The sequence below is a fragment of the Pseudonaja textilis genome, chromosome 9 (genome assembly GCF_049901715.1).
Source record: "Pseudonaja textilis isolate UNSWEBS1 chromosome 9, rPseTex1.2, whole genome shotgun sequence".
NCBI lineage: Eukaryota > Metazoa > Chordata > Lepidosauria > Squamata > Elapidae > Pseudonaja > Pseudonaja textilis.
In genome coordinates this window covers 19,457,589-19,601,767 of record NC_141998.1, presented here as the reverse complement: position 1 = coordinate 19,601,767, position 144,179 = coordinate 19,457,589, and the positions used below count along the sequence as shown (strand labels likewise).

The window sequence follows — 144,179 nt, the reverse complement described above, 5'->3', positions numbered from 1 at the left end:
GCAAAGGGCCTCTGTTCTAAACGTGCCTTCTTCTGACATGTGTGATATTTCCAACCTGCCACTGAGTCAGTCATCTTTGGTATACTGTGTTTTCATTTTAACCTAGGTCACTTAACTCCACTGCACATAGCTGAAGCCAGTTGGGAGAACAATCCACAAAAGACCTCTAGCTTTCTCAAAGCTTCTCCTCTCCTCCCCACCCCATAAGAAAACATCAATTTCTGCTTTTCTCTGACCCTCTGTTTGCACTCCGAGACCTTTGTTTAGGCTGCTAACCCAAATGTCAAGGTTTAATGCCTGCCATTGAGGCTTTAAAAAAACCACCTTTGTATTTGTTGATCCACTGATGTTGTTATTGTTGCTATCTGATGCTTCTCCATATTGTTCTTGCTGTGTGTGCAGGTATGATTCAGGTGATTGACCTTTGGGAGGTGAATAGGAGTGTGCCAAAAGCATTGTGTCACTCACAAGTGCATTGTTACCTTCTCTGTGTGCTTAAGAGGAGGAAAGAGTTTGATGGCATGAATGTTCTGAATTTCTTTGTTAGCAAAAAGGGTAAGCCTCTGGAAACGAGGTGAGCAACCTATAATTTGGGATTATTATTATTATTATTTTTCCTTCCTTCTTTGCAACCCTAAGAGCCTCACCAATCACGATTTTCAAATTCAGCACTTCCTCCCCAAAATAGCAGCATGGCTATCTTTTAAATAAGAATAGAATTTAATGAAGCTCTCGTAGATACAAGGTGGCATTCTTACATTTACTTACCATGTTTCCCCAAAAATAAGAACCCGTCTTACATTTTTTGCCACCAAAAAGGCACCAGGTCTTATTTTTGAGGGATGTCATCCACTGACTAACCTCACTTGTGCGTGTCGCCCCCAGCCTCCTTTTCACTGTAGGAGGCCCTCAGGAACTTCTTCTTCTGTGGCTGGCAAGGCTTTCCTGAAGGCCTCTGCAGCCGATAACAGAGCTCCAGATTGATCCAGAGTTTTGTTATCAGCTACAGAGGCCTTCAAGAAAGCCTTGCCTGCCTTGCTGGCTGCAGAAGAAATGGGCCGGCAAGGCAGGTGTTGGGGTATGTGAGGCCTGGCTACAACTGTCCAAAGGCAAGTGGTAGGGCAGCTCCACCACCCCACATCCCCACCCTAGCTTAATTTTTACCCGTGCACTCTGGAGTGGTCGGGATCTTAATTAGGGCTTATTTGGGGGGTAGGGCTTATATTGGGTACATGTGTAAAAGTCAAGCTAGGACTTACTTTCAGGGTAGGTTGTATTTTGGAGGATATATATGTTCTGCTCAACCACCTCCAAAACACACACACACACACACACACACACGTGTGTGTGTGTGTGTGTGTGTGTGTGTGTGTGTGTGTGTATGGTATTCAGCTTTGTTGGTATTTTCCCACGTCATTATAGTTGTGCTTTAAAAGCACAACTATAATGCCGTGGGAAAATACCAACAAAGCTGAATACCATACATATAATTACACACGAAAACTTAAGAAAACACACACACACACACATATATATATATATCCATTTGTCTATCATATCTGGTTTCAAATCCTTTAAAAGAGAAATCATATTGATGGATTTGGGGCAATGTAGGCAGCCAGGAATTACAGAAGAATGGGAAATGGAAAAAAAAACCCCACCAGGATTGGAACAGTCTGCTACTTACAACAATCAAATCATCTCCCAAAGACCAATGAGAGAAATCTGAAAGAAAATTTTCAAGCATTCTGAAAATAAGGTAGAAAAATTGGGTTTTTGGTTTTGAGGTGAGGAGGAAACATTTATGAAATGGCAAGTCACCTTGAACCACAAGAGGGATGGCAAATAAATTTGATAAATAAAATAAAAGGTGTACTTTGAAATAAGATTCCTAAATTTTAACATCCTAATAGTTTATTGTTATGTTTTATTCTGGAATTATTATTTCTTTTAAAAGTGGCCCTGAATAAATACTTGATACAGATGCAGGATTTTTGAAAATTGTTATCCTTCTCTCCGGCTTTAAATGTCATGATAGACTCCCCATCCAATCTACCTTGGCAAGTATACTTGGGTGACAACTTTGAAAATTTAACAAAAGATTCGCCTCCCTTTCCTAGGCCTACTTCCCCAAATGCATGCAATGCTCGAACTCCCAGGGAGAAAAAGAGATTATGCAACTCCTTTTAATCTATGCAGTTTATAGAGAAGCAATCACAAAGCCTGTAATCTCAATGAGGATTGTTAAACTAAGCATCTCGCTGCTTGTCGCGGGTTTGGCTGTTGGGGGAATTCAATGTTTCCATTTGCTCACCGAGAGCGTTTTCTGGGCTCGGTCCCAGACACTTCTGGAAGGCTGGCTAAGGGGGCAACATTTCCAATAAGAAACTAATGAATCTCATACATCACCTGAATGTCAGCAAATGACAACCGTTCCATGTTGACGTCGCCCCTGCCCTGCCCAACAATAATGAGTAACACCGTTGAATGGCCAAAGGAGTCCCAGGGTTAGGCTTCAAATTTTTTTAGCAAGGGGTTCTCTGCCCAGGTTGCTGGGTGCACATGGCCTAGTTGGCCTCCTGCAGCACGGAGGGGGGGGGCATTTTTGCTCTCCCTGGGCTCTGAAGGCTTTCCTCGAACCTCCGGGAGGGCAAAAATGGCCTCCCCGGGCTCTGGAGGCTCTCTGGAAGCCAGAAACAGGCCCATTTCCAGCCTTCCTCAACTTCCGGGAGGCCCATTTTTTGCCTTCCCCAAGCCTCTGCGCATTATTGCACCCCGCATCCTGCTTACCTGCATCCAAAACAGGCCACATGGGGGCTTCTGGGAGGGGAGGGAGGGGAGGGGCCAGCCAGGAGTGGAATTTGAGGGTTTTCCAAACTGCACAGAGGCTCTCTAGCTAGAGGCTCTCCCGAACTCTTGCGAACCCCCAGCAGCCCACCCCTGAGGAGCCCCTCCAAAGGCTCACCAAGCGATATTTATTTGGAGGCATTCAATCTAAAAGCTGCTTTCTCCAACTCGGTGCCCTCCAAAATTCAGTCTCTAGTCCATATATCAAATAAAATAGAATCTTTGTTACGGTTATGCTATTTCAAATATGTCTGTTGGCTCCAAAAGGATAGAACTGGGCAAAGTCCCAGATCTGAAATTTGATTCAAAACACAACTCAACTGAAGGGGTCCCACACCAAATCAAATCAGAATGTTGACTCTAAACCTAGATTCTGTTTACGGTTTAACAGAGTTGGAAGGAACCGTGAAGCTCATCTAGTCAACCGCCCCCTGCCCAAGCAGGAGACCCTACACCATTTCTGACAAATGGCAGTCTAATCTCTTCTTGAAATCCTCCAGTGATGAAGCTCCTACAACTTCTAAAGGCAACTTCTATTCCATTGGTTGATTGTTCTCACTGTCAGAAAATTTCTCCTCTTTTCCAGGTTGAATCTCTCCTTGTTCAGTTTCCATCTGTTATTCGTTGTCTGGCCTACAGGTGCTGTAGAAAATAGCTTGACCTCCTCCTCTCTGTGGCAGCCCCTCAAATATTTGAAGACTGCTATCCTGTCTCCCCTGGTCCTTCTCTTCACTAGACTAGCCATGCCCAGTTCCTGCAACCCTTCATTGTATGTTTTAGCTTCCAGTCCCCTAAACATCTTGGTTGCTCTTCTCTGCCCTCTTTCTAGAGTCTCAACATCTTTTTTATAGTGTGGTGACCAAAACTGGATGAAGTACTCTAGGTGTGGCCTTACTAAGGCAAAAAATCCCCTTCTCCAAACTGAGAAGAAAATTCTTCCAAATGTCGCTCAGAAAAGACTAAAAGGAACCCAGCTGAAGTGTCTCGGTTCATTGTCCTCTTGAAAAGACTAAATTGTGCAGACTCATCACATTCTGAGGTCAGCCTCAGATTCAAAATTAAACTGAAATGATCCCAGCTGGTTATGAAATCTGGGTTCCGCCCCCCCCGTTTTTTTATTCAGTGTGTTGACAGAAAAGGTATATATGCAGAGAATACAGCTGCCATCCTCCTATGATTCATTGATGGGAATGCATCACCCCAGAGAGAAAGTAATAATTTGGTAACAAAAAACACCCGTCTAACTGTATTTATACTTATTTAAATGTTTTTTCTTCCTTGCAAACTGTGTCTAATTTATGAATTAAAAGTGAAAGGCAAGCTTCACTGTCCCAAATTAAGAAAGAACGGTAGAGGGATTTTTTTTTCCTTTCCCAGTTCCTCTTACTTTTTTGTAATGTTTAGTTTTCTTTTTTTCTGCTTCAAAATCATCCCAGCTTATCAGAGATAAGGTTGGAATGCAATGACGTTGCAATGCTTTGCAAGAACCAGTTAAATGTAAATCCATGTTAATGCCATTGAAAACCAATGAGGTTCCATGGAAGGGATTAGAAATGGACACATTAATCAACAGAGATTAAAAACTGATACAAAAGATAATTCAAGCATTATATATTGCAAAACATTAAAAAAAAAATTTCCAGGAATTCTTGGGTTGCCCACATTACAAACGTTTGGTTGCCAGGAGATAAACATTACATAGTAGTTAAATCCTAGCTAAGAAGCAAGACTGGAAAAGACATTGAGCTAAATCCTTGGAGAATTGAGCCTCAACCTCTTTGGGTACTCTTGACATGTATTTCATGTGGGAAATTCTGCGATTGTTCTCCTGAACTTTGATTAATAGGTTTATTGGGATGCAGCTTTCCTCAATAAAGGTAGTCCTTGACTTACACTGATGGATGAAAAAAGAATAAGTAAGGGTGTTCATCTTTTTTTTTTAGTAGAAGAAATGGTAACCCTGAACATGAAGTCAATGGCTTGGATGGATCTACCTTCTCAGGGACTCACACAAGCCAACTGTGATGTTGCCATGGTAAAAGAAAATACAAACTAAGCAAAAAATTATACATGTTGTAAGCTGACCAATCAATGGTTGGACCTGGGAAGGTTGCAGATTTTTTTCTACTAATGGGTAAGAACAAACCCAGTCTTATCCCACCTCCTCCCCATTTTTTTCTCCAGCTGCTTTGGCTCCCCCCCAGTCATTTTAGCAACAGCCACTAAAGGGGGGGGGGAGGTTTAAAAAGAAAGACACTTTCTCTCTATTTCCTCCACCCTCTATTTCCCATTCTCTATTTCTTGCATACTTGCTCTGTGAGGAAAACAAGAGACTGACTGGTTTGGGGAAAATCTCACACAGAGATTAAGTTACAAGGGACAGCTGAGTGTATAAAATTCACTCCCCACAGAGGGTCATTAAGAATATTTCTGGCAGATTTCCCTTCCTCCCCCCCTGCCTCTCTCTTTTTCTCTCCTCCACCCCCCTCCTGCATTTAGCCCCTCCGCCATAAGGCCTTTGGTTAAGAGACAAAATTAACAGATGAGAAAGGAGCTGTTGGCTTTGAAATGTACCCATCCCTTGATGCTGCCCCAAACTCATTTTAAGATTCTTGTTTAACTTTTCTCAAAGACTGGAAGACACAACTTTCACCATGCAGGAAAGGAAGCAAATTCAAAGCAGGTGAATTTGAGTGGCTGCAAGAGAAGCTTAAGGCAAATTCTTGCAATCCAAAATCTAGTCTGAGTTGGGTTACCAGGACCAAACATTCATTCCTTCGAGTTTTCAGGCTCAGCCTGTCATCAGAGAACTTCTCTCTGACTGGAATATGAGAAAGAAGCTTCCTGATGATTGGCTCCAGCAAGAGCCCCAAAGTTTAGAAGAACAAACTTTTGGTCCCAGTGACCAACTGGTTCTTGCAATGTCATCCTGGACCTATATTTCCTTTATTCTTCCAGTCCAGCTCTCTGGCGTTCATTCTTGCTGAAGCCAGTGGTAGATCTAGACGCAACCCAAAGAAATCAATGAGAGCTCCTGGATCGACTTGGGAAATGCATTACTTCATGCTATTCAAATCTGGGTTTGTTTGTTTTTTCCAAACATGGGGGCTTGGAATAGTGCAATGGCTTTTTATTTTCTCAGAAATTGGTGGGAGGTGAATCATTATTAGCAATACTACAGGTCCTCCATCTCCAAGATCTGTTTCTACGAATCCCTTATTTATTGGTTGCCATGCTAAGCTGTTGTTGCAGGCAGCAAATCCATTTATGCGCTGGGCATCATTTAGCACAATCTTCAACATTCCAGAAGAAGTAGAGAAAAAAATGGTAAAGCCTTCACCTTATTTCTTTATTTTACTAATTTATATCTCACCTTTATTATATTTTTTTACAAATAACTCTAGGTGGTGAACATACTGTAGCTAATACTTCTTCCTCTTCCTATTTTCTTTACAACAATAACTCTAGCATTGGGCTGAGAGAGGGGCTGGCCCAAAATCACCCAGCCAGCTCTCATGTCTAAGGCAGGACTAGAATTCACTGCCTCCTGGTGATTGGGCCAAAGTCACCTGGAAGCTTTCATGCCTAAGGTGGGACTGCAACTCCCAGTTTTCTGATTTTAGCCTGGTGCCTTCAGCACTAGACCAATGGCATTCTCTTTTCTTCTCGTTATAGCTGAAGCAGTACAACATCTTGATCTTATTTGTTTTAAATGTTTTAAATTTATGACAGGAGAAAAGCGTCTTGGATGCAAGTTATTTTTAGTTTAGTTAACTTGTTGGAGAAAATAATGATTTGCATGCAGTGATCCGGTTTGTTTTTTAGATTGAAATCTTGCTGTAGGACAGGCAGCATTGAACAAGCACTCATCTCTTTGTAGTTTGGCAAATATTGAACATTTTAAAAAGAAAAGAAAGAAAGAAAGAAAGAAAGAAAGAAAGAAAGAAAGAAAGAAAGAAAGAAAGAAAGAAAGAAAGAAAGAAAGAAAGAAAGAAAGAAAGAAAGAGAACCATATTTCTTTCCTTCTACTCACTTCGGCCCTGAAGCTACCTTTGGCCTTTGTCCAGTGGATCCTCCCATAAAGAATGTGTCCTGCACCGAACTTGTTCACAATTATTAATGCCAAAAGATCTCCTTTGCCATCTGGAACAGCCTTCCTTGGAGGTCACTGCCTCACTGAATCTCTATTTTTACATTTCATTTGCAAACACGGCATCCTCTTGTTTTCAGCTCCTTCCGTGCCTGTTCAAAGCTCGCCTTTTGTTCTTACTCGAATGACACAACGCATTAGGGCAGTGCTTCTCAATCTTGAAAGCTCAAAGAAATGTGGACTTCAACTCCATGCTGGCTGAGGAATTCTGGGAGTTGAAGTCCACATCTCTTCAAGTTGCCAAGGATGAAGAATGCTCTTTTAAGGGAAATGCCTATACACTTTCAGAAAAAGATGAAGAATTCAACTAGGGGAGCATTTTACTTAATGTGGTCCTTTTTCATTTGATGATGAAGATGGAGGAGGAGGAGGAGGAGGAGGAGGAGGAGGAGGAGGAGGAGGAGGAGGAGGAGGAGGAGGAGGAGGAGGAGGAGGAGGAAGGGGAAGAGGAAGAAGAAAAAGAATGCTTTTCTCCTTTAAAATCAGTGAACAAGTGTACAATGAAATCAAGTCTCCAAAGGTCAATTTAATCTAATGCTTCACAAAAATCCCAACATTTCCCAAATTCTTCTTTTACATGCTCCAGTTGACCTATTTTCTGTTGGCGTTTCATCTTTTTGCTATCCTTTGTCAGGTTGGCAACTGAAGGATGGCTTGCTAAAATCCCCACAGGAAAGGACTACACTGGAAGGTAAATTGAGGTAAGGATAATTTCTTCAACATGTTCAGGGCCACCGTTATGACATATTCTGGATTGTTTTCACCGTCAGGAAGTATAAGCCATCAAAAATAAAGAATTTCTAGACAGAGAGAAAATAAATGGAAAGGAAATGACCATATTCCCAGCCAAAATTTCTTGTCTGGTGTAGAATGCAGACGTAGAGTTTGGTCACCTCTGATGTTGGCTTTCTTATCAGGAAAAGGATCCCTTTGTTTCCCAAATTGCTGGATGTGCAAATTGTGTGTGTGTGTGGTGTGTGTGTGAGTGCATGTTGCATGCTTGTGTTTTCCTTAGCTTGGCTGTTGATGTTTTTCTGGTTGCTAAGCTTGTCTCATGCTTGGCTCACGCTGGATGAGATCACACGATGCCACTTAAAGATTTCACTGATAATTCAGGATTATTCATTAAGAAAATGACAAACAAGCAGGTGTATTAACAAACTTCCCAGGAAAGAACAATAGCACCACAAAAGAACATCTCTGCGGAGGGAACCTTGTTGCTGTTGTTTTAAATATAAACAGACAAATCAACGTTGTAATTTAAATACGACAGAACCTAAAACCACTTGTTGGCAGTTTTCAAAAAGCTACAAAAAGGTGCACGTTTTTAAATGGCTTTTCCAAGGTGGAGTCCGGGTAACCCCACTAGAAGCAAATTATCAAACAAACCTGTCTAAACCCAAAAATGCTTTTTCAAAAGGCGACTGGGTTTTGATTTGTTTTTTGAAGACATTTTGCTTCTCATCGAAGGAACTTCTTCGGTTCAGAACTGAAGAATTTCAGTTCTTCTGACTGAGAAGTGAAATGTCTTCAAGTAAAAACAAAGAAAGGCCAGCTGCCTTTTGGAAAGTCACCTTTGGGAGAACCATGACGTGGATGACCGAGAATCTCCATAGACAAGTATGTCTAAACTGTACATTCTGATTCTTAGAAATAATCCCAGTTGAAAAACGGGGGGGCGGGGTGCTGGGTCAATCACTATATGCCATTCTGTGCTCCGACTGAGCTCCTTTGATTCCACACAAAAGTATACTGTGATTCCATAAAACAACGTATCGGAGAGACTCTGAAGACTTTCAAGAAAATAGCTGTGAATAATAACTGTATTGAGGGGTCCTTGGAACTCTCTGAGTTTGTTTTCTTGCAGCCATTTCATTACCCAAACTGATGATATCACTAGTTTGGGTAATGAAACGCCTGCAAGAAAACCACCAAGCTCAGAGAGAACCAAGGACCCTCCCAGTCATCATTGTCATCTTCCTCCTCCTCCTCCTCCTCTTTTCCATAAAGCCCACTCCCTTCTATCACTTCATATTATTTAGTTTGGATAATGGAACGTCTGCAAGAAAACCACCAAGCTCAGAGAGCCCCAAGGACCCACCCCCCACTCCTCCTCCTCCCTTCTATCACTGATGAGGTAACGTAGTTTGGGTAATGAAACATCTGCAAGAAATCAATAAGGCACAAGAGCACCAAGGACCCCTCATTTCAACCCTAAGCTACAAATATCCTCCTCTATTGATAGGCCTATTACTTATACACATACCAAGCCTTATTGGCTCAACTGATTTAGCAAATCTTCGCCATGACATCGTTCTTGACCTTTATTACTCTGTTCCCATCATCTACATGAAACCACTAGGGGGACGTTGTCCTCAACTTTGAGTTCAATGTTTCCCAATCTTGTCCATTTCCAGACCTTTGCATTTCAACTTTTAGAAATTCCCAATCGCCATGGGCATTGCTAAGAAGTCTGGGAGTTGAAGTCCACATATCTGGAATTTCCTTAGCTTAGAGAACTCTGCTCAGGCCAGCCTGGGAAAAAGTAGGAAACAAGCAAACAGGATGTTGAAAGCCTGTTTAAAACACAAAAGTAGTTACACTCCATATGTCTGGAATGAGAAATGGACCTACAGCATATGTGAGTCTGCTTTTTTGCCAAGACTTGCAAGGCCCAGATCTTGCCTAACAGGAAACTAATTTGATGGGAAACACCCAGGTAATCAAAGTGTTCTTGTAAGTATTAGCCTTAAAACTCAACCTCCAAAGGCTGCCAAAGTCCAGCAGCCAAAGCAAATGAAAGCATTACAAGTGAAATCAGAAGAGATGTTTTTTGCACACACTAAAAGAAATCCATGCTGAGCTAAAAATATAGTCTTTCTTTCCCTTCATCTCCTAGAAGGTTTTGTTTCAAAAAAACAAAACAAAAACCAAAGCAGCAATGTAATAAGACTGGAAAATGGGTGGAGGGGATGAGGTGGTGAGCCGGGTGGGAAAATCTTGCAAATTTGAAATGAAAACGCAATTGAACCTCCTTCCAGATGTCAAGCCAGATGTAAAAACAATGGCTGCCCACCAAAATCATTGGAGAAATTGCATCAAATCTTCACTTGACCAGATTCTTCCTCCTCTACCAAAATGAGCAATGGAAAGATTCCTTCCTTTGTGTTTAATGAAAAGGAGGACTAGGGGTGACATAACAGCAGTTCCAGTATTTGAGGGGCTGCCACACAGAAGAGGGAGGGTCAACCTATTTCCCAAAGCACCTGAAGCAGGACAAGAAGCAATGGATGGAAACTAATCAAGGAGAGAACCAACCTGGAATTGACAGTGAGAACAATTAACCAATAGTTGCCCTCAATAGTTGTGGGTGCTCCATCCCTGAAGATTTTAAAGAAGAGATTGGACTGCCGTTTGTCCAGAATGGTATATAGTCTCCTGCTTGTGCAGGGGATGACCTTAAGATCCCTTCAAACTCTGTTATTCTGTTCTTAAATATTCCAATATTTAACGGGCTGCCACAAAGAAGAGAAGATCAACCTGTTTCCAAGAACCAGATGGCAGAACAAGAAACAATGGATGGAAACTAATCACGAAGAGAACCAACCTAGAACTAAGGAGAAACTTCCTCACAGTGAGGACAATTAACCAGTGGAATGACTTGTCTCCAGAAACTCTAGGTGCTCCATCACTGGAGGTTTTTAAAGAAGAGATTCAACAACCAGTTCTCTGAAATGGTATAGGATTTCCTGCTTCAGCAGACTTTGGACTAGAAGACCTCCAAGGACACATTTTTCACCCCATCTTCACCTTCATCTCCACCTTCACCTTGACTGGCAAAGCTACTGAAGTCAGTTAGATCAGATAGATACTTAGTCTAACCTTTTCTAGACCCAACACTTACCCTATGTAAGCTGTGGTCCTTTCTGTTTCATTGAAGAAGTGATAAATCTACTAAGCAAAAAACGTGTCCATAAGAAGCAATCTTTAAATGTTTCTTCAAGTGATCCACTGAAATAACATCTGAAGGGAAGAAGGCCAAAAGTGGTTCCGAAATTAATTTTTTCTGTGTTTTTATTGCTCTGATCCACAATGGTTAGTATTGCCAGCTTATTATAGAACCCACTACATAGCCAAAAAGGTATTAAGAGTTGTTAACCTAATCCTACGTAGCTTTTTCTCTGGTAATATCACACTACTAACTAGGGCATACAAAACATTTGCTAGACCAATACTTGAATACAGATCATCATGGAACCCACATTACATATCTGATATTAATACAGTTGAGAAAGTCCAGAAATATTTCACAAGAAGAGTTCTACACTCCTGTACTTGTACCTTATGCCACCATACTTGAAATTCTAGACCTAGACAACCTAGAACTACCCTGCCTTCGGTCTGATCTAAGTATAGTATATAAAATTATATATTGCAATGTCCTACCTGTTAATGAATACTTCAGCTTCAACCATAACAATACAAGAGCACACAATAGATACAAACTCAAGGTTAACCACACCAAACTTGATTGCAAGAAATACGACTTCAGCAACAGAGTGGTCAATGTCTGGAATACTCTACCTGACTCTGTGGTTTCTTCCCCAAACCACAAAAACTTTAACCTTAGACTGTCTACTATTGACCTCACACCTTTCGTAAGAGGTCTGTAGGGGGCATGCATAAGCACACCAACATGCCTACCGTTTCTGTCCTATTGTTTCATTTTATTTTTTTTATATGTATCCATTTCATATATTCATAACTATGTTTATACTTATACCTGTTATAATCACTTGACAAATAAATAAATAAAAATAAATACCTTATTTCATAAGACATCTTTGCCCGGCTTTTACTTTATTAAGTGTGGTTTGCTTTACATTTTAATCTCAATCTCATCCTCATTTTCCAAATTAATAATTGAACCAGAAGACAATTATCTTTTGGTTTGCAATTGTCCAAATGCGGTGATGCAGTTCTTTGTTGGAAGAAAAATGCATGTAAATTTGCAATTAATGGTATGAAAAATTCATGGAAATGGCTAATATGGTAGAGAAAATGTTCACAAGAATACATGTATGCAGAGAGATGGCATAGAAAAAAGAATCTGTTAGAAGAAATATAAACATAAATGCACATGAGTTTTCCTAGAAACCTTTTTACCAAAATATTCACAGGTAGATGCAAGAACAGTAAAATCAGTTTATGATTTCTGATGCTAATAAAAGAAATGAAGTCCCTAACTGGTAACATTCAAAAACAAACAAGCAGTGCATTTACATACTTTATTAGAGGATTAGTTCCCCAGACATGTTTCATTTAGATTGAGTTGGAAGCAGAGGTGGTATTCAGCAGACCAGTTCTGGAGAGCGGAAATTTTGAGTAGTTCGGAGAACTGGCAAATACCACCTCTGACTGGAGATTTTACAGTATCCTTCCCCTGCCATGTCCACCAAGCCACACCCCAACATTGGTGGTAAAAAAAAATTGAATCGCACCACTGGTTGGAAGGTGTTTCTTGCATAATGCATTATGCCTTTTAATCAAGCTACCATTGCCATCTTCCTGTCCACCCATCTAAAACCAGAATGTGACATCCATCAGATAATTGTGGATACAGTATTAACTGTCAAAGGGTCAGGAAACCGAAGTGGGAGACACAGGGAATAAATACCTACTTGTTGTAAGCAAAGGTTTCTTTTGAAGAAGAAGTCTTTGGTGAATGAATATACATGTCCCACTGCCCCAGGATAATGCCATGCCCCTGGTGGAGACTGACTCTGAGCAGTGAGAGGAGGACCCAGGCCCCTCCCTTATCCATCCTAGGGCACACAGGGAGGAGAAGATCAGGGTAAAATGTGGTCTACTCGGGAGGAGAGGGCCGTGATCCTCTTCATGGGTTGCAGATGTGAGATCTGCATAAAAGGTGTCCAGTGTGCTAACAGACGCTGGAGACAAATTAGTGTTTTATTCCTAAAGAAGGTTTATCTTGGTTGGCGTTCTTCCAATGGACTGTACCTGGTTTTCTTCCTGAAGTTGGCAATTATCTATCCTGGTCTGTCATGGAACTTTATTCAGTAAGGTTTGTTTTGGGGTTTTGCTTCGTTATCAGCTCTTTGAATGTGAACTGTGTTCCTTGCCTTTGAAAATGTTATTTTGAAAATAGTTTACTCCTCCACTGTGAACAATTAAACAGTGAAGGCAAGTTGAAGGCATTAAAGGACTTTTAGTTACGTTTTGGGTTTTGTTATATATTCTGATATACTCTGGGTCATCGCAGATAATGTCGCAGGATCTAATCAGGGTTGATCACCAGGACCAGAGCTTGAGGTCATGCTGGAGCCCATCTTCAGGGAAAGTCTCTCTAGCAGTGCGTGCTACAGAGAGGTTCCTTGCAGATGGGCCCCAGCACGAGTCCAAAAGCTCACTAGACAAAACTTCTGATCCCAGTGACCAACCCAGATTGGAAATCGTGGCTTTTCTTGACCTATCGCTTGGTACCATTCCATGGAACAGGTCCTGCAACCTCGCGGATTAATAAACAGGGCTTTAAGAGTGAAGGTTTCTGGCTTCCTTTGAAATATGAACAAAGTGTATTTTAATTAGGCACTAATCTGAAAGATGACGTCTCTCTTCCATCTACAGAGACACAACACTCCCAGGCTATTACTTATCTTCAGTTTCCCTTTTTTTTTTTAGGTTTCTAGGCATTAGCAAATTTTGTTCCCACTGGGTGCTGACAGCCTCATGAACTGCCAAGGCAACCACAGAAGTTGTAGATCTTCCAGTTGAGGAAATACATTTGGAAACTCCAAAAGGTTAAGTAAACTTCAGTGACGAGAACTTCCAGGACCATCTTCTTACCCCACCCACATGAACTGACAAACAAAACATCTCTATTTCGTGAATTTATTTGTATATTGTCTTCTGCTGGAACAAAATCAATTTCTCAACAAAGGGGTTAGTGGGCTGAGCTTCTTGAAGAGGATTGGGTTAAGAAGAGGGCTGAGTTGACCAAAATTAAAGGTATGAAATGTTCTCTGCTCGAAGTCATAAAAATATTAATGGCCTTGTCTTAGTTTGTATCCCAATTCCACGAAGGAGAATGATCCAGGCTTCTCTTCCTAAATTGCCCAACCACATCTGTTAATTATCCATACTCATAAATATCCTACAGCCAAACTCTTAAGGTTCATTATATTGCAAACAGATTTGTCAATTGTTCTTTTCTAAATTGCAGGGATCAGAAATGAGAAGAGTGCTGCAAAGAGTTCAAAAAAGACCACTTATTTCGTTAAGCCATCAGCAGCAACCATCAAGGAAAGCTCAATCAAATTACGGCAGAAAAGTGCTGGAGAGTGTTTGTATGTAGAAACAAATACCAGGACTTACATGCTTAGCAGTTAATTAGAACTTGGGGAAGGAAATAAATGAAGAGACAGCAAATGAAAGTAGCACTTTCTTCTATAGGAACTGCTGCTGCTGTAAAAGTTCCCCTTGCACATACATGCTAGTTTTTTCTGATCTGAATGGGGATTCCATTAATCTTTAAATTTAATTGAGGAAGGAAGGAAGGAAGGAAGGAAGGAAGGAAGGAAGGAAGGAAGGAAGGAAGGAAGGAAGAGTCTTCTTTTTTTCCTATAATAAGGACCAGAGTAAGTTTACTCTGTTTTATAGTTCACTCTTCTGGTTTCTGATACCAAAAAAATTCTGGTCCAATTCTGTAAATAAAAAATGTGTAGAAATTTGTCATGAGAAAGGATTTTAAAAAGTTGTATTTTCTATATAACTTTTTGAGGTGGCTTACATCGCTGTCTTTCTGACAAACTCTCTGTCTCTTGCTTCTATCATCATCTATTTTCTCTCTCTCTCTCTCTCTCTCTCTATCTGTCTATCTCTCTACAATCTATCATCTGCCTGTCTATCATTTTTGTTATCTATCCATCCACTTCCTATCCTGTCCATCTGCCTATCTAGATCTTGCACACTTGTAGCAATACCAAACTCTTTGATGAAAACAATATATTTTCTAGCCTTCTTAGATTGCCCAGAAATAATTCAATATTTCATGAGGATATGGTTCATCCATTTATTAAAGCACCCATTTATTAAAGCATCCCAGAGTGATAAAATTGCTTTTTAAGCATTCAGAGAGACAACATCTATTGTTTGCATACTGAGACATATAAAATTTTGTTTTGTTTTGTTTTTGAGGGAAGGGTCTATACTAGGTCTATAAGTGGTTAAATTTGTGCTAATATCCATCCTGCCCACATCCTGAGGAAATGCTCAAAAGTGTCTTTTCAAGCCAAGTTTATAGCAATCAGTTACAGAATTTCAAATTTAGTCTCTGATGGTTTTGCAGAGGAAAAACGGATCACTCTGTGGCACTCCCTGGATTGATGGGAAAGGAGATTTCTCCCTGCTGTTCTACCCAAGGTGAATAATTCTTTATGAGCAATACTGAGGCATACATTTTTTCATTCTCCAAGCGATCACTGAAATTAGGGAGTCTCATTTTCTCACATCCGTATATCTCCACTCGGTCACTATGACAACAGTGTATATATTTTCAGAGATGGAAAAGGACTCAGGGAGTGGGCATCAGTAGAAGCGTCCAGCTGAAATTTTCCTTTTCTCCTCTGGGGCTGATCAGTTAATATTAATTTAACAAGCCCTTCTGTGCTTAATCATCAGATCTGAAGTATTCATCCATCCATCCATTCTCTCTCTGACTCTATATGTGTGTGTGTGTCTCTCTCTCTCTGTATCTCTCTCTCTCTCTGTTTCTTTCTGTCTCTCTGTCTTTCTCTGTCTCTGTCTTTCCGTCTCTCTCTCTCTCTCCCCTCTGTCTCTCCCTCCCTCCCTCCCCTCTCTCTCCACTTTTCCCATTATCACTGCATTGTTCCCATTTTAATCTGGGGAGTCCATTTTTTCACATTTGAAAATAAACTTTGTCATGTTTACATTTTAGGGGAAGGAGCTGTGGGATCCGGAGGCAGATTAGAACAAAGGCAGATGCAAAGAAACACCAGCTAGGATGGAGGTCCTTCTTGACAGGTCGCAGAACCTCGAGAAAGATGGTGTGTGGAGAAGAAGAAAAAAAGAAAGGATAATAAGGAATAACCTGATTTTAAAGCTACTCAGCAGATGCAACTTCAGGAAAGAAAGATTTTCCACTTTGGCAAAGTGGTTTAAATTCAGAGATTTCAGGACAGGTTTTGGCCTTTAAGCTAAAGTTCTAGTGCCAACTGAGAAATCTGATAATTATATTGCTTGGGGAGAGAACAGAATCAATCAACTGGCAGCCCTGCCTAAAATGGCATAAGAGGAGCTTACTCCTAAACAAACATGCGAAAAAAGCCATTAACCCCTCTCCCCTTCTCATCTCATTCTTCCCACTCCTCTGCGCTATTTCCAATCTTTTTCCCATCGATCTGCTGGAATGATCCTTCTTTGCCAAGTAACAGTGTGAGTACAATTGCCTTTTATGGGCATCTGAGCGAGCCTGGGGTGGCAAAAGGTGGGGGCAAGATGCTCAAACCCAAAAAAATCCATATATTTGTTTTGTTTTCATTTCTTGTGCGCACATCATTTCCCTGGCAGGAGCTGTAACTTCAGCATGGAGCCTAAGGGTGGTATTTGGTCCAGAGAAGGACCAGCAGGGAAGATTTTCAAAGAGGATGTCAGAGGTTTTGTGGATTTAAAAGGGAAAAAAAACAGAATGAACTGAAAGCACCTCTTTTCATAATTTGTCCTACCTTAGCCACTAAGTCCTGAGGCCAATTAGTCTCTCTCAGCTCAACCCACTGTCAACATTCCAAGTAATGTACCCATTGAAAGCAGAACTCCGAGACAGGTAAGATTCCTCAAAGAACAACTTTATTGGATACATCATACTGGCACAACTGGTGAAAACTGACTCTGAAAGTTCCCATGGTTTTGACCTAATTAAAAAGTGAAAGTTCCCTTTTCCCCCCTAGTCATCAGTCACATTGTCCAAAAGAGGTGCAGGCCAGTTGTTCAGTTATTCTACTCCTCTTCTTCCCCACCACCTATTGAAATGTCCTTGGTTCCCAGACGAAAGCTCTTTGTTTTGACTACAAAACCCCAGCTAAATAGTTTTTCCCCTCTTCCCTGTCTTGTGGCGACCCAGAAGCCATAAAGATGGCCTCAGCCAGATTCGCTTCAGGGTTGACACCCGCCTCAAAAGGTTGTTATCGAAGGGAAAATAGAAAGAGGAAGGGGTATTAAGTATATTCACCACTCTGAGTAACTTAGCAGAAGAATAAGGGTGGGATAAAATAAATAAATACAAAAAAGTTATAAAGAGCCTTCTAGGTTTGCTATTTTTATGTCAAAATGACATTGTTTGTAAATATCAGGGTAGGGACAACCAGGAAAGACCCAGAAAAAAGGAATAAAGAGCATAAAAGAGGTAGAAAAGTAAATTCATTTAGGCATAGACTCTGACTTGTTATATAACTGTGTATAGTGCAGATTAACGCTTGCTGGTACAGTAGTATGTTACAAGCCTTTGATCAAAGATCAAGAAGAAACCAATCTGGAGATCTGGGTTTTAAAGAACCTCTAAATCCTAGCTTTCAAATTGTCTATCTTTCCTATAAAGTTAAGTTCTGAGTGAACACAAAGAAGTGGAATTCAAGGCACAGATAAGCTAAGGGGTGGATTTACACCAGACCTTGATTAACAAAACACAGTTCCTATGATCATATAGCATGATGGCTTCATTCCAACCTCCCAAAGTATTTTTTTTTCATTTAACTAAATACAAAAAACAAAGAAAAAGAAATTAAGAAAGTATTAAGAAAGAGAGCTGAAAAAGAAACAAAAATATACAGGGAAAATATTTCCAGGCATATATAAAGTTGTGCAGTAAACATTTTAATAAGTGGGAGCCATAACTCATCATAGTCATCCATAATTAATCTATATTGATCAATTCTGCAGACCACTAAACAGTTGGAGCCATATGTTTGTCTTCCCAATGCCGAACAATAATTTTTTTAGCTGTAAATAAGGTACAGAATATCCACTTTCTTTGTCCAGATGTTAATTCCCATGTGACACACTGGGAAAGAAGTTATCACATGCATTAAGTCAACTTTGAGACTCAATATTTGCAGATAATGGCTGTGTTTCCATAACACCAAACCACAAATGACCCAACCTCATTTTAGCCTGCCCTGTTGTTGTGCAAAAGTGGCATGTTTTTAACAGTAAAAATCTCTGCCTTCAGCAGTCTTACTAACGATCTGATGAGGAATTGACTGATGCCCTGATGCCTGACAGCAGAAGACATAAGAAATTAAGCCCTGTGGAATGCAGCATCTTTCTCTGCAGGAGTTTAAAAACATGCTTGTTTGCTGACCTAACTGGATTTGTGGTCTGTCTCAGGAAGATTGCCTAGTTCTGCTTAAATTCCAGACAAAGAGCAATGCCAACAAATCATAAGAACCTTTATGTGGTCATATGAATGTATCTGGGCTGCCCCAACTGTCTCTCCTGTATCAGTGCATTTCCATAACAACCAGTTATCTCCTAAACGTGCAGGAGGACAACAGCAGATTAGACAGAAACAACTATGGTGGACTCCTATAGCAGGAGAAGCATTCCAACCCTTACAAGATATTTTTTTAAAGTATGAAAGTTCTTAAGAATTGACCTCCAAAATCTCATAGAACCATGAGGGAGGACAGGTCATTTATAATCTGTAGACTTAGAATCATCATCTGGCCAAGATCAAATCCCAGTACAAAAAGAAGATCATGAAACTCCAATTATACTTTTCTACATTTCCTCCCTAAAGGAAAAAGCCTTTCCACATTCTGGCATGAAACATGTAACTCAGTTTGTTTCAGGTGTTCTTCGATTCTCAAAAGTCCTGTTCTTGCAGTTGTATCAGTGGAACCATACATAATGGCATTAAGAGTTGTATTAGTGGAACCAGAAAAGCATTAATAGTTGTAAATCTAATCTTACGAAGCTTCTCCTCCGGTAATACTGAATTGCTAACTAGGGCATACAAAACCTTTGCTAGACCAATACTCTAATACAGCTCATCTGTCTGGAATCCGCACTGTATATTGGACATTAACACAATTGAGTGAGTCCAGAAGTATTTCACAAGAAGAGTACTATACTCCTCAGCTACAGAATACCCTACACCACCAGGCTTGAAATTTGGGGCTTGGACAACCTAGAACTACACCACCTATGGTTGGACTTAAGCATAGTACACAAAATTATCTGCTACAATGTCCTACCAGTCAATGACTACTTTAGCTCCAACCGCAACAATACAAGAGCACACAACAGACACAAACTCAATGTAAACTGCTCCAGACTTGATTGCAGAAAGTACGACTTCAGCAACAGAGTGGTCAATGCCTGGAATACACTACCTGACTCTGTTGTTACATCCTCAAACCCCCACTCCCTTATCCTTAAACTATTTACAATTGACCTCACCCCATTCCTAAGAGGTCTGTAAGGGGCATGCATAAGCGCACAATCATACCAACTGTCCCTGACCTATTGTCCCCATTTATTTGTACCTATTTCCTGTATTCATTCTCATGTTTATTCTTATACCTATTATCTTGTAAGCGATTGACAAATCAAATAAATAAATAAATAAAACAAATACATAATCTGGAAAGCTCAATAGACCAAGGTCTGAATAGAACTAGGATTAGAAGCTGAGATACAATCATGAAAAAGACTCCTATATTTGTTTACGGGTCATCATCTCAAGATATCTGTGCAACTAAAATGACTGCTTTTCTGTTAGCAATCAGGGATTCCCAATTCATCCTGTGTATGTGTTTCACGTTTCCCATTTATAGGATTTTTGCACAACTCAAGCTAATTATTGGCTTATGTTCCATGCTAAGATATTTGCACAAAAAGTCAAAATTATGGTTTCTGCAAATGGTCATTGCTGTTTGTTTCAAAAATCTTTTTTTTTTTTTGTCTGTGTGTATTTTATTCCTTTTTACTGTAAACCATGCTGAACACACTGAGTGGAAAGGCAGGGCTGATGACCTCCAACGAGAAGATTTATATTTTGATTACTGTAGAGGTTTAGTTCTTTAACCAGGCTAAAGGCATAAATTACTGAGTAATTCTATGCTCTTGGGATTTTTCAAAATCAAGGATATGGTTAAAGAAATAAATGTAAGGATAGACATTGGACACTTCCTTCAGCACTGCCATAACTTTGAATGATCCATATTTATTTATTCCTTTAGCACAATGGTAATGTTACAATTAGCCAAGAGACCACAATGTTAACACATAGTAGTTATCTGGCTGCCAAAAAGTACTTGTCTGTTTAGTTCATGCTCACACACTATCCAGAGGGCACCACAGGGGCAAATTAGGTAGCTCTGGACCAGAAAGACAAGCAGCATCTTACGGCGATATACAGCATCATCCGGGGTCTTCTCTCACGATCTATGTCACATTGCAGTCGGGTGTCACATTTAGGCAGGTCCAGCACCTTCAGGGGTCTGCCACTGCATTTCCCACTGAAATGGTACCTATTTATCTATTTGCATGTAACATGCTTTCAAACTGCTTGATGGGCAGAAGCTGAGGCAAGTGATAGGAGCTCACACTGCCTTGCAGTGCTAGGACTCGAACCGTCAGAGTTAAGATCATCAGGGTCTTTAAGCCACTGAGTCACCATGTCTCCTTGAAAGATCCATAAATAAACGGTCATAAGTTGAGGATTTCCTGTAGACCATTTTGTTCTCCAATAAAGAGAAACTTTATTTATGTGGTTGCTAGGATTCAAAAATGAGTTGATGGCACATAACCAGTTAGAAAACCATCCAAATATGATTATTTAATGATCCTAACGTGATTATTCAGAATTTTATTAGACGAGCCATGGTAGCACAGTGGTTAGAATGCAGTATTGCAGGCAAACTCTGCCCACAGCCTGGAGTTCAGTCCTGATGGGCTCAAGATTGATTCAGCCTTCCATCCTTCCAAGGACAGCAAAATGAGGACCCAGATTGTTGGGGGCAAGATGCTGGCTCTGTAAATCACTTAGAGAGGGCAGTAAAGTTCTATGGAGCCATATATAAATGCTACTGCTATTTCCAAAGCAATATTGAATGTTTTCTAAAAGACAGTCCATATATATTTTAAATGTATGTGCATAAAAGAAGAAGAGATCCACCATCTGCTACATTATTCATCAAGAGAACAAGCTTGCAAAGAAAAAAATGTACCCACCCTTAGATTCATATCTATCATGGACAGTACAGCTGAGCTACAACATAATATTTGATTCTTATGACTTTCGAAGAGCCCAACTGCCAGCCAGTTGCTAAGTGATGTGTTCCCATAATGTAAAGGACCTGCCTGTATATCTAAAATGTATAAAAATAATGAAACAATCTTTTCCCAGAACAATGGTGGAAGCCACCCAAAAATGTGTTCAGAGAGGAGGGCTGGAGTGGAGTAATCCAAACAAAATATTAAAAGAATGAATCAGAATAAAATGCATAATATATGGGGTCATTTTTCTTTTCTCTTTTTCCTTTAAAATGGGAGATTGGGTCTACTGGGGGAGGGATGTTTTTTTTTTTTTTTCCTTCCCTGTTTGCACCTTCAAGTATGACTGATGTGTGCAAATGAATCTTGGCAAGACTGCTTTTGGAGAGTGATAAAAAGAATTACTGTGATTATAAGGTTAAGATCATTTCCATCAGGCCCCGTTTTGCAGACTATGTTAAGAAGTGGCTTTATTGTTATTGTCATCAGAGTTTGGCCACATCATGTTCACCTTTGGGTTCTGTTTCCTGGTGTTTGATGGCACGTCATTTTCAGATTTTATTTGCCTGGCTTTGAACTGAGCAAGACTTAGTGGAGAGTGTTAGTCCCCTTTCATTGCTTTGTTGCAAATTAAGTCCTCTTCAAATTCTAGAATAGAATAACAGAGTTGGAAGAGACCTTGTAGGTCATCTAGTCCAACACCCTGTTCAAGCAGGGGACCCTACACCATTTCTGACAGGTGTCAGTCCAGTCTCTTCTTGAAAGCTTCCAATGATGAAGCTCCCACAACTTCTGAAGGCAACTTCTGTTCCATTGATTGTTTATTCTCACTGTCAGAAAATTTCTCCTTATTTCTAGGTTGAATCTCCCCTTGTTCAATTTCCATCCATTATCCTTTTAAGGTGCGCTTAAGGTTTCTACTTGGCTGAGTCTACTAGTTTATCTAAAAGAACGCAAAGGAGAAAGTTAACTTTAATTAAGGACACTAGACCAAGTTCAAAGCTATTTTGCATCACAGCTTTTCATGCAAAAGGGCTTCTAGACGAAGACAGAAAATGAACAGAGTTTTGATCCTGGTAAGGAAAGAACATTCCGGGATGCAACTAAAGGGAATTAACAAATGTGCCAGGCACAGGAAGGTTATGTGACTCACAGCTATCTCCTTGCTGTTAGCTCCCAATCACTGCTTGGTGAAATCACCTTTCTGAAACAACCATAATGCAGAAGCTAGCTTGCTTTTTTTTTTTTTTTTGGTAGAGATTCTCAATCATCCAGGTCATGGCTGTCCCAAAGCTACTTTTTTAAGGAGGCAACTGGATTTTCTTGGTTTTTTTTTTTCTTTTGAAGATGTTTCGCTTCTCATGCAAGAAGCTTCTTTAGCTCTGAAGGTCTCTTCTTTTGAGCATCTTCAAAAGAAAAAAAAACAATGACAGTCCAGTTGTCTCCCGAAAAAGCACCTTTGGGACAACCATGACCTGGATGGCTGAGAATCTCTACAGACTTTTAACTATGCAATTTGGGATGAACACCCTTTGAATGGTATTGGAGTAGGAATGGATTTCCAGAGAAAAAATTGCAGACTACAGGAGCCAGGAGCACCACTTAAGTGATCCTGAGGACACAGGTAAACCTCCACGTGCTTCAGCAACCCTCTAAAAAGGATGCAAATGACCAGCTATCTGCAAGGAATATAAATCCTTCCATTCCCCACCATCCAGTCAGAGCTGGAGTATCTTCTTGGACGAGAAGTGGAACAAGAAAGTCCAGTTGACTCCTGAAGAAAAACACCTTTGGGGCTTAGCTTCATGTGTTAGACAAAGAGAAAGTAAAATTTCATGAAAACCAAACTGGGTGGTTGGTGAGCTTCCTTTGAGATGAAAAATAAAATCTTCCCCAAGATGTATTTTAAGACAAAATGACGGTTTTTTATACCTCCTGCATTTAGCCACTAGGATTGGCACAGGGTATCTCAACAGCATTGTGATTTGACAGGATGAGACAACTACAAGAGTTATAAATAATGGCCAGCCTCAGTCTCATCTTTTAACCTTTGACTTTCAGTATTTTTTTTTAAATGCATTAAATATCTTCTTTGAATTAGCTGGCCTTCAGCCCAGAAATCTATGTGAAGCCCAGGATATTTTATGTATTTATTAAGAATATTTATATGATTTCCCAGTTTAAACAATCTGACTTTGGGCAGTGAGAAATTCCTTAAAACAAAAATACAAAAGAAAAACAATGCATTCCACTAGTGCAGGGGTAGGAAAACTTGGCTCTTTTATCACTTATGGACTTCAACTCCCAGAATTCCTGAGTGAGCCATAAAAGGTTCCCCATCCCTGGCATACTGGTTTTTCAGTTGTGGGGGGAATCAAATTTTGACTTGAACGGGACTGTTTTATATACAAATGTAGGACATATAAAGAATATAAAGAGCAATAATATAAAGAATATGTCCTACATTTGTATATTAAGCATTCCCATTCAAGTCAAAAATTGATTTCCTCCACAACTGAAAAACCAGTAGGCCAGGGATGGGGAACCTTTTATGGCTCACTCAGGAATTCTGGGAGTTGAAGTCCATAAGTGATAAAAGAGCCAAGTTTCCCTACCCCTCCACTAGCACATTGTATTGCTTTAAAAGATGATCTGGTCTAAAAATATACTAAATCTCTCCAATGGAGAACATTGGCTCATGCAACCTTGAACTATGCCGCCTACAGTTAGACTTAAGCATAGCACAGAAAATTATCTGCTACAACGTCCAACCACTCAATGACTACTTCAGCTTCAACCACAACAATAAAAACTCAATGTAAACTGCTTCAAACTTGATTGCAGAAAGTATGACTTCAGCAACAGAGTGGTCAATGCCTGGAATGCACTACCTGAGTCTGTTGTTACATACTCTAACCCCCACTCCTTTAACCTCAAACTAACCACTATTGATCTCACCCCATTCCCAAGAGGTCTGTAAGGGGCGTGCATAAGTGCACCATTGTGCCTACCGTCCCTGTCCTATTGTCCCCATTTATTCATACCTATTTCCTGTATTTTTACTCATGTTTATACTTATATCTATTATCTTGTAAGCGATTGATAAATCAAATAAATCAAATAAATAAATAAACAATTGGAGTAGAGACAAACCTTAACTGCCTTTTTTGGGATCTGCAGTTTGTCAATGATATATCAGAGGAGCAATTCTTCTAAAGGATAGGGAATGCCGCTAAGAAGACATGCCTTCTGGGTCCTACAAGATGGCTTTGGTTTAGTAACTGACTAACAGAGTTGGAAGAGACATTGGTGGTCTTTTAGTCCAACCCCCTACTCAAGCAGGAGACCCTATATCATTTTATATAAATGGTTGTCTTCTTAAGAAGAATCTCTTCTTAAAAGTCTCCAGTGATGGAGAACCCACAGCTTATGAAGGCAAGCCAGGAACTTAATGGGACACAGAGAATAGATAGGGGCGGGGCCAGTCAGCGGTGGGATTTGCGGGTTCTCCGGACTACTCAAAATTTCCACTACCGGTTCTCCAGAATGGCTCAGAACCGGTTGAATACCACCTCTGGGTTGATCTCTCTTATTTGTAACAGATATTGGAAGATGGCTATCATATCACACCCAGTCCTTCTCAATAAACTTGCCATACCAGATTACTGCAACTGTTCTCCATATGTTTTAGTATCTAATCCTCTAGTACAAGAACCCAGAGTATGTTTCTCTCTTGGAATGTGTAGGGCAGACAAATACCTTTGACAGAAGACAGTTCCGCAACAGCCCAATCCTATGCCACAGACAGCATTATAGGTAGTGTTCAATTTACAACCAGTTGCTCAGCAACTGTTTGAAGTACCGTCAGCCTCTCCCCACAACCACATAGCTACACTTCAGGCACTTAGCATTCAGACTACATTCACAGCTCCTGGCAGCATCCCATCATCATGTGACCATGTTTTACCATAGTTTTGCCAAAAACCTGTATTTATTTTAGGTTTTCATCAAAATTGTGCATTGGTGACTTCAATAATCTGCTTAATGACCACCACAAAAATGATTGCACAACTGTGTTGATCATGGGATCGAACTGCTTCATGACAAGCTACAACTGTGATGGGCAAATTCTATTATCTCCATAATTCAAGGACTACTTGTATAGATGGTAACAACTTGAATTGTACCAGGAGGCCTAGACAAAGCCATTGCAAGTATGAAGTAGAAACGTTGTACAGGCACAATAAGAAATTCACACAACAATGTGTCTGGTCTCAATGAACACTCCAGACAAAAAATAAATAAACCACTGAAAATCTAGTTGGTGTGAACAAAACAATGTGTGACTGACTTGACCCGGAGTTTAACCCAATGGAAGGCAACTTCCCTGATTCCAATGGAATTTAGCTCTTGGCATCTCAAGTCCTAAGAGAGAGAAATAAGCTACAAAAACCAGACTGGCTCCTAAAATGCCTTCAGTCTGACATGCTTCAAGAACCTGAAATAACGGGATATTTCCCAGAACTATTCCTTACAGCATAAGGGACTTTAGACAAAGAAAATAATTTACATTACCTAAAGTCATGTAGCTAAAACAATAAACCTTCTCTCTACTCCTGAGCCCAGAGGTCCACAGCTCCCTTTATCCCCACTTCAACATGCATTTGATGAAATATGGCAGCAGCATCTGAAACAAGCAGCCTGAAAAGCCACAGATTTGCCACCAGGCCCACAGAGCAGAAAGCGAGGGAGATATAATGGTATGTGAGAATGATCTTGGGAGATGGTGGAAGGGAGAGGGAGAAGGAGAGAGGGGGAGGGAGAGAGGGAGAAGGAGGGAGGGGGGAGAGGGAGGGGGAGAGGAAGAAGGAAAGAGGGAGAAGAAGAGGGAGAGAGGTTGCCTTGGTTGTAAAAAGGACTTTCAAAATTGGTGTCAGCCTTTTCAGATAGACCAGACAGAAAACATAATCGGATTAAATAAATTGACTTTATTGAAAGGCAACGTCAACAGAATCCGAACATACACATCTCCTGCAACTCTGTTTGACTCATCCCAAGAGTTTTGGATGACCTTGCTGGGAACTATCCAGGTCCGTATTCAGTTCCATTCGGCGCTATATTTATCTCTTCTCTGATGCCTTGGGAAAGAAATTGTTTGACCGCGGTCAACCATGTTTGCTCCTTTCCCTTTTCCCTTCACAAAGCCCATCTAATGAAACACAAGTGTGTTGGACTTCTCTGCAAGTCAAGAACTTTCTCATGGGAAGAAGTAGTTGGCTTCAGTAAAAATGGTCCACAGCTCCAAGATACCCTTCCTTTGTTTATTATTCTGAATCTGTATATGTATTTTAAATTGCACCAATGTTTCTCTGGTCCCTGTTCTTTTGTGCACATATCTATATACATAGGAGAGCTAACATTTTTGATGCCTTGTACATTGAAAGGCACATAGATTTTTATTAGTCCATAGTATTAATGATTGAGCCTTGGCCAAGTTCTCTATATTTCTTGGTTGGGTTCCAACTTCTAAATGACTAGAGAAGGCTTCCTGGTCCTGAAACACATTCCAAATTATTAGCACAATAAAACAATTGTTGGGTGACCTGTATCATGTGATGTGTATCATCATCCTTGTGTTTGACTTGAGAAGGTGTATATTTAGTTCACCTCGGTGCCTGTAGTATCTCCAAACTAATGGATTAGAAAGGTTGATTATTACTGGAAATTAATTCACTATAGAAGGTTCAACTGTTCCTAAGGACAAGCATCTGATCTGTGGAAGGATTAGTGATAGTGAAGCAATCCCAAAAGTGTTTTTTCAAAAGGCAACTGGATTTTCTTTGCTTTTCCTTGAAGATGTTTCACTTCTCATCCAAGAAATTTATTCAGAACTGAAGAACAGAACTGAAACCTCTTCAAAGAAAACTGAAAGTGAAACATTTTCAAAGAAAAACAAAGGAATTCCAGCTGTCTTTTGAAAAAGCACCTTTGTAACAACCATAACCTGGACGACTGAGAATCTCCATAATGAAGCAATTTTTTTTAACTATAACTGAAAGGAGATTTAGTTCAGGAAGTATATGAGAAGAATAGACAAAACCAAACTCCTTCTTGTGGTTTCTAAACTCAACCGTAACTTTAGAAAAACATTGTCTGCTCAGGTGAGATAGTCCATTGTGTAACTTTGTCTCCAATAATCTCAGCATCCTGGTTGGAATCTCTCCCATACAACTCTTTCAGATCATTTGTTTATAACAAAAATTAAGTTTTGTTATAAGATAAAAAATGTAGAAGAAACAAAAGTTAAAAACACAAGGAAAAGAAAGAGAAAAGTGGAAAGAAAGAGGGGAAAAAGTAATAACTTCTGACTTTCTTCAATGCAGTAGATTATAAAAATAAAACCATATCAACCTTTTGTGTACCATTCACAATGTTTGAAGCCATTGTTATGATACAAAAATCATTCTAATCATCCAAACCCAAAATCCAAGTAGATTACAAAAATTACGCAACATCAGCTTTTTGCTTTACAGCTCAAAACCCTTCAAGCCATTTTTACGATTGCAAAATCTTTCTAATCTTCAAAACCCCAAGTCAACGTTTTATTGTTTTCATTTTTGAGCAACAACTGTTTCAAAGCAGATTGAGAAGTTACCGAAGTTGTTTATATGTAGAGATTTGAAGTGTTTAACTCAAAATGCTAATGTCAACACCTCTTCTCCATCTTGCATAAATAACACCAATTCCAAAATACCATTAAAATTCTGAACAAATATTACTGCATCTTCAGAATGAAGTAGGACGAATATTTCCAGGAAACCGGAAGATAAAGTTCAGGCTAAGGTTCTGTCTAGCTATTGTTCCTGCTATTCTCCTTCTTTGTTAGACTTTATTAATATCCCAGCCTGCTGCTAGAGTAGGTTGAGATTCTGTTTTGACGAGAGCAGCAAGTATTTGTGATATAATTTGTAAGATCTGTTTATTAACTAATGAATATAAATTTTAGAGTTATCTAATCTTTGGCACAAAACTAAACTGCAAAACACTTTCTTTTGCAAGCTGAACATGACCTCTCTTATAAGCTAAACATGAATTATTTTATTTTCTCTCCCTCCCACTGAATAATTATCTTTGACCTAGTAGGACTACTAGTGTCTGTCAGGAGAGAATAGGTCACTTAAAAGTATAAAATAATCCTGAGCAAACAAGTCAAGTATACAAAATTGCTTCTTAATGGCTATTTATACATCTGTTGCTATGCATCTTTTTTTCACTATCTGTTTTAACTGAAGAGGATGGAGATTTTGATTTAAGCTGGGAGCATGTGTTGGACAGCTGTCCCCCTGGTGTGGTGGAATTTCTGGATCCAGAAGCTAGGGTGGTCCTTCTCTGCAGGCTTAAAGTCTGAATAAAACCCCCATCCCCCAAACCCTAAAAAAAAAATATCACAGGGTCCATTAAAGAAGATGGCAAGTCCATTCAATGAGACCTAATGAGCTATTTTGGATGACCCTATAAACGTTGCTCCTATCTGGGGTCATAGGAAATATGTAAATCTTAGAATATGGTCATTTAGTCAGAAAATCCTTGGAAGCCTATTATGACAGTTCTTCAGGGGAAACTAATCTTTTGGTAAACACACCATGTGCCTTTCCACATGGCACTTAACTGATGACCAGAGAGAAAAGAAACTTGGAATGTCCTGTTTGAATCCACATTCCATACAGGATGAGATACTAGGGCCATCTGACAGTTTGTTCACCCAGCAAAATGCCTCAAGTCTTTTTCCAGCAATCTGGTTCTTTCTAAATATGTGGCGACATCGGAGGCCAGAATTCTGCCTAGTCAATTCAGGGTTATGTTTACTCCAAATGGATGGCACCTAATTGAAATAGGCAGACAAGCTGGAGAAATTCCCTAACCTGCTACAGTGCTATAAGATATTTTTCCATGCCCTGACAATATGAAATAACACTATGGTTATGCAAGATGGAAAGATCCAGTTACCATTTTTGAACATCTGGCCAAAGCCATCTTTTGCTGCCAATCTCTTCTTAAAAACCTCCAGTGATGGAGCACCTACAACTTCTGAAGACAAGCTGTTCAACTGGTTAATTGTTTTCACTGTTAAGAAGTTTCTTCTTAATTCCAGGGTGTTTGTCTCCTTGATGAGTTTCCATCCATTGTTTCTTGTCCTGCCTTCAGGTGCTTTGGAGAATAAATTGATTCCCTCCACTTTGTGGCAGCCTGTCAAATGCTGGAATACTGCTATCGTGTCCTTATTTTCTCTAGGCTAGGCAAACCCAAATCCTGCTACGGCTCTTCATATGTTTTAGTCTCCAGGCCTTTAATCATTTTTTTTGCTCTTGTCTGCACTTTTTCCAAAGTCTCAACATCCTTTTTGTAGTGTGGTGACCAAAGCTGGATGCAGGATTCCCATCATCTGATCATCCCAGACCATGTCTAAGGCAGCCTTATGATGCCCTTGGTTGTACATTAAAATAATGATTTCCCCCCCATTTCAACCGTCTGATGCTTCTCACAAGCTGTGCCAGTCAGATGACTCCAAGAGTTGGCTTGAGCCAAGATCCCCTTATCCTCCTTTTCAATTTCAATTTCAATTTCAATAAGAACAGAGTTGGAAGGGGCCTTGGAGGTCTTCTAGTCCAACCCCCTGCTCAAGCAGGAGACCCTACACCATTTCAGACAGGTAACTGTCCAATCTTTTCTTAAAAACTTCCAGTGATGAAACCCCTACAACTTCTGAAGGCAAAGCTGTTCCAATCATTTAATTGTCCTCACTGTGGGGAAGTTTCTCCTTAATTTCAGATTGCTTCTCTTCTTGATTAGTTTCCATCCTTTGTTTCATGTCCTGCCTTCTGGTGCTTCGGAAAATAGGTTGACCTCCTTTTCTTCCAGGGCCATCATTTTTTAGGTAGTGGAAGTGTCCAACTCTTCAAAATCAGGCTGTAGCCTTGGAGATGTGTGTCACTCTGAACACCACTGACCAGCAAAGAGGTCAGGGACTTCTGGCATGAAGTGGCCGAGTGAGACTGTTGGCTCCTTCTCTACTGCTTCACCACATAACCCTTCCCAGCTGATTATTGTGTTACTTCTGGACATGGGCTTACCACTATTTGATAATAGCACTATATTAAATAATGTAAAACCCATATCCTCGTTAGGCTCCCTTTGAACATATCTGTGCATGTAATGGAATGCATGGGTGATCATGAAAAGAGGGGAGAAGAAATGGTGTCCAGCAGTGGTGGGATTCAATTTTTTTACTACCAGTTCTGTGGGCAGGGCTTGGTGGGTGTGGTGTAGCTTGGTTGGCATGACTTGGTGGGCGTGGCAGGGAAAGGATACTGCAAAATCCCCATTCCCTCCCCATCCCAGCTCCGTTCTCCTGTGCAGGGCAACAGAAGAAGACCCAGATGATCAACTGGAATTCAGGAGGCAGAGAATAGATGGGTGTGGGGCCAGTCAGAGGTGGTATTTGCTGGTTCTCCAAACTACTCAAAATTTCTGCTACTGGTTCTCCAGAACTGGTCAGAACCTGCTGAATACCATCTCTGGTGCCCAGGAAGAAATTAGATAAGAGGGGAAGAAGCCCTCAGTTGCTTAAAAGTCAGTGAAAGAAACTTAGGAAGGCATTTATACTTGCAGATTTACAAGATTGTTGTCAGCTCTTTCAGCTAAACCAGGCATGAAACATGGCTATTGAATATTATATGATATAGGAATCATTTTATTGATGGTTAGAGAAGATATATGAAAGCTAGAAATAAAAGAAGACTAGTGAAATATAGACAATATATTAATAGACGTTAATAAAGTAAGATGAGGATTGCTATAAAAATTAGATACATTATGTATATAGTAATCAATATAGTATATAGAATAGTATATAGAAAATCAATACTAATGTAAATGATTATGGTTGGAAACTTTAATTGTTATTGCATAAGATATTTGTACTCAGATGACACACTACTTAGTGGATTGTTTGTATTAAAAATAAAATAAAAAATATAATAATAATAAAGGAAACATGGCTAAATGAGCTAAATCTGCTTTATTCTAAGGTTACGCTAACATAACCTTGCATGTCTAAAAGTACAAACTTCTTGCTTTCCACCTTTAACTGCTAGTTCCATAAGGGTGAATCCTTCCTAAATTTCTTTCTCTGGCTGTTAAGCAACTCTAGGCTCCTACTCCTCTTATCTGATTGTTTCCTAAGCAGTTGATAGTCTGTTTCATTCCTTCCTCCTCTCCTCATGGTCACCCATAGCATTCCATACCATTGCAAAACCCTTGAGCCAAACCAGAAAGGTTTTGACAGATAGTTAAGCCTGTCAGTCTAGCCATTTGTCAAAACTCTGTTCTTCTACCTGTCCAAATTCTACTTTAAGGAACACCATTGGTGAATGTTTTCTAACTTGTATTGTTATTTAGTAGTTGGGAGGGAAACAAAACTAGAACTCCTTATGTACCATACATTATAAATAAAGACAGCAGTAAGTTATGCCAATATTGATTTCTCCTGGCTTAAGAATTGGTTAACTCCATCATTGTTTTGAGATACCCCAGCAAGTCCCAAGTTTGGATAAAATGAGAAGGGCTGGACGCAGGGTTAGCACCCCTGTCTTGTAAACCTGAAAAAAAAATCGTTGAAGAAAGAAGCAAACTGAAAGTCCATTGTGACTTTTTTTTTTTAATATGGCTAGTTGGCCATATGCTTAAAGACAGACATCCAAATGTTGCACTATGTTGTATTCCTTGTGGAGGAAAAAGGAAATGAGGTCAACTTCTGAAAACTTGGCGCCAAACACTTAAAGAAGATATTCAGATTATTAATGTCTCTTGGGACGAAGCCAAAAATGCTATGAATGATCGAAACTGCTGGAAAATACTTGTTTCTCTGCAACAGGACCTAATGTCGATGATAAGAAAAGGTTCTCTTTTTCTATCTACAAGGTTCAGACTTTGCCATGCTAGCATCTCTTCAACACCCTTCCCAGATAGACATTATAACAGTATATTTAACAATTGTGAATGAAGAGACGATCTTTCCTTTAGGTGACAAGTTTTCAAGCAGAATCTCTCGAGTACTACTGATTGTAAGAACTGGCAGGGGGAAGATCTGCTGTACTTCAGTAAATAAAGATGATGTCTAGCTGGTTGACCTGTCTGCAAAGCCCCACCTGGTTCATGTTATAAAAGAGACCCCACCTCAGCAGCATTTGTGAACAAAATGCTCACCATTCAACCAAAGGCTCTCTTCTGTATAGCAAGAACAGAACAAACAGAATAGAAAACCAGTAGAATAGAAAAGGAAATAGTGTAGCGTAGTGTTGAGTAGAGTAGAGTAGAAAAGAACTTTGTCATTTTAAATATACGCTCATCAGTATACATTAAAATGAAATTTCATTGCATTCAACTCTCAAAAGGTAACTATTATGCATATACCAGAGGTGGTATTCAGCAGGTTCTGACCAGTTCTGGAAAATCGGTAGGGGAAATTTTGAGTAGTTCAGAGAATCGGCAAATATCACCTCTGACTGGCCTCACCCCCATCTATTCTTTGCCTCCTAGTCCCAGCTGATTGGCTAGGTCTTCTTTGGTTGCCCTGCACAGGAGAACAGAGCTGAAAAGCAGGTTAGTGGGGTGGGGAGGGAATGGGAATTTTGCAGTAACCTTCCCCTGCCATGCCCACCAAGCCACACCCACAGAACTAATAGTAAAAAAAATTTGAATTCCACCACTGGCATACACACACACACACATACACACACACACACACACACACACACACATATGACACAAAGAAACATCACAGTCTAATGTTCACATATTCATGGACAAAAAAAAAAAGAATCCTACAAATTTACAAGATGGAGAGCATCAGGAACAAAGTTATTATTATTAAGGAGACTGCCATTTTTTTTTTTTGTTTTCAAGAAAAATACTGATGAGGACCACCTAATATTTTTTTTTAGCAATTGGTTAGATGTGTTTATTTTTTAAAAAAACACCCTTAATCTATAGCTGTAAACTACAGTCTGTGAATTTAGTGTTTGAGCTAGTCAATTCTAAATAAGCATCTTTGTCCGATACATTCTTCCTAGATATTGTTGTTGGCAAGGCGTCTGAGGAGGCCTCCCGATCATTACTTGACAAAGCAAGAACGAGAGAAAATTGTTCTCATCTGAATAAACAGAACAATGTATCTGCTTAATGGTAATAACTTCTCAGATAAGAATTTATGCTCAAGCTTATTTTCGACCAGCACATCAGATTTGCCCCAGTAGAACATGATGGTGACATCTTGGTTTTTTTCCAGTCTTAAGTCATGATGGGGATATAACTACTAGACATTAGCTCTCCTTCATTATCTCAGTAATTTGTTGCTAATCCCATGGTCTGATTGTTCCTCATTTAGCTCTCTCCTACCCTTTCCATTTCTGGTCCCCAAGTTTCATAATTTGATCCTGTGTCTTGCTCATTGCTTAAATCACTAGTAGGAAGCCTCTAAGGCAGGGGTCGGCAACCTTAAACACTCAAAGAGCCATTTGGACCCATTTCCCACAGAAAACACCAGCAGTCACAAAACCCATTTAACATCTAAAATGAAGATAACACTGCATATATCGTTTTTTGCCTTTATGCTATATATAAAAAAAACTATAGTATTTATGAAATAAAAAGCCAAACTTCAATTATCCACCTGCAGCAAACCAAAAATGTCATTGGCTTCTGTGTGCTGTCATCCTCAATAAATCACGTGCTGGCAGGCGTCGCACGTTGGCAGTTATGATGCATATTTTGAGTGACAGGGTCCACAGCAGAGGGGTGAAAGAGCCACGTGCAGCTCCAGAACCACGGGTGGCTGACCGCTGCTCTAAAGTAAAGGTAAAAGTTCCCCTTGCACATATGTGCTAATCATTTCTGGCTCTAGGGCTCATCTCTGTTACAAAGCCGAAAAGCCAGTGCTGTCCGAAGACGTCTACATGGTCATGTGGCCGGCAAGACTAAATGCTGAAGGTGCATGGAACACTGTTACCTTCCCACCAAGTGTATCCCTGTTTTTCTACTTGCATTTTTACATGCTTTCGAACTGCTAGATTGGCAGAAGCTGGAACAAGTAATGGGAGCTCACTCCATTATGCGGTGCTAGGTGTTAGGAATGTAAGTCACCTAACAGTGATTTGGGTTGGAAATATATAAACCAGGGTAGACATTTTAAAACTGTATCTTTAAGAAAATGTAAAATTTGTAATTGGGTGTGGTTTCTCAAACGGCCATAAGATGGAGCCAGAAACCTGGGTTGTTTAGTCTTAGTCTCAAGAAGAGAGTGTGAGTGAGTTTCGGTTTCCTTCTGTCAGACAGTTTTGCCGTTCCTCCATTTTTCCTAATTGACTGCTATTCCTGGATTTGGTGTAAGTCTGATACTGAACCATTTTTGACACTGGACTTTGTTATTGGATTATCCCTGGACTGAAAACTGACTGATTTAATCTATGAATGACTTTGGACTGCCTATTTTGAACTTTGCTTAAACCTTTATCGAAAGTAAAAACCTACATTTACTGTACAGTGTATCTGTGTGCTGTGTGTGTATTATTCAAACACTACTTTCAAATATGTCTCCCTGTATGCACTCATTCTCCTAACGGGAAATTACCTCAACACTAGGGATTTGAACCACCAAATTGCTAACCTTTCTCATTGACAAGCTCAGGGTCTTAGCTACTGAACTACTGCATCCCTAGGAAATCTCTAGTCCTCCAGATATTGTAGAACTACAAGTCCCACTCACCCCACCCCAACACCAAGTGAAGAGGAGGTGCCACTAATATCTTCCTTGGCCTACTTGTATAATCCTTTTTCAAAGCCTCCTACTTTGGCTCACATCACATTCTGTCTTTGAGATGACTCCTTGAAGCTCTGACCTTCTATCCCAACTAATTGTCCCACTCTATAGAGTTCTTAACCTCTGGTCCATGAACCTGGATAAGGGGGAAAAATCACAACCTTATTTTCACTAACTTCTAACTGAATTCAGCTTTTCCATCAATAATGTAGGACTCCGAAAAATGTTTAACTTCACTCAGTCAATTAATCAGTTCAATAAATCCCACTATTACTTGGCCAATAAATAAAGAATTTTAATTCTAATTCTAATCTAAAAATTTTATAAGAATTATACTCTTAAACGGATGTTGTCTTGTTGTTCCTTTGATGGATGAAAAAACAAGCACACTCTTTTTTATATTTTGATAACATTTAGCATTTAACTAACAATTGGCATTAGAGTCAAATTGTTCTCCTTAGTGATACAGTCTCTATCTATAATTTTTTGCCTTTTAAGACATTTTCTTGAGAAAAAGCCCATTTGTCTCAAAGGAGTTTGCTCACCCCCAAAATTAAGAACCTCTGCTCCAGAGACTTGCATTTCCTGACTGCTGAACTCTTGATATCCAGCACTGACAATACTAATCCAGCTCCTTTTGCCCGTAGTTTTATGAGGCATTCTCCTTTCTCCCTCACTCCCTCTTTCCCTCCCTCCTTCCTAGTTTTCCTACCACCATCCCCTTTTTTTAATGGAATGCTTGAGCCAAGTGGGAGATTCCTGTCATATGTGTTAATTCTACATCGAATTATCCAGCCAAGCTAAACATGGCCTCTTGGCCAAATAATATACATATATGATTTCCATCTCTTTGAAAATGCAAATGAAAACCTCTCATCTCAAGGCTGGCCTGGTTCTTTGCAAGTCTGCTATAAAAGGAGTTATTTTTTCCTTCACTTTTTGATGTTAGAACGGAGACAAAGTTCTTGAGACTCTGTTAGGAAAGGTATGTGCTCAGAAAGCTTGTGCCTTCTTTTCTCAACTCTATCCAGGGAAAGACAGGTGAAATCTTGACCAACCGTCTTCTTTCCAACAACCTTGCCACCATATCATTACCTTGATTCCCTTGAATGCTTTTTCCCAACCACAGGGTGATTATAACTATTGATTCCTATCAGAGAAGATGTATGTTGAAGGTGATGTAAAACCTAGAATGTCCAACTTGGCAGGAGAAAGCCAGTTTGTATGTGACCACTGCAAAAACATTTTCATCGGTGAAGGAGAATATGAAAACAAGGTCAGACCAGTGGTAGGATTCCAAAAATTTTTACTACTGGTTCTGTGGACGTGGCTTGGTGGGTGTGACATGGGTTGGTGGGCATGGTTTGGTGGGCATGGCTTGGTGGGCATGGGAGAGGCAGGATAGTGTAAAATCTCCATTCCCTCCTCACCCCACTAACCTGTTTTCCAGTTCCGTTCTCCTGTGCAGGGCAACAAAAGAAGACCCAGCCAATCAGATGGGACTCAATGGGAGGCAGAGAATAGTTGGGGGCAGGGCCAGTCAGAGGTAGTATTTGCTGGTTCTCCAAACTGTTCAAAATTTCCACTAATAGTTCTCCAGAACTGATCAGAACTGGCTGAATACCACCCCTGGGTTGATCCCTCTTTTTTATGGCAAATATTGGAAGACTGCTATCCTGTCATGACCAAACGATAGTTATATGCAGAAACTTTTTCTGTACTTTCCCTCTGCTTCCACCTCCAATCTAGAATTTGGTTTGGTGGTAGAACACATGTTATGTCTATGGAAATTCTCAGTCATCCAGATCATGGTTGCCTCAAATCATGGGACAGTCTTTCTTTCAAAAGACAATTGGGCTCTCTTGCTTTGCTTGAGGATGTTTCATTTCTCATCTAAGAAGCTTCTTCAGTTCTGAGTGAATAGTGGAGAAAGGAAGGATTTATATTCCTTGTAGTCATCCGGTTGTTTGCACTCTTTCTGAAAATCAGTGAGGCTTGTCTGAGTCCTCAGGCAAACCCGCAAGTGGCCTCAATGATTCACCCATTGTTAGCCTTCTTGGCCAATAGACATTTTATCTGAAGGGTCCTTGATACTCTCTGATCTGGCAGGCATTTCATTATCCAAACTAGGTAACATCATCAGGGCAGGTTACTAGGATTGGACTAATTACTCAGCTAGAACTGATCATATTACCTAGTTTGGATCATTTCAACCTTGAGCTACTAATATTCTCCTTTATTGGTCATCGTATCTTACAGAATATGGACATTAGAAATACCCTAGAAGAAAAAATGCTACTTATTTATTTGGCCCAAAATTCTAAGATTTGAAGCAGGTCATCTGAGTTGTAAGACAAAATTTTTTGGTGACCTCTAGCTTTCAACTAGAGATGGCAAGCAGACAAGTCTTTAATCATTCCTTATGATATTACATGTTATCGTTTATAGAAAAGCAAAACTTTCTTAGTTATACTATGCACATGTTTCAACATAAAATGTACAGTTAATTCAGTAATAATCACAGACGATATAATTTTATATCTCTACATCCATAGATACATGTATAATATATTTGTTCTATAAAAACAAATCAGTCTCCAGATCTTTTGCTATTCTCTTCTTGCCCAAAATATTTCCAAATGGAATTATGTTGATTCCCACAAGCAGATTTAAGGATCACATCACCCTCATGTCAGAAGAACCAAGGTGCTTCCAGGTAGAAAAGATTATCCGGTGACATCACCATTGTCTGTGCCCAGCTGGGAACTCTTTTCATGTCCCTAGTAGGAGCTGGAGCAAAGGACAAGAACTCATCCTGGCTCAGCACTTGAGACTCGAACACAGCCTTGCTAACCTCCAACCCAGCATTGTAATCATGCAAGCCACCATACTCCTAAAATTTAAAGATGAAAAATTCTTTATTTGCTTTCACTATATTAAAATAGCAGTCTATTCAGATGTATGCTCTGCTTTGTTTAAATATTAGACTTGTGCAAATATTTGATTCTCTAAATCTGCTTGGATTGATTTAAATTCAAACTAGTTGGGGTATTTTCTACTGATGCATTCTGTACGTATACTACGGTGGTCCAATTTGGTCCAAATATGAGGTCCAAGTCAAATATTTGGCCTGAGCCAATTCAAATGTCCAAATTGAATTGATTATCTGAAACACACTGAATATTTAAATCTGAACATATTTGTTTGAATTGATTTGAGAGTTCAGCTGACTCAGAACTCAGAACTCAGAAAATAGTTAAAGTTCACTTTCTGTAAACAGAATCAAAATGCCAAGAATTGAACAATATTTGGATGCTGTTTGGTAGACTAGTTTCTTAGCAACTATTTTCTTTTTGCTATCTTTTTTCTTTAACTCCTTTGTTCATCTCAAACTCACTTCCTTTTTGCTGGTACACAAAGTTCATATATATCAGATATAGAACTAGGCTACCATCATCCAAATCAAATCTCACTATAGCTAATTGTGTGAGCATAATGCCACGCATTAGGGGAAAAAAAATTCTACCAAGAACTAAGCAATGGCAAAAATCCCTAAAAGTAATAAATATACTTTGACACTCGTAGAAAAAATAAATGCAAGCAACTTGATTATCCTGCATGCAGCAGTTGCTGTTTTTTCTTTGCAATATCTTTAGGTACAAGTCACAATTTTCTTCTGTCCATCATCCACATTAGATGTATATGTGACAAACCATATCAAGGGGTTTTTTTTTGCAAAAGAAAAAAAAGGCAAATAAATAATCTGGAGTTACAAAATAGCTTGGCATCTCTCTGGAAAATGAAAAGGATGAAGCATCCTTTATCATGCTTGGCTTTGAGAATTAAACATTCCTGATCATTTCCAAATGAATGATTCAAGACAGTTTTTTTTTTTTTTTGCACACTACCATAGGTTTCCTTGAGGCTAATTCTCAATTTTCTAATTTTCTTTGGAAAAAATCTTGATTATTAAGCATTGCATAAATAGGACAATTTGTTTATTTCTTAGAAATCTCCCTCTTCTTTCTTTCAAGCCAACTGCATGAGCCTCAGGATAAATTTAGTTCATAGGATCCAATCTGAGTCAGTCAATGGTTTTATTTTCTGAGTTTTTGTACTTGCAATGGAGCCCATCCACTCTAGCAGTGTTTGTTGTTCTGTATATAGTATTTATATGGTGCCTGTTGTATGTGGCTTTTTAGATGCTGATTGAGGTGTGCTAATAATGGCTGATTAAAGTCATTGGCTGTCATTTGCTTGTGCTGTCTAACCCTCGCTTTCTAAGTAGTTGATAAGCTGGAGATAAATTGGCACTCCTGTTGACTCATGAGGGGCCCATTTCTTAGGCTTCAATCACTTCCCTGGCTGTTTTTATGCCTGCTCGTCCAACAATCTCAGTAACTGCAAAATTGAATGTATGCCCTTGTTCATTACAGTGTGAGGCTACCAATGAGTTTGGGTCTCCTTGTCTGACCACTCACTTGTGCTCTTGAAAACTGAAGTTAGCTTCTTCTCCTTCATTCGTACATTGTCACAATCAAAATTTAGTTCGATAGCTCTTGAGTTCTGGAAGCCCACAAATGATATACAGCTAAGGTTCTTCCAATCAGAGGTCCTACCATTATATAACTATTCCGCCTTTATTTTTTTTACCCAAAAGAATTGTCTTCTCTAAAGAAACAGATCATTAGAAGAAGGAATGATGGGAAAAAACAGGAGAGTTTCTTCAATAAATGAAAGTTCTCATTATCTGGAGCCTTTGTTAGATTTCATAAGTTAATGAAATTTCAGAATACTTGTTCATATTAAAAAGTACAATTTCTTAGCAGAAAGGTACATGTAAGAGAGAAATCCTAGATCAATGTTCTTTTTATGTGTCTATTTCTACTTTCAGGGACTTTTGTTTTAACTGAAGGAAATATTTTTCAAAATGCTCCCCTACCTTCCAAAGTATCAATAAAAGGGACTGTTTGTAGCTCAGGGTTTAACTGAAGGATTCTTAGTGCTCTCTGAATGTGATGCTTTTCTTGCAGATATTTCATGACCCAACTAGGTAACATCATCAGTGCTGGAAGGAAGTGGAGTTTGTTCTCTGTTTATATATAAATGGCTTGGCCTATTATTGTTGACAGGAGTGTTCTTGGTGGCTTCATGATTAGGCTGATATTTACTGTTGGCTTGTTTGTTTGAGTTGGTTGCTTGTTGATTGGGTGATTGTTTACTTCTTGATTGTTGGTTTAGTGTTAACCTTGGTGTTAATCTCAACTCACCAGGGTTTTAATTGCTGGAAAGGAGGTGTTTCAGTCTTTTTGTTTCCTTTTTAACTTTTTGATTGTCTCTTTTGAATAGTATGTAGTTGCTTACCTCTTTGTGTCTATTGATGGCTGATTTGTCAGAATACCAGGCTTCCAATTATTCTCTAGCTGCCTTTCATCTTAGCTTGCCATCTGTTGTGCAATTACATATTCTCAAAACTTCCAGAGTGTTGTGCATTGTACTGTAATGTTGTTCATCCATGAATTCATATTTCATATCTCCCTGGGAATATATGAGGTTGTAGCTTGTATTTTTACAAGTTACAGGTTGATAAGCAATCCTAGTGAGTCATACAAATCCAACTTGTCAAAACTGGTTTGTGCAAGGAACCAAAACCAGGAGTTCAAATCCTTCATCCATGGCCTTGTGATGGTGGATAATCTACATTAGGAGTCTCCAAGCTTGGGAACTTTAAGATTTGTGAGCTTTAATTCCCATAATTCCCCAACCAGCAATCAGAATTGTGGGAACTGGAATCCACAAGTCTTAAAGCTGCCAAAACTGGATACCACCATCTACATCATATTCTTCATAAGTACATATGATTGTTCCTCACTCTCTCCCCCCATTTATTGAAGAACTGTTTAAGTGACTAAGGCAACCACATTCATTCTGCTGATGAAGAGGAAGAATTGATTCCTACTGGGAAAAGCAACAGAGATGAAAAGGCCTGTCTAAAAATCTGAAATCAAGTAAATCCTCTCTGTTACAAAAACATGGACCTCATTCACCCTAATTTCTTCCTTTGCACTGTCAGTAGCTCTATTCCACCCAGATGAAATCCAGCAGACGGTTTATGAAACTAAACAGATGGCTTTGATGTGAAACAATCAGACAGTTCATTCCCTCTTCCCTTCCATTCTTTCTTTTCATTTGCCAAATAATTCTAATACATGTTAATTCCCTGGTGCCCATTTCAAGAAGGAAAACAGGAGTGAGATGGTTGAAAACATCCATTTATCCTCTGGATAAATAGTATCAGAAAGCCAAAAGGACAACATGTATCTAGGGAAGGGGTGCATAATATTTTTGGCCCAAATTTGGTTTTTGAGTAGCCTTCCCTGAAAAACAGGTGAGGTCAGGACCAGAATCAAGTCTGATTTAAGTTTATGGCATATTATGAATGTTAAATCAAAAACTAATAAGTTAAGCTAATCAAAACAGTAAATATAATTCTCATTTTGTTTCAGACCTAGAGGATGAAGTAGAAAGGTTTCTTAACCATTTGCAGATGACACAAAGTCTGGGAATTACCTAATGATCTAATATTATAGAGAAATAAAACATGAGTTTGAGGCTACCTGAACTACTATGGTAGCTAGAAATCCTGATGTCCATTTTTAAAACACCATGTGATAGAGTTCATCCTAGCATTACTGCAATGTTCTGCAAATCAACATGATGACTTTTTTTAAAAAAAAAGCCTTTAGAGTCAACTTTCTTTATCACTGTCTAGTCTAGCCAGTTATGAATCTTCCAAAGAAGATGAGCTAGCAATAGCAATAGACCCCCTTAGGGTCTAAGCAGTTTACAGAGTCAACATATTGCCTCCACAATCTGGGTCCTCATTCTACTGACCTTGGAAGAATGGAAGGCTGAGTCAACCTTGAACTGGTCAGAATCGAACTCCTGGCAGTGAGCAGAGTCAACCTGCAATACTGCATTCTAATCATTGTGCCACCATGGCTTTTAGCAATAGAGAAGAATGATATGGAATGGAATGGAATGGAACAGACATAAGATAGGATAGGATAGGATAGGATAGGATAGGATAGGATAGGATAGGATAGGATAGGATAGGATAGGATAGGATAGGATAGGGTAGGATAGGACAAGATAGGATAGGATATCAATTGGTATACCTCACAATGTGTACTTGGGCAATTTGAGTCTTATAGTAATGACACTTGGATTCTTTGAATCTAAAACATAAATAAACACGAAGACTACTCCAAATTTGTGGACCAGGGCAACAAAAGAAGAAATGTGCTTTGGCATTTGAAAGTTCAGACCCACCTTTTGAAGTTATGCAGGATTTTGAAGAAGGCCACATTCTTCTGTCCCATTGTTGATCTCATCCTCTCTCAGCAGAGCACTAGAAAACAACTGCAGCCTTTCACAGAGTCCTAGGCCAAGGCCTCACAATATCTCTGTATCTATCGGTTGCTGAGTTTGTGCATTCCAGCGAGCAAGAGAGGAGATTAAGGCCTTCCTTTATTATCTGTGCAGATATTGGAGGAAGTCAATGGGAACCAAGCCAGAAGTCATTGTGTGTATGTTGGGGAAAAGGAACACCATGAACAAGGCTACAAGAACAGGTGGCTCACACACACACACACACACACACACACACACACACACACACACACCAGTTTTTAGAGATAAAAACATTAGTTAAAAATGCACAAGGGAGCCATTTTCTCTGGGCAGTTTCATGTTTTACTTAATAGCAATAGCGCTTAGACATATAGCACTTCACGGTGTTTTACGAATGTCTCTAAGTGGTTAACAGAGTCAGCATTTTGCTCCCAACAATCTGGGTTCTCATTTTACCCTCCTCGGAAGGATGGAAGGCTAAGTCAGCCTTGACCCTGGTGAGATTCAAACTGCCAAATTGCAGTCAGCTGGCAGTCAGCAGAAGTAGCCTGCAGTACTGTACTCTAACCACTGCACCAGAGCTCCTAAAGAGTTGATATCTATTTATTTATTTGTTTTAAATATAATCCACCTTTCACTTTAGCAAGTGTTCAGGTTGCTAATTATATATTATTCTGAAGATACTAAAAGGTTAAATATAAAGTTTCCCCTGTCCTTTATGTCTGACTCTAGGGGCTGTTCTTCATCTCCATTTCTTGGCCAAGGAAACCAGCATTGTCCAAAGACATATTCATAGTCATGTAGCCAGCATGGCTATACGCCAAAGCATACAGAATGCTGTTAGCCTCCTACTGAAGTGATACCCATTTATCTACTCACATTTGCACACTTTCAAACTGCTAGATGAGCAACAGCTGAGGCAACGCTCACCTCGTTGTGTGGTGCTCAGGTCTTAAACCCAGGCTGTCAACTGACAAGCTCAGCATCTTTAACCACTGAGCCATCACACCCTTGTCGGTTAAATATAAGGAATCCTGTAAATTGAAATTAATGTACTGAGTATGACAATCAATTAACAATTAACATCTGGAAAAAGATGTTACACATTTACTAAAGGTCAAGAGAAGGAGGGCTGAATTTTGCCTTTAAAGAACATTCTATAGCTTGGGAATGATTTAGGAAAAGTTTGTTTTCCTTCTGCTACCCACCTCCCCAAAAATGGGTCTTACCATGAGTCATATATTAAGAAGTCCATCTACTCTGAAGGTCCCAAATCAATTGTTCCTACATGTCATATGATATTGTATTCAAGGCTGCTGATTTCCATCTGAGCATGGAGACCAACTAATAGCCCAACAGAATATAGGCATATTGAATTCAACTGAATGTATTTCCCTTTGGCAGTCTCAATATTTCAAACCTAAAACTGCCAGTGTTGAATAGAATAGAATAGAATAGAATAGAATAGAATAGAATAGAATAGAATAGAACAGAACAGAATAGAACAGAACAGAACAGAATAGAATAGAATAGAATTCTTTATTGGCCAAGTGTGACAAAAGAATTTGTCTTCGGTGCATATGTTCTCAGTGTACATAAAATACATTCATCAAGAATCATAAGATACAACATTTAGTGATTTGCATCCTTTTAGAGGGTCGTTGAAGCACCTGGAGGTTTATCAGTGTCCTCAGGGTCACCTGAGTTAGTGTTCCTGGTTCCTGTAGCCTTGCAATTTTTCCTCTGGAAATCCATTCCTATTCCCACACCATTCAAAGTAAGAAATCCTTCCATTTCCCACTCTCCTGTCAGAGCTGAAGAACTTTTTAGATGAGAAGCAAAATGTCTTCAAAGGACAAAACCAAGAAAGTCCAGTTATCTCCTGAAAAAGCACCCTTGGGACAATCATGACTGAGAATCTCTACAGACATCAAGGACTGCCTATACTTGGTATCTCCTTCCTTCTTCTCATGGTCTTCAAATTTCCCAATAAAGTTTTGGATCTGAGAGTGGACTGAAATGGATTCCCCTCCCTTAACCTTGCATTAACCATTATCCCCCCACTGAGGAAACTGACACTAAAGTATTTTATTTGAGGCAGGTATCAGATGGAAACTATTATTAGATTTAAGAAAATGTAAGCCCTAATTAAATCATCAAGGTTTTGGCCCCCAAAAATGTATACATGGAGATATATGTTTGGATTAAGATTTTGCATGTTTGGGATTTAGCTATACTCACACTGATCAAAACTTTCATTTTTTTCCCCTGTAGGGTGAGAATGGTTGCATAATGAAATACAATAACGGATTCTCTTTCTGCCTTTTTTGGTCTGAAATAGCACAGTACTTGGATTTTTCTATTTATCCCTTCCATCTACAAAATCTATTCAGTGGTTTCCAGGTATTTGTTTTTTTGTTTTAATTGTGTGGTTTTGGAATTGGTTTTGCTGGTGTGTGTGTGTGTGTGCGTGTGTGTGTGTGTACATATGTGTTTGTCTTGTTAATAGCTCAGAAGAGGGACCTGAGAGGATTCATAATAACAGTGCTTGCTTTGGCAGCAAAGACCCTACTTTTTAAACAATCACTCAGCATGTGTATATCCTGCACTGTATATCAGACATTAACACAATTGAGCGGGTTCAGAGGTATTTCTCGAGAAAAGTACTCCACCCCTCCAATCACAATAGAATTCCCTATGCCTCCAGGGTCAAAATTTTGGGCCTGGACAATCTAGAACTTCACTGCCTGCGGTCCAATCTAAACAGAGTTCACAAAATTGTCTGCTACAACATCTTGCCTGTCAATGACTTCTTCAGTCTCAACCACAATAACACACATGGGCGAACTACCGATACAAATTCAAGGCAAACCATTTCAAACTTGACTGCAGAAAATAAAACTTCAGCAACAGAGTGGTCAACTCCCAGAACGCCCTACCCAACACCATTGTTACAGCCTCAATCCCTCACAGCTTCAACCTCAAACTGTCTACCATGGACCTCACCCCATTCCTAAGAGGTCCTTAAAGGGGGCATGCATAAGCGCACCAGTGTTCCTACCCTCCCCGTCTTACTGTCCCCATTTATCTGTATTTATTCCCTTTGTTCTTGATTAAGTTCATACTTATACTTGTTATCTTGTACGTGTTTGACAAACAAATAACTAAATAAAATTAATAAATAAAATGTGTGCGTGTGTATGTGTTTGTAAAAAAGAGATATTTAAAGATTCCAGAATTTATTCTAGGATAGAATAAATAGACTTCATACCACTTGGAGAAAAGAGAATATACAATGGAATGTATCAGCCATCTATGATATGAAACACCATACCCTGGTAGACTCACACTGGATTACTCCTCAAAACCACAACAAAGAGGTCTTCTTTGTCTTGTGACTTGTGTTAGCAGCCTGACCTGCATGACTTCAAACTTTATCAGATGTAGATGGTGGGTCACAACGAGGTGGGAACTCAGGCGGCATGTTGGGAATGGTGATGTCCCTTCCAGAGACAAGAGTCATTAGCAGGATCCCTTGAGGGCAAATATTTCCATTGTGTGCTGGTTGTATAGCATATGAATACAAAATAACTCTCTCTGTTCCTAGCACAGTAGGCTATTATATATTCCCAAGGGCTTCAGAGCAGAAGGACATTTGTCTTGAAGGGAGCATAATGAAAGTTCATTTGACTGGACTAAATGGTCTCTAGTCTGGCCTTCGGCAATAGTGACAGTCAGATGCTCAAGAAACTTATTTAGTTGGGAGCATTTTGATCATAACCTTGGTTTATGTTGAGGGGAGGGGAAGAGAGAGGAGGGAAGAGAAGGGGAGGGGACAGCAGGGCAGGGAAAGAGAGAGGTGGGAAGGAGAGGGGAGAGGGGGAAGGAGAAGGGAAGGGGAGGGGACAGGAGGGAAGGGAAGGGGAGAGGAGGGGCGGGAAAGAACCAGCCTTTTAGCTTCCCAATCCTTTCATATCCACCTAAAGCTGAATCAAGAAGGATCTACACAGTTCTGACCATTGTTAGATTTATTCTGGCGTTGTATCATTTTGAAGATGGGCATATTTACATGCTAATGGTTTAGAAGCTTACGCAAGAACTACTAGGAAATCAGTTCCGCTTTTTAATCAATAGCTGAGCATAAAGGATTGCCATTCAATCAATGCTCAAAAGACAGATGTCCACAGGATGTGGTCAAAAATATCAAGATGGTGACCACAATGATATGATCAAAGTTCCATCTGGGGTTTTTTTTGTATCTCAGGTACAAAAGGTCAGCCTTATTTTATCCATCACATTCTCCTTGGGAAAAAAAGCACATTTCTCTCCTTCATTAAAATCTTTCCAAACTATTTCTTTCTTTTTTACAAATTTTATTAAACACATTATTTAAAAACATTGAACATGGTGAAATCGTTTTGACATATCTTTTTGTCTTACATCTTATAATATATAATATATATCTTATATACATTTATACATATTGAATCTTTATACATTTTCCAAGCTATTTCTGTGTTCATCACAACAAATAGCTTCCACTGCCTCTACATTTGCATGGGAGCCATTTTGATTCTATTCCACTTTTCTTAGCTATCATACCAATAACAGAAGGGGGGAGCTTATCCTCCTCCAATAAGGAGTCGAGTCCATATATTGAAGCAAAAGGTATCACATATTTGCTTTGGAGGCACAAGTCGCAATATTTGTACACCTTGAAATGGGATTTGTCCAGAAACCCTACAGGGGGACATAAAATGCCGATGAATATGTCAGCATCATTTCACTCAACCTCCCAAATGGGTTGCAGTGGTTCATTAAGTTTGGAGTGAAATGATGGAAAAATATATAATATCTGGCAAATTTCAGAAGATGTTCTCTTCAAAAACATGCCTCAACATTGATAAAGCATTTCACCCCCTTATAGCTTACTAGGGATCAAGCTGGGATGAATTCATCCTTGGATGAAAGGATGGCCTAACCTGCCTTGAAGTCCTTCAAGAAGTCTTCTCTTCAAGCAACGTTCACCGGACCTGAGTGCATCAAGTCATTTCTGATCAGCTTCCAACTTGTTTCTAAATAAACTGAATAGCTAAATCCTTCAAACAATGTGCATTGACTTTCACTCTAAGTAGCGAGTGATTTTGAAGATAATGTGGGCAAATTAGTAACAGATTAAGTTCCTTTTCCTGGAAGGGACATAAAATTCCAATTGGATACGTCTGTCAAGATCTTTTCCTTTCAGACTGGTAATTTCAGATAGAAATAACATTTGCCAAACTCTGTGCACCTTTTAATTCCTTCACATGTGGATGAGGGCAATCTAAATCTTTAATCCAGCTGTCATATCATTGTCCAAATGTGATTTTTCACAGCAGAGTTCTCCTCCGTCTCCACCTCCTTTGCTTCTGCAGCTGTACACAAAGGTAGCGAGGACAATTCCCACACCAAACTCTAAACTGTATCAAATGAATATTTGCAGTAATAATGGAAGGCTGGCAAAAAAATAAAATTTAAAAAAAACCGGGGCTTTATTTTCTGGTCTCCAAAGGCTGGGAACAGCGATCTGATGCCAAAAGAAAAGAAAAGGGATTTAAATAGAGGAGGATAATTTAAAAAACAACCGCCATCAAATAATACTCCACATTCTGTATCAAACATTCATTCACTGGCGTGATTTATGGTTGTTTTCATAAGGATGATATTATTTGTTAGAAGGTCGTGTTCTTTTTTTTAAATAGCACATTAGGAAAGCTTATTTGGGGTTTATGAGCATGTGAGGTCCTTGCATGCAGAAGTAAAGAGGCCTGCAAGGCAAATCCCCAGAGAACAAAAGGCATATCTATGTAGAAAAAGGTCCCCTTTGTGCCAAGTGTAGGAAGCCCCCTCCATTGCCAAATTAAAATATTCCTTATTCTTAATATTAAGAGGGGCAGAATAGAATATTTCCCCAAAGGGGAGATGGAGAAGTGTGTTCTTAAAGGCAGAAAGCAACCCCAGTGTCAACCCTGAAGCTGGCCTGACCAAGGCCATTTTGAGGCTGCAGTGTTGCCACACTGGAGCTGAGGGATAGGGAGGGTGCAATAGAGATAGTTGGGGTTTGTAGCCAAAATAAAATACTTTCTCTTGGGAACCAAGGACATTCCCACAAGTGGCTGGAGAGAGGAGGGGCGGTGTCACCAGGAAAGTGGACGGGACCTTGATTGAACCATGTGACTGATTGTTTGGGGAGGGAGAAAACTTTTACTTTTAATTAGGTGAAAACCGTGGGAACATGCAGAGTCAGTTTTCACCATCCTGTGCCAATATGTCCAATAAAACTATTCTTTGAGAAATCTATCTGCCTCGGAGTTCTGTTTGTTATGGGTGTATTACTTGGAACCCTGACATTAAGCCGCCCTTGGTTTCCAGGAGAAAGTATTTTGTTTTGGCTACAAACCCCCAGCTATCTCTATTTTCCCCTCCCCATGAATTAGATCTGGTTTGGCAACAGTGAAGCCTCAAAATGGTCAGGTCATCTTCAGGTTTGACACCCAGTCTTTCTTAATAGTCTCAAGCAGAAGCTTGAAATCATTAGAAATGGAGTTTTTGTATCCATTCAGGGAGACTGGGCCAATCTACTCATCAGCAAAACTCACAGAAGGTTGGAGCTGATGGGATTAAAACCTACATTCCCTCCACCCAAATTCTAAGGACAGGACATGGCCTTTAGGACATAATAGGATTAACCCACCACCATTAGAGTAGCAAAAGGCACAAGGCTCACTAGATAGTGCAATCCCCTGGAGCATCTCATTCAGAACCCTATAAAGATCCATCCACTCACTCAGCCATTCGGTCGGCCACCCCAGAAACATTTGCTGCTGGCACTGAATTTTCTGGTAACCAAATAAACCTTCTTTCCATGGAGTCAGTTTCCATTTTATTTCTAGCATCTTTCTCCCGGCTTGGAACCAGACTGGATTTTTCTTCCTACACAAGTCTCCATTCCTTCTGTTAACTTTGCACATCAGAAAGATAGGACTCCAAGTTTAGATAGACTCTTGCTCACCAATGGAAAAAAAAAAATCTATCTTAAAGACCACTTCTCCAGAAACCCAGATTGGTTATTTTAGGGGGAAAAAAAGTTCTGAAGAAAGAATCAGTGTCTTCAGAGATAGAAAAGCACAATTTGTACCGAACTTCAAGGCCCAGGAACACTGCAATAAAGAAACAAGTTCTCATAACCCTGTTTCTTTAATATGAAAGTTGTCAAAATGAATGAGGAAAATAAAAGTATTAATGGGTTTTAATTAGTGAACTTCTAGATAACTATTAAAGTCAGAAAAGTGGGTCAAGTTATAGGAGGAAGGAATTATACCCGGAAATCAGGATTAGGGTAGGATTCTTCAGAACCAGTAGAATTGGTGTTATTTGTGTTAGGGGGTTGCTCATTTCAAGAGCTGGTAAGTATGCAGGCTACTGTATTCCAGACCAGTTGTGCAAACTCTGTTTGTACCAAGATATTCTATCTTTAAAAAAATTCCAAATAGGGAATAAAATTTTTGTTTAATGCTGCTACGCTCAGACAAGGACTCCCAAACAGCCTCTTAAGTTGCCCAGTTCTATGCTGCTATTTGTATGCTACTCGGTACCATTATGTAACAATAGCAATATCACTGAGATTTGAATGCCACTTTACAGTGCTTTACAGCCTTCTCTAAGCTGTTTATAGAGTCAGCATATATTTGCTCCCAACAATTTGGGTCCTCATTTTACCAACTTTGAAAGGATATAAGGCTGCATCAAACCTTGAGGCAGTCAGGATCGATGGAATTGAACTCCTAGCAGTGAGCAGAGTTAGCCTGCAATGCTGCAATATTGTTTTTTGCACAATACTCAGTATCATTATGTAGGATGGGAACTTCTTATAATAGCATTTTATTTGGATTTATTTCAGTAACTATATTCTTAATTATTTATACACTCCATTATGCTTAATGTTTTTCTCTTATGCGCACGCAAATGTGCACACACACAAACATGCACACACACACAAACATGTGAGACAGAGACAGACAGAGACGGAGACAGAGAAACAGAGACAGAGACGGAGATAGAGAGGCAGAGAGAGATAGAGAGTGATACTTCTTTTATTCAGTATTTTGTCTGGCCATAGAGCTATGATAAATTATATGTATAAATATAAATGATATTGAATTGGAAAATCTGACCAGTTGTGATTTCAAAAAAATATTTAAGGGCAACCCCATGCAAAGTGCATGGTTGTGGTCCAATTGGATAGCAATCATTTGGATCCTTCCAGTTGATTGGAAGATGGGTGGCTACATAAATATTTTAAATAAATGTATAAACATAAATAGCAACAAGGGCATGATTATATTAATTAGGAATGAGTAATGATAGCTAGGGAGGCATAATTAAAGCCCACCAGACATAAATAACATTTTGAAGATACAGAAACAATAGATATGTTCCTATTTCCTAGGATCCGTTGAGCAAGGCTCGCGATAGAAAAATAAATAACTCTATTTCTTCTGCTGGTTCGTACATAAATTGATTACCAACCACACATATTTATATATATATATATCTACTTAGAAGAAGATGCTTGCTAAGAGCAGGGGTCCCCAATCCCAAGTTCGTGGACCAATACTGGGCTGCAGCATGCCAGAAACTGGGCCCCCCAAACAAGTGAAGGCAGTCAGCACATGAAATCACACCCCTTCTGGCCCACAGAAAAATCTCTTTCCATGGAACCGGTCCCTGGTGCCCAAAAGGTTGACAGCTGCTGGTTTAGAGGAAAAAAATTACATTGCTTTTTCAAGAGCCGGGCATAATAAAATTAAACCTATGAGATGTAAGAGCCTTTCGTTCAACTTTGGAGCATGGCCAAGGCATGTTACTCAAGAATGGTTAGTACAAATGGGGAAAGTATATTTACTCAAAGTCCCATAAGATCTTATTCAAAGCATAAAATGGGCTTAAATGGGAAATTATACCTGAGACAGCATGGCTGGAAGATAGATCAAGAGAAACCTGTATAGATAAGAATCCAGAATCTAGGTGAGAGGTCAATCAGTTACTACACCCCTCTACCCCATATGCATCATTTCAAAATCCTTCTGTCATATTCAAGTTATTTTATGAGCAATTCATACCTTGTTGACATTCTGTGGGTGCACTTTAACTTTGGAGAAGCAGAGTAGAGAAAGCATGCATTGCATACTTTAAACTTTGCCACTGAAGATTATGAAGAATCATTATCCATCTTGCTGTTGGTCCTCCTCTTCCTTTTCATTTCAAATTTCCTAACATTATGGACCTCTCAAGGGAGCAAACATTAGCACTCCAGGGAGCTAGGTCAGAAAAAGTCAGAAAAGGAACTTCATGGGATGCAGAAGAGATCAGTTCTGAATGAGATCTCTGGATTGATTGGTTCTGCATTCCATGTGGCCAGTCTAAAACTATCTCTTTTTTGGACACGTTCATTTTAGAAACTAAAATGGTGGAAATTGTTTGTTACAAGCTACAAGCAGGAGTGTCCAACCTGTTTAAGGCTTGTGGACTTCAACTCTCGAGAATTCCCCATGGTTGGCTGAGCAATTCTGGGAGTTGAAGTCCACAAGTCTTAACAGGCCAAGGTTAGACATCCTTGAGCTAGAGTGCTCCAAAGGAGTAGCCAAATAAACCTATATTGAATAGTAAAGGACATGGTGAAGGAGAACATGGATTGGGAGACCTGTTTAGTCTACTGGCTATGACTTTTTCATCTATGATATTTGAAAATATGTCACTCTGTTCAGAAGATAAGTGAATACAGTAAAGTGTAGTGGCCACCAGATCACAGTGAAAGAAGTTAGAGAATCTTCATACTCCTATGGAAGTTTCAGGATGTCCCTTCTGTTTCCCCGCTTTAACCCAACTAAATTTCAACTAAGGAGTAGAAAAGGTGAGAGTTAAGACAGGAGATTCAGTTCATTCTTAAATCACCTAAAGATCAGCTTTAATCTCCTACAGTGGTAAGACATCTGTTCAAATTCAAAATTAATGGCTCAGCCTTATCTCTAGCTGCCTTCTAATGCCAAGCCATGTTGCCCTGCTGCCAAAAAAAAGTACTACCTTACAATGCTAACATCCCAAGTCCCCGCTCTGCACATATCCCAAGCAGACAAGAAATGGATGAGCTTTTAAGGGCAAGAAGAGAAAAATGGCCATCTGAAGCATCTACCTTGATATATCAATCATACCCCTTCTGATTGATCCCAAGACTTATACAACCAATATCACTAGGAAGAAGCTGTAGCTTACACTGGAGATGCCTGCAAAGTCCCAACAGAATTCCATGATGTTCTGTCATCATCACGTCATCTTGAAGACCAATTCATCTTAGTAGAATGGGGAGGCTGATAATTTACTGATTAAAAAATAAGTCAACCTTTCCTGGTTAATTCGCTCCTTCTCCTGTTGTACAAAATTCCCTTTTCCAACGCATGCATCAAAAGGGGGTTGAAACATTAGCACAGAAAACAGGTGATAAATCATGCAGAAATTGATTCAAAATCTTCCAGCGAATGGAAAACAGATGGCAAAATGGTTCTAATTAACTGTTTGATATGGCAGATTGTCCTTTCCAGTGTTGCAAAATTGGTTTGTCCCTCAGCCCTTCACCATAGCAACTAGGTTTTCTGGAAAGCAAGAATCCTTTAGTTGTAGAGACATAAAGTCACCCTAAAAATTCAGCTAAACCACAGTAATGGAGAGAGAGAGAAAAGGGAGGGCAGAAGGAATATTTTCATTGATTTGGAACTTCCTTTAAGTAAGAATTCTCTTTTCCATCTGGAAAACAAAACAAAATTAATCACTTTTCTGTCTTATTGACACATCTCCTGGATTGTGGAGCAAGTGGGCTGAATGGATTATAATAGTTCTATTACAAACACTCAACCACTATGGTAAAATATGGTTTGCGATGGAAAAAGACAGATTTCCTCAAGAATTGTTGGGAAGACATTTTATATTGTCTTCCATTTCAGATCAACGTAGCATATAGTTCCACCATGGGCTGAAATAAATTGCTGGTTTGATTGATTATGATCATTTTCAACACCTAGTTGATAGATAGATAGATAGATAGATAGATAGATAGATAGATAGATAGATAGATAGATAGATAGATACAAATGATAGATAGAGATAGAGATAGAGATAGAGATAGAGATAGATAGACAAATGATAGATAGATAGATAGATAGATAGATAGATAGATAGATAGATAGACAGACAGACCGACCTGAGGAAACACACATTCTTAAACCAAACTATAAGTGTCTAGTAAAATACATCATTATTCCACCTCCCCAAAATATATTGGCTAATCATAGTTTGCAAGTGAGACCTATGTCCAAGGTCTTGGAAAAACTATCCTCTCTGTCATGGAACGGACGATTAAGCCAGATAAAAAGTGTACCCTGAGCATTTTTTTTATTTATAATATACATGTAACTCTAAGAAAAATAGCTATCAAATCACACATTCAATTCCTTTCAGGGATTTTCATTTTATTTTATTTTAATCCTACCAATGCCAAAGGCATTGCTCCCATCAAGGACAATTATTCTTGTAACTTAAATTCCAGTCATAATATCAGTAGGCTTATGACACGTTGAATACAAACCTTGAGGAAGAATTTATTCTTTCTTAAATTACAGCCGATGAAGATCCAGGATGCAAGGAAGGGGATGCTGGGAAGAATGACTTGATCTTGTCCAGATCGTTTGCAGAAGTACTAATGCTCTGTGAATTATATTTTAGCCTTCCAACTAAGGATATTCTTTGTATATCAAGATCTATTTCAACCTCTCCCTTCCTCAACTCAGCACAAATCTGCAGGATTCCAGACCAATGAATAGTACCCTCCCGTTAAAAAAAAGCCAGTTGGAGAGAGCAAAAAAAATAATGAACAAAGTAAGATTGATGGCATTTTTCAGTATGATTGTTTTTATGTCCCTGGAAATAGAACTGATAGTCAGTTTGGTGTAGTTGTTAAGAGATAAGGTTAGAAACCAAAAGATTATGAGTTCTAGTCTCATTTGGAGCATGAAGTCAGCTGAGTGACCTTGGGCCAGTCAATTTCCCTCAGCCCTAGGAAGGCAACAATGTCAAGGCACTTCTGAAAAATCTTACCAAGAAAACTGCAGGGATTTGCCCAAGTAGTCTTTGAGAATGGAAGCGAGAAAAAAAAGAAATTATAACAGAATAACAGATTTGAAAGGGACCTTGGAGGTCTTCTAGGCCAACCCCCTTCTCAGGCAGGAAACCCTATACCATCTCAGACAAATGGTTGTCCAATCTAATCTCAAGAGCCTCCGGTATTCAAGCCCCTCCCCCAACTTCTGGTGGCAGGTTGTTCCACTGATCAATCGTTCTCACTGTCAGGAAATTCCTCCTTAGTTCTAGGTTCGATCTTTCCTTGATTAGTTTCCATTCCTTGCTTCTTGTCCGGACTTCAGTTGCTTTGGGGAATAGGTCAAGCACTTCTTCTTTGTAGCAACCCAACAGAAATATACAAAATACCACAGAACAGCAGAATGGTATTCTTACAATATTGGCTAAGAATTGTGGGACAAAGGTGGCATTCAGCGGGTTCTGACCAATTCTGGAGAACCTGTAGCGGAAATTTTGAGTAGTTCGGAGAACCAGCAAATCCCACCTCTGACTGACCCTGCCCCCATCTATTTGCTGCCTCCCATTAGTCCCAGCTGATTGGCTGGGTCTTCTTTGGTTGCCCTGCACAGGAGATCAGAGCTGGAAAGCAGGTTAGTGGGGTGGGGAGGGCAGGGGATTTTGCAGTAACCTTCCCCCAGGAGTTGGGTGGGAATAGAAATTTTACACTATCCTTCCCCTGCCACGCCCACCAAGCCACGCCCACAGAACTGGTTGTAAAAAATTTTTGAATCCCACCACTGTTGTAGGAGTTATAGTCCAAATGCGAAAGAAAGGCACCAGGTTAACAAAAGCGATACAATAGAGTGATGCACAGTTTTCTTGAGATCTGACAGTCACGCTTGTCCCTTTAAGTAGCATGCCGGGGTTGTATGTAGAACAAATTATTTATTTAGTGAATGGCAAATACATGGACTTCTAGTCATTCAAGAAGTTCAAATGTTAATGTCCAGTCCACCCCGCCATTCAAGGACAGAAAAAAAATCAAGTGTGATTTATTTCGGTTGTATCAACATTCTGTTAAAGTTAAATAGAGTTATTGTGATGACCGTCAAAGACTTGAATGGTTAGAGACAGACCTTTGTGGAGAAAATCTTTGTGGTTGCTAGGAGTCAGAAACAACTCAATGGCATGTAATCAATCAATAATCAGTGATGACATTCCAGCTGCGTATTTAATCAGCTCTGCCTTCTGGTGCATGGAAATTCATAATTTGATGACAGCTTTTATAGGTCTCCAGGAGATGCATTTGAAGGTTGAGGGAACCAATAGGGCTCCAAAGCCTCTCTGATTCTAGGCATAGCTAGCATGAGAGGTACAGGAATAAAATTCTATGGTCGGGCTGGTGACACCCATCTGGCCACTGCTAAAAACAGGATGCTGGATAAAACGAATCCTTGGTATTACATCACTTCTATGTAAAACCCACACAAATAGAAAATGTATCTTCCAACACACATCGCCTTTCAGTGGGAGAACAGGTGCTGGACGTTAAGCTTCTAAAATGGCTCATATCCTCTCCCGGAGCAGTTCCCACTGGTCTCTGGGCATTTTCCCATCACACAAGACCCTGGCATCTGCCCATCAGGGCTCAGAGGAAGGGAGGGGAGGCGGAAGTGTGATAATGCTGGAATGTAGCTTTTTCTCTGCTTCTCTTTGAGGAGAAAGAGGGCAGGACTGACAAATGTTGAGATAGGAAGTCCTGGGAATTCACACCGGCCAGCAAACCCTGCCCGTTCTCGTGGGGTTTTTTTTCATTGCATACTGCAATCACTAACAAAATAACAGAAGAAGAGAGTTGGAAAGGACCTGGGAGATCTTGTAGTCCAATCCCTTTCTCAGGCAGGAAACCCTATCACCAATTCAGATCAATGGCTGTCCAATCTCTTTTTAAAAACCTCCAGTGTTGAGCCAACACAACTTCTGGAGGCAACTCATTCCACTGGTTAATTGCTCTAAATATAGATGTGGGTGAAAGGTGAGACTTCAATTAGAACAGAACTGGAAGGGACCTTGGAGGTTGTCTAGTCCAGCCACCTGCTCAAACAGGAGAATCTATACCATTTCGGACAAGTGACTGTCCAGTCTCTTCTTAAAAATCTCCATTGATGAAGGACCCACGATTTCTGGTGGGAAGTTGTTCCACTGGTTAATTGTCCTCACTGTTAGAAAGTTTCTCCTCAATTCCAGGTTGCTTCTCTCCTTGATTAATTTCCAGCCGTTGTTTTTTGTCTTGCCTTCTGTATGCTTTGGAGAATAAGTCGATTCAACTCCACTTTATGGCAGCCTGTCAAATACTGGAATACTGCTATCATATCCTTCTTTTCTCTAAACCCAAATCCTGCAACCGTTGTTCATATGTTTTAGTCTCCAGGCCTTTAATCATCGTAGTTGTTCTTCTCTGAACTTCTTCCAAAGCCCCAACAACTATAAACTGTAAAGTGGTGACCTTGGGAACAGCTTTCAATCATTTGGATGGCTTAGATCAGGGGTCAGCAAACTTAAACACTCAAAGAGCTACAAAGGTCCTAACTGGAAGCCCCCTATTTAATTCTCTCACCATAGAGTCTCCTCCTAGCACAGCATCCTTTTTCCTCTACCTGTCCTAACCAAAAGCCCTATCAATTGTGGAGCTGGCTAGAAAACCCTCCCCTTGCCAAAGAGTTTCCTTTTGGCACGCCGCGCTCCCCCCTCCCAAGTAGAAGCTCCTCTCAAAATTGTGGTGCTGACCAGAGACAGGGAGCCTCAGCAGAGGAATGAGGGAGCCACATGTGGCTCCAGAGTCATGGGGTTGCTGACCCCTGACTTAGGCAAAATCCTTCATTCATCAAGGTCCCGAAAAATTACAATGTATTCCCAGGTATTTTGCAGGAAAACAAAACTCCTGAGATACAAACTAAAGGAACTCTTCTTTGAGAAGATTATGTGGCTTTGTAAGCAGGAAGCTATTCCTGTGTCAAGCCTTCATTACTCAAACTCACTATCCAGTGATGTCAACACCGTGTAATTTTCTCAGAAACAACACAAATAAAACTAGCTATTGTCTTTTGTAGACTTCCTGGGACAATATTATGCCCTGCAATTTCTGAGGGATCTCCTTTTCAAATAATATCCTGATTTGGCTTGGGTTGGGTTAAGCTTTTAAAAGGCAGTAAATGATAGAGATCATCTCATTATTGCTATTTCCTTTGGTTCATTTATTATTTGGATTTATATTTCTCCTTGCTGACCCCTTTAGTTTAATAATCTCAAACTCCTGGATAAAGATGCTTAGGAAAGAAAAGTGTTTAAAATGTACTGTTCACTAAATTAATATTTCATTTAATAAAGATAAAAACAACTTCCAAGGAAGTATATTCATTTCCACTCACAGTATCTTTAACAAAGCCTCATCTGTTAATTCCAGTGCCAGGAGAGCAATTTATAGTTTTAATCAACACCTTGAATTGTGCTCAGAAAATAATTATTTTATGCTCAGTAATCACCAGCCCTCAAACTTTTCATCTCTTTCAAACTTTTCCTTCAGGGGGTGGAGGCAGAGATGGAAGAGGAGGAGGAAGAAGAGGAAGAAGAGGAGGAGGAGGAGGAGGAGGAGGAGGAGGAGGAGGAGGAGGAGGAGGAGGAGGAGGAGGAGGAGGAGGAGGAGGAGGAGGAGGAGGAAGAGGAGGAGGAGGAGGAGGAAAATTAGAGGGAGGAGAGGAAGAAGAAGAAGAGGGGAGGAGGAGAAGGACAAAGAGAAGGAGGAAGAGGAAAAGAAGAAGGAGAAATATCTCTTCAGTTATGGCCAACAGCATGATTCCAAAACTAATATTTAAACATTCTTGTTCTTCAATCTGGAAAATTTTGTAAATAAAGTTTTTCTCAAATCCAATATGGGATAACATGCTTAAGTTTATAAAAAGCACTGGGTCCATGAGGAATTGCCCTTAACATTGAGTTCTTCCAAGGATCTTCTCTCTTCTAAAATTCCCTGTCTTCTGGGAAAGCATGTGTTTTCATCACCAAGAACGTTTACACCATGACCATTACATAAATATACACATATCATCTTTCCTATGTTGTTTAAGGCAAATCTTTAAATTAGATCAAGTAATTCAACCCTGCTGTGAAATCAAACTATCCAAGGAACTGAAGATCCTACCTAGAAGGTCCTAGAAAGAACAAACTACTCCTAAAATGAAAATCTTATGGTATCTTTGGACACCTGCATAACTGGATAGAAGCATTCCTGTCAAACAGACAACAAATGGTCAAAATTGAGAGTGTCCTATCAAATTCTGTACCTGTCAATAGTGGTGTCCCCCAAGGCAGTGTTCTAGGACCAGCTCTTTTCATACTCTACATAAAAAACCTCTGTGATCATATTAAGAGCAACTGCATTCTTTTCGCTGATGATGTAAAGCTATTTAACACCACTGACAATACTGCTACCCTTCAAAAAGAGCTTGACGATATATCAGAATGGTCAAACAAATGGCAACTTCAAATCTCAACAAATAAATGCTCTGTCATACATATTGGCAAAAAAAATCTGAAAATAAAATATAAGCTGAATAGTCAAGTCCTTGTTGAGGATCCAAACTCTGTCAAGGACCTTGGAGTACTCATCTCTAATGATCTAAGTGCTAGAGCCCACTGTGACTACATAGCCAAAAAGGCATTAAGAGTTGTTAACCCAATCTTATGTAGCTTTTTCTCTGGTAATATTACACTACCAACTAGAGCATACAAAACATTTGCTATACCAATACTCGAATGCAGCTCATCAGTCTGGAACCCACATTACATATCTGATATTAACACAGTTGAGAAAATCCAGAAATATTTCACAAGAAGAGTTCTCCACTCCTCTACTCATTGCAGAATACCTTATGCCACCAGACTCGAAATTCTAGATCTAGAAAACCCAGAACTATGCCGCCTTTGGTCCGATCTAAGTATAGGATATAAAATCATACATTGCAATGTCCTACCTGTCAATGAATACTTCAGCTTCAACCATAACAATACAAGAGCACACAATAGATACAAACTCAGGGTTAACCACACCAAACTTGATTGCAGGAAATACGACTTCAGCAACAGAGTGGTCAATGTCTGGAATCCTCTACCTGACTCTGTGGTTTCTTCCCCAAACCCCCAAACCTTATCCTTAGACTGTCTACTATTGACCTCACCCCTTTCCTAAGAGGTCTGTAGGGGGCGTGCATAAGCGCACCAATCGTGCCTACCGTCCCTGTCCTATTGTTTCTTTTGTTTCTTATATGTATCCATTTCATGTATTCATAAGTATGCTTATAGTTATACCTGTTATCTTATAATCACTTGACAAAATAAAATAATAATAAATAATAATTACAGGAAGCTGAGATGAATACGATCAGAGAAAAGGTCATAAAGTTGCAAGTAACTTTATTTAGAAAAGATCTATCCAATTACAAAAATCCAGACTGCTACTGGAACCTCACAATGGGGAAGAGTTTTCTGTACTTCTCTGTGGCTATGTAGTTTCTTGTAGCCCAAATATGGTAGCCCCAGGCAGGAGAAGCAGTGAGAGATGTGAAACAGAGATGTTATTATCTTTGACAAAGTGAAGAAAGTGAAAAGACAGGAAATCTTCTCTTTTACTTTCAATATGAGAACCAATGGTCATCTTAGGAAAAAGTGGTGGAAAATCTGGGCTAGCAAAGGGAGATTGGAAAATTTATGGAAGAGAAGGTGTTCCAGGAGAACAAATCATGGTCAATGTACAGCATTACCAGGATCAGAGATACCATGCGTCATGCCTAGTTTCCTCATGCCCAGAGGTGGTATATTCAGCAGATTCTGACCAGTTCTGGAGAACCGGTAGCGGAAATTTTGAGTAGTTCCGAGAACTGGCAAACACCCCCTTGCTTCCATCTCTTCTGTGCCTCCCGAGTCCCAGCTGATTGGCTGGGCCTTCTTTTGTTGTCCTGCCCAGAAGAATGGAGCTGGAAAGCAGGTTAGTGAGGTGGGAAGGGAATGGAGATTTTACAATATCCTTCCCCTGCCACGCCCACCAAGCCACACCCACAGACCCGGTAGTAAAAAAAATTGAATCCCACCACTGATCATGCCTGATGAAAGAAGCCTTCCCACCCCCCCCACCCATGTGTGTGTGAGTGCCTTTCTGTACAAAGGGAGAAAGGGACAATTTTTTCCAACCACCAAATCCATCCATCCCAAGGCACACATGATATCAGAAAGCGGTCCAGAATAGTCAAAACAGGGAGAAACTTGAGACCAGGTTTAGTCTCCAGCAACATATCCACTCAATTTTTGGAAACTAATACTAGATATTCTTTGGGGAAATGCATCTTTCTCAACCAATAGTCTTTCTGTGCAGATTTCTGATGGGGGAAAGATGGATGGATGTTCATGGATTCTTTCCAATGCTACCATTATTCCTGCAACAAAATCAGTCCCAGTGGGCATAACAAATCTCTGCTTGAACAGCTTCTAAGAAGATTTATTTCACATCCATGGGTCACATCTGTGACCACACCCCAGAGCACACTGTTTCCCCTACTCTGAGAACCCCCGTAATGAATGGGAACATCTGAGGAAGGTTAAGGCCCATGGACTTCTCCCTGCTTTCTCAGATCTGGAATTTCATTCCTATTTGTCTTATGAGTCATCTGCTAGTCCAAGAGGAATGAAGAGCTTGGTGCCACCCATTCCTATCACGATTAATCAATCAATTTTTATTACGGTCACAGACCGGCATTGCTATCATGACGTTTTGGGTCATAATCCCAAAGGCCCTTCAATCACAGAATGGATAACAAACAAATATGAAAAGAAAGTGGTTCAAGGGATATTTTGACCATCTAGATCAGTAGGACAGCTGTGTCCTCTCCCTCTCTTCCTCTCCCTCTCCTTCCCTCCCCACTCTCTATCTCTCATGCACACCAGAATACGGGGTTTGGATGTTGATTTACTCACCAGAGGAACAAATCAGCACACTTTGCAAACTGGAGCTGGGTGTCTTTACTTATGATTTATGGAGCCAGCTGCCCACAGTTTTTTTTTTTTTTTAACCAAGCCACAAATTGAGTTGGGAGTTCCTTGGAGAGAACTTAAAAACACTCCGCTGATTTATAGAAGACAGAAACAATTTTATGTCCTTCTCAAATGGACTCTCAAAGGCTGGAAATAAAGGCTAACAAACATCTTCTTTTAAAACAATGTGGTTTTTATTTGGCACGGGGAAGCCTTCATGGTATGCTTAATCAGTAAATGGATTTTGAGGATTCAACGTTCTGATCAAGTTCGTAATGTGCATTATATAAGCGTCATGTTGCTAAGCCACACTTGAGCTTGTCCTTCAGAAAAATCTTTCATCAAAACAGTCCGAAGAATGATTATTTGCATTTTTAGATTATATGCTATACGGTGTCTATTTATTCAGCTTGGATTCATCCAAAAATCTAAAACCAGAGGATGAATAGGTTATAAGGTCAGATGCTCCACCTTGGTTTCCAAGAATTGTCTCTGTCCTGGATTGTCCAAGTGAGGTTATTCATCAAAGTTCCAAAATCCTGTCAAAAGTAGGATATGCTGGATGAATTGTATAGCAGAAAAATGTGAGCAATTGCTTATCTAGTTTCTGTAATAATATAGCTTCTGACATTCATACTTCTTGGCTATGTCTCTGGCTAAACCTTCTTCTTCTAAGAAGTTCTCCTTTGACCTTTTAACGGATTGTTTTAATTTTGTAATTTGGTGTTTACACTGTTGTAAACCACACTGGGATTTTTACAATGGAAAGAACTACTAATATACTGTATGCACTATACTTACCACAGCTATAGTAACAACAATAAGCAGACTAGAAAGGAGCCTTGAGATATGTGTTTTTCCAAGACGCCTATCTCATTAGGAGCCCTAGATACAAGGGGTTCTAGAGTGTCTCCAATTGTGGATATTGATTCACAAAAATGTTGTTTAAAAGACGTTGCCTTACCAGAATGGTTTCATAGAAATCAGTTCTCAGCCCACAGTAATGATGGACCTCTACTTCAATTTATACAACAGAGAGACAGTCTTGTAACAGATTTCCCGTGTTTTTATTTTGGCTGTGGTTTCCTGCTTGCTTTAACAAATACCTAATTGACTAATCACACAATTTTTGATGAGAAAATCATGGGTCACTGGCTTAAGGTTGCATTAAATAACCCCATTTTTGCTCACTTCCCCTGGGCTTTGCATTTGGGAGTTTGTTCAAGAAATATCCTTAGGAAAGAGCATTTCACAGGCTGTTTTGCATTCTGTTGTATAGAATGGAACTAGTTTATATTCGATAAACATGGGCCTCTGCATTTTCTGGGAAGGTGCAATTGTTATTGTTCATATGAGACATGTTAATTGTGATTCTGTTCTTGATTCTTGTGGAGAAAATCAATGGAATGAGAAGCGGTTGCATCTCAAAAGGTTGTTAACAGATGGAGTTATTCTGTAAACAGACTATCAGCAACCAATAAATAGGCTATCAGCAACCGATGAACAGAAAGTGCTTCCATTAGACATTATACTTAGTGTGCACTCGCTGGGTGTGCACTCGCTATACTGTGATATAATTTCTGAGGCTTTTCCTTTTTTAGCTATATTCCCCCACTCAACACCTGGATCTACTAGTCTTCAGTACGAACAGCAGTAGGCCAACATGTGTACAGGCAATCAACATGTATGAATCAATGTGAGCTTATTATAAATATGTAGGCAAGAACCGATCAGTCAGGAAAATCATTTTGCTTGGACTTTCTCAGTATGAAATAACTGCCAACGAAGATCAGTTGAAACTAAATATAGGACCTCTAGTGACCTGCATCCCTGAGGATAGCTCTGCAAAAATGGACTGGCAAAATAAAATAGAAAGAACTAAAAAGAAAAAAGGAATGTATTTTTGGAAGCAATATCTACCCAGCCTGCCAGGAAAAATGGCATTGTCCTGAGAGACAAAATGTCTTTCATGTAATTAGATCATTTCTCATCACAACACAAGAAGCGTTGAACGTTAACCAAGTGCTTAGAGCAAAGTCTACCTAATGATTGCAAATTCTACAAGCCTGAAAAGATCTGGGTTTGGGATTGCAAGATTCTGGCTTGGTTTCTCCAGCTCCCCTCAAAATGGCCCTGGGGACCTTCAAGACACAGTTGCTGCTGCTGACCAAGGAACCACTCAGAAGACCTGTGCAAACAGGTGCAGGAAACCATTTATAGGGCTGTGGAAAATATGAATTTTCTGGCAAGATCCTGCAGCCGTTCACTTTGGCGTCATGCTCTGCTGTGTAAACGGTGGATGAGAGCAAAATACACCCATGGAACTGAAGCAAGAACTGGCAACCAGCTGCATAATGTTCTACTTGACCTTTATATATATATATACATTATTTATTCTGTGACTGTAGGCTGTGGGTAGTGTCACCTAGGTAGACAAAGGAACAAGGAAGGAAGAAAAGGCAAGCACTTCTGTGCTCCTAAGATGCAGAGCTGCCATTTTTAAAGTCTACAAGGACACCACAAGAATAGTGTTTTTAAAGGCTTGCCCTTGGAAATGGAAGGGTTAAAAATGATAGATGTGGGATTTGCAGTGATTTGGATTGGCCCCCTGAGTTATAATGATTGGCTATTGTTTGAGCTGGGTATTGACTACTCAGAGGATGGAAGCAAAATCCACCCAAGGACAAGGCGTAGATATGTTGGAAGGAAAATCCATCTGGTTCAGTTCCAAGCCAGGAGAAAGACACTGGAGACAAAATGGAGGCTGGAGACTGGTTGGAAAGAAAGATTCCCTTTTATTGATGAAGCAGAACCACCAACCACATGTGATTCTGGGCAATTGACAAAATGGAGTTTAGAGTGGGTGAGGTTTTATACTTTCTGGATTCCTAAGGGGGTCATGTAGAGGTCATAGCTGGTTCTACAGGCAAAAGAGGAAATGCAAATCCTAGTGTTTGTCTGAGCTAATCTTGCCAACCTTTGGTTTATTGCTTATCTGGAGTTTCTGTCTGACTCTGTCTTTTTGAATGGATTACCAAATCTGCATTTGTAAAAGCTGGTCTCCTCAGTTTCTGCTTAGGGAGGGGAAACTGGAGCTAGTTTCTGCCTCCCTTAAGATATTTTTTTTAATTTTTCCTTGAGGGGTAATATTTTATCCTGCCTTTTTAATATTTCCTAAAATATTTCATTCTTCTAGGGTGGGGGGGTGCTCCTACACTTCCTACAGATACAGTGACCATATTTTTTGAAAAAAGTAATAATAATAAAAGATGTACCTGAAAAGAGGGGAAATCTGAAAGAAGTTTTAAAAGGTTAAAAATGTAGTTGTTTATGTTTATAACTTTGATTTGCAAATGAAGCTTAAGAGCTAAACCAAGAAAAACTTTACAAAAATGCATGTTTGAATAAAAGTTTCTAAAAAGCATCAAAACTATGAAGGTCTGTGAGACAGATATGGAAAAGGTTTTCTGCGATGTCACTGCATTAAATGTACATTGAGCACCTTAGCTGTGCATCTCCATGGTAAAAGTTGAAAGACCAAAACAAAAGACAAGCGGGAGTTTTTGGAAAATAAATAAATCTGTGGAGTCTCTGGGGCTCTCTGAATTTAGCTGTTTTCTTGAAGATGTTGTCGATCCTGAAGCAGACCTGGCTGATGCCATCTTTGTGGCTTCAGGGTTGCCACAAGGCAGAAGAGGTGACAGGGAGGGGGGAATAGTTAGCTGGGGTTTTGCGGTCAAAACAAAAAGGTTTTCTGTGGGAACCAAGGTCATTCCAACAGGTGGCTGGGTGAAAAGGAGCAAAGTGACCAAGCAACCAGCCAGCACTTCTATTGGACAATGTGACTGATTAGTTAGTTAGTTCAGGTGTCACATCCTGTGGCTCTGGAGCTGCATGCGGCTCTCTGCTATGGCTCCCGGTTGGGTGATCCTACCACTAGCTGGCTCCGCCCCTCACCCTCCCCTCCCAGTCACTCCTCACCTGGCCTGAGAAGGTAAAACACACACACACACACAATAAAACAGAAATGAGAGGGAGGGAGGGAGAGAGAGAGAGAAAAACCCATTTCCCACAGAAAAAAATGGGAGCCACAAACCTGGTAAGCATGATGGGGTGTCATGTGATTGGGTGGGAGTGATGTTGAGTTGGCCATGCCCACCCAGGTTTTGTGGCTCCTGGTGTTTTCTTTTCTGTGGAAAATGGGTCCAAATGACTCTTTGAGTATTTAAGGTTGCAGATCCCTGAGTTAGTTAGTTTACTTTATTGTCATTGCACTTCATACAATGAAATTTAATGCCATCTTCAGTGTACATTATACATAAATAAAAACAAAAACACACATCCTTCACATTCTATACAATTACATTGAAAACCCCTGATATTGCATTAATATTGCACTATACAGTAGAATTCAATGTAGTTACTGCTCTGGGATAGAAGCTGTTTTTCAGCCTATTTGTCCTTGACTTGGGGGAAGAGGGAAACTTTCACTTTTAATCAGGTGAAAAGCGCAGAAACTTTCAGAGTTGGTTTTCACCAGTTGTGCCAATATGATGTGTCCAAATAAATTGTTCTTTGAGGACTCCATCTGCCTCGGAATTCTGATTTCAATGGGTGCATTCCTTGGAACCCGGATAGATGTTTCATTGCCCAACTAAGTAACATCATCAGTGCTGCTGATGTTACCTAGTAGGGTAACCAAATGTTTGCAAAAAAAACCACCAAGCCCAGAGAGTATCAAGGGCTCCACAGTTTAATCCTGAACGACAAGATAAATAAGAGATAAATACATCTAAAGAACAGCTTTTTGAAATAAAGAACTGTCCTTTACGATGAATGGTCAATAGTTTGCCTGCAAGCTGAGCCAGAGGTGGTATTGAGCAGGTTCTGACCAGTTCTGGAGAACCAGTAGCAGAAATTTTGATTAGTTTAGAGAACCGGCAAATACCACTTCTGACTGGAGATTTTACAGTATCCTTCCCCTACCGTGCCCACCAAGCCACGCCCACAGGACCGGTAGTAAAAAAAAAAAAAATTGAATCCCACCGCTGAGCCAAGAGTAGACTTTCTTTGGTTTGCATAAGTGCAGGCACTGAAGGACCAGTTCTCTAAAACTGAAAATACAATATTCTCAGTGCTACAGGCTGGCTGGGTCAACACATATTAAATAGTGAACTTAAAGCAGAAAATATCAAATGACTTGTCAGCTAGATGAAGGTCATCAAGCCACTTTTGTTACAACTTAGTTTGAAATCCACGTCCTTAAATCCCAAGCTTTGGGAGAGAAAAATATCACATTGACGTTGTCGCTTAGAGGCAGATACTGATCTGCTGGCAGTTGTGCAAAAATTGCAGCTGTTTGTGCAATTAAGTTGCCATTAGAACATGGAGTTGCTAAACATTCATGTATTTATTTGTTCCTTCCTTTATTACATTTGTATGCTGCCAAATCAAGCCAGCTCGTTGGGGTTTCGAAGCAGATACAATCAAAGTGGGATAGCATAGCAAAAGGAAAACAATCAAGTGAAGCAAGAACTAATAAAACAAGGATAACTCAAGAATCCCAGGAAACAATCCCAGTGTCCATAAGGCAGCAATGTTTCATTGGAGACCTAAGAGAGCAAAATCTATATTGATAGTCTTCCAGAAGAAGTTATTTATTTATTTCCCCTCTTTATTATTTTTACAAGTAATTCAAGGTAGTGAACATATCCAACACACCCACCTTCTTCCTCCTCCTATTGTCCCTGTGAGGTGAGTTGGGCTGAGAAGAGAGGGACTGGCCCAAAGTCACCTAGCCAACTTTCATGGCTAAGGTGGGACTTCAACTCACAGTCTTTTGAATTCTAGACCAGTGCCTTAACCAGTAGACCAAACTGGGAATGCCAGATAAAACATCATGCCTCAGTGGTGCAGTGGTTAGAATGCAGTACTGCAAGCTACTCCTGCTGCAATTTGCCAGATCGAATCCCACCAGGCTCAAGGTTGACTCAGCCTTCCATCCTTCCGAGGAGTGTAAAATGAGGTCCCAGATTTTTCGGGGGAGGGGAGAGAAGCTGACAGTGTAAACCGCTTTGAGAGGGCTGTAAAGCACTATAAAGTGGTATATAAGTCTAAGTGCTATTGCTATTGTCTCTCACCACTTATACCTAAGGAACTGTTAGCACCATCTCTGCTCAGAAGATACAAGAAGATGGAGGTCATAAGCATATTCACTAGAACTGTTGCCCCCATCCCATTTTAAAGCACACAACTAATGCCATCTGACTTTTGAGACCATAAATCCATCATTAATTAGAGGGTGTGTTTTTTAAAAAAAAACATGTAAGCCCTCACCAATTAAGTTGTCTGGGCATTCACGTCAAAGATGAGTTTTGTCCTTGTTTCATCAAGACCTAACTTGGAGGATAAGCTTTTGATGTGACAGGTAAAGAGTTCCCTAAGACCGCAAAAATTCAATTAGTATTCTTTAATTGCACCTTCAACAGTGGCATCATTCAGAATTCATCTTGAAATGAACACGTTTTTGTCTGTCCTACATCTTCCTGTCTCTTCTTCTCATAGAGCAGGGGCCTTCAAACTTAGCAACTTTAAGACTTGTGGACTTCCACTCCCAGAATTCCCCAGCCAGCATGGTTGGCTGGGGAATTCTGGGAGTGGAAATCCACAAGTCTTAAAGTTACCATGTTTGGAGTTCCCTATCATAGAGAGATGGAAGGCAGTTTTTCTGTTTCCCCTGTTGACTCTTTCTTTTGTACAGAAAAAGCTCGTTACATTTCAAAACCTTCATCTTGAACTGAGCTGACCTGCAATGGTTTTTGCTTAAACAATATTTTACAGTTTGGTTTGGATGAGCTGGTTCACAGTTTATGGGTGTGCTCTATTGCAACTAGCCAAAGCTGAGGCACCTGGGTTTCTCAGAAGGCTTCCGTCAAGAAATACAGCCTAACTATAGGACATTCAGAGGGAGATGGATGAAGCATGGTGTTTGGAGTTCTGCCTTATGAAGAACTCAGGATTATATCAAGTTAAAGCTGCTAACTCTGCTATATTCCCTCTGTTGTATCTATGTATGAGGGCAAAGTCAACTGTATGTAGAACTTATAAACAGCAGAGATAGACAGTTTACACTCTGGGGTTCACATACAATTTCCACAGGACATCACCTCAGACAGACAGCATTTATCTAATGAAGGGAAGGAATTTTGCCCATCTTGAGTGGGGCTGGGAAGCATTCAAATATTAACTCTTTAGCTGCCCTGGTTAAGCATGTTGTGCAAATTCATCCCTTTAATCTTAGGAGTTAAGGCTAAGCAATATATTGTATTAGTATGGCTATTAACAAGTGATTGATTGATTTTTCACACGTTGAACAGCCCATCTCCCTAGCTCAAATGTCTATGAAGATTCTTAGTCATCCAGGTCATGGTTGTCCTAAAGATGCTTTTTCAAGAGGCAACTGGACTTTCTGGTTTTTCTTTTGAAGACATTTTGCTTCTCTTCCAAGAAGCTTATTCAGCTGTGACTGGATGGTGGGGAATAGAAGGATTTACACTCCTTGTAGACACTGGTCATTTGCATTCTTTTAGAGCAGGGGTCTTCAAACTTGACAGCTTTAAGACTTGTGGACTTCAACTCCCAGAATTCCTTCTCTAGTCATGTTAGCTCAGAAATTCTGGGAGTTGAAGTCCACAAGTTTTAAACTTGCCAAGTTTAAAGGACCTTGTTTTAGAGCAGGGGTCACCAACCTTTTGGACCTCAGGGACCACCAAACTCATAATTTTAAATCCCAAGGACCACTAACTGGTTCAGTGGGCATGGCCTAATTTGTGGGTGTGGCTTGGTGGTCATGTGACTGGCTGGACATGGCTTGGATATAAATATTATAAATATTTATATAAATATTGAATTTTTTATTTAAAAAAGAGCAACTTTTACCCAAAATCAGGCAAAGCAGGCAGGCAGATTTAGTTGCTCACAGAATCACAGATTCATTCAGAGATCTATCTATCTGCCATCAGCTAGCTCAGTCTGTCACATAAAATTTGCTAGCAAGCAAACACAAAATTAACTCACAACACAAAAATAACTCACAACACACTGTGCATGTAAATATTGATATTTTTTTATATAAAAAAGAGCTACTTTTACCCCAAATCAGGCAAAGCAGGTAGGCAGATTGAGTTCCTCACAGAATCATTCAATGATCTATCTATCTGCCATCGGCTAGTTCAGTCTCTCAAATTTGCTTGCCGTGAGTCTGTACTGAATAATAGAACCTTCAGTCCTAAGGGAGGTTTGGTTGTGCTCAAAAGCATAGCCGAAGAGCTAAAGACGCTGTTTTAGAGAGTCATTGAGGCCACATCGAGGTTTATTTGTGTCATCAGAATCACCTGATTGGTGCAAATGGGTGTGCAGGCTTCTTGGAACTGTCCAGTCAGATCTGAAGAAGCTTCTTGGATGAGAAGAGAAAGGTCTTCAAAGAAAAAGCAGAAAGTCCTATTGCCTCTTGAAAAAGCACCTTTAGGATCTCCCTCAATAGTGGAACAATGCTTGTTTCCTCTAACGTGCGCAGACTTCCACTGAGTCAGAGATCATAAATAATCAAAGTAAGCTGAACAATATTAATGACATATTTTTTAAAAAAATTCAGACCACTGGGATCTGGTATCATGTCATAATTTCTTGCTGCAAAGGTAAATCTTTTGCTTATGCCATAGAACAGGGTTTCTTAAACTTTTTGGCTTTCCGTTTAGAGTAAATTTAATGTTCACTCCTCTCTTAAAATCCAAACATCAACACGAACACAAATGCATAGTGAAAACAATGAACCTTTGAGAAAGTGGATTTATTGTGAAAATATAAGTAAAAGTTTTTTTCCCTTGGACTCCGCCTGTAGTTCTCTAGGGGATATACACCACACAGTTGGGAAACTCTGCTATATAAAATTGTATTTTATTACTAAAGTTTATTACCCACATGGAACTAGGTATATAGGTTTTCTTTTTATACTGTGCTCTGACAGGTTTTCTGTTATACAATACATTTCACTTACTTTCTTAGGAAATATATATAAGCATAAGATTATAGAATGAACAAAAGAATATGCTTTGAAAAGAATATGTTGTATCCTATACTTCTATGTATGGTCAGATATTTGATGACACATCTGTCTAGAAATGAGGAGTGTGAATTGAATGTTATACCTGCTTTTTAGTCTTCGTAATCTTTGTTGACTCATCACATCATATGCAAAGAGTAGATAGCCATAAACTGTTGACTACTAGTGGAATTGCCGAAAGCTTCTTTGATGTTTGACAGGACACCAACAGAAATGTCAGGATCACATGCTCCTCCAAAAATTTTGATTGTGTGCTTTGGAATACAGTGGAACCTCGAGTCGTGAACGCTTCTGTTTGCAACCAAATTTTCAGAACAGTTTTGCTTCTGGTTGCGAACAGATCTTGGGTGATGACCAAGCAAACCTGAAAATCACTACAATGATTTTCTCTGCCGCGATGATTTCCCCCTTGGCACAATTTTTTTTGTGGGGGGAGTTGTTTGATCTGCGCATGTGCAGACGGTCATGCTTCTGGTCACGACCAAATCAGCTTGCGACCATAGTCTAGAACAGATTGTACATAACTCGATGTTCCACTGTATTAATCTAACACAGAAAGGTCAAGACCTGCAGGGTGCTTAGATCTGGCCCATGGGGCCACCCTGGAAGTAGCAAAGGACCAGCCAGCAGTGCCTCTGCCAGCAAAAATGGAGCTCGGGAGGGCCGCATGCTGCCCTCCTGAGCCCCATTTTCTCTGGCAGAGGGTTGCAGGAGGCCATTGCAGCTAGAAACGGAGCTTGGGAGCCCATTTTTACTGGCAGGGTGCCTGGGCCACCATAGGCACCCATGATATGAGTGACATCAAACCAGCCACTTCTACTCTGGCCATACCCATCCTGAGGTCAAACACCTGATGTGGCCCTTAGTGAAATCGAGTTTGACACCCCTGGTCTAATAGAACATAGAATCGCAGGGCTAAAGCAGGGGTCCGCAACCTTAAAAACTCAAAGAGCCATTTGGACCCATTTCTCTCAGAAAAGAAAATACCAGGAGCCAATAATTTAACAACCGGTGGGACTGGGTGGGTGTGGCCAACTCAACATCACTCACTCCCACCCAGTCACCTCCTGCTCTGGAATATGGAGCGAGTCTCCATCCCCTGTCATCACCTTTATCTTCTCAGGCCAGGCAAGGAATGACAGGCAGGGGAGGGGAGGGGCCAGCCAGTGGTGGACTCAGCCAACAGGAAGCCACAGCAGAGGGCCAAAAGAGCCGCATGTGGCTCCAGAGCTGCAGGTTGCAGCTAAAGAGACTCTTCCTCCAAGATATCCAAGATATCTTATACCATCCTGGTAACCGCCAGTCTATTTTTGAAAACCTCCCCTGGTGGAGTACCCACCACTCCAGGAGGCACGTTATTCCATGCACCCCTCTGGAAATTTAAATATAGCTGATTTTTGCGAGTCTTTGATAAACTGTATTTCCTCCTGCCTCACCCTCCCAAACATATTTTCCTTTCAAAGCCAGACATCAACAGGCTGCAAATCCAAACAGAACCAAGAATTTGGACGAGAGGTTATGCTTCATTTTAAAAAGTAAACAAATAAGTGAGCTGTCAAAAGACAATTATGTGATTTGGGAGGGATTGTACTTCATAAGAGAGCTATTATCTCCAGTTTTAAGGTGGGCAGAGAGTTACAAGTAATGAATCAGCTTTTGTGATGCTGACAAAGTTCACAGTTTAGTCTAGGGTGCAGAGAGTCGAATGTGGTTTGGGCAGCAGCAGAACGTTACTTATAATTAACAAGTGGGGTTTTTTTTCCCCTTGTGAGTTGATCTGGGCCTGGCATTTTTTACTTTGGGAAATGTTCCTTTCCCTGGAAGTGAGAGTGAAAGAGAGGCGCTCTCTAAATTGCAAGAAATATATGAATTTTATAAAGCAGTTTACTGAAAGCGCAATCTGTAAAACAAAAAGAGAGCAACGTATAAAGAAAGCATAGCAGAGAATATTATGAACCATTAACTAAAATTAAACAAATAATTGGACGAATCATATTCGTTATAGAACATTCCTCATACAAGGGACTTCCGCTAATAAGGACAAACTCTCAGCTACGTTTAACATGCTTGTTTTCAAATTTAAAAGTTAAAAGTTAAAGTTAAAAGTTCCTAAATGCCAAATAATGAAACCACCCTTTTTATAACGTCAGGCTCCTGAAGCGTGAACACCTAAAAGTTCTTATCATGGGCAATGAATATAGGAATAGATACACCTAAGCAGGGCTGGGCTTCAAAAACTTTAGCAATGGGTTCTCTGCCCAGTTGCTGGTGGGCGTGGCCATGATAGGTGTGGCCTAGTCAGCCTCCTGCACCACAGTGGGGGGGGGCATTTTTCCCCTCCCCGGGCTCCAGAGGCTTTCCTTGAGCCTCCAGGAGGGTGAAAATGGTCTCTTCGGGCTCTCTGGAAGCCAGAAACAGGCCCATTTCCAGCCTTCCCGAACTTCCGGGATGCCCATTTTTCACCCTCCCCAAGCCTCTGTGCGTGCCCTGCACTTACCTGCATCCAAAACGGGCCATATGGGGACTCCTGGGAAAGACAGGAGGGGCGGGGAGGGGCTAGCCAGGAGTGTGATGTGGAGGTTCTCCGAACTGTGCAGAATCTTAGCTAGAGGATATTCCGAATCCCTGTGAATCCCCCCAGCAGCCCACCTCTGCATCTAAGAAAGAAAGATTAAAATGGAAGATAAATCATAAGAATACTTTATTTAAAAAAAAGGTTGAAAGATTTATGTGTTTGTTTGTATCCCACCTTTGTTATTTTTACAGATAACTCAAGGCAGTGAACGTATTCTTTCCTCTTTTCGTTTTTCCCCACAACAAAAACATTGTGAGGTGATTTGGGATGAGAGAGAATGACTGGTCCAAGGTTACCCAGCTGGCTTTCATGACTAACGTGAGACCAGCACCCACAGTCTCCTGGTTTCTAGCCTGGTGCCTTAACCACTAGGGCACATTGTGACTCAAGGCGCAATCCTATTCAAGATTCAAGTTTGGTAAAAGGAAGGACTGAATATAATGTGCATAGTTGGACTGTGACATTTTCTGCCGTCTTATGTGCAAATGGACACCAGTTTTGATGGCTGTAAACAGGCATTGGGCCAATTCACCGAAGGAGTTGTCATCAACCTTGGAAGAAGAATGGTATAAAATTTTTAATAACAAATAACAAGTAGGGACATTTGCTACTTCCTGAATGACCAGAAAGACTAAAACATCGCCTCTCTTGAGTCCAGCTCTATTGCTTATGTGTCGTAATGACAAGGCAGTAGAGTTGTTTGATCATGAACAACTGAATCATGATGATCTTTATTGGATTGCATTTATTGCATTTATACACATTTTTAATTATCCTCCATCATTGGTTAACTTTGGTTACTGCTTAACTTTCGTTACTATTTAGCAGTAATCCATACAATTAATTATCTCTAGTTAAAATCTAATATATGTTTACTTCCTCTCTCTAATCCTTTAGATTAGTGACTTTGTTTGCCTGAGTTGTATTTGCTTGGAAACATTCTTTATCTGACGTTTGCCATCCGAGATTGGAACATTCCTGCAATTACAACTCTACACTTATGAGTACATGGATACTTCCGAGTAACTTACTTGGACACAGTAGAGAAGTGGTTTGCCATTGGCTGACTGTTTTCTAGAATGCAAATCTAGTCTCCTGCTCTGGAATGTTCTAGTGGCCCTTCTAGATCTAGATCCCAAGGTGTTTACTTTTTTTTTTTTTTAAAGAAAGATCAGTGTTGGGCCTTGAATCATGATAGATCTTTCCAAAAGCATCTGGTTGACCACCATGGGACATAGAACACTGTGGGATATAAGGTGGACACTGAGCCTGATCAAGCCACAGGTTTCACCAGCCTTTCTTAAACACCAGCCTTCCTTGCCAAACCCCAACTACACCATAGCAGTCTCCTCTGACCCACACTGTGATTTCCAAGTTCCAGTTGATGATTACTGTCCAAGAATGGTACTGTCTGGCATTGTCCATACCATACATTCCTAGTCAGCCCACTGTGCATGCCTGCTTTTGCGAATCGTGTGTATTTTTAACCTTCCAGACACTCTTCCTTTAAGCAAAAAACATCTGTGTAAAGCCCTTTCGCCTGCAGAGTTCTTGTTTGCAAGGTCCTTCTCTAACACCAGGCTTGCTTAAAGCCAGTGTGACAGTAAAACAAATGAATGCGGGTGGCCTTTTGTGGCCCTTTGTTGCTGCAGATAATCTAACATTTTCCCAAAGGGGCTGGCTTAATTATTTTTTGAAGATGCAATGCTGAAAGACTGGCTGACAATGCAGGTTTGCTGCACCCTCTTTCATTCCCATGAAAAAGGGGATTTTTGACCTAAACCTCAGCCTGATGTGTGCTCAAACATCTGCCAAATTTAGGGCTGCATTATGGGTTAAAGTATAGATGATGGGAGTTCATTTGTCATGCCAATAAGCAATCAAAAGCCATTGTACACGCAAATAAAAATAGAAACAGCTTTTCACAATATTTTCTCTTGCTTCTCCTGATGTAATCTGAGAAAAGCACCATATCAGGGGAAAATAATTATTGGAAGCAGAAAACAAAGCCATATTCGTGGTCATCGTGCAGTTATTTTGTAAACAAAGGCATTAAATATGGGAGTGTTGTTATGGTGAAGAATGCCATAACATCACCTGACTTGACTTTTATTGGAAAGAATAGAGAATAATTTACTGATATCATTTATATGGCTTTATTTTCTTGTAAAGCACCTAGACTCACTTGGGTGAGATTGGGGGGTGGGGGTATGGGAATTGAATAAATAAACACATAAAATATACAAATGTGAAAAATAAGTAGAAATGGCCAATCTAAGCAACTGCTTAGAAAGCTTGGATATTGCCTTAATTTTGTTTCTTCCACTTATTTAATGTGTGAGGAATAATCATGCAAACTGCATGCATTTCTACACCTAAATCTAAATCTGAAAAAAATCTACATTGTTACTTAAGATGAATTACAGTTGGGAAATTGCAATCCAAGTGCCTAATTGATCTTCCTCCTAATAGAAGGGAAACTACTGCTCAGCTGGCAGGAACAGCCAACACCCTAGGAGATAGGCTCAAGATCCAGAGGGATCTTGACAGATTTGAACACTGGACCCTATCTAGCAAAATGAAATTCAAAATTCAATCCTATACTTAGGCAAGAAAAACCAAATGTACACATATAGACTGGGTGAAACCAAGCTTTAGCAATAACTGTGAGAGGGGAGCTTGGAGTCTTAGTGGACAACCAATTAAATATGAGCCAACAGTGTGAAGCGGCAGTCAAAAAAGCCAATGCAATCCTAAGTTTCATTAACAGAAGGATACAATTAAGATCAAGTGAGGTAGTAATACCACTCTATAAAGCCTTAGTAAGACCACACCTAGAGTACTGCATCCAGGTTTGTTCACCACACTATAATAAAGATGTTGAGCCTCTAGAAAGAGTGCAGAGAAGAACAACCAGGATGATTAGGGGATTGGAGGCTGAAACATACAATGAATAGTTGCAGGAATTGGGCCTGGCTAGTCTAGTGAAGAGAAGTACCAGGGGAGGCATGATAGCAGTGTTCCAATATTTAGGGGCTGCTACAGAGACTAGGAGGTCAAGCTATTTTCCAAAGCACCTGAAGGCCAGACAAGGAATAATGGATGGCAACTGAGCAAGGAGAGATTCAACCTGGAAATAAGGAGAGATTTTCTGATAGTGAGAACAATCAACCAATGGAACAGAAGTTGCCTTTGGAAGTTTTGGGAGCTTCATCATTGGAGGCTTTCAAGAAGAGACTGGACTGCCACCCATCAGAAATGGTGTAGGGTCTCCTGCTTGGGCAGAGGGGTGAACTAGATGACCTACAAGGTACCTTCCAACTCTGTTAATCTAATCTAACCCCTTCAGTCATTGGCTCAATCCCGATACCAGAACGAAGAAGTCAACGAGATGGTGGCAACTCCTCAAGACCTTTGGAGAAACCGGTTTCAGGAGCCTTGAAAAGTTCACTGACCTGAAAGTTTGAGTTCTGCAATGATCATTAGTAAAAAAGCAAAGTGGTTGATGACGGGAAACAGCTTTCAGAGGGTCTCATTTGAGTTCCAGTTTATTTACTTTTGCTCAAGTGAACATTTTGGGGCAGAGCCATCTTCTGATCTTCTCGTGGAAAAGAGGGTTGGATCCAGTGATTAAGCATTCCCTACCTTGCTTCAAAAGGCAACTTTGGAAGCCAGGGCACTGCCAACAACCCAAAACTAGACCTTTGGAATTGCCCCAAAGCAACCTATGACGTGTGGAGGTGTTATCAAAAAGCATGAAGGACGTATTCACTTTGAAGGGACCCTTGAAAAGAAAAGTGTCTTGAGACTGAAACAGAAACACCTCCCACCCTTCCTCGGGTTGAAGGGGATTTGATTAGACCCAAAAACGAAGGGGGGCACTTTAAAAGGAAATCCTTGGACCTCTCTGTGTATAAACTTGAGCTGGAAATATTTTGATTCTGAGCTGTGATGAGTGAGGGACCTCTACCAGCAATCTTTAGCCATACAGCTGCCATAGATGAATATTCATCAAGTAAAATTCCAGAAAGAAAGACCAGCATGGCTGTATGTTAACCAAAGAGTTTTCCAAATGTCCCTATCCACAATGAATGAGCAAAAGACTGGAATTTGCTAGGTGTCATCCCAAAGATCCAAATCTAAATCATGGACTCATAGGAGAACATTCTTCCACTATCTGGACCATGACTCTACCCAACTAATTCCTTCCAGGACCTTCTAGGTTGAAGTTTTATTTCTTTGTTCGTTTGTCAAATATGTACAAGATAACTACTATAAGTATGAACATAAACAGGAACAAAGGAAGTAAATACAGATAAATGGGGACAATGGGACAGGGACAGTAGGCACATTGGTGCACTTATGCATGCCCCCTTTAAGGACATCTTAAAAATGGAGTGAGGTCCATGGTAGACAGTTTGAGGTTGAAGCTGTGAGGGGTTGAGTTGTGGATAGTCTGATTTATCTTGCCCAAAATTCGCAACACGAAAGTTCATAATGTCTGTAAGATAATCACTTTCTCGTTTTGGTTTCCACTACCTATTTGGTTACTGTCTTCCTTTCTGTTGCTCCCCTGTGGGAGGAGGTTTCAAAGTATTTCTAGCAGGACTACCAGTTTCTGTAACACCTTTGTTCCCTACGCCATCCATTTGATAAACTTGCAAGATTCATTTTTCTCGCTATGTACGTTTATACATCTGAACTACTGGGCTGTTTCTCTGTGTCATATAATATATGTGGGTATGTGGATATTTATTTATTTATTTATTCATTTATTTATTTATTGTCATGTTTATGTAGTATATATTGGAGGTGGTGACACTTCAGGAGCTGTATGCAATGAAATTTAATTTTAATGTATGCCAATTAGTGTACATTTAAAATGACAATTAAATTAATCAGTCTAAGTCTAAATTCAACTGATATAATTACCCAGAAAAACATGCCAGGTTTGCAGGATGAAGCCATGAATTAGGAACAATTTAATACCTATTAGCTACAAAAATATAAGAAGACTAAAGGAGACCCGATTTTGTTTTGTGTGATTCAAACAGAAATCTGTATGTAGGCGAACTGGGGTGATGGGTGAACTCCAAAGACTGGTTACAAATTGTTAAACTGAGTTCAAATCAAGAGGGAAAAATAACTTTATCTCACACAATTCATAAATCTTCAGGATTGTATCACACTTTAACCTTAAACATTGTCTTTAAATGTCTCTATTCTCAGTTATCCCGGTCATGGTTGTCCTAAATATGCTTTTTCAAAAGGCAACTGGATTTTTGTTGGTTTTCCTTGAAGACTTTTCACTACTCATCCAAGAAGTTTTTTCAGTTCTGATTGAATAATGGGGAATGGAGGAGTTTATATTCCTTGCAGTCATCTGGTCATTAGCATCTTTCTCATAGTCGTTGAGGCCACTTGGAGGTTTAGCTGTGCCCTCAAATGGGTGTGGAGATGAAAAGGCTCCTTTGGGATTGCCTTTAAGCAGTTTGTTTTATATTATTATTATTATTATTATTATTATTATTATTATTATTATTATTATTATTATTATTATTATATCATTGACATTGCTATACCTGATGACAGCAGAATCAATGAAAAACAACTTGAAAAAATCACCAGATATCAGGACTTGAGAATTGAACTGCAGAGACTCTGGCATAAACCAGTGCAGGTGGTTCCAGTGGTACTGGGCACACTGGGTGCTGTGCCTAAAGACCTAGGCAAGCACTTAAAAATAATTGGCACTGACAAAATCACCATTGGTCAGCTGCAGAAGGCCACCTTACTGGGATCTGCTTGCATAATTCGCCAATACATCACGCAGTCCTAAACGCTTAGGAAGTGTTCAACTAGTGATTTGTGACACGAAACCCAGCATAGTTATCTCATTTGCTGTGTACAACTATCATTTTTTTGTGTCAAATAATAATAATATATTTATTGCCTGCATATGGCACTTTCAAGGTCAAGCTAGAGAACTTAGCTCTCAGTTCACAATTCTATTTTTTCTTCTTCCCAATTGCTGAGTGTGTCTTAACAAGAGACTAGATTCCTTCTGAGGCAATGTTACTTTTTAATCAACAGCCATTGTAATTATAAACTAGGATCCAATAAGCAATCAACAATTCAGAAGCAGTGGAAAGTTTCCCACCCTCAGCCCTGAAGACGCTCCAGGAAGAAAGATTAACCTAAACAATACACAAATCCATTCCTCATAAAAAAAAACACCAGACAATTGCAAAGCTGGAGTTATGTGAAAACATGCCGGAAAAAAAAAAAAGAACAATTGCATCTGGTTGGAAAATCAACATTAGCAAAAGTGTTTATTTTGCGATCAATGTCGATACCTTATTTGGAATTATGAAAGGAATCTCTCTTTTTAAGTAGGCTTCCTGACTATTTATGTCAGCATTGAATTCCTAAAAATATTCAGATTTTACAAGCATTCCCTACAGTATGAGATCCAAGCAATCTAATATACATTATAAGCAGGGGTGGAATTCATAAATCCCAGCAACTCGTTCGTTGCTCAGTTGCTGGATAGGTGTGGCCATAGTGGGCGTGGCCTACCCAAACTTCCGGGAGGGCTGTTTTTTGCCTTCCCAAGGATCCAGAGGGTCTCTGGGATGGCAAAAATGGCCTCCCCCTATTTCCGGACTAGGACCAACTCTCTTCATACTCTACATAAATGACCCCTGTGATCATATTAAAAGCAACTGTGTCCTCTTCGCTGATGATGTAAAGATATTCAACACCACAGACAATACTGCTACCCTTCAAAAAGACCTCGACTATGTATCAGAGTGATCAAACAAATGGCATCTTCAAATCTCAACAAACAAAGGCTCTGTCTTACATATTGGCAAAAAAAAAAATCAGAAAATAAAATACAGGCTGAATAGTCAAGACCTTGTTGATGATCCAAACTCTGTCAAGGACCTTGGAGTACTCATCTCAAATGTTCTAAGTGCTAGAGCCCACTGTAACTACATAGCCAAAAAGGCATTAAGAGTTGTTAACCTAATCTTACGTAGCTTTTTCTCTGGTTACACTACTAACTGGAGCATACAAAACATTTGCTAGACCAATACTTGAATACAGCTCATCAGTCTTGAACCCACACTATGTATCTGATATTAACACAGTTGAGAAAGTCCAGAAATATTTCACAAGAAGAGTTCTCCGCTCCTCTACTCATTGCAGAATACCTTATGCCACCAGACTTGAAATTCTAGACCTAGACAACCTAGAACTACGCCGCCTTTGGTCCGATCTAAGTATAGTATATAAAATCATACATTGCAATGTCCTACCTGTCAATGAATATTTCAGCTTCAACCATAACAACACAAGAAGAAACAATAGATAGAAACTCAAGGTTAATTGCACCAAACTTGATTGCAGGAAATACAACTTCAGCAACAGAGTGGTCAATGTCTGGAATACTCTACCTGACTCTGTAGTTTCTTTCCCAAACCTCAAAAACGTTAACCTTAGACTGTCTACTATTGACCTCACCCCTTTCCTAAGATGTCTGTAGGGGGGTGCATAAGCGCACCATCCCTGTCCTATTGTTTCTTTTATTTTTCTTATATGTATCCATGTATTCATAACTTTGTTTTTACTTATACCTATTATCTTGAAAGCAATTGACAAACCATTAAAAAAAAAAAAACTTCCGGAAGGCCCGTTTTTCCCCCTCCCAGAGCCTCTGCACAGACCATGCACTTATCTCCATTGAAAATGGGCCACGTGGAGACTCCGGGGAAGGGTGGGGGGGTGGGGGGGGACAGCCAGTCAGTTCAAATACCAGTTCAGCGAGCCAGATGCAAATTTAATATCTGGTTCACCCGAACCGGTCTGATCTGGTAGAATCCCACCCCTGATTATAAGAATTATAGAAAGTTTGAGAGCCAGTTGGGTCTAGCAGTAAAGTCATGGGTCTCCAAAGTTGGCAACTTTATGACTTGTAAACTTTAATTCCCAGAATTCCCCAGACAGCATGGCTGGCTGAGGAATTTTGGAAGTTGAAATCCACAAGTACAAAAGTTGCCAAGCTTGGAGACCCCCTGAGTTAAGGCATTAGGCTAGAAACCAGAAAAAAAGTGAGTTCTAGTTTCACCTCGAGCATAAAAGCAGGCTTGGGAAATTTAGGGTCAATGATCAGGAGACTGTGGTTTCTAGATCCACTGTAGGCATGAAGGCCAACCTGGGTGACTTTGGCCTAGTCGAGCTGGTCATTCTATTACTGTCATAAGCAATGGATTAACACTCAATTGATTGGAAAAAAAGCAAATCCTACATTTTCAGGAAAATGCTAGAAAGGAAAAAAAAAGTGAGAATTGGAAAAAGTTGTAGGGTTGAAAGCCATTAAACTTCTTCAGATTTAGATAGGACAATTACTCCTCTTTTCACCAATAAACACCTATTGAGGGATCTTGGAGTCTTAGTGGACAACCAGTTAAATATGAGCCAGCAGTGTGCGGCAGCAGCCAAAAAAGCCAATGCAGTCCTAAGTTGCATTAACAGAGGGATACAATCGAGATCAAGGGAGGTGCTAATACCACTCTATAAAGCCTTAGCAAGATCACACCTAGAGTACTGCATCCAGTTTTGGCCACCATACTCTAAAAAAAATGTTAAGACTCTAGAAAGAGTGCAGAGAAGAGCAGCCAGGTTGATTAGGGGACTGGAGACTAAAACATACAATGAACGGTTGCAGGAACTGGGCACAGCTAGTCTAGTGAAAAGAAGGACCAAGGGAGACAGGATAGCAGCTTCCAATATTTGAGGGGCTGCTATAGATAGGAGGGAGTCAACCTATTTTCCAAGGCACCCAAAGGCCAGACAAGGAATAATGGACGGAAGCTGATCAACAAGAGAATCAACCTAGAAGTAAGGAGAAATGTTCTGACAGTGAGAACAATCAACCAATGGAACAGCTTGCCTTTGGAAGTTGTGGGAGCTTCATCACTGGAGGCTTTCAGTAAGAGCTTGGAATGCCATTTGTCAGAAATGGTCCTGCTTGGGCAGGGGGTTGGACTAGATGACCTACAAGGTCCCTTTCAATTCTGTTAATCTGTCATGTAAAACAATATTGCTAAATATATCTCAACAAATGCCAACATAAAATGTTGGAAGAGGTAACTAGGGCATCAATCATTATGGATATGGTATTCATTGCTAAGGTCTCTAGTTTTGCAAACAGAGAATTTGTCCCCGTGGCTTCTCATCTGGTATTCCTTTCTTGCCTTTTTTCAACAATGTTGAAAAAGCTAATGGCCCATTCACAATTAAATGATTTTTGCACCCAAACTGACCTGACTGTAACAGCCATGAGTATTCCCTTTTAAAGTTGGTTAATTAGATCAAATATAACTAAAAATTGAAGCCCACCACATCCACCCACGCCAAAACTGCAGGATGATTTTCCTAATTAAGACATATAATCTTCTACAGCTGCCTGGTTTCCTCTACTCCTTTTATCCAGTTGGCACAGAAGTGCAGATGCAAGCTATAGGAAAAAGACCTTGAAGTCCAACTGCAGCCTTTTGCATTTTTATTTGCTGTACGGGCTCTATAAGGAGAAGCAAGAGGAAGAAGGAAAATCTGTTTTCTGATCTTCTTGCCTAGGGTCACGTTCAAAATTTTGGTCGTCTGCTTGTTCTCAACTGCCCTGTGATGAACAGGGAACAGACAAGCACGTGTGGTTTTTTTTTTTTTTTAATGAGCTTGTGCGCCTTTTTGATACATTTGCCAGAATTTCTAACCTCCAGCTCTCACATGCCACCATATTTTATTTTTGAAAAAAGAACAAAAATAACATCTCCCCTCCCCTGCAAAATACCATTTAAATATTGTTGAGAGCCAAGACACCCAGAGTAGAAGATCATCCTTTAAAATATGAGCACACTTCTAAAAGAAACATTTCCCCTGTCAAGCATTGTCCAAGAATCACATGATGAACGATTGCTTAAACATTCCAGTGGAATTAAGGAGGAGGATTGGTTAATGAATGAAAATGGGAGTGAAAATATTCAGTATCTTGGTGGTTAGCTTGAGTCAAGTTTCCTTCTCTGGCTATGGCACTTTCCTTTTTTAAAAAAAAAAAACAACAGTTATGCAGAACTTAAATTCAATGAATACCTGGGAATAAACTAGTGAGATGGGTCCATTATTATGACATCACCTGTGACCTCTTATTTTCAGCTTTGTGATTTTTTAAAACAATAATATGATCGTAATTGTTTTAAGCATGAATTGATTGTTTTATCTTTGGGGTATGCTGCCCAGAGTCACCTGCTTGTAACAGCTGGACAAGTAACTAAATCAGATATTCTTGTGACACCCTCACAATTGTCCATCATTAAGAGTTGTATTGCCTCTACCTCCCAGAATGCCAAGGCTTGTGTTGGCCTTGGGAAAATCTTCTCTCTTCACTCCACAGACAATTCCATCAACAGACACACTGACCTACAACTAGCCTACAACTAGCCTCTCAGAATCCAAATCAACTGCACAGCTAACCAGAGACAGCACTGACCCTCAACCAACCCACGCAAGTCTCCCCAGCCAACCCTTCACCTCCCAATGACCCTCACCTGATGTAACCTTCCCATCACAAGACACCCACTCATGACTCACACTTGACCCATCACAGGACCCTCATTTGACACACCCAGACCTGACCAGTCATAAGTAATTAGAACTGTAGGAAAAAAAAAACAATTATTACCAACCTGCCTTCCATTGAGGACCTGTATACTGCATGAGTCAAAAAGAGGGCTGTGAAAATATTTACACATCCTGGACATGAACTGTTTCAACTCCTACCCTCAAAACGATGCTATAGAGAGTACTGCACACCAGAACAACTAGACATCCTAACACCATCACTCTGCTAAAAAAAATAATTCCCTCAATGTTGTCCAACTATTTACAAAGTCTGTACAACTATTACCATTAATCTTCTCATCACTCCTTATCACCCATCCCGTCCCACTTATGACTACATAATCATAACTTTGTTGCTTGTATCCTTATGATTTTTATTGACTGTTTCCTAGTATGATTTGGTTGCTTATTGTACCCTATGACTATCGTTGAGTGTTGTACCTTATGATTCTTGACTCTTGACGAATGTATCTTTTCTTTTATGTACACTGAGAGCATTTGCACCAAGAATAATTCCTTGTGTGTCCAATCACACTTGGCCAATAACGAATTCTATTCTATTCTATTCTATTCTATTCTATTCTATTCTATTCTATTCTATTCTATTCTATTGACCACCCAAAGCCCTTATAAGCAGAACACTGACACCCCTAAACTCTGCTGAAAATGCTAACGTTCACCCAAGCTATAGATAGTTGCCACTACTGCAAGTTGCAAGTCTTCTCTCTTGTCCCAATAGCACATTTCATCAGGTAATGAACTGTGCCTATCCAGTCAAAACACATATGGGTATACATATGCACTGACCAGGACTACTGAGAAATTTCATTGGTTTATTTGAAATCTTGGCATCACTTGGAAACCATCAGCAGGTCACCTTAAACAAGTATCGGTGGCATTTGGGGGTTTTGTAGATCTTCCTAGAAAGTTTTACCAGCCAAGTAAAAGCTTTTTTCAGACTTTTATAAAGAAGAATATTCTGCATTTGTTTTGATGGTTACTTTTGATCAGAAGTGGTATTCAGGCAGGTTCTGACCAGTTTTGGAGAACCAGTAGCAGAAATTTTGAGCAGTTCAGAGAACCAGTAAATACCACCTCTGACTGACCCCGCCCCATCTATTCTCTGCCTCCTGGGTCCCAGCTGATTGGCTGGTTCTTCTTTTGTCCTACACAGGAGAACGGAGCTGGAAATCAGGTTAGTGGGGTGGGTGCTTTTCTCTGCACATTTTATAGTCTCAGCATCTATTTTATAGTGTTGTGATCAAAACTGGATGCCGTTATTTCTCATTTCCTCTCAACATTTCAGGAATCCATAAACTTGTGTTGCAAAGTTAATGTAGAGGACTATATATTCCCACACATTGAAAACACTCCTTGGCCTCTTTCACTGTTGTCTATGCTGGCTGGAGCTACTCAGATTTGTAGTTCTTCTGAGTTCTTCACCCTTGGGTTGTAGAGATTTGACTTCCAAAGTCTGCCAATAGCAACATCGGGCTAAGCAGATATGATTTTACTACTTCTAATCCCAAATGTTTGAGAGCCACCTAGCTCTGCCTTTGCTTCATTTGTTGATAGAGTCTATGGCTGTTCCAGAGAGTAAAATAAACCGAGGGAAGCCAAAATATGACCAAACAAGTAAGGGCCCTTAATCATGGACTGTTAGAAGATTGGAACAAAACAATGGGTTATTTTGACCTTTCAATGAAAGAGCAGAACAAGGATAAACAGATTGCATTTGCAGAAGGTTGATTAGTCTTGAGAGATTACAAAGTAATGACCCAGAGAACATGAAGAATTGTGTTTTTTGAAGACAGCTAGACACAACATTCTTGGCAGGATCTGGGACATCAGGATATGCTGGTTTTCAGCCATCATAAGATTTTTGCCTGTTTGTCTCATCAGTAAGAGTATAATCCAAAGCAATCTTGGTACCCTGGGCAGTTTATTCAACCAGTGTATATTTTACCCTGAACTACTGCTGCAAATAAATAATCTGTGACTATGAACCAATGAGCGATTACAGAAATTTGTGCCCTGTTCTTGGTAAGACTTTGCTTAACTCTTTCTAAATTTTCCATGGAAGTGTAGAATCAGGCTCAAATTAAGACCCAACTAGAGACCAGCCCTCATCAACCTGCACCATTGGAAATGAGCCCAAATGTCTATGAAGATTCTAAGTCACCCAGGTCATGGTTGTTCCAAAGGCACTTTTTCAAAAGGCAACTGGACTTGAAGATGTTTTATTTCTTATTCAAGAAGCTTCTTCATGTCTGACTGGATGGTGGAAGGTGGAGGAATTTATATTCCTTGCAGTTATCTGATCATTAGCACTCTTTCTGAAAGCTGTTGAGGGAACAGATAGCACTTAGCAATAGCACTTAGACTTATACACTACTTAAGTCCTCTCTAAGTGGTTTACAGAGTCAGCATATTTCCCCCAACAATCTGCGTCCTCATTTTACCCACCTCGGAAGGATGGAAGGCTGAGTCAACCTTGAGTCTGCTGAGATTCGAACTGCCAAATTGCAGGCAGCCGGCAATCAGCAGAAGTAGCCTGCAGTACTGCATTCTAACCACTGTACCACCACGGCTCTTGGAGATAAACCTCCAATTGTCTCAATGACTTGCAAAAGGATCTATCAGAACAACTGGCTACAAAGACAGGAATCAGTCAATCAGTCTCTGATTAGTTGCTATGCAGACCATCTTTTCTTCTTTTAAGATGCTGGCCAAACAACAGGAAATCTGTTATCTGGACTATGGTCCGCTTTATGGTCACTAAACCCTGCAGCTCAACACTTCTCAATGCAGGTTTTTAATGATACAGTGGTGTGTTTCAAATATTTTTACCATCGGTTTGGTAGGTGTGGCTTGGTGGGCTCGCTTTGCGCATGAGCAGAGGCATTTTGAGTCATCTCCTACAATCCTGTACTCTCCCTGACGCTTCAGCAGCTGCCACACAGCAATTGCTATTCCATGCAAAGCAGCTGCGCTTCAAAAGCAGAACAAAGGTTAGTATTGGAGTCCAGGTGGGCAGGTGGGCCCAGCCCAGAGCATTGGAGAGAACCGGTTGAGTCTCCGCTGCTCATCACCGCTACCAGCTCGGCAGAACCGGGCAGAACCGGTAGAATACCACCAGTATAATGATATATGTCTAAGGATGAAATTTGGAAAGTATAATAAATGGAAGTCCCTAGAAGCTTGTTGCAATGAAACCTTTGGCAGATAAATTTCTCTACCACAATGTAGATCCTGAGTCCAGGGTTCAGCACTAAATCATAATCTCCTGAGTTCCCACAGTTTAATTTAGCTGCTAGGCTCAGATTTAACCTACCTGTTTCAGACCCATGGCCTGGTATGGCTGAACGGGAGATCTGATTGGAAGCCAGAAGCAAGCTGTTAGGAACAATTGATTGCATTCAGCTAATATAAAGGTTTGTTTTCCTCTTACACTCGTGCCAATGAGTCTTTGCTTCATGTCTGCGCTTGTAAAGCCAAATAGTTGCTTACTGTTGACATAACCAAGGTCTTTGCCCCGAAAACTACTGGCTCTTGGCTTCTGTTATAAATGGCCAATGAACTGGATTCAGCTTAGGGTGACTGTCCCAGATGATCCATCAAATAACTTGTCTCTCTTGAAATGTCAACTAAGATGGGGAAAAATAATTAGCATAAACATAGAAGCAAGAAGTTATTAATAACACATCCTTCTACTTATATGCATAATTATACCAGTCAGGGTGGCACGAAAGATGTTGAAATCACAGGAAATGGCTGCTTGGGGTCAATTAACCTGCTTAGCAAGACCTGCCAAAGTGGTCTTTCTTACAAGCCAAATCATTATCTCCTTGTTTCACAGGAAGACCGAAAGTGTTTTAGTTTCCAAAACTACACACAACTGAGTCACATCTGTTTACAAAATGTCTTCAGTGCTATTCCTGGTAAATCTCTGGTTTTGAACAATGCATTTTTGGACTGGATAACCTCAGAAACTGGAGCAGAAATAGCCTTTGCCTGAGAAGGCTGCAGAACATCGAGGCTGAAGAAATGAAAGCCGGGATGAAAAGAGAAGAAAAGGGAGATGGGACAGTTAGGAAGGAGTGTGGTGCATGGGGCGAGGAGCTTAAAAAACACAAGTTTAAATTCTCTTTTGATTTTAAGCCAACCCCCAGTTAGATTTTTCACCCCAGGCTTCTGGGCCTATATATTATCCTTAGTAGGAATGAATTCCAATGCCACATTTTTCTCATCGCAGAGGAACACCCGGGGAGGAATGCATGAGAGGAAATAACATTGGGGAGGTGCAGAGAGATACAAAAATCCATGTATAACATCCAGGAAAAGATGTAAGACCAAAAGCATGCAGGCTTCTATTCTCCTGCCCACAGAGCTTTCCTTCACCTGCCTTGGTGATGCATCCAAACAAAAGATTTTCTTCAGGCAGGAAAGAAAAATATGGTGCAGTGGGGCAGGGCGGGCAGTTTTAGGGCCCCAAGAATGGCCCCTATAATACCACTGCTCTGCATGCTGCATAGGTTACTGGTCTGTCTCCAGGTGAACTTCAAGTTGTTGGTGATTACCTTTAAAGCCTTGCATGGCATGGATCTAGGATAGTTGAGGGACCATCTCACCCACTGGGGTTGGCTTGTCCCATTCATCCAGAAGAGGTATGCTGCAGGTCCCATCAGCACAATTTTTCCAAGTGGCAGGGTCCAGGGGGAGAGCTTCGTCTGCTGTGGCTCCTGCCCTCTGGAATATCTTGATCACCAATGTTGGCCCCAAATCTTCCTAGCTTTTTGTAAGGGCCAAAAGACATGGCTCTGCCAGTTGGCCTGGGGCCCCAATGGAGGTGGTTGATTAATAACAGATCTCATCTGACCCCACTCCACCCCCGCCTTCCTCGTATGTCCTTAGGTCTTAATGTCTGGTTTTAATTATTCATGTTTTAATTGCATATATATAGACGTATTTTTTATGACTGTAAGCCACCCAGCATTACCCTATGGTAAATGGATAGAATAGAAATCTTTATTGACCAAGTGTGATTGGACACACAAGGAATTTGTCTTGGTGCAAATGCTCTCAGTGTACATAAAAGAAAAAAATACATTCATCAAGAGTCAAGAATCATAAGGTACAACAATTAATGATAGTCATAGGGTACAATAAGCAATCAAATCATACTAAGAAACAGGCAATATAAATTGTAAGTATACAAGCGACAAAGTTAGAAAGGAAAGGAAAGGAAAGGGGAAAGGGGAAAGAAATGGGTAAAGGAAAGGAGAAAGGAAAGAAGAAAGGAAAGAGGAAAGAAGGAAAGGAAAGAGGAAAGGAAAGGAAAGGAAAGGAAAGGAAAGGAAAGGAAAGGAAAGGAAAGGAAAGGAAAGGAAAGGAAGGGAAAGGAAAGGAAAGGAAAGGAAAGGAAAAATCACATCTAAAGTCAACTCTATGGCATCCAGATTCCCTCATATTATTGAAATGAACTTACAGCACAACCTTTGGAGAACGTTCACTAGATGACTTCCAAATTTCTGAGCAAGTTGTTTTCCACACTGGTTTCCAAAATGGAACTCAGGATTTACAGTTAATTGTTGTAAAAGTATGACTGTACAGTGCTCTATTGTTATTTTGTGTTGTGAAAGTGAGGGGTCATTTCATTGCTTAGTCATTGGGGGTTTTTTATATCTGGCTCAAACATTTAAAAAAAATAAGCTTTTGTATATTGTACATCCAGTTATTTGATCTGTATATATTGAACTAATTTTCAAGAGATTGTATGTTTACTGCTAGAATGCTTTTTACAAGACAGCTTTGATACAATTACACATAAATTTGCTCCCATTTGTCTATTTATATATTAGATTTATCCCCCACCACAATTGGAAATCATTGGGAATTTAAAACATTGATCAATGCATTAAAGAAAATATTAGGATAAAAAGAAACTGGGGGAAGGGCAAAGTCTGGCTGGCCGGAGCAAGGCAGAGGGAATTCAGAGGAAGATCCAGGCCCACCCGCTCTTCATCCTAGGGCACACAGGGAGGAATGGAGAAGAGAGCAATGTGAGTTGCGTGGCTTATGGGGGAGGAAAGGGCCCTGATTCCCTTCATTACCTATGGATGGGAACACAGTGTTTAAAAAGGGAGATTGCACACAGCAACTTGTTGGAAGCAAATCGTGAGTTATCTTTTATTGTTGATGCTTTTCTGGGTTCCTGGCATTTTCCCAACTGTGTGTGTTTTGCTGGCCTTTGAAGTCTGCAATTCCTTATCCTGCCCTGTCCAGTTAATTGCTGTAGCATGGTTTGTGTGGATTTTTATTTACAGTTTATATGTACTTTGTTTTCGGACTGAATTTCCTCCACTTAAAGACTGTTTTTGGAGAGTTTTTTCTCCAGCTGAAGGTAATTGGACATTGGGGTCAAATATGGAGATATTAAAGGGACTTTTCTTACTTATGTGACTGTGTTGCCTTTGTGCCATGCCCCGGGTCATCACAGTGGGAATGTGAGGGGGGAGATAGAGATAGCTGGAGGCATAGGTGGTATTCAGTGGGTTCTGACCAGTTCTGGAGAACTGGTAGCGGAAATTTTGAATAGTTTGGAGAACCAGCAAATGCCACCTCTGACTGGGCCTGCCCCCATCTATTCTCTGCCTCCCAAGTCCCAGCTGATCAGCTGGGTTTTCTTTCATTGCCCTGCACAAGAGAACAGATCTGGGAAGCAGGTTAGTGGGGTGGGGAGGGAATGGGATTTTGCAGTATCCTTCCCCTACCACACCTACCAAGCCATGCCCACCAAGCCACACCTACAGAACCGGTAGTAAAAAAAAAAATTGGATCCCACCACTGGCTGGGGGATGTGTAGCCAAAATAACATTCTTCTCTTGGGAACCAAGGATGTTCTCCTCAGGTGCTGGAAAGGCGTGGACTAAAGCCCATTGGAGTTGGGACTGTGACCTGATTGGGCCATGTGATGAACACGTGACCTGGGGGCAAGAACTTCGAGATGTTTTATTTGGGTGGGGAAACCTCGGGTCCTTCAGAGTCAAGTTTTCACCAACTGCGCCAATATGACATTCCTAATAAATTTTTACTTTGAGGGAGCTCCGGGCCTCAGAGTTTCAATTTTGTTGGGTCTGTTTCTTGGAACCCTGAGACTTCCCCAACTCTGAAGGACCAGGAATGACACCAGGAAGAAATCAACAGGCAATACCAAAACATCAGAAAACCCCCATTAACAAACAGGCATGGCAAAAAATGCAGGCCTGAATTCGGGTGGGGAACGGAAGGGGGAAAATGCCGAGTTTTCATTATTGTCCAAGTTACCCGCAATGAACCCAATACCACCTCGTGGCTGCCTAGGGCCAATGTGAAGGAAATTAGCAGGGGTTTAAACAATAATGAAAACATGTTTTGGAACTTAGGAGAGTTATTGTACATGAACTCATAAAGGAGACGATCAGCACATTTTACCCTTAAGCCTAACTAGCTTTTTTTTTACCAACTGCAAAACTGCCATTCAGCTGTTTTTACAAAAACCCTTCTCGTACTCAGCAGCCCTGAGCTTTGTGGGGGCTGGGAGACCACCCACATCTGTGGTATTTCGCTTCCCATTGTTCTCCTTCCTTTTTCCCATCCACTGGATTCCCTTGCCTCTGAGGCTGTCCTCCTACCCAGCACCTCTATATCTGCCTTTCTCTTTCCATTCTTTCAAGAGCCTGCCCTTATTAAGGAGGTGACACTGGCAATTGTTCTACAAAATTGTTCTTTGGGCCACAAAAAATTGGGTGTGCTGCAGAACCCAAGCGAAACTACTCCCTGCAGTCTTTTAGACTAGAATAGAATTGGCTAAGTGTGATTGGACACACAAGGAATTTGTCTTGGTGCAAATGCTCTCAGAGTACATAAAAAGAAAAGACTCATTCGTCAGGAATCGTAAGGTACAACACCTAATGATAGTCACAGAGTACAAGTAAGCAATCAAAGCATACTAGGAAACAGTCAGTATAAATCGTGCGGATATAAGCAACAGTTACAGTCATAAGTGGGAGGAGATGGGTGAAAGGAAGGATAGGAGGATTAATAGTAACAGTAATGCAGACTTAGTAAATAGTTGGACAGTTTTTGAGGGAATTATTTGTTTAGCAGAGTGATGGCATTTGGGCATCCTTGTGTCTAGTTGTTCTGATGTGCAGTGCTCTATAGCGTCATTTTGAGGGTAGAAGTTGAAACAGTTTATGTTCAGGATGTGAGGGGTCTTTTATTCTTTGAGGGAGCAGAAGAGTAAGATGGGCCATCTAAAGATGAAAAAATAAAACTGTGTAGCACTGAATTAGAGGGCTCTCTAAGCTGAAAGAAAGCTTGGTCAGACTGGTAGACCAAATGGTTCCATTGTTCAGAGATGCTATCAGTGTTGAGTATGGCAGTATTTATGGGGTCCTTGTTGGTCTCTGAGCTTGGTTGTTTTCTTCCAGATGTTTCATTACCCAACTACGTAACATCATCAGTATTTATGGCGAATATGTCATGGCTTTCTAAACTTATTTCAAGGACAAATCAAAGCCTTTGCTATTATCTATATGCTAAGAAGTTACTGCATCTGTCTTCTTGGTCCACCATATGTGGGCTGCAAAAGTCTAGGTGACTACTAGATGACAGCAAAGAGGCACCAACAACTCAACTCTGTTGCCCTCTAGTTGTCTATCTGCAAAACGATTTCAGCTGAAGCCATGCTTACTTCTGCTTCCTTTCTTGGTTGCCATTCAAGCGGGGGGGAGCATTGGGGGGGTGGAATGTGGTTCCTCAGCCGGCTAGTCATAGCATCTACCAGCTGGTTGTGTGAACCAAGATCATTTCAATGGAAACTTGTCGAAGTTGAGTGGGGACCTACATCTGGATTGATTGGGCCATATGACCCGAGAGACAAAGGGAAGATGGAGAGGTCTTATTCTTTTAACTATCCTTGAGCGCGGGAATAATTCAAACCTAGCTTCACCTTTCTAAGTGCCAATATGATATACTCAATAAAGTATCTCTTGAACCAGAGTCCTGACGTCCCTGAGTTTTTTACTCGGAATGATGACACTAGTGACTGATCCAAGATTTGCAGCCCAGAACCCATAATCTTACTTATGTTAAGATTCAAGTTGTCTACTCCACAAGTGTCTGGCCAGATGAATATTCATCTCTAGGATTCTTCTCAGCCTTGTCATCTTTTAATAGGCAATGCCAGGTTTGAGGCTGAAACCATTTACGTCTGTAGCATACATCCTTCTGCTACCACAGTGCATCCCTCTTCGTAGCACTTGGCGCAAAGTCTGAGCCATGTGTTTTTCATCAAACCAGTTGTCTCCATAAAATGGAGCATCAAGAGGAACGGGTTTATTTTTGGTAGAATTCAAATCCATTCATTGTTTTCTGAGTCTAACCTTGGGGGAGTTTGGTGGAGAGGGCTCTGATTGAAAATAATAATACCACCTTTACACGAATATGGTTTTTCCAGCCAAATTCAGAAATTGATAAAATTGCCAGGAAAAAAATCATGATATGATAACCTCTTTTTATTTCTTTGGAAGAGAGGACTCACTCTCTTTTCTTTTCTTTTTTTAATCAGTCGGCAGAACAATATGTCCTGGCACAACTCTTATTTTTCTTTCAACAGCCCTCTCACTAGAGACACATTTGAGACAATTAAACAAAAGAGGGGCAGCGAAGCCGCAAGCGTAGGCTGCACATTTAGTTTCAAGGTTGGCCCTGATAAGGACTTCCAATGAACAGATGAAATCACACAAGGCATCCTGGGGGGGGAAAAATGGAAGGCATCTGGATTGGTTAACTTTGCAATGCCTCCAATACGACTCAGCAGGTGAAGGAGTTGAACTCTGCTGCGGTTGTTGTTCTGTCCTGGTATATTTCATAGTGTCATTTTCCTTTAAGATCCTCCTGGAAAGACTTTTAATTAGTGAGTTCATCCCAAAGAGCTCTCAGTGTGCTCCCAGATGCTGTCTCAATGCCATTACGCTCTTCAACCAATTATTTTGTGTGTGTGTGTGTGTGTGTGTGTGCGCGCGCGTGCATATAGCATAGCAACAGCGTTTAGACTTATATACCACTTCACAGTGCTTTTTACAGCCTTCTCTAAGTGGTTTACAGAGTCAGCATATTGTCCCCAACAATCTGGCTCCGCATTTTACCCACCTCAGAAGGATGGAAGTCTGAATCAACCTTGAGCCCTGTCAGAATTGAACTGCTGGCAGTGAGCAGTGAGTTAGCCTGAAATACTGCATTCTAATTACTCATTCTAACTATATTATGGCCCTCCCCCCCTCTTCCTCCATCCCTCCCTCCCTCTCTGCCTCCCTCTTTCTCCCTCCCTTCTTTAGCACTTAGCAATAGAATTCAGACTTATATACTGCTTCACAGTATTTTTACAGCCCTCTCTAAGGGGTTTACAAAATCAGCATATTGCCCCCAACAATCTGGGTCCTCATTTTACCCATCTTGGAAGGAGTCAACCTTGAGCCTGATGAGATTTGAAAATTGCAGTCAGCCAGCAGTCAACAGAAGTAGCCTGAAGTACTGCATTCTAATCGTTGTGCCACCAAATGCTCATCTAGTAGTTTGAAAGCCTGAGAATGCGAGTAGATTAATAGGCACCAATTTGGTGGGAAGGTAACAGCATTCTTGTGTAGCTTTGGCATACAGCATAAGCTGGACACTTGACCATAGAAAATGTCTTTGGACAACACTGGCTCTGACAACTGGACATGGAAAACTTTACCTTTATGTAGTTGTATTTTTTAAAAAAATAGGAAGCACAAAACTGTAAAATTGCTACAGGACCCCAGATTGCTACAGGACCCCAGAGTTTGTAAGCATGCTCAGAAAATAAAAAGAGGAGGGAAGGAGGGGGGAAGAAGGAAGGAAGGAAAGAAGGAAGGAAGGAAGGAAGGAAGGAAGGAAGGAAGGAAGGAAGGAAGGAAGGAAGGAAGGAAGGAAGGAAGGAAGGAAGAATACTAGCTATTATATGTCCATAACATCCTTCCAACATTTTTAGAGATGATCATAAAATTTTAATATTTATCATCAAAAGAAATAAAATGAGAATGTAGCATTTTCATTGGATCATTGCCAGTCCACTGAATGAATAGAAGGGCTTGTGAAATGGCACATGGCATTCTACACCTTGGCTCACAGAGCAAAGTAGATCCACTAGATTTGGCAAGTCAGTTTTGACTTCTGGCAACTGCCTGGACTTTTTCCTACAGCTGAGAGGGTGTGACTGGCCCCAGATCACCCAGCTGGCTTCATGCCTAAGGCAGGATTAGAACTCACAAATTCCTGGAAGTGAGCTGCAACCTTATGCCTTTTAATAAAACATATTAGTTTAAAAATGTATTAGTTTAACTTCTGATTCCATCCTTCCTCCAGTGGACTGAAAATAACTTTCATATGTTGAGCAATAAGGTCACATTACAACTTAATGCTGATAGGATTATTGAAACCAGCACCCAAATCGTATTGCAAAAGACAAAACTCTTTAAATATTTAACCATTTTTATTTCAGGTTTGCCACTGACACACAAATAGCAGAAAACTGACATATAGTATACATGGTATACACCAAGCACCCAGTACCATAGGCATTTCCATCCTTTTGCTGTACATTTTGCAAAAGAACTATTAAAAACCCACATACAATTAAAAGCCCTTCTCTCCCCCCAATATCGCCAGAACCAAAACAAGGAGTTCAGTGCTATATAGTTTACGAGACTCAACTGTTGTAGAAGTGAAAAGTTTAAGGCAAGCCTCTGAGAAACATGATAGGCCGATCCATGAATAAAGGGGGAGGACAAATCTTTAAGAACATCCAACCAGATCCCTCTTCAGGGAATCAATATTCCGCTTGAGGTCTGTGCTTAATCTATATTTACATTACCAATGCGTTGTAGGATATTCCCTCCTATTTTTTTATATTTAAGATATTCTGAAACACTTTGGGCAAGTCTAAGGCTCTTCAATTTCAAATTTTGGAATTCCATGGAATGGGATGCCCCAAAGATGCTTTTTTTCGAAAGGCAATTGGACTTTGTTTTTCTTTCAACGTGTTTTGCTTCTCCTCCAAGTAGCTCCTTCAGTTCAAGTCAGAATTGAGGAAGCTTCTTGGATGGGAGTGAAATGTCTTCAAGGAAAAAACAAAGTCCCATTGCCCTTTGGAAAAAAAGCACATCTGGGACAACCATGACCTGGATGACTGAGGATTTTCACAGACAATGGAATGTAATCACAACTCATCTTAACCAGGGTAAATGGATACTTACATTTTTGCTAGATGAGTAACAAGGGCGCAAAATCTTTTGACATTGACACATTTATCTCAATCTAAAGAAAAAAATGAGATCCCTTTGCAAACAATAATTACATTGTGATTCAGGTGTACACTAGGCAGGGTATGTTCGTGAACTCCCCCCCCCCCCTCCAATATACACACATCTGCAAAGATTTTGGGAGAAGACAAAACAGTTGAGTTGGTGGACATAACTAGAAACCTAAATTAGTTGAACAGCTGTTTCTTCTCCCCAAGGGAATTTGGGAAACATAGCTGTTTGTGTCGAGAACTGTAACTTCTTACTGACATTTCTCATTATCCTTGCCAAACTACAATTCCTAGGATTCTTAAACAGCTCACATACACACAAACACAAATACACATGCCATATTTATAGGAGGAAGACGGTCGCCTTCCACTGTCTGTCATTTGCTTTCCTTAGAGACGCAGATATTGTACACCATAGAATTAAATGGATTTAGTCATCCCCTTTCTCTAAATAATGAGAGCGATGGATTTCATAATGTCTCTTTACCCTATCGACTCTGGAATCGTTTAGAGAAAGCCTTGGCAGGATAATAAAAAATTTAAAATGGACAAAAGCTTGTGGTGTAATCAGAACCAGAAACTGACCTGACAATAAGAGGAAGTATGAATTTTTATGAGCTGGCGGGAGCCAATACATCTATCTGGAAGATTAGTTAGGCCTCAGAATCTTTGACATTGTTCTCCAGCATCTGAAGCTTAGAGCCTCAGAACAGCCATGCAAGAACAGGTCCACCAGTAACTGGTTCCACAGCCCCATATTCCCATAAATATTCAGTGACTCATACTTCCTTTGAGTGTGGAAGTGTGTCACAACCAGCATGACACATAGAGACAGACCATGATTGATTATTCCCCATGAGCCAATTGAAAAACCAAGTAATAGTGACCAAGACCAGCTGCAAATTTGACAAGTGGCGTCTAAATAGAAAAAAAAGCTCTGAAATGAGTTTCGAAAAGCAAAAACTGTTACACAACCTAACTTTCCTATTTAGTGACATTTAAAATTTTTACAGCGGACAGATAGTACTTTCCGGAATTTCTCATCTCTAGAGACGCACTGGAATTACTAACATAATCAAGTTCCTATCCATACCAAAAAAAAACCCATATATTATGGTCTTATGCCAGGTTAGCTTGGCAAAAGCAATGGGGGCAGAGAAAACAAGATCAGTGAACTCCAGTCTGCACCAATATCAATCTTGCTTGAGTACATGCCATAGCCCTGCTTTTTTGAGTAAAATCAGACAGTCGACTTTTAAAAAGTTAGCTGAATTGTCTGAAAACGATAATTAAATTGATAAAATTTGAACCAAAAAACCGTCTTAAATGTAACAGGGTTGATATTTTCAATATGAATGCTTTCACATTTAAAGTGTGTGTTGGAAGTATGAGAAATTTCTGGTTTGTTTTAATCTGTTAATTTTAAAATTAACAGGTTACTTTTAGAACCCTTCAGAACTTTTTGATCTAAATTCTATACAAAGGTCTAGAAATAACAGCAGTCAAGCACCTTGGGATTACAGTAACACTAGAGAAGAAGAACAACGAAACAATTATGTCCAATCCAGAAGTTTACCTCTCTATACTCTACACTATTGGCCCATGAATCTTCATAATCCTTCTTCCTACCATCTCAAGGTCAGGAGAAGCCCTCCCATAAAAGGTCTAATTTTGCTCCTCTAAAAAGTATCTTATGGTTTCTATGGAGCCATTTCAACAGGTTTGGATATGACCTCATAGAACGTAAGTCCCTGTTCCCTTTGTTCGTGGGTTTTGTGAGTATAACACAGGTTTTTTTTTTAACTTGTAAACATTCTTGAAGGAAAGGGAGGAATGGTCCTATTTTTTTGTAAATAGAAATCCTATTCAAACATAGAACAAAAAAACTCATATCAGAAGCACCATTTCGAGGGGGAAACCCTAGTTCCTCTCTTTGCTACATGCGGCTGAAAAGAAGCCCATGATTATTTTTGGAGAAGGCATGAAAAATCTGGAGGAAGAATTCAAAGTCCTAGAAGTTCTAGGAGAAATTGCCTTTCATCAAGATACACATTTGAAACCAGAGAAGACTTTGGCTTTTATTTCTCCTCCAGACTTCAAAGGTGCATTTTGGGAGGGTGGGGAATTCTCAACTACTATTATAAAATCCACAAATATGAAACTCAACTTGTGGAAGGAAGTGGAAAAACAAGCCGTGATGGGTGGTAGCTATCGAGACTCAAGGTTCCATTGAAAAAAAAAATCCAGGACCAAAATATTAAGAGATGAAAACTCCCTGAGGCCAAAGTTCTTCCATCCTAGGACCTGTTAGAGTTCTCTAATACTCCATTGTGGTGGGTTTCTCCTGAAGGTTTCATAGGGCATCTGCAGCTCAAAGCTCCCATGCATTTTACCCCAGAATATAAATCCCCTTGGAAGGCTTGGAGAGCACCTGTAAAAGAATGATCACTGACACATATCTGTTCTCTTTCGCACAACGCTATGGAAATTGGACTGTCTTCCAGAGCATTGTCAACATCTGTTTTCACATGCAGATATTAGGAATGGCATGTTGTTTGCGTATTAATTTGTTCCTACACTGCCAAAGGCTAGTCTAATGATTGCTATAAGACATTCCAGCATCTACCTAAGAATATTGTCTAGTGTTCACAAAGAAAGATGTACAAACTGCATCCTAAACCAACAACCCTAAGATTACAAAATCAAGGACGTTGACTCTGGATAGTGTTTTACTTCACATATCATTTGTCCTGCCCAGCTTTGCCTTAGGACTGCATTCCCACCTGATCTATCTTATGGGATGGTATGGACCAAATACTACCCTCTAAGCTATTTATATCATTCAGGAATATTCTGCTTTTCATGAGATGGGAACTATATTTTCTTACATACCTCCAGGTCGAAAAACAACAGCTATTCCAACAATTCCATTTTAGTTTATAGAATTTATACAGAAAACATTAAGGTGCAATATCACCATGATAGGTTTTCAGCACCACAGAAAGAGGATGCCTCTATATTACAGATAAGATTGTTGTTCAATCTAACAGAATAACAGAGTTGGAAGGGACCTTGGAGGTCTTCTAGTCTAACCCCCTGCTCATGCAGGAAGCCATATACCATTTCAGACAAATGGTTATCCTATCTTTTCTTTAAACGCTCCAGTGTTGGAGCAGCCACAACTTATGGAGGCAAATCATTCCACTAATTAATTGTTCTAACTCTCAGGAAATTTCTCCTTAGTTCTAGGTTGGTTCTCTCCTTGATTAGTTGGGCATGAGTTACAACTATACTTTCTCCTTTACTTTCTGATCATGTTCAAGCCCTCCAGGAGAATCATCCTGGGAGCCTTTAAGTTCATCTCCTTTTCATTTTTTTTCCCATACCAAGTACAAAGCTAGCCTGGCCTGGATCCAAAATCCAACATTCAGGTGTTCAACATGTATTTTGCAGATGTACTATGGAGTGGAGAATTCTAACCTGAAACAGTGGCCCCTGTAAGATATGTGGGCTTAACTAATGAAAGCAGGGAAGAAAAGTCAAAAGATGCATTCCTGTTCACTAAGGAACAGAAAAATAAGATGCAGCTCCACCTTACCCGACATGGTAGTTCTCTTGGCACGAACCATGAGAAGCAGGCAAAACTTCAGAGGCAGTTTGGTCCAGCACCATTAAAATGTACATTGCTCATAAATGTTAATTGGTAACTACCAATCAGTGACTGGCTATTAGTCCTGCATGGAAGTATGAACCCCAAGTGTGTCTAGAGACCTGCAATCCCACCAGAGCTAGGATATCACTTTCTTAGGGATACCATGTTATACTCATGGAAATCTTACAATTCTTGCATTCTAGGTTCAATGCCACTTCCTTATGGTCCACTATAACCCGAGGAGTTGAAGGAGGTGGTTGGTCCTAAAAGTCCCTTTTATATTTTAGATCTTTTTTATTATTTTGGAAAGGATTTAGAGCCATGGCTCTAAGGAATCACCTTCCAAGTCTTTGGTCCATCTCAAGATAGTGCTGCTTTTCAGTTCTGGCCTTGCCTTCTCCATCATACATGGCTGAATGGTGATAACTTCTAGGAGGTTTGGGCAATTCCGAGGTAGTTGTTTACTTCTGCTTTACCACTAAGTGACTGGATGGTCAAAACCTCTATAAAGCCCCCTTCTTATTGGTACTCTTCTTCTCCCCTCTTAGAATGTTCTTGGTCAAAATGCACTATGTAGCGGACCTCCTGCTGGATCCCACTCCCCCCCCCCTCCAGAGGCTATTTTTACACTTTCAGCCACTTGATCACCGAGAGTCAGAAAGTAGCACATTTGACTTTGGTCAGTTGTGGAGACAGCCTGGTCAGCAAGGTCTCAGGGTGCAAAAGTCCAACTCCTGTGGTTTCTTCCTGAGGTTGCAGCGTTCGCGGGGCAGCAGGATGCCACCCCGCCCTGTGCATCTCAGTATGCGCCTTTTAAACCCCCTGCCACAAGTTTTGGAGCATGAGGACCAGGGAGATGCCTCCCAAGTTGGGCAAGGATCTCCACATATCCTGATGTCAACAGGCCTCTGAGTGGCATCGCAAGAGGAGGCCAGCTGGCCAAGGACATCACGACAGAGCACCATGCGTTTCTGAAGACCATTGCCACAAGTGACTGAACAGTCTTCCCAGTTGGTGGTAGCCCATTTGTAAGCGGGGCGTTTGTAATCCAACTGACCCAGGTCCAGGCGGTTGGAGAGACTGAGAATGCTGTTGTTGAGGACTGGAGGACGCTTCCCATCTTTACGGTGGTAGGAAGACTTGTCCTCTTTGCTTTCTTTGGGCAAGTAGAAGGAGTAGCGTACTCGAGGTGGTGTCATCTTCCCAACTGATAGCACTTCCACCGTCAGGGGTTCCTGGATGGGCATAAAGGCTTGGAGGCTTTCCACTGCTGTCCCTGTTCCACTATAGCGAATCACACTGCCCTTGACTATTAAGTCCCTTTCCATTGCGGAGACAATGAAATGTCCATTCAGAAGATATTTGCCATATGCATTCTTCAGGGCCAGGTAATTGTCATCACTAATCAGACCCTTGTAGCCTCTCTGACGGATGTCAATGCTGGAGGCACCAGCTGGGAGGAGCACCACAAAGTTGTAGCCATGCCTAGAAGAAAGACAAAAGGTAGAAGAAAGACTAGGCATTAATACAAGTTAGCAAATTCACCTAAGACAGGGGTGTCAAACTCAAGGCCCAGAGGCCAAATCTGGCTCACGGGGTGCTTAGATCTGGCCTGTTGGGCTGCCCTGGAAACAGCGAAGGACCAGCCTGCAATGCCTCTGCCAGCGAAAGCAGAGCTTGTGAGGGCCGCATGCAGCCCTCTCGAGCTCCATTTTCACTGGCTGAGGGTTGAACTTGGGAGCCCATTTTCACTGGCAGAATGCTCAGACCACCACAGGCAGCCCCTGACATGAATGACATCGTGTGACCATGCCCATTCTGGCCACGCCCACCCTGTCCGTCCCCCCCCAGGTCAAACACAACCCTGATGCAACCTTCAATGAAATCAAGTTCGCACCCCTGACCTAAGAGACACTTGACTTGTGTTGGCCAAAAATAAGAGTTGCAAAGGTAAGACAATGATGCAAAGCAAGTGAACTCATGCCCTGTCCCTATACGGGACCACAAATTTCAGCTGATTTAATAGAGTTAAGCATGGAGAATAGATTTTGAGCTATGGGTTCCTCTAAGTTCCAGCACTCTGGGCAATTTTATTGGGGAATTTTGTAGACACACTCAGTTTCTATCCTAAAAATGATGTGTTTGTTTTTCTCAAATGCCCTGCTTGTTCTCTCAGAAGGGTATGGCACGAGCATAGCCCATTAATTTATGATTCATTATATTGGAAGGACCGAGAAGATGGGTTGATTCAGTCATTCAGTTAAGCATCTGATACAGATCTAGCAAAAAATCGCCTTGTACTGAATCAGGACATTGGTCGAGCTAGATCCATTCAGTCTTCATGTGGGCCTTTCTGTGACTCTACCCAAAGTTCACTCACATGGGTTTGGTGAACAAGCCTGAAACTTTCTTGCAGCTTTTGTTGTCTCCTCCACACACACCACACTTGTCGAATTTCTTTTTGGAGCCAAGTTTCCCATCGCACCCAGCTTTGATACATTTTCCCTGGACACATAGCGAGCTAGAGTCTGGAGAACATGGTGTACCATCCACCACCTGGGAATCAGAAAGATAAAAATAGAACCCAATGCTGCTTTAGACAAATCTAGAAAGGGAGGGATATTGATCCGTATCAATTTGCTTTGGAAATAAATAATCATCGGTCATCCCTCCCCATGGTCTTAGCAACGGAAATGTTATCCTTTACTCTGCCCATAGAATCAAATTGCCCCACTTTTCACTAGAACTTTTGTTGTGTGGTAGTGTTCTGGTTAGCTGGCAGCAGGTGTGGATGGATGAGGAGAGGAGGACTCAGATGAGGGGCCAGGATCATTAGGGAGAGGACTGCTGCCTTCAGAGATTGTGGGGGCTGGCAGCAGCGATGAGGAGGTTCCCGAGGAGCCTGTGCCAAGTGCACATGTGCGTAGGATTGCTTGCAGGAAAGAGCAGCTACAACAGCACGGGCAACTCAGGAGTAAGGCTGCAAGGTAATGACCCCTCCTTCAAGAAGATAAAAGCTAGCTGTGAAGCAAACATTCTTTGCAGGAAGCAAAGACATTTTGAAACTCAGCCTGGTGGGAATTACAGTATCTTAAATTGGACTCTTGTGTTGTGAAATTTTTCTTATCTGTGATTTTTGGTACTCTTATACAATTTTGGCAAGGTTTGTGCTTATCAAAGTTAATTAGTTTGCAGCAGCCTTTTAACCAGGGATTCGTAAGACTCTTTAAAAGGTTTCTCTTCCCTTTGATTATTGTTTGTCTTATTGGGAAAGGGTTTGGGCCAGAACAGGTTGAATATTCTGCAGTGCTATGCATGATGAGTACCTGTACACATACCTTGATATTTTTAAAAGATATTACTGAGATCTTGGGCACCGTTTGGAAGTGGAACAAGGATGAAGATTCAAAACCACCAAAATGATTCCAAGTAGCATTTTAGCTTCATTGCAACACAGGTAGTTCTTGACCTATGTCCGGTCACTTAACAATTGTTCAAAGTTATGATGGAACCCTGCTCCCCCAAAAAGCTAACTTAACAACCTGTTTTCATAGTCACAAATGCACCCCACCCCCCAGTCAAACAATAAATTATGGGCACTTGGCAACTGCAAATTGCGATGTTTTTTTGCTGGTTTCCAGCATTTCCTTCCAGTTTCTAGCAAAATATACCACTTAGGAAAATTAAGCGGCTTAACAACCATAGTATTCATTTAAGAAACACTGGGAAAAAAATGTCAAAAAATCGGGTCTGGTCACAACTGCAACAACTTATGATTGCAATTCCAGGTTCAATTATGGTTGTAAGCCAACTGTTTTATCATAGAGTTGTCCATGGCTCCCATTAAAAACCAAGGCTCTGCTTCACATGTAAGCAAGCAAAACATGATTGAAAACATTACACAAATAATTGTGAACAGAAGTGTAGTATTATCATTGAGTACATTTGTAGGTTTAATCATTGAATCCAAATGAAGAACAAGGGAAAGACAATCATTTGTCAATGTTTAATATAAATAAACTATGGAATTGCCTCTCTTTCCAGCAAAATCTAAATACCTTTAATCACCCTTCAACAAACTTCCCTTTACAATTTCTCTTGTTCTCTGAATTGAAAGTCTATTAAAATACATTCCTTCCATTTTAAAATATCCTGTGGATGTGCCTCGTTTTTTTTTTCAGCCATATCGCCTTTGTCCTAAGTCTGTGCTACCATCCAACTTTAGCAAAAAATAAATAAATAAATAAAATGAATTAAAAATCCAGCTTACCTTTGGGGCTAAAACATAAAAGTAGCCAGTTCCATTGGCTCGACAGATGAGTTTGCATTTATCCCGGGGAGACACCCCAGAATATTTGGGGACCCAAGAAACAATAGCGGTGAGACGATTTGTGCTATGGTTGTAGCCATTGAAAGCTTCACATTGTTCTTCCCGAAAACTCTTCCCTGGAACTATGAGAAATCAGTTTCAAAAATGGTTTTAGGAGTTGGTTCCTACCATCACAAATAGAGGGATCATCTAGTGAATCTTCATTGCGTGTGTTCATAAATACGAGACAGGAACATACAGGACATGCAGGAAATGCAATACAGCTGAACATTTTCTCTCCATAATGCCCAGATTTTTATCCTGCTTTTATTTTTATAAATAACTTGAGATGGTGAGTTATCTAATACCTCCTTCCTCTTCACATACCTAATACTTACAACGTGCCTAATGCCTCACCTAATATCTCCTTCCTTCTCCTATTGCCCCCACAACAACAACTCTACAAGTGATTTGGGCTGAAAGGGAGTGACTGGCACAAAGTCACCCAGGCGACTTTCATGATTTAAAGTGGGACTAGAACTCACCATCGCCCAGTGATTGACCCAAAGTCACCTAGCCAGCTTTCCTGCTTAAGGTGGGACTAGAACTCACCATCTCCCAGTGATTGACCCAAAGTCACCTAGCCAGCTTTCCTGCTTAAGGTGGGACTAGAACTCACCATCTCCCAGTGATTGACCCAAAGTCACCTAGCCAGCTTTCCTGCTTAAGGTGGGACTAGAACTCACCATCTCCCAGTGATTGACCCAAAGTCACCTAGCCAGCTTTCCTGCTTAAGGTGGGACTAGAACTCACCATCTCCCAGTGATTGACCCAAAGTCGCCTAGCCAGCTTTCATGCTTAAGGTAGGACTAGAACTCACCATCTCCCAGTGATTGGCCAAGTCACCCAGCCGGCTTTCATATTTAAGATGGGACTAGAGCTGAAAAATGAACTGGTTTCTAGTCTGATGCCTTAACTCCCGGACCAAAACCTAGTGTAGTTGTGGACTCCCCTCCAAAGGAATGATCAGCCATCAAGGCCAGTGTTGCCATGGAAACTTCATTAAATCTCACCTGAAGCAAAGCAGGGATCCAAACCACAGGATCGATATTTAACTCGAACCCCTTCGCAATACTTCCCTTCGTTGGCTGGAGGGGGGTTGTTGCATTGACGTTTAGCCAGCTGGACACCTCCACCACACGTTCTTGAACAAGATCCATAAGGTGCCCATTTCCCCCAGTTGCCATCCACCTGTCAGGACATAAGACACTGAGCAGATAAAAAAAACTCACAACTCCCTATTTTTTCTTCTCAAGGAACACAATGCATTGGCTCGCTAGGACCATGAAATGCGTACACGATGCTTTTTCAGCATTTTTAATAATCATCCGATTAGGAATTATTCATCTCCCTGGCATTTTGAAAGAGCTGACTCGTTGTGGAAACTAATGAGCAATTAAATCAACTGCTCGTGCAGATCTCTGCATTTTTCTTAAGTGGATTAAATGAAACCATAACAAAGCAAATCAGCAATGACTCAGGAGAATGTTGAGTACAACTCTCCAAATCCATGTGGAGTACAATAGTTAATTTAGATGCTTCCAAAATTCTAAATTCTGGATAATTCATGCCTGGATTGAATTATGTTAGGTTGCCTACTTAGCATACTCTTTTTTAAAATGTTTGTTTGCGCATGCGAGAGTATATCTGTGGCCTGAACTATAGATCTTGGTGAACCTCAGCCATTGGGCTGCCCTCCATGCGAAGAGCCAACAGTACTCACCCGGTACTTACTGATGTTATGCCTCTCCACACATGCACCTTTCATGCAGAACCTCCCTTCTCCACAGCTGGTGCCGTCAGCCCAAGGGAAGTGACGGGTCTGGCACATGATGTGACCGCGAGCCTTCCCAGTGCACCAAAGCTTGGTGCAGTATTGCATGTATGGGCAAGGCTTGGAGCCAATGCCAAAGGCCAGCTCACACTGCTGATTGAGGTTGTAGCTGGAACCGGGAAGTTCCTGGGGCAAGGAGATCGGTTTGGTGGGTTGGTCCAAGAGGCAATCACCTGGAGAAGACAGAGGAATACAATGGGAGGTCAGGGCACCATCCATAGCAATAGCACTTACACTTATATACCACTTCATGGTACTTTATAGCACTCTCTGAGCGGTTTACAAATGTCAGCATATTGCCCCCAATAATATGAGTCCTCATTTTACTGATCTCAGAAGGATGGAAGGCAGAGTCAACTTTAAGCCAGTCAGGATCAAACTCCTGGCAGTGGGCAGAATCAGCCTGCAATACTGTGTTCTAACCACTGAGTCACTATGTGTCAGGGTTCCAAGTAATAATCCCATATCAAGCAAAACTCTGAGGCAGGTGAAGTCCTCAAGGTATAGCATTATTGGAAATATTATATTGGCACAAATCTAGTGGAACCCAACTTTAAAAGGTTCCCACGGTTTTCACCTAGTTAAAAGTTTATCACTTCCCCCAAACCCTCACCCACAAGGTCCAATCAGCATGCAGGCCAGTTGCTAGATAACCACAGTCTCCTCCTTCTGAACACCTGCAGGAGTGTCCTTGGTTCCCAAGGGAAGGCATTTTGTTTTGGCTAGAGCACCCCAGCTATCTCTATTCCCCGCTCCCTATCCCTCTGCTCTGGTATGTGTCAGCACTGAAGCGGGAAAATTAAAAAAAAATAGCCTCAGTTCAGCCAAGAGTTGACACTATGGCTCTGTAGCATCAAGACTATTTCGCTTTCTTTGGTACCAATACTAGTCACAATGGTGCCAGAGGTGACAACGCAGTGGTTAGGATTTACATCTTTAAATTGTGAGCTGATTTGGATATATAGGTTGGAGGTTCGCACTGAAATCTGATATAATTCCCTTTTAAAAAAAAAAATTCTTCAGGCAAGGAAGAGTACAGTTGACCTGCCGCCATACAATTCCAGATTCTTCTAAAATGGGTGTTCCGAGTTAGATTCAGCCGTAACATTTCTAATGATTTACAGCTTTCCGAGTGTAAATTGTTAGTAAAAGTAGAGGAGTGAGCCAAAACAGCTTGATCGGGTGATTATTCTATTTTTCTAGACAGCTGGTTTTAAGAACCTCCACCACCCTCCAGGTTTAACTTCTCTAAGGGACTCAGTTTCTCTACGCTCCTAAGAGTAGATTCACATAAACATCTTGATAGCATAAGATCTGGCGTTAAAAATGTGTAGAAACTATCCGAGATGCTTACAAAAATCTTGATGAAAGGTTTTGCTTCCCTTTCTCCAAAAAGATTTGTCTCTTTCTCTCCCTCTCTTTTAATTAAAGGAAGAATCTTAATATTTCAGGGGTATTTGGTAGCAAAATGAATATCCAAATTAAAGGGAAATTCTTTAGTAATTCCAAATCTGGATTTAATAAAGTCACAAGTCTAATACTGTGCTTGTATATAGCAATAGCAATTGCATTTAGATTTCACAGTGGTTTACAGAATCAGCCTCTTTCCCCCAACAGCAGGGGTCCTCATTTTACCAACCTTGGAAGGATGGAAGTATGAGCCAACCTTGAGCCTGTGAGAACTGAACTGCCAAACTACAGACAGATAGGAATCAGCAGAAGTAGCCTGCAGTACTGCATTCTGACCACTGCACCACCACGGCTCATAACACCCTGAGTCTTAAGGAGGTTGGCGTAGTTTTGACTTAGCAGTATCTAGTGTTTTATAAACCATGATTTAGGGCTTTGTATTCGGTGTAAACCCATTGCAGCTTATTAACAAACCATTGTTAGAACAAAAGCCAGCTTAATACAGTACATGAAGCTAGTCTGAAAATGTATTATGTCACCAGCTCTCGACTCCAACAGGAATTCCATTACTGATGAACAAAAGATGATATCTAGATTACATCTTGATTATAGTGTCTGCTCATGTCTTGGGTGGTCTCAGCTTTAAGATTTGGAGAATCCCACAGAGAAATTCTGTTTGTTTAATTGATTGTTGCTGGATGCTCCAGCATAACATACACTCCAAGATTTGCCCCGGAATCCCACATTAGCACATTAAAAAAGCTGAACTCCACTGGGTAGCCTTTGTCACAATTACTTTGGCTGAGACTCATTGCCACCAAGAAGGACATAAACTCAGATTATCTGAGGCAAGAAGTGTATTATAATATACTTGTGCAAAAATCAGCAGTGACTAACCACAAGAATTTACTATTCCAAAGTAAATCAATGTCAGAGTATATTCATGAACTGGAATAGAGCTTAGTAACAAGGTCAGCCGATGAGAGCTGAATTGAGGGCTGAAATTTAAAGAGAGAATCCGGATGTGGTTTATCTCTGTTCTGTACTCAGTTCTAAAGTGAAAGAGAAACTAACTTGCTTGCTGAAAACTAGAGCTCTGCTCTGAACTGGAGCTGTAATATGTCTGCTTCTGTTTGAGTTTGCTCCATGTTGGAGAAATCTACAACTGGTATTGTAAAATTTACTTTATATGTTTATAAAGAAGTTAAATGAAGCCACAGCCATCTGTGTTTACTTTTCTGGTGCTGAATTTACGCTATAATACTCTGAACAATCAAGGTGACCAAAGGTGGCTTCTGGAGTTGAACGCATTTCCTTTCTTCTAAGTAGGTATCATTTCACAGCTACCATTCTGATTTGTCAATCTCCATTTCAATGACAAGGGTATTTACCAGCCTGTTACCAGACACACATCCATAGTCTCTAACTCCCGTCTCTCTTTCACATATCTATCCCCTCGCTTTTCCTCACCATGTCCGCTGTCCAGGAAGTCAGTGATGATGGCCGTGCTACAAGGGGACCATGGGTTGATACGGTCAATTTGGATGAGAGTGGGAGACATCATATGGTTGGTCTTTAGTTTACCAAAGACTTCTTCACAAGCCTTCACATTGTCATGGGGCATGTTGAACACGTGTCCTAGAAAGAGAGAGTTATGATTTGAAAATTGCAGGCAGCATTCTGGCACTTCCCGAGAAATAAAATTAGCAATGAATAGAAGTGTTTGTTAGTTTCTCCTTTCCTCATGCTGTTTCTTCTTCCTGAAACCTTTTTTTTTCCCCTTTATGCAAAATGGAAGATGGTAGAGAGTGGACTTAAGTCCTTCTCAATCAAGAACAGTGCTTGTGTTCATCATCATGGTTAATTTGGTTAATGATTAAATCAGGGGTGTCAAACTCAAGGCCTGGGAGGGCGGATCCGGACCATGGGGTGCTTAGATCTGGCTCACAGGGCCACCCTGGAAACAGCAAAGGATTGGCCCATGGTGCTTCTGCCAGTGAAAATGGAACTCGGGAGGGCTGTGGGCGGCCCTCCCAAACTCCATTTTTGCTGGCAAAGGGTTGCAGGAGTCCACTGCAGCCAAAAACAGAACTCAGGAGCTCATTTTCACTGGCAAAATGCTCGGGCCACCACAGGCACCTGACATGAGTGACGTTGAGCTGGTCACGCCCCCCACCCCCAGCTCCCCCAAGGTCAAACACAACCATGATGCAGCCCTCAATGAAATCAAGTTTGACAACCCCTGGGTTAAACCAATTTTCTTATCTGAACAACTGGTCAAATTCAACTCATTCATATATATGATGGAAGGAGTCATCAAGGGGTTTAAAAGGAAGTCTCTTTTATGTTGTCCTACAATAGTATGGACACGAGATATCAAGACTTGAGCAGGCCACAAGACAAATCTGTTGGACTTGGCATGGTCTGGAGGCTTCATCAAGTTTTCATTTATGTCCTCTACCTCCTGTTTGCTTTTTCTTCCATAATCCATGAAAGAAGTGACCTCTGTTGCATATGGCTTTGCAAGGGCCCGCAGCAAGACTGTTGTACTCTACACTCCCTTTCCTAGGTCCACAAACATCTTCCTTCTCATGTTCTAATCAGGTTGTCCCTCAAAGGCCAATAAATTTACAACAGATGCAGTGTGCAATTCCTGCCAGCAAGACCTGCAAGCCAGCAATTTTCTTTGCCAAGACTCACACCATTTGCTATGTGTGCAGATACTTGTCCTTTTCAATGTCTGGAGGGTGAAAAAAATGATAAACAGGGGAGGAGAAGAGAATTTCTTATTCAAATTCATAGCTATTCTGGGTGGGACATCTGAAAGCAGGCCACAGACATACTGGGACTTAGTGGAAGAACTTCTAATTAAATTAGGGCAGAAATGAACTATATTTGTTTAATGTAATTTCAGAATATTGACTGTCCTCCTGCTAGATTAAGTGGTAAACTATCTCACCCAGCACTCTGCTTCTCATGAGGATTGACCTATTCTCTTGTTTCTTCTTCCTGGGTTTTCCCACAAGGGAAGGGTCTGGGTTTTTTTTTCAGATCAGATGAGTAGTAATCTGAGAGAGTGACTGAACCAAAGTCACCCAGCCATCTTTTACTCCTAAAGTGGGACTAGAACTCACAGTCTCCTGACACTTGGGCCAAAGTCATCCAGCGGTCTTCTATGTTTAAGGTGGGACCAGAACTCACAGTCCTGATGATTGACCCAAAGTGCCAAGATTGGATAACCCTGGTCTAAAGACAGGATAATGCAAAATGTACAGTCTTCACAGTTTTGGGGTTGGCTTTATTCAGACATGACATGATATCTATTGTTCACAGTGATAGTCGACTCAGTGAAGAGATTGTCCTACAAGGCATGCAGCCAAATGTCATCCAGCCTGGGTCACTCAGATAAAAAGCGCCACCAACCCTGAAGGCAACCATGAAAAGACAGCAGAGGCCATGAGTTGGTCTACCCTAGCCAGAGGAATCTCATTTGAAGCAAAACCATTTCTAATTTTGGGAGCTATTTTGAATTGGAATGATTTGATCCTCCAAACCCCAAATCCTCTTCCTGCTTTGTAAATGAAAACCAAGCCATTTGGTTGTCACTTCAGGAGACACTCTGGCGGCTCTGGATCGAGGTGTGTGTGTCTAACGCATCCCAGCAATTACATATTATTTCAGGATCTCAGAAGCCTGAGAATAGAACAGTCAGCAACGAAGAGTCCTTCGCTTGGGATTCCTCCTCTTTCGAACAGCTGTTCTCCAGCAGTTCCAACTGAGCCTTCCCGTGGCACAGGGAATAAAATTGCAGGCTGTTGCTCTCTTTTTCCTCCACAAACATCTATATACATGTTCATTTACAAGGCTGAGTTTCCCACAAAACTATTCTTAAACTTTTGCTATTGTCAAGACTTCCTGAACCAAGTACTGGGATTTATTTTAAAACGTCAAGCTTCTTTCCTTAATTAGAGAGAGAATTCTTCTGTTAAAAATGGATTCAATCCACGCACCCCTCCCTCCGTTTCCTTGGCAAAATCTGTTTGGCAGGTGTCAACTGCAGGTGTGGGCTCTGCCTCTCAGCTGTGGCTTAAGTGACCACTTCCAAAGTCGCTGGCTGATGGATTGAAACTGCTGGCCAAGAATGGCCTGCCAAACATCGGAAGGAGAGCATGCAAAACCAGGCAGATGCAAAGCATAACCTGCCAATGACTTGATGCTGCTGGATTCAAAGGCTTAAACAGTCTGACTTGCAACCAGCTTTTGGAGATCTGGGTTCTCCCAGTTCCTGATCTCCTGTTTCTTCCTTTTCTAACTATAGGTGACCATCCCAAAAGTCATTGAATTGAAAATACCACAAAGACTGTTGGATTACAAGGCTGGTATCTCTGAAGGTGAGGAGGACCGTGAGAAGGATCCCTACAACAGGGGTGTCAAACTTGATTTCATTGAGGGCCGCATCAAAGGGCTGTGTTTGACCTCAGGGGACCGGGGTGGGTGTGACCAGGGTGGGCATGGCCAGCTTGATTTGGGGTGCACCTGTAGTGGCCCAAGTGCTCTGCCAATGAGCTCCATTTTCGGCTGCAACGACCTCCTGCAAGCCTCTGCCAGCAAAAACAGAGCTCCCGAGTTCCATTTTCACTGGCAGAGGCTCCGTGGGCTGGTTGTTCACTGTTTCCAGGGTGGCCCTGCAGGCTAGTTCTAAGCACTCCATGCGCCAGATCCAGGGGTGAGATTCAAAAATCCCAGCAACTGGTTCTCTGCCCCAGTTCCTGGGTGGGCGTGGGCATGGTGGACGTGATCTCCTGGAACTTCCTGTTTCCAGCTTCCGGTGGACCTCCAGAGTCTGGGGGAAGCCATTTTCACCCTCCCATGGGTCTGGAGGCCTCCCCAGGCCTCTGGAAGGGCAAAAACAGCCTCCCCCAGCCTATGGAGACCCACTGGAAACTGGAAACAGGCCTGTTTTGCGACTTGTGGTTTTCTTGGGAGGACCGTTTTCCCCCTCCCAAGGATCTGGAGGCCTCTCCCGGGCCTCTGGGAGGGTGAAAACAGCCTCCCCTCGGCTCTGAATACCCACCAGAAGCCAGAAACAGACCCGTTTCATGACTTCCGGAAAGCCCATTCTTCCCCCTCCCGGAGCCTCTGCGTGGCCCCTGCCCTTACTTCCATCAAAAATGGGCCACATGGAGACGTCTGGGAGGGGAGGGGAGGGTTGGGTGGGGCCAGCCGGGTGGTTGAAATACCAGTTCAGCAAACCAGATGTCACTTTAACATCCCTTTGCCTGAACCAGTCTGAACCAATAGAATCCCACCCCTGGCCCGATCCACCACCACCCCCTCAGGCCTTGAGTTTGACACCCCTGCCCTACAGGGATATTTTTTTAGCCTTTGTAATCTTCAGAAGTTTTTTTTTCTTCTTTGAATTTATTCTTACCTAACCTTTATTATTTTTATAAATAACTCAAGGTGATGAACACACCTAATATTCCTTCCTCCTCCTATTTTCCACACAGCAACAACTCTGTAACCCAGGTTGGACTGAGAAAGATTGCCTCAAAACTACCCAGCCAGCTTTCAGACTTAAGGTGGGATTAGAATTTACAGTCTGCTGAAGATTAGCCCAAAGTCACCCATTTGTCATTCATGTCTAATGCAGGACTAGAACTCCCAATCTCCTAGTGATTGGCCCAAAATCATCCATCCATCTTTCCTGCTTAAGGTGGAGCTAAGAAACCACAGACTCCTGATGATTGCCTAAAAGTCACCTAACCAGCTTTAGATGCTCTTCTAAGTCTTCTCTCTCATCTTTCTCTCCTTTTCGGAAGCCTTACCTAGCTCATCATCCTCTTTTAACGACCCCATAATCCCTTGCGGGCTGGATTCTGAGCAACTGAATGGAGCGGAGTGTTTTACTGGCTGGAAGCCTTTCCTGTTGCCAATGAGGAGTCTTGTTCAGCAGATATATTGTCATTGTGCCCAGAGAGAGAAATATCTGCCTCTACCCAAGGTCGAACTCCTTACCTAGCTCATGAGCTGTAGTAAAGGCAGAAGGAAGACCATCATCCTCAATGACGGAGCAACTGCGTTTGGGGTCACACATGGTGCCGACATCCGCCATTCCCAAAGTGTCACAGGTTGTAGCACCACACAAATCCTGCCAGGAACAAGAAACTATTCTTTAATCTCAACAGTTTGTTTGTTTGTTTTAATAATTTAGAATGTTACATAGAGACAATTTGGATGTTACAGCCAAATGCTTCCCAAATATCCATTTGTTAGGACTGGGTTCAACTTCAAAGGCAGACTTTTGAAGCAGTTCTAGTAATCTGTTTTATCCATTTACAATAGAATAGAATAGAATACTTTATTGGCCAAGTGTGATTGGACACACAAGGAATTTGTCTTGGTGTAAATACTCTCAGTATACATAAAAGAAAAGATACGTTCGTTAAGAATCAAGAATCATAACATACAATACTATGATAGTCATTGGATACAATCAGCAATCAAATCAAATCAGGATACAAGCAACAAAGTTTCAGTCCTACAATCACAAGTGGGAGGGGATGGGTGATAAGGATTGATGAGAAGATTAACAGTAATAGTAGTGCAGACTTTGTAATAGTTGAACAGTGTTGAGGGAATTATTTGTTAAGCAGAGTGATGACTTTTGAGGAAAAAACTGTTCTTGTGTCTAGTTGTTCTGATGTGCAGTGCTCTATAGCGTTGTTTTGAGGGAAGGAGTTGAAACAGTTTATGTCCAGGATGTGAGGGGTCTGTAAATATTTTCACAGCCCTCTTTTTGATTTGTGCAGTACACAGGTCCTCTACTGAAGGCAGGTGGATAGTAATTGTTTTTTCTGCAGTCCTAATTATCCTCTGAAGTCTGTGTCTGTCCTGTTGGGTTGCAGAACCAAACCAGACAGTTATAGAGGTGCAGATCATAGACTCAATAATTCCTCTGTAGAACTGTATTAGCAGCTCCAGTTGATAACAGGAATAATAATGAAGAACACCTCAGGATACTATTCTGCATACACCTAATGTATCTGTGAATAAACCTTGTTAAATTCAATGGAACTTAATTTCTAAATAGATGAGCTTCTTTGCTTATTTATACTGGTTTCCTGAACTTTCAGCCAAAAAGCCTCCAATAGTAATTTAAAAACAATCCCTACAAGAAGCCCATTTGCAAATAGATGGATTGCCTTTGGTAAAGATTGTCAGGTAGTTGCCGAACACCCCTGAAAAAGCTTTTATTCTGGATATCTAAACTGAACAAGAATTTAATCTCTTGATCTACAAGATCTTTCAAGCCCTTCTGATTATGTTTGGTCTTTGATGCACCAAATTACTGACATTTTACTCTGAAGAACTGCAGTTAACCATGGTTGACTTCTAGATATTTATCAGCACAGAGATTTTTACTTGAGATGAAGAATTATGGATGACAAGAAGAAGCTGAAGTCACCATCATCCCATATTTGAAAGTCTGAGTAGGAAGGGACTAGAAGATGACCTTGAACCCTTCCAGCTCTATTCTATTCTATTCTATTCTATTCTATTCTATTCTATTCTATTCTATTCTATTCTATTCTATTCTATTCTATTCTATTCTATTCCAGTCCTGTCCAACCTCCTGTTCAAGCAGAAGACCCTATACCATTTTAGACAAATGGTGTTGAGTCCCTTAAAAGTCTCTAGTGATAGAACATCCACAATCTCTGGAGGCAAGCTGTTCCACTGGCTGATCATTCTTACTCTCAGGAAATTTCTCCCAACTTCTAGGTTGCTTCTCTCGTTGATTAGTTTCCATCCATTGCTTCTTGTTCTGATTTCAGATGCTTTGGAGAATAGGTTGCCCTCCCTCTTCTTTATGGCAGCCCATCAAGTATTAAAACATTGCTACCATGTCACCCACTAGTCCATTTTTTTTCACTAGACTAGACATACCCAATTCCTGCAAATGTTCTTCCTACGTTTTTACCCTCAGCCCCCTCCAATCACCTTTGGCGTTCTTCTCTGCACTCTGCATGTGGTATTTCAAGTGTGGTCTTGCCAAAGCATTATAAAGCGGTAGGATCATTTCTCGTGATCTTTCACAAGAAGTGATCTTTCTTTCCAAGAGACTCAAGAATATACTCAGGATCTCAAACTATCTAGGAAGGTATGCCTGTGTAGAGTGCTGTTGGCTCACTGTAGCTGCAGCAACTCCTGAAAGAAGGTATATTACTTCTAAGAAGTGAGAATCATGGTGTAGACAGATATGTCATGAATTTAGTGCCATGTCAAATAGAGCATATAAAAATTGGCATATTCGCTGGAAGGCAAAATCAGAAAATTCCACCTTACTTCTTTTGGCCATGTCATGCAATGAAACTCACTGGAAAATTTATGCTTGGAATGGTCAGTGATAAAAGGAAATGAGGTCGCCAAAAAACACAGTGGCTAGACTCCATCAAAGCTGACACCAGCCAGAACATCAATCGTCTGAAAGAAGTTGTACAAAATTGGAAAATGTAGAGAGAGTTGAGCCATAGAATCACCAAGTCTCCGACATGATTGAATGGATAGCATCATGATCAACAAGACTGCTTTGAATGCCAAAGCTCCAAAATGTGAATGCAATCGAAAATGATTTCATACCTTATTCAGAAACAAACCCAGTTTATTTTGAATACGTTTGCATCAGAGTCAGCCACAGTTACCTGTCTCACAACCAAAGACCAAACTAAGAATTCCACTTCCTGCAATTCCAGCACGTCCAGCGGACATCAAGTTGCAACCCACTGATATACCTCCTAGCTTATAGCAATAGCCAAGGCACTTAGACTTATATACCACTTCACAGTGCTTTACAACACTCTCTGGATGGATTGCAGAGTCAGCATATTGCCCCCCCAAATAACTGGGTCCTCATTTTACCAACCTCAGAAGGATGGAAGGCTGAGTCAACCTTGAGCTGGTCAGAATTGAACTCCTGGCAGTGAGCAGAATTAGCCTGCAGGATTGCATTCTATCCATTGTGCCACCAAGGGTCCTTATTGCCCAATCATGCTTTATGGCAATCCTATTATTGCTGGGATTAGGTGGACCTGTGAAAAATGCTCATAACTATGAGTTTCTGACAGGCTTGACAAACTGACAAAGGTGGGTGGGGAGGAAAACTTTCCTAGTGAAGAACACTAGGAGAAAAGTCATGAGCAATGCAGTATGAAGTCATGAGAAGAAACTGAGAACATAGTTGAAGAATTGAGAAAGAGACAAACATTTCCCTGTGCCAGAAACAGAAGTAGGGCAAGTTAAATTTCAATGCTCAAAAAGCATCTCTTGGTGGAAGCCAATTGACAAGGTAATACCGGCCAAACTTTTGGTTGTTCTTCATCATGCTGAGTGGTGCTCTTAATGTTCCTTGAATGTGATGCCAATAATTCAGCTAAAATCATTCAAGGGGAACAAAAATCATTTCCCCAGCTGAAAACCTGAAAATGAGCTACATTTTTTACATTTATTGTATTACCCTTTCTAGGTTTGAAAGCTTCATGCCAAGATTGGCAAAGCTGGAAAAGATTCAAACCAACCACTCCCTTACCCAACATCAGGCAGAACATAAGGGAATCTTGCCACATCCCATTCTTACTGCTGCTGGGATCCAGGATTGACATCACATCCTGAAGAAGTCAATCCACAAACTGGAGCATGGACAGGATTGTTATGTTCTTATTACAAATTGCTTCCATAACCTCTTGTTCAAAAGCAACACGAAAGAGCTCCAGGCCATATCCTGCAAGACTTGGGACACATGTTGGGATGAAAAGAAATCTCTGGGAAATGAGAAAGTGGGGAAATAAGAAACTCAAAATAACTCCATCTTGAGCGAGTTCAATATAGGTTGCGCTAGATTTGACAGACTTACATATCATGCTACAATAGCCTGCCTAAAATAGATTCCAAGATTCCTAGCCCCTTTCGTTTCTTGACCTTGACACCCTTGGAAGGCTGACAATGTTTAATCTCTATCAATCTCAGCAATCTAGCAAAGAAATCTGCAGAGGACTTGAGCCATAGGAGAGACATGGAGAACTGGCCATAATGTCCATAATTATGAAAAGAATTAAGATTGCACGGTCAGGATGTCTACAAAACAATCAGCAGAAAGGTCTTGTATGGCTTGCAGATATGATGTGATCATCACCAAACCATGCAGGGTAAAACTAATTTACAAAAGTCAAAGTGGAATAGCACAAGGGTTGTGTGCTAAACATTTAAGTGCTCTTTCTGATCCCTTGCAGTCTAATCGGGGGGAATGCTTTTTTTTTTGTCTCAAAGGAGAAGTGTATTTTGGTGAAATATTTATGGGTATAGGAATCTTGCAAATGACCTTAGGCAGCTAAGCAAGATGCCTGTGTCCAGTTACTGTTGAGCCAACAATCTTCCATCTTCCCAGTTTTCCATACTTCAATTCAGTCCCAAGGAAAACCATCATCGGTTTGCAACCCTAAAATAAATCTAGACACATCATTACAAAAAAAAATCTGAAAGCAATATTGAAGCACCCTGAGAATCAGAAAAGGGGGACAGGAAGCTGGGGAAGAAGAAAACCTGGAGAAATTTGGATAGGTTTTGTAACGGAATCGACCACATTTAGCTTTCACATCATCAATCAGCTAAAATTTCTGCCAAAATAGGTACACAATTGACATCCCACTGACTAAGATATCATATTTCATGTTTCCTGCAACAGGCTCGTAAATCAACCCCTAGTGAAAAGATGTCTAAAAATGTAGCCAGAATTGCTCCATGCATCCTTGCTCCCTTCCTCTTCTCCATGGCCATCCCAGAAATGCCATCGAAGGGGAAATGCAGGCAGGCTTACATCATCTTTACAAAAGACACATTTTGTAGCCAGCACGCTCCTTTGTGGTAGATGTAAATCAACCGGAGCAGATGATCTGGCACTCGCTTTTGGACAATATATATATATATATATATAAAAAGAGGAAACTAACCTGTCTGAGAAGCCAAGAAACATCTTCTCCTAGGCAACTGCTGATCCTTAAGAGGAAGCTAGCAGTATAGGTCCCCGCATGGGGAAATCAGAGGGAGAGAGTCTTTTCGGTTTTAAGCCAACATCCGGATAAAAAGGAATCAGTTATACAGGATTGAAAGGTCCCAGTTTGGGAAAGACCAAGAGGTTTTTGTAAAAAAGAATGTATGCTATTGTGTATTCTACATTACAGCTAGAAGAAAAATGGCTCAAAGTTCACAATATACATTGTTTTTTTTTTATTTACCGTGTTTAAAGACTACAGACTCCAACAGACTCATTCATTTGTTTATGTTATCAGTGGGTAGTTGTAAAGGATTGCAACCAACAGTACCATCAAGGATAAACCTAAACACAATAATTAAAAGAGATCTAACAGATTAACAGAGTTGGAAGGTACCTTGTAGGTCATCTAGTCCAACCCCTTGCCCAAGGAGGAGACCCTACCTACAACATTTCTGATAAATGACAGTCCAGTCTCTTCTTGAAAGCTTCCAGGGATGAAGCTCCCACAACTTCTGAAGGCAACTTCTGTTCCATTGGTTGATTGCTCTCACTGTCAGAGAATATCTCCTTATTTCTAGGTTGAATCTCTCCTTGATCAGTTTCCATCCATTATTCCTTGTCTGGCCTTCGGATACTTTTGAAAATAGCTTGACCCCTTTCTCCTCACTGTGGCAGCCCCTCAAATATTGGAAGACTGCTATTTTGCCTCCCCTGGTCCTTCTCTTCACTAGACTAGCCATGCCATGTACTTGCAACCGTTCATTGTATGTTTTAGTCCCCTCATCATCCTGGTTGCTCTTCTCTGCACTCTTTCTAGAGTCTCAACATCTTTTCTATAGTGTGGTGACCCGCCTCCTGACCCTCAGGCCCTGGGGCAGCTTTGAAACATTTAAAATTCATAAAACAATCATAAAAGACCTCACCAACACAATCTCCTGGCATCAGAGGTTTATAGTGTGCCTTAAACATCAAAGTTCTAAGGAAAAGTTTGATCTTGACAATCTTCCTAAACCCAGTAAACCCGAAAGTTGCCACAAGATTCTTCGAAGAAATGGGGTTTCATATGCAATTATTATCTCAGAATCTCCAGCTCTGTTCTGCAGTCCAGATCACTAGTAGGAGAAAGAAGGGGGATAATTTTTAGAGAAGAGCTGTTGTACCATGCTAAGCTAAACTTTCACGGCTAATTTTTATCTTTTAGCTTCAACAAAGCAATCAATTTTGTGCCGTGAATCACAACCCAACATTCGGAAGAGATAGTTAATGTTCCAAAAATGTTCACCCTTGTCCACAGAGTCATTGCTACATCACTACTCTATCTTTGTGACCCTTGCCACAAGACCGAACCATTTCAAAAAGCAAAAAAAAAAAAATGCCATAAAAAGCAGCTTATCACTGGGGTATAAGACTGCAAAATGTCATATTCCTGAAGATCTTGCTGCTAATTTTGAGAGCTCCTTAGAAATAATGAACAGAATTGCATAAAATTAGCTATCAGGAGGGGAACATCACAGAAATATTATTATAAGCAGTGACTAAAGCTGGTATACAGTTCTAATTGTGCTGGAGCCACCCAGTATAAAGTTTATTCTAATTATGGGTATATGACTATATAGTCCTGAGTTTTAAGAAGAAGAAAAAAAATCACCCAGCAATTTGCAAAAAGAAAATCTGAAATTAAGCTCCAAGATCTCTGTTTCAATGTACAGTAGACACTGGGGATGCAACCCAATTGCCTGGGTGAGGTCTGTCAATCAAAGTCAATAGTTACTGGACTTGATGATAAAACCTTCAGCCCATATCCAGGTCAGGAACCCACTTAAAATTGCAAGAAAACCCTCTGCTAATATTCACCATATGTGATGTACATTATGATCTGTTCGTTTTGAACCAGGAAACATTCTAAGATGAATGCTAACAGAGACTGAATTAGGTGGCCATTGGTGCTGCAGTTGTCCCAGAGCAGATGTTCCAAACAAAAGTCCTGCCAGAAGTACATTTGTTGGCCACAGGTGGCTTCCAAAAGGATAGCAATAGCACTTAGACTTACATACTGCTTCACAGTGCTTTACAGCCCTCTTTAAGCAGTTTACAGAGTCAGCATATTGCCCTCAACAATCTGGGTCTTTATTTAACCATTCTTGGAAGGATGGAAGGCGGAGTCAACCTTGAGCTGGTCAAGATTGAACGGCCAAACTGCTGGCAGACTCCAGTCAGCAGAAGTAACCTGCAGTACTACATTCTAACCACTGTGCCACCAAGTATTGGTTAATTAGGTTGCTAACTAAGCTCATCCATAACCACCAGCTTCTCAGGACATCAAGACAAGGAAGCAACCAAAACTTTATACATAACTCACTGGAAGTTTTAAAGAAAAGACTGGACAACCATTTGTCTAGAATGGTATAGGGTCTCCTGCTTGAGCAGGGGGTTGGACTAGAAGACCTCCAAGGTCCCTTCCAACTCTGTTATTCCATATTCTATATGTCCTTATACAATGAGATGACTAGAAAATGCAAGGATATAATCCCTAGGAGAGTGCAATACAACGTCACCTGGGGCCCTGAGTGGGGTGCTCCCCATTGGAGTTGGTTGACTGGATTGACAACTGGTTCATATTTATGACCGTTGCAATGTCCTGGGAGTCACGTGATCACTTTTTATTACCTTCTGACAAGTGGAATCAATGGGGAAGCCCAATTCACTCAACAACCGTGTTACTAACTTAACAACTGCAGTGATTCCCTTAAGAATGGTGACAAGGAAGGTTGTAAAATGGTGCAAAACTCGTTGAACAAATGTCTCACTTAGCAACAGAAATTCTGGCCTCAATTGTGGTTATAAGTCGAGGACCAACTGTACCCCAGCCAAGTACCAGCCTCTAATTCCATAGCTGTTTCTGCCCAGTTCCCACATATGATAAGATTGCCATCTATTCAAAAGCTGGACAAGGTAGTGGCAATGTTGGTGACTTTGAAACTTCTCACAGAAAAATATCATGTAGTAGATTTATCTTGATTTATGGCATAATAAAACAGGTGGTTCAGTGGAGCTTGTCAATCAGAAGGGCCAGCAGTTCGGTGGTTCAAATCCCTAGCGCCACGCAACGGAGTGAGCTCCCATTACTTGTCGCAGCTTCTGCCAACCTAGCAGTTCAAAAGCATGTAAAAAATGCAAGTAGAAAAATAGGGACCCTTTTGGTGGGAAGGGAACAACATTCCTCCGTGCACCTTCGGCGTTTAGTCCTGCCAGCCACATGACCACGGAGACGTCTTCGGACAGCGCTGGCTCTTCGGCTTTGTCATGGAGATGAGCACTGCCCCCTAGAGCCGGAAACGACTAGCACATATGTGCGAGGGGAATCTTTACCTTTACCTTATGACATAATAAAGGTTTTCTTTGATCTCTCAGATTTCCTTACCTCAGGAGCAACTCAGATGCAAATACAGTTTTTGAACAAGATATTATCAGCTCTTGCAAGATATTCCAGACTTAGCAAGTCTGGACTTAGCAATTCCAGACTTAGATCTGTGCAGTATACTTTTTTCCACTCTCTCTTCCTGTTTTCCTCACCCAACATATCTTGACAGGGTCTCTCCAAATCCTGCACACATAGACTACTACTATATAGACTACTACTAACTACTCATTCAGAAGAAATGTACATGGAATAACCCTACAGGGCCATATTCCCTTCATACATGTTCTCACTTGAGACTACATAGCACATCTGCATTCACCTAAGAACAGCAACCCATCTGAATGCAATGGAATTGCACCATAACCATGATCCTCTGCATGGAGCTATCGGGTGCACCAGAAAGTAGACTTGACGACATGTTCCTCCACTGGTTAGAGCTTTGTAGGGGGATTTGGGCTTGTGTGGTTATTGCTTTGTAGAAGAAAAAAACATTTAAACACAGCAGCCTCCATAACTACCATCTGACATTGTTCATTCTCCCACAGGTTGCTTCACTGAGTTTAAGTACAGCCTTTTTTAATGAAAGATTGAAGACGCTCATGATTTTGAGGAGTGGAGGAAGAACTTTCCACCTAAGAAATATCACTTGACACAAGATACAATCAATAGCAACCTGGTTTTACTTCTTTGCTCAACTTCCTCTCCAGCTTTAATAATGTTTTAGTGAATAGGTTCAGGGGGGTTTCCCCCAGGGGTGGACTGCTGGGGGTTCGCAGGGGTTCAGGAGAGCCCCCAGCTAAGATTCTGTGCAGTTCGGAGAACCCTCAAATCCCACTCCTGGCTGGCCCCACCCACCCCGCCCCTCCCAGAAATAGAATAGAGTAGAGTAGAGTAGAGTAGAATAGAATAGAATAGAATAGAATAGAATAGAATAGAATAGAATAGAATAGAATAGAATAGAATAGAATAGAATAGAATAGAATAGAATAGAATACTTTATTGGCCAAGTGTGATTGGACACAAAAGGAATTTGTCTTGGTGCAAATACTCACAGTGTACATAAAAGAAAAGATACATTCGTCAAGAATCATAATGTACAACACTTAATAATAGTCGTAGGGTACAATCAGCAATCAAATCATACTAGGAAACAGTCAATATAAATTGTAAGGATACAAGCGACAAAGTTACAGTCCTACAATCACAAGTGGGAGGGGATGGGTGATAAGGAGTGATGAGAGGATTAACAGTAATAGTAGTGCAGACTTTGTAATAGTTGGACAGTTTTGAGGGAATTATTTGTTTAGCAGAGTGATGGCTTTCAGGAAAAAAAAACATCCTTGTGTCTAGTTGTTCTGGTGTGCAGTGCTCTATAGCATCGTTTTGAGGAAAGGAGTTGAAACAGTTTATGTCCAGGGATGTGAGGGGTCTGTAGATATTTTCCCAGCCCTCTTTTTGACTCGTGCAGGTCCTCCATGGAAGGCAGGTGGGTAGTAATTGTTTTTTCTGCAGTCCTAATTATATTAATTATCCTCTGAAGTCCATGTCTGTCCCGTTGGGTTGCAGAGCCAAACCAGACAGTTATAGAGGTGCAGATGACGGACTCAATAATTCCTCTGTAGAACTGTATTAGCAGTTCCTTGGGCAGTGTGAGCTTTTTGAGTTGGCGCAGAAAGGGCAGATAACCCTTTGTTACAATTTTTGAAGCTCACCCCTGGTTTTCCCCCCTCAGATTAAACATGATGAACTTGAGAAGCCCAATATTTTTAGGTGAAAGAAAGTTCAGAGAAAGGAGATTAGCTTAGCTTAGAGGACCTAGGTGAGATGCCAAAAAAGTCTCAATTAAATGAGTTGCCTTCCATTTCTTCTCCCATTGTGCTAGTAACAGATGTATAACATCACCAAGCATATAGAGCAGACTATTGTAAGATAGCACATTTAATGCCATTTCATGATTTCACTCATCCCTCTATTCTCTATGCTTCCTGATTAAGAATAAAATGTGTAGATTCTCTTGCAAGCATTACATAAACAGTGCCTGGGAATTCAAAAGATTCATTTTCAAATACTTTTCGTAAGCACTTAAGTTGTTAGATCCTGGAGACTATCACGTCTCCACAGTCAAGTTGAACATGTTAGAAATGTTCAGAAGGCATCGTCTTCTTGCCTAGATGAAGCAGAGTGTTTGTGGAGGTAAGAGGTTATTCCCTACTTGACCCCATCATTTGCTCAAGAGTAGCCTGTTGAGGTAGCCTCATGGAGGAAAAAAGGTTGTTTGGAGATGGAAAATCCAGATGTAAGGTGTTTTTATTTTGTATTGGGAAAAGATTTTTGAGCAAAAGCCAAGGATTATATGAAACCCAGCCTCGGGCTATTTGACTTCAAATCACGGGGGTGGGTTTCACAAAGACAGTTGGCTGGACCTAGTTGCCTACAACATGCTTAGATGGTTCTGTTGAAAGAAATCTCCAGGTCCGGGTCCAAGCTTGAAATAAAAGGGAGGCTGATTGGAAAGAAAGATTCTGTTTATTGGTGAACAGAACCAACACACACACAGCATGCAGTTCTGGGACAGCTGACAAAATGGAGTTGAGAGTGGATGAGTTTTATACCTTCTGGATCTCTATGGGGTCATGGGAGGGTCATGGCTGGCTCTATAGGCAAAAGGGGAAATGCCAATCCTAGATGTTTGTCTGAGCTAATTTTGTCAGCCTTTTGTTTGTTGTTCACCTGGAGTTTCTGTCTGACCCAGTCTTTCAGAATGGATTACCAAATCTGCCTTTCTAAAAGCTGGCCTCCTCAGTTTCTGCTTGGGGTAGGGAGACTGGTTGTTGTGGCCTGTCCACCACCGGCCTCTCCAGCAGCCGAATCAGAAGAGGAGGAGGCATGGGAATCAAGATCAGCATCAAGGCAACCTGAGAGCTTTGAGGTGGCAGAAAGAGAGAAAGAAGCGGAGCCTGAGCCATCCATCAGCCCTCAGATAGTGTGTCAACAGCCCCAAGGTGTGGAGTTGGCTGATGAGGAAGAGGAGGAACAGCTGGGTCTAGTGCCTGACATGCGAATGTGCAGAAGGCAGAGGAGAGGAGAGCAGTGGAAATCTATGGGCCGATCCTTGGGAAGGAAGAGCCGTTGCTGTTAGCGAAGCCCCACCCTAGCTCTGGGGATAAAAGGCAGGAGGCGGAGATGAATAGGTGTGGCAGACAATTATTCATCTCCCGGCCAGACAGACTTGTTAGCCTGTAGTGAGAGAGAATATTTTTGCCGGAGTTGCTGGCACTCCTAATAAAGGAATCTTTTGAGTTCAGGTCAGAGGGTTTTTCATGTCTGGGGAACTGGGTCAGAACACTGGTGCTGGTTTCTGCCTCCCTTAAGATTTTTTTTTCATTTCTCCTTTAGGGGAAATATTCTATCTTGCCCTTTTAATATTCCCCCAAATATTTCATTATCTAGGAGGGTGGGTGAATACTGACTTTCTACAATTCCTCTGTCTAATCTATGGGCAGCTCTTCACAGTCACAGATTCTTCTTACAAAATCTATGTAGATACGTTCCAGGATCTATAAGTGACATTTCCCAGACGTAGTTGCCTGCATTCATTTGTGGAAGAAACACAGCAACCTAAATTACAATAGGTTCTTGTCTTATGACCACAATTGAGCCCAATGATCAGACCTAGGCTCCTTAGAAAGCATAAAACACAATCTTAGTCCTAGCAAAACCTCTTTTATTTCCATGGCTATGAATTATGTTCATTCACAGCCTAAAAGGCTTCACAAACAGTCTTTCAGGGGGATGTTTATAAGCACCCACCTTATCACACTTGGGATGCTGCCAGAGAACTAATGGCCAAACACAGGGCAAGGCCAAACTTGACACAGAGTCAAACAGAACCTTTCAAAGCTTGAATCAACAAACTAATTGCTTCCTGCAAAAGCTCACATCCTGTTCGCTCCTCTTTTATGGGACTTTGAGAGGGGCCAATCATCTCCAAGGTGCGGCCTTACTCCTGAGTCGACCCTGCTTTCTCAATTGTTCTTGTCTTCTGGTAGCTCTGGGCATGCACAGGCTGGGAACCCATTCCAGAAACTCCCCCGCCTGACTGCTGTCCAAGTCTGAAGGCAGCTGATGACTGCCAGCCTACCCTGGCCCGCAGAGCCCTCATCTGAGCCTTCCTCAAGGCTGGCCCAGGTTCTTGCCCAATCTCCTCACTACTATCCAACTCTGCTGCCAGCTCCATCAGCCACCAGTGGGCCACAACACCCAACATTTCCGTTGCTAATCAAGATGGTTGTTAAGTATGTTTTACCCCATTTTTCTTGCCACAGTTGTTTAAGTGAATCACTGCAGTAGTTAAGCTAGACTAACAGTTGTTAAGTCAATCTGGCTTCCCCCATTGATTTTGTTTTTTGGAAAGTCACAAAAGGTGATCACATGACCCCAGGACAGTAAAACCATCATAAATACATGCCAATTGCCAAGTGCCTGAATTTTAATCACAGCATCATATGGATGCTGCAATGGTCGTGTGAAGAATAGTCATAAGTCACTTTTTTTCAGAGCCATTGTAACTTCAAACCAGAGGTGGCATTCAGCAGGTTCTGACCAGATCTGGAGAACCGGTAGCGGAAATTTTGAGTAGTTTGGAGAATCGACAAATACCACCTCTGACTGCCCCCCACCAATCTATTCTCTGCCTCCCAAGTTCCAGCTGATTGGCTGGGTCTTCTTTTGTTGCCCTGCACAGGAGGACGGAGCTGGAAAGCAGGTTAGTGGGGAGGAGAGGGAATGGGGATTTTACAGTATCCTTCCCCTGCCATGCCCACCAAGCCACGCCCACAGAACCAGTAGTAAAAAAAAATGAATCCCACCACTGCTTCAAACAGTCATTAAATGAATGATTGTAACTTAAGCCCTGCATCTTAAAGGCTGTCTAGATCCTGGAGTTGAATCTCAGTTCCTTTAGAAGGCACCAGGAGAGATATCCATCCAGAATTAAGACAAATAGCAATCATGGTGTAATATGAAACTGCTCTTAAATGGTCCGTACTTTTTAGTCAGAGGAAGCATAATTTTGAGGTCCTTTGGTTCCAGAAAGTCTTCTAAATTCCGAATGCTTGAGTTGCAAATATAACTTGGATGAATCTGAGAGGTGGAGGGAGATGTTCTGTGGAAGCTAGCCAGTGGCCATTTGTTTGCTTTACTCACTCATTGTCTTTCTTTTTTTTAAAAAAAAAAAAGTTTCCTTACTAGCGGAAAGTAGGCCTTGGCCCTTTGCCAAACACCTGCACTGACACACTGACACACTGACACACTTTCTCTCATGGTGGGGCTGAAATTAACACATAGCTCTTAACGGACATTCCTTAGGCCCGGGTTCAATGGGCTATTAAGAGCCATAAAGGGTCACATCTTCTCTAAGAAGTTATAAAGGCAAAGTTTGACTTCCACCAAAGCTTGCAAGATTTCCTCGACTGTGCGGCAAACCTTCTCACCGGATCTCTGGAGGCTTCTAACTTATAGTCCATTAAAAGGGTACTTAACGTTTAGCCGTGATTTCTTTTTGTGGAGACATGCACAGCAGAACAGCTGATGATCGGAAAAAGGAAAAATAGCAATTTAGCAGGCAAGTTTGCGGGTAAGGAGTGAGTGGGCAGGGAGGCTTCCCACGAGTCATGTGGGCGGCGCAGCCTTGTGTTTCTGTGCAGCCTGGATTAATTGCTTCGCGGGGTGCTCTGGAGGTGACATTTCTCTGAGGCCCACCAAAATTTTCTTGTGGCCCATCAGTTGGTGACTGCTGCTTTACAGCTCTCTCTAAGAAGTTTACAGAGTCAGCATATTGCCCCCAACAATTTGGGTCCTCATTTTACCCAACTCAGAAGGATGGAAGGCTGAGTCAGCCTTGAGCCTAGTGAGATTCGAACTGCCAAATTGCACTACTTCTACTAGCAGCCAGTAGAAGTAGCCTGCAGTACTGCACTCTAACCACTGCACTATCTCGGCTCATAATAAACAAATAACCTAAAATAAAGAGTTTCCATGCCACTATTTTGGAGGATTGTCATATGTGTATGTGTATGTTGAGTCTGATCTCTGGGTGTTATATGAATTTCGTTGTATGTATACTGTGTATATACGTACAATGACAACAAAGAATTCAATTCAATTCGCTTCCAGGAAGCTTAACAGGAAAGTTATTTTGGTCCACACTAACTGGCCCAGCTTTGAAAGCTTCCCCCAGCTTTCAAGCAAACAATTTTCCAATTTGAATTGGCCATGTCAAGAGAAGCACTTCTGCCTTCTTCCACACAAAGTATGCGCTTCGCTGTTGAACTCTAGCTCTTTGTTTCCAGGCTGAAATGTAGGCAAAAGGTGAACAGTGATGGAGGAAAAACCATTTCCTAGCCCTTGTCTATTTCTTATCCATCTATTCGCTGTTTGGAGAAGAAGCTTCCTCCAAAACAAAAATAAAAGCAAGCAAATCGAGCACTATCCTCCACTTGTCCATAACTCCAAACCGTCTATCAATTGGCTTCTCCTTTCTCTCCCTCCCTCCCTCCTCCCCTCTGTCTCTCGTTTCTAATGAAATGAGAGCTCTGGGTTTATATAACAGCTTTTGGCAGGAAAATGAATTTTATGTATCGAGAGACCACAGATGGAAGAGTTCAAGAAAGGCAGATGTCTTCGCTGATCCAGTGCCCTCACAGTGGGATTTGAGGAATGAGTGAACAGTGAAGTAAGCAGGGGTGGCTTGCTGGGGGTTCGCAGGGGTTCGCAGGAGAGCCCCTAGCTAAGATTCTGTGCAATTCAGAGAACCCTCCAATCCTGACTGGCCCCACCCATCCCAGGAGTCTCCACGTGGCCCATTTTGGACACAGGTAAGTGCAAGGTGTGCAGAAAGGCTCGTGGAGGGTGAAAAACAGGCCTCCTGGAAGTTTGAAGAGGCCAGAAATGGGGCTGTTTCCAGCTTCCAGAGAGCCTCAGAGCCTGGGGAGGCCGTTTTCGCCCTCCCGGAGGCTCGACAAAAGCCTCCAGAGCCCAGGGAGGGCAAAAACATCCCCTCCCCGGCTATGATGAAGGAGGCCAACTGGGCCACAGCCACCATGGCCACAACCCGCCCAGCAACCGGGCAGAAAACCCATTGCTAAAACGTTACTCCTGGGAGTAAGGCATAAAAAACGCAAGCGGGCATTGTTTGAAAGATGGGATGGAGCTCTCAAAAGGTGGTGAAGGCCAAGTCCATTGAAGGTAACTTTGCAGAATACAGGGTTCTTGATGCTCACCAAGCTTGGTTGTTTTCTTGCAGATGTTTCATTCAGTGCTGGGATTCAATTTTTTTTTTTACTACTGGTTCTGCGGGCGTGGCTTGGTGGGCGTGGCAGGGGAAGGATACTGTAAAATCTACAGTCAGAGGTAGGATTGGCCGGTTCTTCGAACTACTCAAAATGTCTGCTCCCGATTCTCCAGAATTGGTCAGAAGCTGCCTGAAGACCACTTCTGGATTCATTACTGAACTAGGTTACATCATCAGTGTTAGAAGAGTTTGGGGTTTTTCTCTCTGCTGTTATAAACATGGAGCAAATCTCACACTCACTCCCCCTGGTGATGTTACCTAGTTGGGTCATGAAATGTGCGAAAGAAAGGAGCCCGCAGTTTAACCCTGAGCTATTAATCTTCTCTTCTATTGGTACTTTACAGTTCCACTATCCAGAGTTATGAGTTAAGCAAATTAAACGTATAAGCCTCAGATTTGTAACTTGGGGCATTTTCATCAAGAACTCTGCGCCAGTTTGAAACCAACTCCAGATCTGTGGTTTCTCTAACTTGCCAGCACTCAAGAGGTAAGCCAGTTAATCACTGACTCCTCTACAATGTACCTGAAACTGAAGTGAAGCTAATGTTTTCTTTGCATTATTAAAGCTCTCTAGTAATGCTTTCTCACTTTGGAGGAATTCTTGCCTCACTTTCACTGCTCATTTCTTGATTTCATCCATCTTAACAGGCCCTTTCGAAGGAAAAAAAAATGTAGCTGTCCCTTTGGTTCAGCTTAAACTTCTGTTTTCTTTTTCTTTCTTTCTTTCTTTTTTACATACAAGACAAATCCACCCAACATGGAGTAAGACCATGGGAGGAAAGGAGTGGAAGCAATTGGTTGTTATGGTTTCCTTCGTCATGGAGTAGAGGTGAGTGGGTGTTGACTTCTCCAGAGACTGGAGACACTACTGGGTAGTAGAAGAGAAAGAAAAAATGTGGACTGTCTTCAAACTGCTTTGGACAGAATAGAAATGATGGCAGCAATGTCCTTAAGTAAGACTGGGACAAAGAAGAGAGAAAGGGAGAGGGAGAGAGAGAGAAAGAGGGAGGGAGGGAAATCTACATATAGTCAACTTACAAGCATTAATTTAGTGATCGTTTGAAGTTACAGTAGTACAGACATGTGACTTATCAGGTCTATGACAATTAACCACGGCCAACTCGCCATGGTCAACTCACCATAGCCAACCTGCCACAGCCAACTTATTGATTGATTGATTGGTTGATTGATTGATTGAATTTATATTGCTGCCTATTCACCCATGGTGACTCGAGGTGGCTTATAGAATGTAAAGCCAAATTTAAAACAAAAAACACCCAATTAAAAACTAACAAAAAATAAATAATTTAAATAAATTAATAAAGTACAATAGAACAAAATCGGAGGGAGGGATTATTTTTATTGCTGCAGGACAACTCACTGTGGGACAACAGTTATACCAATATCAAAGAAATGTTGAAATAGAATCATTTAAAAAGGACACAAAAGGAGGCAGAAAATGAAATGTGAACAATGAAAATTAAAATAACTTATTATTTATTTTAAATAATTAAATAGAATTGTTAAATTGACCTGCAGTGAGTTGTCCCACAGAAAATTGGCTGTGGCGAGTTGGCTGTAGTGGGATTCAATTTGTTTTTTACTACCGGTTCTGTGGGTGTGGCTTGTTGGGCATGGCAGGGGAAGGATATGGTAAAATCTCCAGTCAGAGGTGGTATTTGCCAGTTCTTCGAACTACTCAAAATTTCCGCTACTGGTTCCCCAGAACCGGTCAGAACCTGCTGAATACCACCTCTGCTTCCCACCCTACTAACCTGCTTTCCAGCTCCATTCTCCTGTGCAGGACAACCAAAGAAGACCCAGCCGATCAGCTCTGACTCGGGAGGCAGGGAATAGATGGGGGCAGGGCCAGTCAGAGGTGGTATTTGCCGGTTCTCTTTAACTACTCAAAATTTCCGTTACTGGTTCTCCAGAACCGGTCAGAACCTGCTGAATACCACCTCTGGGCTGTGGCGAGTTGGCTGCGGTGAATTGTCCCATTCTGAGACTTACAACCAATGCTCATGCTTACAATTGTTGCAACATCCCCATGGTCATGTGATCAAAGTTTGGGCACTTGGCCACTGGCATGTATTTACAACAGTTGCAGCATCCTGCGGGGGAGTCATGTGATTGCTACTTTCTCAGCCTGCTTCCAACAATCAAAGTCAATAGGACAGGGGGGTCAAACCGGCGGCCTGTGGGCCAGATGATGCATCACGAACAAGCCACGCCCACCCCAACTCCCCAAAGGCAAAAAATGTCATGGGATGTCATGTGACGTGGTCGAGTTTGACACCCGTGCAATAGGGGAAGCTGGATTTGCTTAATGAGCGTGTGATTAACAACTGCAATGATTCGCTTAACCAACATGGCAGCTATGATTGTAATACTCCCTTCGCACTCACTTTGTTTAACAATGGAAATTCCCATCTCAACTGTCAAGAACGATGCCTGTCTTCATCAGAAAGCAGAATACACCCCAATTACAGGAAGTACGCATTCCCTCTTTTTGGGTAGTGAGGTTTTTAAACGTCGCTGCAGAGACTCCCAGCATCTCCTCCGCTGCTGGAGTTGGAGCACATCTTGCGTTAATTATGTGGCTTGCTGTGAAGTCTGGGAGCTTCACAATTTAAAGCAAGCACCATTAAAATAGCGGAAATAATCTGCATCTGGTCTGAAAGAGATGTTCTTTCTGTCTTCTCCATCCTAGCCTTGACGCTGAGAGGACTTAGCTACCTCCTTGAAGTGGGTGGTAGGAAATAGAAAGTTTTCCATGGGTGGGAGTCAAAAGACTTTCTGAAAAGGATCTCAGAAGCATTTGGAGATGCCATAGATGGGGAGGAATTAATCCTCCACACACACGAGGCTGTGACCCCAACCAGTCCTCCTAATATGCCACGGATGAGGTCTTTCTAATCCACTGATAAGAGTGCAATACCGCATGATTAACATTGCACATTGACTGTGTTCACAAAATATACTTAAGCAGGAAGGCTTAAGTTGTTCCATAAAGCTTGGCAGGATTCCTTGTGTAGCCCCTAGTTTAGTTTAGTCTTCTTTATTGTCATTGCACCTCATACAACAAAATCACACAGTGCACATCATGACCATGACCATGAAAATAAACACAAACACATATCCTTCACCCTCCACACATTGAACCGAAAACCCCTGACACCGCACCAACACTGCACTATACAGTAGAATTCAAAAGAGCTACTATCCTGGGATAGAGTTGGTATCCAGCCTATTTATCTTTGTTTTTATTATTCTGTACCGTCTGCCAGATGGTAATAGTTCAAAGAAAGGGTTCATTCAAGTTGTTGTCTTCTGAGAAGTCTCAGGTAGTATAATCTCTGCTGGGCCCTTTTGACCAAGGCTGCAATGTGAACACCCCAGGTCAGGTCCTCTTTTATTTTAACACCCAGAAACTTAAAACTGGCCCCTTGCTCCACTCGGTCTCCATTGATAAGCAAGGGCTGGATGTCTGATAGAGTAAAAGAGTAAAATCATCACAATAAGATTCACAAATTCTTGCAAACTCCTTCCTCCAGTTCCCAACTGCTTCCTACCCAAAACATGCAAAGCCTAGAAATTGTGAGCCTCCAGTTGATGAAAGGATATTTCTCAATTTAACTGCTACAGACACATATTATATTGTGCAAGTGAAACTCATTGCTGTGTTGGACTATTTTACTTTTCAGGTAGAGTTTGGTAGAGACTGAAATGACAGAAAATTCTTATGTACAACAGCTTCCTTTCCTTAAATAGCTTTTGAGGCAGGATGCTATTCTTGTCTTCTCTCTGAATAGGCCCAAGACATTCCCTCACCTCACACCTCTCTCCTTCCATCCTGAAGTAAAATAGTCTCACACTTAAGCCTACTTCTTCACCACAGTTAGTGAGAACCAAGATGTAACACCCAAGGTGAGTTAAAGATCAATTCTCCAGCCACTCATCATAACTTCTAGATATCTACAAAACTTGTTGAGTTTCATTTACTGAGTTTCCAAATGTATTTATTCTGGATCTTCTTATAGGGTTAAAAAAAAAAAAACAGAAAGCAAGAGGGTGTGATTTCTCATGAGCTCCTCCAGGATTAAATTCTATGGAATGAGAAGTGAAAGAAGACAAACGAAACACCTTTGCATTGTCTATATAAAAACATTAATTTTCCTTTCTTTGTTGTTGTTACAGAAAGCAGGAAAGTGTAGATCTGATTCCCATGACTCAAACACAATCACCTTCCTTCTCTGCAAAGAACTCTCAAACCAGCCCAAAAGTTGTATCCCTGTTGCCACATACACGTCATTTGCAAAGTGTCGTGATGTAGCCAGTGGGAAGAATTCTGCTCTCTCTTAGAACTGATGGGAAATCCTCCAGGAATCACCTGGCTAAAACAAAGGACTCACCCACTGAGTTTACAATGCACATCAAGTGAAGTCCCAGCATCTGATGGGCAGAGGGAGAATAACCCAAATGGGTTGGCTGTCATTTTAAATGGAATAGAAGAGGAAAGAGTGCAGATATTTCTAATTCCCATGTCTTCGTTCAGCACCTTCTAGGCAGCATATACCAAAACATGAAGGCCAGTTACATTCATTTACAAGTCCTGCCACTCCAACGAACAATGTTATGGTTGTTTCTTAATGACCTTCCCTTCACCCCTTTTTGCTTAGCTCATGCAGCCTACAGCCCATCGGCCGCTCTCCAACCCTCTCCTTTCTCCGACCCCTAAAGTCCATTGAAACTAGACAGGATTCGACTGGAATTGGCACATGATGACCATCTTATTAGGTTTGCGAGAGATCATTAAGAACCAAGTTATCCAAGAGCATCTTTGATTTATTGATGTCCCCACGTATTTCTATTGCTGGTCGGTAAGCCGTTTCATGCTTTTATCTCTGATTTTGATGGGGGCGGGGGGAGGAAGACTGCTCCTTTGTTATTGGTGGGCAATTAGAATTCTTATGCTGGCAAACCACAAAGGCGGACAGATTGTGGGAGGTAAAATTTTAACTAAATGGAGGGCTAAACAAATAAAGATGCCATTGAACTTTGGCAAAGCAATTGAGCCCCTCCAAAAATGCAAAGTGGTGGGTTTGATACCATTTTAATGAAAGAACCCCATGGAACGGAGAGTGTTGGTCTTAATAACAGGCTTATCAGACTTGGGGGGGAAAAGTTAACCTCTTTTGAGTTATGACGTTGATGATTAGACAGGGCAGATTATAGAAAGAAGAACAATATGGTGCAATTTTAGAGAGAGGGATCAAAGTATACTTTGATGTGAAGACTATTGGAAGACTCTTGTTTTCTTCCTTTTCCATCTATTTTTCTTCTTCCTTTTATTTTTCTTCAACTTATCTTTCTTTTCTTGCACTCTTTTGCTTTTTTGCTTGCTTGCTTGCTTGTGTTCCCTGTTTTTTCTTCCTCACTCTCTTATTAGTTGCTCTTCTTGATTAAAAGTTTTAATAAAAATTAGATACAATAAAAAGCAAAAAATTTTGCCTTCCCATGGAAAAGTCAGCAAGGAACACTAAAAATTGACATCAGACATATACCTAGCCATCTACTTTGACTGATATTTCTCATTAACCATGGGCTAAAAGAGAACCAACCTCTTTTAAGTAAGTTGAATGAGTAGAGAAAGGCCAAAGACCTTCTTAATTGGATCAAAATTCATCCCTGGAGGCTTTCAAGAAAGAGACTGGACTGCCTTTTGTCAGAAATGGTGTAGGGTCTCCTGCTTGGGAGGGGGTTGGACTAGATGACCTACAAGGTCCCTTCCAACTCTGTCAATCTGTATCTGTAAAATTTAGTCTGCTTTGCCCTGGCTTAAGCAAATTTCATGTGCAGATGTGACTTCCATCATGTTTGTATTGATCAAACCGGAACATTTCTAGTAAAGAAAACCTGATCTATATCATGTCATATGTAGTCAACTAAGTTGGGCTGGCAGCTCACACACAATCATCATCAGTTTTATGATGTTCTATACCACGATATAAAAAAGATGTTGAGACTCTAAGAAAGAGTACAGAGAAGAGCAACAAAGATGATTAGAGGACTGGAGGTTAAAACATATGAAGAATGGTTGCAGGAACTAGGCATGGCTAGTCTAGTGAAGAGAAGGACTAGGAATGACACGATAGCAGTCTTCCAATATTTGAGGGGCTGCCCCAGAGAGGAGAGGATCAAGCTACTCTCCAAAGCACCTGAAGGCAGGACAAGAAGCAATGGGTGGAAACTAATCAAAGAGAGAAGCAACCTAGAACTAAGAAGAACACTGGAAGTTTTTAAGAAAAGGTTGGACAACCACTTAACTGAAATATTATAGCCACCACCATACTGAACAGGTTAAGTTGGACAATTAACTTCCATCATTTCCATGATGATGACATTAAGAGGATTACAGCCCAGCTAATCTAGTGATTGTCTGGCAGCGAAAGGGTTACCGGCGGGGAAACGTTTACAAAAAAACAAAAAACTACTGATGTCAATGAAGCCTGGACAAATAAGAAAAGAAACAAAATGGAAAGAGTTCACTTTGGATTAGAGCTTCTGTCATATAAAGGGAGAAATCCAGATCAGAGGTGTGGAAACATCTCCCACAAATATAACTGAGCTTGTTGCCTGTGCATTGAAAGGATAGGAACAACGAACATTCAACTTGAGCATACCAAGAAAGTCCTCAATGAAACATGAAGCCCATTACCTGCTTAAAGCCCATCCAGGCAAAAATAAAATAAAGAGAGGTACAGGGGTTAGAATGCGGGTAATCTCTGCCCACGGTTTGATTCTGACCAGCTCAAGGTTGACCCAGTCTTCCATCCTTCCGAGGTTGGTAAAATGAGGACCCAGATTGTTGGGGACAATATGCTAACTTTGTAAACTGCTTAGAGAGGGCTGTAAAGCACTGTGAAGCAGTCTACAAGTCTAAGCACTGCACACCAGAACAACTAGACACAAGGACAGTTTTTCCCCGAACGCCACCACTCTGCTAAACAAATAATTCCCTCAACACTGTTCAACTATTTACAAAGGCTGCACTGTTATTACTGTTAATCTTCTCATCACTCCTTATCACCCATCCCCTCCCATTTGTGACTGTATGACTGTAACTTTGTCGCTTGTATCCTTACAATTTATTGGGCTGTTTCCTAGTATGATTTGATGGCTTATTGTGCCCTATGACTATCATTGAGTGTTGTACCTTATGATTCTTAACTCTTGATGAATGTCTCTCTTTTTTTATGTACACTGAGAGCATTTGCACCAAGACGAATTCCTTGTGTGTCCAATCCGGCTTGGCCAATAAAGAATTCTATCATCTATTTTTCTATCTGTCTGTCTATCTGTCTATCTAAGTGCTGTTGCTGAATCTCTCTCCATCTTTACTGATGGTTGATATGGACTCACACACACACCCAAAAAAACCCTGAGAACTTGCTTTCCTATTGGTCAAGAATCTGTCACACAGACCAATCACAAAGTATACTTAAGTTGTCAGCATCCATGCAAAAGAAATGAAGTGAAGCGCCACACCAGAGAGGCACTTAAAAAAAAGAAGTCCAACATCAGATCTCAGGATTTACTAGGAGGAATGTGAGGGCTGTGAGGTTTCTAAAGTGTGGTGCAACTGAACGACACCCACACTCTATCCCTGATCTCCATGGGTTTGTGAAGAATATCCGCTAAGCCTCAAATGAAAGGAAAAGAAACCACATTGCAAGGAATAGAGTAGCAAATCCTCCTCTAATTAAGAACAAATCACAGGATTCCCCTTGAAGGACAAAGAGCCAGGCAATTAGATGAATGGAGTTGTTTACCCCAGCAGTAAATAAATCTTCCCATGAAAAATGAGACCTCCGGGGAAGAAATGGTGAACTGAAGACTACCAAAAGCAAACCCAATGATGCCGGCAGAATGAAGAGCCGGCAATTAAATTGGCTTTTTGTCATTACTCTCTGGGCAAGGAGAAGACTTGAGATTGCCCACGAGGGCTCCATGCAGTTTTGCCTCATGAGACCATAAAACAGAGGTCTAGAGTGGATTTAGAGCTCTGGGAGATTAGGGAATAGCCATCTTTTTGTTCAAACAATGTTGTGGCCCACTGGTGGCTGACGGAGCTGGCAGCAGAGTCGGGGAGTAGCAAGGAGGTTGGGGAGGAACTTGGGCAAGTCTTGGAGGCTGAGGAAGGCGAGGGCGAGGGCTCTGCCTCGGAGGCAGGGATGGGGCCAGGGCAGGCTGGCAGTCATCAGCTGCCTTCAGACTCAGACAGCAGTGAGGCGGCGGAGTTTCTGGAACCAGTTCCCAGCCTGCACATGTGCAGGGTGACCAGAAGACAAGAGCAATTGAGAAAGCAGGGTCAACTCAGGAGCAAGTCAGAGGTGATTGGCCCCTCCCTTAGGAAATAAAAGAGGAGTGAACGGGAGGTGAGCTTTTGCAGGAAGCAATTAGTTTGTCTGGTGGATTCAAGCTTTGAAACGTTCTGTTTGACTCTGTGTCAAATTTGGCCTTGCCCTGCATTCGGCAATTAGTACTCTGGCAGCATCCCATGTGTGATAAGGTGGGTGCTTATAAACATCCCCCTGAAAGACTGTTTGTGAAGCCTTTCAGGCTGTGAATGAATATAACTCACAGCTGTGGAAATAAAAGAGGTTTTGCCAGGACTAAGATTGTGTTTTATGCTTTCTAAGGAGCCTAGGTCAGAACAAACAACAATTGGCACCTTCTAAAGGACACTGGATTCACATACTTACTTCTCTATTGATTTTTGTAAATTGCTTGTTAATTGTTGTGCCATAGAGGGACACTGGTTAGAATACAGTATTGCAGGCTTATTCTTGTTGACTGCCAGGAGTTCGATCCTGACTGGCTCAAGGTTGATTCAGCCTTCCATTCTTCCAAGGTTGGTAAAATGAAGACACACAGATTGCTAGGGCAATATGCTGATTCTGTAAACTGCTTAGAGAGGGCTGTAAAGCACTATGGAGCAGTTATATACTATAGGTCTAAGTGCTAGTGCTTTTTAGCTATTGGAAACCTTCAGACTGACAGCTTTACATCACTCGGTGAATTTCCTTCAATCTTTAGTGAAAGAAATTTAAATTTGACTTATTAATGTAGAATAAAGCAGATATTTTTGAACAAAGGACCCTGAAGATAATGTAAGACAGCATTTAAAAGATGTTATGGAAGAAGAACAAGTTTTGCCAGGCAAGATTGAGATTGATCTGAAAGTGGATTTAAAGATGCCAGGCTACAAGAATGATGTAGAAAAGTTGTTGCACTGAACATACAAAAGAAACCAGCTGATGTCTTAGTAATTAAAAAGGATATACACATAACAAGTCACCTGAGTAATTTTCCTATATTGAATTCAACAAGAATCTTCTTAAACCTTTGAAGAATTTTGTGAGATAGGACAGGGGAAAAATGAAGAGAAATCGTTCTGGGACATTATTTGAAGGGACTAAAGATCAAGGCTGTTAAAAGTAAAAAGGAAGGAATATAAAGTTGGTTCATTTGATCAAGGTTAAAATAGATATATTGTTGTCTCTGGTAAGCCTTATTGAAATTTTGCTGACCAGGAATAAGTGACATGGCTTTATGGGTTTGTTTATGGATAAGAAATGAGATATAGGAAGAAGAGATTCATTGGTAGAGAAGGTAAAAAAAACTATTTTTAATTTGTGGTGAAGGTGGAAGTTTTTCTTTAGGTATTTTTTTTCTTTACTATATTCTTTTTTCTTTTCTATTTTTCTTTCTATGTTTTTCTTTTCTGCAGAAAGAAAAAAAAAAAACTTGGAAAGGAATAAAACCAAAAGAAGAATGCTTGGAAGAAAGAGAAAAAGCTCCAGTTACTCTCAGGTCCCTGTAGACCTTCTTTCAATCAAGGTTCCTGAAGAGGCTTTCAAACGGAAGAGGCAGCTGTATCCTGCTGTTTGAGTGCGTTTGGAAAAGAAAACAATTTCCTAACTCCATTGAATACATAAGAAAATAAGAGCACTGAATAAATAAGTACATAACAACTTCATATCGCCCGGCTCTCTTACTTGCTTTTTTTCAACCTTAGAACAAATGTTTGTACTACAGTTCCCATCATTCCTCAGTCCTGCAGACATTCCTGGAGTGCTGATTGGACAGGGTTGTAAACAGCTAACCATACAGCCCCAAGTTTAGGAGAACTACTCAATGGTAACAAGAAGGACAACTGCTTCTGACCATAGAGAAGCTCTGTGAGAAGCTCATAGCTTTCCATCCTAAATTCTTAATCTTTATAGCAAGAAAGCCCACTGAGTAATGTCTACCCCAAAGAAATGTTTTATCCTCAACTTGCTATCTGATCAGAGGATGGCCTTAAGTTTGGGATTATCCACAACTTGGAGTCCTTCAGATGTTTTAAACTTTTAACCCTTGTTAGGCAACAAACTGTGGAAGTTGTAGTTGAAACACAGCTTAGTCTGAGTCAAGAGAAGAAAAAGAAGAAGAAGAAGAAGAAGAAGAAGAAGAAGAAGAAGAAGAAGAAGAAGAAGAAGAAGAAGAAGAAGAAGAAGAAGAAGAAGAAGAAGAAGAAGAAGAAGAAGAAGAAGAAGAAGAAGAAGAAGAAGAAAAGAAAGTCTTCCAATCCACACTGATTTATGTCTTGTGTACATTTCACCTGGTGTACATTTCACTCTTCCCACCCTTTTGTTTGTCTCTCCTCAAAGTGAAAGACAATAGAAACCTTCTACTGCATTTACAGATGGAGCTGTCCAGACCAGGAGAGGGTAGATATCTCTAGTTTATCCATGGAGGTACTAGACTGGAAATCTAGCAGCGGGAGGAAAGAAGAGAAGACTCCAACATCCTCTCAGCAATTCTTGTAGCTCTTGGTCAACAAGGCAGCCTCTTCAATTCTGTCTTTCTCCTAGGGCCCATTTATTGGTCTCACTATAAATGGTGCCACAAATGTTCCACCCCAAGACTAGGTTCAAAAGGAATTTCAGGTGTGTCAGATTGACAGCCAATGGCTGCAGAGAATCACAAATGTAAGTTTTGCAGGAGGTGAGCTGTCAAAGATTCCCCTCCCCCCCTGAGTCCTGATATGATCCTTCCAGAAACTAACCATCCCAAAGATGCTTTTTTCAAGAGGCAACTGGACTTTCTGTTTTTTCTTAGAAGACATTTTGCTTCTCATCCACGAAGGTTCTTCAGAGCTGAAGAAGCTTCTTGGATGAGAAGTGAAACATCTTCAAAGAAAAAGCCCAGTTGCTCCTTGAAAAAGCACCTTTGGGACAATCATGACCTGGAGAACTGAGAATCTCCATAAGTCACTTGTTGCCTTCTCCCAACAATGCAGGATGTTCTAGAACAAGGCTGTCTAACCTTGGCAACTTTAAGACCTTGTGGACTTCAACTCCCAGAATTCTGGGGATTGAAATCCACCGTCTTAAGTTATCAAAGTTGGACAACTTGTTCTGAGTGCCATTGGCCCGTACAGCTCATCCCTCTAAGTGACAGCACTAAGCTGGCCTTGCCTGGCAGGCATTCCAGCCAGATCCATTGAGCTGCGGGATGGGAGACCACAAGGAAAGCCCAGAAAGGTAGATTCAACTGGGAAGTCAATACCCGAGAAGAAAGCAAAGGCCCAAACCACTTCCATGCTGCTAACAAGGAAATGAGAAATGGATACATCCATGAAGTCAACCAGGCTGACTTTTACCTGGCCTCTCCTTACAAATGTGTCCATACAAGCAATTTGTATCAACACTCCCCTATCAAGCAGGCAAGCTTTACCCTGTCACAATAGCAGGTGAGGCTCTCAATGGGCGCATTTTGAAAAGGGTCTTCAACAGCATGTAGAACCAGCCTCTTCCCGCCCTACCACTCACTCACCGCTTATTTGGAAGCTGATACATACTGTGCCTTATCCCAAAGACGCTTTTTCTAAGAGGCAACTGGACTTGAAGATGTTTCGCTTCTCATCCAAGAAGCTTCTTCGGGGCTGAAAAAGCTTCCAGGATGAGAAGAGAGAGCTGAAGAAGCTTCTAGGATGAGAAGCGAAACATCTTCAAAGAAAAACCAGAAACTCCAGTTGCCTCTTGAAAAAAGCCCCTTTGGGACAACCACGACCTGGATGACTGAGAATTTCCACAGACAGACATGCTGTGCTTTGCTCCAGGGAGATGCGTGGGATATCCAGTTTGCTGCCTAAGAAAAAGGCCCGGAAAGAAACCCAGAACATGGAGGATTCCCGTCACCCACCATCCCTGCAGAAGTTTGCACCATTTGCACCACATCTGGATTCTTACTGCTCCTCCTCCTCCTCCTCCTCCATTCCTGGTCCCGCTGCGAAGACGGTCGCTCCAACACGGGAGAGCTCGGGGCTTCTGGAAGCGGCGACGGGTGAAAGGATCTCCTCCTCCCGTCCCATGTTCCTTCCCCTCCCGCTTGCAAAGGCACGCAGCCCTCGCGGGAGGGGACAGGCAGAAGCACCCAGAGGGGAAGGGAGGGAGAGATGGGCGCCTACGCTTGCGAGGAAGCGGGAGCCCCGCTCCAAGAGCACAGGGAGCAGAGCCGCCTTCCCCGTCTTTCCTCCGGCCGTCCCATCCCTCCGGCCCGCTGGAGTCCCCACCCTCTCTCCTCTCTCCCTCTCTCTCTCACACACACACACACACACACACACACACACACACACCTGTTTGGTGAAGAGGATGGCGGTGTCCCAGTACTCGGGGTGCTTGTCGCTGCCCTTGTTCCACTTCTTCTGCCAGACGCAGAAGTTGCGCAAGGTCAGCGCCGCGTTGCTGGTCACCTTGGGCCCCTTGTCGTCCTGCCCGATGACCATGAACTGGACCACGGCCAGGTTGATGGGGTTCTGGATGCTGGGGTGTCGGTAGAGCCGGGCGGCCGTGGCCATCAGGGTCAGCAGGTAGTGTTGGAGGTCATCGCCGTGGAACTTGACCATGGACTCGTCGGCCACCACCAGCGTCTCCACGTACCTGGGGATGGAGACGAAGCGCTTGGCGCGGCCGCTTTTCCTGGACGCCGCGGGCATCGTCCCCCGGGCCGTCTCGTTCTGGCCCGGCGGCTTGGCCCCGCTGGACCCGGAGCCCTTGTACTTCTCCAGGGCTTGCACCAAAGCCGGGTGAGAGGCGGAATCCACCCCGCAGCGAGAAGTGGCCGCGGAGTGGCGAGGCGCGCTCCGCCGCTGCAACAGGTGCGCCCCTTGGTTGTTGCGCAGCGCCTCGCCGCCGCCGCCGCCGCCGCCCTCGGTGCTGCTGGCGTTCCGGACCGGGCTGATGAGATACTCGGCCCCGCGGTAGCCGAAGGCGCCGGTCAGCCCTCCGCAGAGGCTCAGGGCGGCGAACGAGTCCCGATCCGAGTTGACGTCGCCGGAGTAGAAGCAGCGGCGCAAGTCCCGGTGCCCAGCCCTCCGCGGAGCGCCCAGGTAGCGGGTGGCGAAGGCGGGCGCCAGGAACTGGGCGTCGGGGCTCAGGTTCAAGTAGAAATCCTCCTGGAAGGCGGTGATCTGGAAGATGGCCCCTTGCTGAGGGGGCTCCTCGCCAGCCCGCTGGAAGTACTGCCGCCCGTTGAGATCCGGATCCAGGCGGATGGGAGTCACGATCTCCGTCGGCATCGGCGCGCCCAGGCCGGGCAGCAGGGCCAGGCACAGCCAGAAGGACCCCCGCAAGAGAGGCGGCATGGCTCGCCTGGGCCCGGAGGGGGAGCTGGCTCGCCTGGGCGACGAGGTCACTGGCGCATCCGCCCGGCGGAAGGCAGAGTCCCCGGGTAGCTCTGGCGCCCGTTCCGCCCTCCGGTTCCTTGGCCGGCTTTTAAAGAAGCATCTTCTTCTCCTTCTTCTTCTCCTCCTTCTCTTCTTCCTTCTCCTTCTCCTTCTCCCCCACCGCCTCCTCCTCCTCCTCCTCCTCCTCCGGGTATCTCTCCCCCCGCGCCCAGCACCTGGATTCTCCAAAAGGCGCTGGGCTTGTTAAGGCTTTATATACAGGGCTGTCATGTGCCAATTTTTTCCCCCTCTCTCTCTCTTCCTCTCCGACGGAGCCAAAGGTTTGTAATCAGACTTTCTTTCTATGTTTCCAAGGGGAGGTGCTGAAAGCTCTTATTGGGTCTGCCCGCAGCCACTTGAAGCTCGCGGAGTTCCTCGTTGGAGCTCGGCACCGGCGCTTTCGCCTGCGATTTAAAGAGGCAGCGCCGGAGATCGGCCCGGATCGCCCAAGTTTAGCTGACTGCTGCGGTTCACCCTCGTCCCACCCCACACCCACCCTGTCTTCTCCCCCCCACTCCTCCTCCTCCTCCTCCTCCTCCTCCTTCTTCTTCTTCTTCTTCTTCTTCTTCTTCTTCTTCTTCTTCTTCTTCTTCCTCCTCCTCCTCCTCCCTCCCTCCCTCCCTCTCTCTCTCTCTCTCACACACGTTTTGTACCTCTGCCCTGTGTTTGGGTGTGCTTTTTTTCCTGATTGTTTCTGCAGCCAGTTCGCTTTT

The 144,179-nt window shown here is 41.3% G+C and overlaps 1 protein-coding gene and 1 long non-coding RNA gene across 2 annotated transcripts; both read right to left on the bottom strand.

The window, feature by feature from the left end:
- Positions 1-62,194: 62,194 nt before the first annotated feature.
- On the bottom strand, positions 62,195-87,671 carry LOC148125057 (uncharacterized). Its single transcript, XR_015744680.1, has 3 exons — positions 87,561-87,671; positions 73,466-73,625; positions 62,195-62,386 (listed from the first exon to the last, which is right to left on the bottom strand). It is a non-coding gene; the product is annotated as an uncharacterized LOC148125057 (long non-coding RNA).
- An 8,093-nt stretch (positions 87,672-95,764) lies between these two features.
- Positions 95,765-143,883, bottom strand: ADAMTS15 (ADAM metallopeptidase with thrombospondin type 1 motif 15). The gene is made up of 8 exons (XM_026709039.2): positions 142,378-143,883; positions 113,886-114,018; positions 109,338-109,505; positions 106,347-106,630; positions 105,637-105,814; positions 104,525-104,706; positions 102,635-102,810; positions 95,765-101,739 (listed from the first exon to the last, which is right to left on the bottom strand). Exons 1-8 carry the CDS (start codon positions 143,383-143,385, stop codon positions 100,956-100,958), a joined length of 2,913 nt encoding a protein of 970 aa, XP_026564824.1. The 5' UTR covers positions 143,386-143,883; the 3' UTR covers positions 95,765-100,955.
- Positions 143,884-144,179: the final 296 nt, after the last annotated feature.

Excerpts from the sequence above, each read along its gene's own strand:
- ADAMTS15 (XM_026709039.2), bottom strand. The coding sequence starts at position 143,385 with ATGCCGCCTCTCTTGCGGGGGTCCTTCTGGCTGTGCCTGGCCCTGCTG. Across the intron at positions 109,506-113,885 it reads TACTACAGCTCATGAGCTAG|GACACGTGTTCAACATGCCC; the intron begins GTAAGGAGTTCG and ends CTCTCTTTCTAG. Across the intron at positions 105,815-106,346 it reads ATAACATCAGTAAGTACCGG|GTGGATGGCAACTGGGGGAA; the intron begins GTGAGTACTGTT and ends ATGTCCTGACAG.